The sequence below is a fragment of the Bombina bombina genome, chromosome 1 (genome assembly GCF_027579735.1).
Source record: "Bombina bombina isolate aBomBom1 chromosome 1, aBomBom1.pri, whole genome shotgun sequence".
In the NCBI taxonomy this organism is placed as follows: Eukaryota; Metazoa; Chordata; class Amphibia; order Anura; family Bombinatoridae; genus Bombina; species Bombina bombina.
The window spans coordinates 1,109,616,931-1,109,761,109 of record NC_069499.1 but is presented as its reverse complement, the minus strand read 5'-3'; the positions used below and the strand labels follow the sequence as shown (position 1 = coordinate 1,109,761,109).

Sequence of the window (144,179 nt, the reverse complement as noted above, 5' to 3'; positions counted from 1 at the left end):
ATTGCATATCTAAATATACCCATTGATCAATGTTCTTCAAAGAACACACACAAACAACATTTGGAATAACACCTGTCAACAAATATAAACAAAGACATGTGGCACATCGAGCCATTTGTGCAATGTACAGTAATCTTGTTTAGGACACAACACATACTGATCACAATACCAAACAGAATTTATTTTTCAAAATATGTAATCATGGTGCTGTTAGAGTATGCTTATATCTATAAAGTAAGTCCAACAGTGAATATGTGAATTATATATCAATATTGTTTCATCCAAAGAATGTAAGGATGAATTAATCTATTGTTTATTAAAGGGACACTGACATCAATTTTTACAATCAGTGATTTCACTTTTCAAACTGTAAAATAATTTTACATTGACTCCTATTATAATATTATAATATTTATTTGGCAACATTTTAATCTTAAAGGCAGCTAAGCAATTATTGTTATCAATAAATATTGGTCATTGAAGGTATCCACCAATCAGCAAGAACAACACAGGTTGGTCAACAAAAATGGACCAGAAAATAAACTTACATTCTTGCTTTTCTAATACATTTATCAAGCGAATTTTGAAAATATGATTCTAGGAGTCAATTATAAAGTTGATTAATATTGCATGCTCTATCTGAATGACAACAGTAATAATTTTTGCGCAGTGTCCCTTTAATATAAAAAGATATTGATTTGACAATGTCACTGTTAATGAATTCTCGAGTCCATATGTTGATGTAATGAATGGGATGGAGCATGCAATTACAATCTAATATGTTATTTAAGGATATCCTCAAGATTATTTAATTATCCTCTCTTAAAGGGGCATGAAGCTCCAAATGTGTAATTGGATAATTTTTGCATTAAAATCAAGCATGTGATTTGTTAATAATTGATAATAGACTTATTTTGGACTTGTTTGCTTCATTGTGTTATAATATTTTTGGAAAGGAGCAACTATGTACTACTGTTATCTGAACACATGATTTGAACATCTGAAAATAGGCCAATTTCATCATAAAAAACAGCCGATTAATACCAGTAATGCATTGCTTAACCTAAACTGACCTAGATATGATTTTAGAATAACGATAACAATAGACTGAAGCAATTTAGCTAATCAAATGTTTATAAAAATCTGGAAAATCACGTGTCTAAATCATTAAATGTAAAATTTAGTTGTCATGTCCCTTAAATGACTCAAAACAATAGAAATATGTAATGTATATTTTAAAAATCAAAACATATGCAAAAATGTGTGAATGTGGTCAAAATGTATCCCAATAATATCAAGCAATACACAGGGGAAGAATATAAATTGGCCATTAAAATAATCTTACAGTAAAATGAAGATATCAAGAATAGAAGGGATATCAAGAATAGTCCAAATTTTAGATTTGTATTACAATGTAATCCAAAATTTGTTTTTTTTATTCTTAATTTAAAATATAAAAAAATTAGAATTTGAGGATCCGCGGAGTCCGGAAGGGGAGGAGCTAGCAGCAAGATGGACGCTAGCATGCTGCTCTGATCTAAAGGGCACTATTCAACACCCCCCACCTGTGCTATTCCTTGGCCAGAAACAATCCACCTGGCTTGGATACTTTGTCTGCAGAACCGGCTCCTTAATGGTAGACAGACTCAGGAGCAGAGTCAATACGCCAGGAGGCGTTCTGGCACATAGCTATCTGGTTAAAGACCTACAACAAATCTGACATACCTTAAAACCTAAAGGAAGGGAAACGGAGCTGCTGAGGTGGAGGCAGAGACCACGGAGATATCCGGGATCGGCGGCCCCTATACTCACTGCAACCATCGTTCCCTTGATCGGAGTCAGGAGCTGAGAAGTGGCGGTGTTGTAGCTGGTTCCGGGCTGTGCTGTGTGCCGGAGGTCCGGAGCTACCGGAAACAAACAGGAATCAAAGAGAGGCTTGGCGGTGTAAGGACGCTGAGGTCAAGCTGGGACGGCAGCGATACTCTATTGCAGGAAGTATCGTAGATGAGCAGCCTGAGAACTGGTAAAGCTGAGAGGAGAGGAGACACGAGCAGAGCAGGTAGCAGGGACAGAGTCTATACTGCTACGGTCCGGTAAGATCACCCGCTTACTCCCTCTTGCTGGGACTGATTAAGAACTGCCATATAACTCGCTATAACAGTTGAATATAGCGAGGTGTTGCTCACAAACTAAAAAGGTTGCAATCTATAAGAAAAACTAAATTCACTCAATATATAACAGAGTGCAACAACTTAACTGTATCCCGCTTGATTATAAAGAGGTACCCAAGTGTGGGTGGAAGCATTTCCCTATATACATAATATCACGAAGCTGGATTGCTGTATATTGGTCCCTGGGGACTTATAACCTTTTCTCTAGAGAGACACTCTCCTATTCCATAAGCTGACAAAATCTAAAGACGTTCTTGCTTTAATCAAAAAGGGACTGTGGAGAGTGGGAAAACGATATTTTTGAATATCAGTCTTACCAATTCATATAATTGACTTTAGGGGACTACGGTATTTAAAAACAGCAAAGGATTTAAAACCAAGAGATTTAGAAGTAGCTCTTAAAGTCAACTTTGTAGATATTCTATATATATAATTGGTATTAGACAAAGGCTACTTCTAAAGGTTCTGAAACTATACAAAAAGAACCTAAGAGTGAACCTTTTGTGTAATTGGCTTATGGTCTCACTATTATCTAATTGTTTCATTGCACTGTCTAGCTGATATGACAACTCTACCCAACTGCTAATTTATGAGAAAATTTCTCTATTGAGGGTGTTAAAATCTTCTTTTTCAGTATACATATTGCTTAGCAAGGGTTTAGTTTAAAACACCATGTGACAAAGGTATTTATTCTTTTACAGAGAAAGAGTAACACATAACCGAACAAATTGTGGTTTACAGGGTTAAATATCTGGCCTTAAGTAGGGTAATCACCTGGTTGCCTGGCATTGAAGGCTTTTTCCTTTTTTTCTTTTTAATAGTAAGCAAGGAACTGGTTAGATAAAGTGGCTACTTGGTTCAGTCTATTCTCTTTCATTGAACTAATAGATTGAGATTACTACAAGTTTCGGAGGTGGTATACACATATTCACTCACCCTCTTCTGTGGAGTACTTTATTGTGCCCCCCAAAAAATAATTAAAGCAGAAAGCACTGTATTCACAATAACTGCTACACGATATGTAAAGTATAGTTTGAATTTTTAACACAGTTTGTATTGTTTGTTGGTTGGTTGTTTCACAGTTAAATCTGAAATAAGAACCCTTTTTGAAGGAGGGAGTGGAGGGGGATAGGGGAGGCAGAGAGGAAGGGAGAAACGCCTCTGTTCCTTATCCTCTTCTAGCTACCAATCTGGTTATTACAGGTTTTTTTTTTGTTTTTTGTTGTTGTTGACCACTATATTCACCTCACGATCGGCTCTACCCTGGTTAACAGGCTAGACTTTTTTTCTCTCCTTTTTTTCTCTTAGCACATACACAGTTTTCATGCGAGTAGCCTCGCCTAAATAGGAATAAATAATCTCACTAAAAGATCCACGATCAAGATAAGAATAACAATTTCTAAGTATCTGTTAATTGAGATCTTGGGTATTTTTGTTTCTCACATTTTCACTATATGGAAAGATTTATCTCACACACTAAAACCACCTCCCCCAATATGCCACTCAAATCAAGAGAAAAAAAACTTAAACCCAATGAGAGTTGTTCAGATTTACTCAATCAGAATGATACAGGGGTGAGTGGCTCAGATAATACCTTACTTATTCAGCAGATTTCAGAACTAGTGATGCCACAATTTGAAGCTCTAAAAACTGAAATGGCAACTGTCACAAATGAAATCAAACAATTTTCAAGTCGTATGAATGAAGTAGAGTCCAGAGTATCTGATATAGAGGACAGATTTACAACACAAGACCAAATGGTTAATGCACATGATGTTAAACTCTCCGTGATTCAAGCCAAAATTGAGGAATTAGAGGATAGGGCAAGGCGTAATAACTTGAGGGTCGTGGGGCTTCCGGAAACCGCGGAATACCACGATCTGATAAATTTTGCAGCTACACAGCTCCCAAAACTTGTAGGGAGCACTATAGAGAATGTCAGGATTCCAATAGAGAGAGCCCATAGGCTGGGCCAGCCTAGAAGCAATTTAGAGGGACAGTCAAGGCCTAGACCTGTCATTATCAAATTCTTGAACTTTCAAGATAAATTTCATATCCTTAGGTTATATCGTAAAAATAATAATATCATGATTGGCCCTAACAGAATATTACTATTCCAAGACTTCTCAATGGAGACTCAATCTAAACGCAGGGAAATGGCCCCATATTGCTCTCGAATGATCAAAGCCAATCTTAAGGCGAGGTTAGTTTACCCTGCTAAAGTGATATTAGAAAAAGATGGCAAATCCCATAGTTTTATAAAACCTGAAGAGATCAAGCTATTTTGTCAGAATATAGGAGTAAAGTCAAGGTAACTACTAAAGGAGCCCTAAACAGCGAATGAATGGCGGTTTCAAAGCCGATGATGACAAATATGATAAATGAAGGTTGTTTTGTTAAGAACATTCAAACATATACAGAAGGGTGGAAAGATGGAAAAGTGTCAATTCGGTGGCAAGGGAGGGGGGTATCCCTTTTTCGTTTTTCTTCCCCCCCCCCCCCTCTTTTTTTTTTTTTTTTTTTTTCTCCTATCCCTTCTCTCTGCTTTTTTTTTTACCGCCTAGTAGTCTAAATGGTTAAGTTAAAACTTTTATCTTGGAACATTGGAGGAATTTCTTCTCCAAGGAAAAGGAAACTGGTTATTAGACACTTAGGACTCCAGAATCCTGATATAGCCTTTATTCAGGAGACTCACCTCAGACCTAAGGAGGCTATTAAACTTAAGTCTAAATGGGTTGGGGAGGTCCTCTATACAGTATATGACAAGTCAAATAGAGGCTTAGCTATTCTTATACGAAAACAACTAGATTATAAAGTTAATAAATTAGTAAATGACCCAAACGGGCGGTATCAAATTGTGGAGATGGAAGTAAATGGTACTAACTTTATTTTTTGCAATGTATATGGCCCCAATGTTATGGATAAATATTTCTGGGAAGAATTGAGATTAAAATTGTGTTTGTATTCTGGGAGTAACCTGATAGTTGTCGGTGATTTTAACTTGACCTCTTCCAAGGTATTGGATAGATCAAAAACCAGGTCGGGGATGAGGAAAGACAGGAGAAAGGATATCCTTGAAGGTTTTACTAAAACCTTAGTCTTACAAGATATCTGGCGGGTACAGAACCCGGATAGTCGCGAGTACACATGTGCTTCTTGGGCACATGCTTCGTTTTCAAGGATTGACTTTTTTCTAATCTCAAAACATATGCTGAAAATGAAGATGCGGGCAGAAATTCAGGATATTGTGATCTCCGATCACGCTATCATTTCCCTAGAGATAGGATTAACTGGGAAAGTATTTTCACCAAACAAGTTTTTCTTTCCTCAATATCTCTATAATAACCCCCACTTTAAAAAATGGATCCAAAAGAGATGGCATCAATTTGTGATTGATAACCAAGACTACTTGGATAGGCCAGAAATCCTCTGGGAAACTGCAAAAGCAGTCTTTAGGGGAGAGATTAAGGCATATTTAGCAAAAATGAGGGCAATCTGGGGGAAAAGGGAGGAGCAATTAGCAAATACTTTAACTAATAACTATAAGAGATATCTGGTTGATCCTTCGCCTGGGCAGTGGCAAAAATATAAAGATAGTAAAAACCTATATGATCTTTTCTTGAAACAACACTCTGCTTCAGAGGATTTAAAGTTGAAGGCAATGTACAAGGGAGTACATGGGGTCTCAGCTAAATACCTAGCAAGGATCGTTAATACCAGACAGCAAAAAAATTATATAGCAGCAGTTAAATATAGGAATACTAGAGTCTCTGATCCCCCAGGAATAAGAGAAGCCTTTTTTCAAACATTCCAAGAACTATATGCGCAGAAACAGATCAATATATCCTCTAAACAGCATTTTTGGCAAGGAATATCCTTGCCTCAAATTAAGAAAGAGGATCTCCAAGAGCTTAATAAACCCTTTACTGTGGAGGAAATAGCAAACACCATCCAGAAGCTGAAGTTAGGGAAAGCCCCAGGACCAGATTTCTTGCCGGCAGAATTCTATAAATTACTCTCTGAAGAGATCCCGTCGGTTTTAGTTAAGCTATACAACGACTACTTTATCAGGAATAAACCTCAATCCATGCTGTTTGCAGCTTCCAATATAGTCTTAATTCCCAAAAAAGGTAAAGATCCAGAGCTAACTACATCATATAGGCCTATCTCGCTCTTGAACCAAGACTACAAGATCTTGACACATATCTTGGCCGGTAGATTAAAAACTTCTCTAGATGGTCTGGTCCATCCGGATCAGACAGGCTTTATGACGGGTAGGAGTTCTGTCAAAAACATTAGGAAAACACAATTGGTCCTAGATTATTTTTGGAACAAAATAGAAAGACAAAGGCCCTCTCCCAAGCCAGATCTTGCTTTACTTGCAATCGATGCGGAAAAAGCATTCGATTCCATTATATGGGACCATCTATTAACAACATTGGGAAAGTTCGGTATAGTTGGTTCCTTTCAACAATTTATCACACAATTATATAAGGGGCCAACTTCTGCTCTTATAGTAAATGGAGAACTGTCTGAGAAAATTACTTTGGGGCGGGGCACTCGTCAGGGGTGCCCTTTGTCCCCTTTTCTTTTTAATCTATCCCTTGAACCTCTGGCAATACTTTTGAGAAAAGAACTGCAGGGTATTCAGTTAGGAGGACATAAGTTAGTTCTGTCGTTGTTCGCAGATGATCTTCTGCTTTTTCTTAGTAATCTAAAGATAGCCATTCCTCGATTGTTGGAACTATGTAATCTCTTTAGCTCCTTCTCAGGCTACAAAATCAATTATGAAAAATCAGAGATCATGTGGATACGCAAGCCTGTAGTTCCCTGTAATCATCCATTCTTAGAAACTTCTCAGATAAGGTATTTGGGAATCACTTTGAGTAGGGACCCCAATAGGTGGTACGATCTGAACTTTAAACAGTGCATTAAAGCACTGGCTTTGAAACTACAAAACTGGGCTAAGCTTCCCTTGTCACTCACTGCACGAACTATGCTAATTAAAGTGGTGCTCTTTCCTAAGCTTTTATATTTTTTGCAGAATCTCCCGCTCCTATTATATAAGAAAGACCTAGTCACGCTTAATAGGCTATTTAATCATTTTATATGGCAAGGTAAGAAATCTCGAATCTCACTATCTAAATTAATACTCCCTAAAGCTTTTGGAGGTATGGCATGTCCTAATGTAAAATTATATAACTACGCCACACTAGTAAAATTTGCCTTGGATTGGATCACCGAAAAGGGTTTAAGCTCATTTTATGAGATAGAATCTGCTCTTATAAAACCATTCAGTCTAAAGGCGATCCTCCATCATGCAGCAAATAGACTTCCAGAACAAGTATACCAGATGTGTACGTTTAAATACATTGTGCATGCATGGCAGAAAACATGCAAGGAACTGGGTGTAGATTTTAGGAAATCAGAATATTTACCCCTAGTGGGTAACCCGAGTTTCCCGATAGCTTGTGAACCTTCGGTTTTTGATATATGGGCTAGATACGGATTGAAGTATGTGATACAGATATGTGAAAATAATGACTTGAGACTTCGATCATTTGAGAACATAGCTCACCAATTCCATCTCCCAAGGTCCAGTTTTTTTGCATACCTACAAATTAGACACTGGGTGGAGAAACTGAGACTAGATACAGGAGTGGGGATAGATAGTAAACACTTGAAGACTATAATCTCACAATATAGTGATGGGGTTAATACTATTTCCCAAGTTTACCAAGCCATAATGAAGGAAGGGGGTCAGAAAAATCTTGTAGATATTTCAGTAAAATGGGCAAAAGAAAAACTAAAAGTAGAACCCGAGGATATAGTACAAAGTATCTCCCTAGCAGCTAGGGCAACATACACTTACACTTGGAAAGAATCCCATATAAAATTAATAAATAGGGCATATCTTACCCCAGCCAGGCTAGCAAAATGGAGCTGGGAAAAGAGGAAATGTCTCAAATGCAGTAAGGAATATGCAGATTACATACACTCTTTTTGGGCTTGTCCCAAAGTAGCCCAATTCTGGCAGAAGGTAAATTTCTGGGCGTCCAGGATATTGGGAAGTAGGATTAAACTGACGCTTCATCAGATACTGTTTTTTTGCAAATATACCTTTGACCTACCCAACAATAGATTTATGAATCTACTTATTTTGACAGCCCGAAATTTAATTTTAAGAAATTGGAAGAATCATAAATCACTCAAATTTACAGAATTCTTGAAAGAAGTCCAGTATCAAATGGTGCTGGAGCAATATAATACAAGATCTATTAATCCAAAACAAGTATCCAGATTCTTCAATAAATGGAAGTCCTATATTATCTCACTCTCTATGGATGTACAAAAACAGGTAGTGCGACATTTTAATTCTTCCTCTTGGTTCCAACAACAAATAGAACGGAGTCGGTTTCCTAGAAGCTGGCTATGTTAGGAAAGAAGGGAATGGTTGGTCTTCTATCTTTATCCCACTACTTTTTTCCTTCTCTTCCCCCCCCACCCTTTTTTTTTTTTTTTTTTTTTTTCTTCTCCCTCCCCCACCTCCCTCCCACTTGACATGGATAATGCCTAGCCCTCAGTATAGGTTGGATTGTTTGTCACCCATAACAAGGAATGGTAACTGCTCAGAAGTAGGAACCAGCAGAATAATCTCATTTATTAGAAATTCGCTCAGACATATGTAGTAAGAGTAAGGGGGTACCCCAGAAATAGCTAGAAGTGGTAAATAACACATCTTGAAGAGATTGAACAGCTGAGGTATTTAGATAGGAACATAACAAGTTTCTGTAGACGATCTTATATAAGAATAATCGAATTAGTTTAGAATTAAAAGAGGAGTAATCTTTCTTTGCAAGGTTTTTTCTGTCGTTCCTTTTTGTTTCTTTATGTTTTTGCTTTTTTTTTTTTCTTTTTTTTTCCGTTATTCTGCTTAGGGCTGAAATAGCTAAATCAGTTTGAACTTGGAAGTAGTTATAGATCGATGTTATGTTATCTATATAAAACTTGTAAATATTACTAATCGCATTGTATGGGAGCTGTGTCTCCCAAATGACGTTTTCTGTTACTTTACAATGATCAATAAAAAAACTTTAAAATTTAAAAAAAAAAAAAAAAAAAAAAAAAGAATTTGAGGATCCATATAAATATTGATCAATGTGGATGTATTATGTAATGTTCTGTCCATGCCAAATGTCAATTAAAATGAGACATATCATACTGTGACAAGCCCTGGCTTGAGGTTCCAGCACCAACATCCAGATCTGTAAAATATTAAATGAGGATTGGATATCATTAATACAAATCAGGCCATGTTGAAAATCTTTTCTTTTTTTAAAAATCAGTGACAAACTAATAATCGTTTTTTATTCACATGAGTTCATTGTTTCCTCAATTAATGTCATCAAAAATATATCCTGTACTCTTATTTTCAATCTGGTATGTTGTTGACTGTAGCTTTAATTCATTTGTTGTGTTCTTTCATTCTCATCAATTGATGGACATAGTTCATTGTTTATTTTGATTTTGCTAGTATATTTTTTTAAATGTAGAAGATTGAAAATAAGGATACTGTATTCTTCACATATATAATAATTAACATATACATTTGACCAACATGTGTAAAGCGATGCCAGTTACAGCAAACACATGTTCACGTGTGTGCGCAATTCTATTTTTCGTGATCATTGCGCAATGATTCCAAGCGGAATTACGCATCCGTGATTTGACCAACATGTGTAAAGCGATGCCAGTTACAGCAAACACATGTTCACATGTGTGCGCAATTCTATTTTTCATGATCATTGCGCAATAATTCCAAGCGGACTTACGCATCCGTGATTTGACCAACATGTGTAAAGCGATGCCAGTTACAGCAAACACATGTTCATGTGTGTGCGCAATTCTATTTTTCATGATCATTGCGCAATGATTCCAAGCGGAATTACGCATCCGTGATTTGACCAACATGTGTAAAGCGATGCCAGTTACAGCAAACACATGTTCACGTGTGTGCGCAATTCTATTTTTCGTGATCATTGCGCAATTATTCAAAGTGGAAATACGCATCCGTGAATCTAAATTAATTTTGATAGAGTAGTGTGATGAGTATCATTTCATAAAGACTTCAAATATATTTGCAATTGGGTGTATTATGAGATGCAAATCGTATATTTGTTAATATTGAACAATAACAAAGAATATTTCTAACTGTCTTAGGATTCGATAGTTAATGTATGAAATGGCGGATAATAGTGATTTCACGGATGCGCAATTCCCTTTTCGCTCTGTGATGCATATTCTGTAGAGCGCAAGAAACATCATTCCTATTTCATGTGTGACTAATCTAAATTCAGATATCTAAACATCATATGTAGCGTATGTTGTGAGATCTATATAGGTTGAATATCTGACTATATACACATTTCTTAAAAGTCTAATCAAATATTAATATATTATATGAAGTTGGATAGTTTCATGGTTCAGATTCTCTCTCCGCTACTCCCAGGCCACCGGACGGAGAAGCAGCTGCACTGGCCCCCGGGTCAGGACTTTCAGATCCAGCAGCTGGGAGGGAAGAAGAGGAGGCTGAGGATGGAGAGGATCAAAATCTGCTGGGGACCCGGAGACTGAGGAGCTCGCATAAAGTCACCTCATAAGGGAGTAGGTAGAGTTTCCGTGGGGGCTTATTTTTTTTCCCACCTCTTTTACGGACTTGTACCCACTCCCTTATGAGGTCGACTTTTTGTGCAATCGCAACCTCATATCTCCGAATCTCTGCGTGATCTGATCCTGGCTCCTCTGGACGCCCAACACCAATTGAACCGCATTGGTGATAGCCGCCCAGAGGACCTTCTTAACATGCGCATCTGTCGACCTCCTCTTGTTCCCAAACAGCTGCAGATAAAAGTCCTGGATGGCGTGGACCAGTGCAGCACTCTCCTGCTTGGTGAACCTGGGAGGTATCATGCCTGCTAGGTTGTCGGATAATAATATAATAATAATAATATATATATTGTACGCCTGCAGGCATTAGAGAACTGACAAAGATGGCAACATGAGATGTACCATGGGACATGGTATCTGTACATCTGATTGGATAAAACTTTGAAATATTGTTATAATGTCTGTGAGACCATCCTGACTCAAGTTGTGTTTGTGTGATGAACTTTGATTGTCCGTTCCTTAATGTTTCATATCTTAGTAACTTCCATACACATACCTCCTGTGGGTGCTGTTACTACATTTTTTCATGTAGACTTATTTGTAACTCATGGGGCTGTTATGCGAATGTGTGACGCAGATTTAATATACGTGATCCATTGAATATTAATGTTTAAATTTTTAAAAATAAAATACTGTCACATTATTAAATGTTGTAGACATTTCTATGTTTAATATCGTTCTGTTTCTTTAATACAAATACGTTTTAGTAATACAAATTTTACATTGTATGTATTTATTGTTCATTAAATCAATTTTGTGACTTATTGGGAAGTATTGACATTGCTCTATTAAATGTATTTATAATGCACATCGATTGTGTGCTATTGCGTGACATTAGACTAGAATATTTAAAGATGCGAATCTCGTGTTGCCAGATACGTTTCCCACGCGACATTTCTGAAATGCGTAATTTCTGGTTCTAATGTCCGTAACTTGGATAATCTGTTTATAAATATTAAAATACACGTTTGTTTCTTATTAGTAAATAAACCTCGAGCTTGTATTTGTCTGAACTGCTCACATATGTTATTGTGCAATGGCGTCTTTATTTGTAAAGAGACATTACACAAAAATATTTAAAAAAAATGATCCTGATAAAAAATACATTTTTAGACTTTTAAATGTAACTCCATTTATCTTTTTATTTATATATCCTTAACAGAAGAAATTGCAATGCACATGTTTGAGCAAATCACGCAAGGCATCTCTGTGCATCCACCAATCTTCATCTACTGAGCATATCTAGATATGTTTTGAAAGCAAATAACCATAAAAAAATATTTTAAAATAGATGATAGAATTAAATGTTAATGTTTTAAATTAGATTTTTTAACATATTCCAGAACTAAAAGCTTTTTAATTTTCCGTCCCTTTCATGAGCTGATATGCAATCTTGATCAAAACAATTCTCTGTAAACCTTGAAAATATGTATTGTTGGCCAGCAACAATTAAAGGGACATTAAACACAAATATTTTCTTTAATGATTAAAGTAGAGAAGACAATTTTAAACAAGATTAAAATTGACTTCTATTATCTATTTCGCATCATTCTTTAGATATCCTTTATTGAATAAATAGCAATCCACATGGGGGAGCCAGTCACACAAGGCATATATGTGCAGCAACCAATCAGCAACTATTGAGCCTATCTAGCGATGCTTTTCACGAAAAGTATGTCAAGAGAATTAAGATAATGACATAATCGAAGTAATTGGAGATTTAAAATAAAAGGCATACTCTTTAAATCACAAAATAAGAAATTAGTGTTTCATGTCCCTTTAAGTAGATATTTAAAAATAATGCATTGATGATCATAAACCGAGGCACCTCCCTTTCTCAAACTTCTGGATTGTTTGACCCACTGTGAATGAAATATGTTCTAAAGGGTGTATTTAGCCAGCTTCACCTTAAAGGGACATTAAGCTATATGTTTGTCATAATTTCGAGGGATAATAGAATATTCAAACAACATTATAATTTATTTTTGTCTACCATTATCTTTTTCATTTTTCAAATCTTGGCTTAAAAATATAGCTATATGGGCACTTTTTATGATGATTGTTGTTTGCACATAGATGCCTTATATCATTATCTAAGCCATGTGCATTGATATTTCTAAAACAAAGGATATTTAAAGAATTAATCAAATTAAGTACTAATAATCCATTTAAATGTTGTTTCAATAACATTTGTTATGTCTATAATTCACTAAATGATATTTTAAAAAATGTCCCTTTAAGTCCAAAAACATTCGGAATATGTTGATTTAAAGGGATACTGAGACCAAATTTGATAATTTTGGAATCAGATAGAGCATGACATTTTAATCAACTCTCGAATTTTCTAAGATTATGAAATTTTGTTAATTATCTTTATAGATATTTTAGAAATGCAAGATTGTAAATTTAGATTACGGCCCATTTTTGGTGAGCAACCTAGGTTGTCCTTGCTGATTGTTTGCTAAATTCATCTACCAATCAAAAAATTATCTCAAGATTTATGAAAGACCAACATATTAAATGCCTTATCTTTCTCAGAAAGATAGCAAGAGAAAGAAGAAATATTGATAATATGAGTCAATTCCAAAGTTGATTAAAATTTCCTGCTCTATGGAAATCACGAAAGAAAATCAAATGGGTTCAGTGTCCCTTTAACATTGTATAAAGAAACTAAAGGGGAATGAAAATACATATAGATATGTGATATCTATACAACAGGTAGCATGAATTCTTTTAAAAAATATATATTACGAGCTAGTTATAGTTAAATGAGCCTTCAAAATGAATCGATATGGCATACAATAACTAGCTTGGTCTAAATATGAAATAATATTTTACATTTCATAACAATTTTAAACATTAAAAAATAGGGGGGAACTTCCGGGTAGCGGCCATGACTGGTCGCAAGTTTTACAGCTCCTTCATCTCCTGCCACAAATCCGTTTGAAATCCACTCTCTACTATCCCATTGACCTTGCAGATGCGACCGAGATTGTAGAGTGCATCAAGCTTTTTAACAGCGTACATTTTTTTTTGCATTTGAGGCACCTTTTAGCTCACCGGAGTATTTCAAGGGTTGCGGCCTACCAACTTTACCCCCCCCGGCAGGACACTAGTTTGTCATGGTTAAAGCGCATTCTCTATCTGTCCATTCAAGCGCGCATTCTCTATCTGCCCATTCAAGCTAAGACATGCTCCATATCTGTTTGGAGCTAAAACTAGACATTTGCGGAAAGAGACAATTACATGGTTAAATTGCATTCTCTATCTGCCCATTCAAGCTAAGACATGCTCCATATCTGTTTGGAGCTAAAACTAGACATTTGCAGAAAGAGACAATTACAGGGTTAAAGCGCATTCTCTATCTGCCCATTCAAGCTAAGACATGCTCCATATCTGTTTGGAGCTAAAACTAGACATTTGCGGAAAGAGACAATTACATGGTTAAATTGCATTCTCTATCTGACCATTTAAGCTAAGACATGCTACATATGCATATTTCGCATAAACCAGACATTTGCTAAAAGAGAAAGAAATGGTTAAATTGCATCCTAGAGCTGCCCATTTAAGCTAAGACATGCTCCATATCTGTTTGGAGCTAAAACTAGACATTTTGGAAAATTCAATTAAATGGTTAAATTGCATCCTATAGCTGCACATTACACTAACAACAGTTTAAGACTACAGTGGATATTGTGTAACTAATTAACCATGTTGTGCACAAGTACTCACCAACGAGATACCCAGGGGGAAACTCTCTTTCCTCAAACGGCCGCCACAGGGACGACTGTCTAAGGATGCAGGCATCATGACAAGCCCCGCCGAAATTCGCACACACGTGCATAATCCGCATCCGTGCATCACAAACATACTGCACGTTGAGGCTATGGAAATGTTTGTGATTTCGGAAGGGCAAGTCATCGGCTGGAGCACGCAGCGCAATGTGGGTGCAATCTATTGCTTCCAAGACATTGGGCAATTCAGCGATAGCAAAGAATTCCCTCTTCAGGCGCCTCCAATCACCATCATTCTGAGGGAATCCTATGTAACGCTTACTTACACGTACCATGGCGTCCAGAAAGTGATCAAACACCACCGAGAATGTACCTTGAGACAGGCCATGCATGTACATCTCTCCTGATTGAAAACTCCCGGAGGCCAGGACGTATATACAACTTAGCATCTTAGTGATGCCAGGGACAGCAGTCCTTATTTGTATACGTGGCTCCAGATGAGGTCTAAGAACATCGTAAAGGCCAATGAGCTGTTCGCGATTGAGCCTATACTTGTGAAAAACCTCGAAGTCACTCATGTTTTCCAAGGTGGGTCTCACCCTGTATACACGAGGATCTCTAACCAAACGAGCCCTTTGTCTCACTTGGAGCCGGGGAGCATGCCTGATTCTCTGAATCTCTACTTGTGCAGCAGCACCAGCAGCAGCGTCTATCAGATTGTTATCCATATTTGCCAAGCTTAGCAGCACAAAGCCAAACAGCAGAGCAAACACAACACAAGGAGTAACAAGGTATGCAAAAACACAGAAGCGAATTGATACAATGTCGATCACAAGGGACGCTTTGGCCATGTTGTTTGGGGGATTTATAGTGCAATTAGTCCAATGGTAGTGAGTTTGTAATGATTGTTGATTGTATACACTTGTTTGTATGTGAGCGGCGCAAATGCTTTCAAAGTGGGCATTTTTTTTTAGGTGTTTGCTGAAATGTTGTTTTCCCCCAATGAATCGCAATGTGAAAGTGTAAAATGTAACACATACAGTGCATCTTCGTAATGTTTGTTCATATGCGTAATAAATACTTAATAAACGCGATGTTATAGTAAAAAGCACACGTCCAGGCTAACATGAAAGTGCATACTTGTGTAAAATGGCATAGAATGTGATCGATCAATGTTGCTGCAATATTGTTTGTAACCGATAAAGTAACAGCTGACACCTGTAGTATTGTATATATAAGTGATTTGTGAGATGTCAATATTGTACGCGTCCCTTTAAAATCGTAATAATAATGACTATCTTCCGGCTGTCATCTGTAGTATTGTACATCTAAGCGATTTTCGAGATGTCAATATTGTACGCGTCCCTTTAAAATCGCACTAATAATTCTGAACTTCCGGCTGTCATCTGTAGTATTGTATATATAAGTGATTGGCGAGATGTCAATATTGTACGCGTCCCATTAAAATCGCACTAATTATTCCGAACTTCCGGCTGTCATCTGTAGTATTGTATATATAAGTGATTAGCGAGATGTCAAAATTTAAAATCGCAATAATACTGAAGATCTTCCGGCTTACATCTATAATATTGTATATATAAGTGATTTGCGAGCTGACAATATTTAGTATGCATCCCTTTAAAATCGCCATAATAATGATGTTCCAAACTGTCGTTTACGTATATGTTGTATTGTAGTACTGAGTGCTAAAGTTCTGAAAGGGGCGGTACAGTCCTAAAGCTGTAATGTGTATGGTTGAATCTTCTAATGACGTCATCATATTACAATATCAACCTGCCTGCATAGTTATGAAATCCACATTGTGTTGTTGTATTTTACTACATTGTTATTGTGTGCTGATTAACATATAAATATGTGGGGGCGGAGCCTATAGCTGTTGCGAGAGGACATGTTTGTGTTGAGCTCCTGATTTCTACTGGGCAAATAAGGATTATTTCCTCCTGAAATTGCATTACTATCATAAAGATATCTGCCGAGGTGTCTTGTGAAACCCCAGAGAGGTTTGCGAGTGTTTTCATGAATGTGGACCTTTCTATGTTCCTCAGCTCACCGGCTTGGAGACTAGCCACGTGGCAAGGAGACCTTCACTGTGAGTTTGTTCCCTCAAGTCAGTAGGGCACGCTTTCCCCCTTACGATTGAAAGATCATTGGCAGCGAACAGTGCTGCACTATTAGCAATCTAACCAACTTATTCATGGTCAGGTTGGACCCTAAGTAATTCTCTGGCCTCACCTAAAAACAAACTAGCTACTATACAACTAAACACTAACATCTAGCCTGCAGCGGATTTTGAGAATGGAGGCTGTACACAGATGGGAAGAAACGATCACTCAGCTTATAGATAACCAATCTCTGCATTTTAAATCCAAACTGAGCAAACTACTTTCCCCTGCACCATTAGCAGAGAAACACCACTTTATCATAGTGGACAAACTTCCCGGAGACGGTGACAGAGACGTTATACCATGTGTTAATGATCCGATCAATGCAGAAATACACCATTGCTCTATCCAAGAGAGCTGTGTGGACCATACGGAAAAGGAGTACCTGCCTAACTTGAAACATCAGAAGGAAGATCTAATGACCTTAGGAGCCTTTGCGGGGGATCCCAGGACCTCCGTAGTTCTACCGCAGCTCACACTTCACAGTGAGAGGGCTAGGGAGACCCCGAATACTGTGAGTAGAGATAACATTCACGCAGCCGACTATAGGAATCAGAGTGGGGCACAAGTTGGAATTACTAACCTAACATCCCCCAGCCCTAACGGCACAGTCAGCTGTATTTCCCCACCCTCGGCTACGGACACCCTCACAGAAGGACAACGGATGGGGAGCCCCGACCCTACAGAACGGTGTATTACCAAGGCCGATCCCAAGCAGTGACAGAATTTATATTCATTTTCCTCAATACAGGCGGGTGCAGTGGCCACTAAGCTGACTCCTTTATCGCTGCAATCGGAGTGTGGTAGTTACACCGAGATATCGGGCGTGCTCATCATGCCCAGGCCACAGCTTCAATATGCTGCCAACACGGAACAGAAAGGGGAAAGTCTCATCTTGAAAAGTTGGATGGCTGTGGGGCAGATAAATCCTTTCCCAATCAGAGGTATGGACAGATGTGGAATAGGATAAAATAGCTCAGGTATCGGCTCATGGACAGCATAGGATCTGGCCCATATTATAATCAGTAACGCTATTTTTGTTGAGAGACTTTGGTGAGAACTATACCCCTAAAACCAAGGAGGAGATATATCTGTACTTCGTATCTTAATAGGTCTGTTAAATTTAGTTAAAACTATAGTTTCACGCTAATATGAGGCTGGGGATAAAAGTTATCACTATATACAGGTAGCCCTCAGTTTACGACGGGGTTAGGTTCCAGAAGGAATGGTTGTAAATCAAAACCGTTGTAAATTGAAACCCAGTTTATAATGTAAGTCAATGGGAAGTGAGGGAGATAGGTTCCAGGCCCCTCTCAAAATTGTCATAATAACACCTAATACATTATTTTTAAAGCTTTGAAATGAAGAATTTAAATGCTAAACAGCATTATAAACCTAATAAAATAATCACACAACACAGAATATATAATTAAACTAAGTTAAATGAACAAAAACATTTGCTAAACAGCATTATAAACCTAATAAAATAATCACACAACACAGACTTCACTTGCATCTTTCTGCAAACAGTTCTTTCTATGCATTCCAATCTGGACTGATTTATAGACAGGAAGATCTTGTTCCTTTGAAATCTGCTCGATAGCTCAGGTCTGGTTAAACTGATTCATTTCAGCTTGCTTGGCTTTGCTGCAACACAAGTGGACAGCTCCACCTACAGGCTATTTTAATAAATGCACTGCTTCTCAATGCTTTTCAATAGCAGTCACATGACTGGAAAAAAAGGTTGTTATTCTGAAACGGTGTAAATTGAACCGTTGTAAAACGAGGGACATCTGTAATTGTAAAGTGTGGCAAGCATGACAGTCATCCCCTGATTCATGACACATCGAACAAAGAGCCAGCCTAGTTCACTGTGTGCAGGTTTCTGCTGCCATTCATACCCTAGACTTATCTCAATACCTGGTGACCCCCCCAGAAATAGGGAATGTCCCACAATAATGTGAATAGTTTCCTGTCATATGTTTATCATTATACCACAAATGTTTTGGCTATCTAAGTTTATGTTTATGATGTATATTACTTTAAGATCGATGTGTATTGTTGCATGGAAATATGAGTTCCTCTACTTAATGTTGAGATTACACCCACAAAGCGTAGGTCAGGTACATGTGTTGGTCTCAATGTTCATGCCAGTATTATATACTTTTATATATGTGAGGCTAGCAATACCCCAAGGTTGCCCACACCTCTTGATATAAAATTATACCTAAGTGTTGTACAGAGCAAGCACTTTTATATCCCACATATCTAATCCCTTCTATTTATTTCCAGTATTGGTACTTCACTACCCACATTATATGCCATACATAGGTAAAGGCTAGGGGCTAACATAGAATTATTTTATACAAAGCTAGTTATTTAGAGATTTACACACTCCATAGAACCTACGTATATATAACCTACGTATATATACGATTTAACTCTGCTATAATGTTTTGTTGACATGTCCTATATAGCCTGACCTTTACATACTACTGTTAACCCTGCAAGTTATGCTATTTTTACTCCCATTGATATTACCTAGGTTACTAAAATGTTGAAAATGTTGCATCGCCATCATGGCCCATGAGTGGCCTAAGAGATGTATTAGTCCCCCTTCTTTATGTTACATGAAAATGCATGGGTCCAAGAGTGGTCCTTTGTTTATTAGGGGAATTATAAACTGTAAAAATTAGGTTTAATTTAGGTTTGATTTATATATTTTAACGACACTGTCCTGTGTCCTGGAATAGCGGACAATATTTTGCATAGCTTATTAATTTCATGTATTTATCATATTTTCCTATGATTGTCTGTAATATTTTTCTTTAAACCTCAATAAAAACATTTAAAAAATAAATAAATAAAAAAATATAAATGTGTGCTTTGTGGTTGCGTGATGCGTGTTATGTACATATACGTATATATTGTGATTGTGTCCCACATATTCTGACTTCTATAAAGCAGTCTAGCATTGTTGTTCGTTCCCGAAAAGTGACAGCTGTAATCTGTTCTAATGATGTTCTTATTGTACGTAATTCCTAATGGTATATTGTGAGTGAATCGTGATGTTAAAGGGACAGTAAAATCCCTATTTTATGATTCGTGATTCATAGAGAGAATGTAATGTGTTTTCCCCCCATCATATGAACGCACATGTATGAGAGAATGCTAAAAGTAATGTATGTGCATCCATTAATGATCATATGTTAATCCAATGTAGATATGTGTTGATGCAAGCATATGAGTTGAATAAATGAAATGCTATAATCGAGGTAAATGAGAGGTGTTTCCAATAGTCTACTGTTTGTGAATCTTGAAATGTTCCAATTATTTTTCTGTCCGTTTAAATGTGTTGTAATTATTCAAAATGTTTGTTATTAGTGATGGTAATTTGCAGTTGATGTCATGTGAATGTCTCAAACTATTTTATGTTGTTGTGAATTTCACATAAGTAAAAGCCATAAGTCCATAGGGAAATAGCCATTTCTTGATGTATTTGTCATAGCTGGACTAACGCAGGAAAACATGAGTTAATTTAAGAATTGTAACGCTGGTATTTAGAGCATTCTTGTCTATGCTTTTTGCGTGCGTTAGGGAAATCTGTCTGTCGCATGCACGAGCACGTCTTCCCCATAGAAGTCAATGGAGAATAAAAATGTGTGTGTAAATAAAATCCAAGACTGGTTTTGAGCGTAAAGTGAGTGACGTCATGGTCTTGTGTGAAAAAGTAGCTAAATCGTATTTATTTCATAATCAAAATTTTATTTGTGTATGTAATGTGGTGTATATTGTTTGTATGTATCGATTAGTGTATGTATGTGATAATATTATTAGTTAGATGTAGCTATATGAGTGTCTGTTCCCGTCTGTCAATGTAAGTCAATGGAAAACGGTTTCCTGTTGCTTTTTTTTCAAACACCCAAGATCTCGTAACTTTGATCCTTTCTATTTTGCCATGAAAAGATTAAAAATTAAAAATAAATATAGTGTAGTGTTTGTATGAGTGTAATTGTACTTTGTGTAATTTTTTTTTCGATTTGTGGATGTTTATTTTGTCGTTAGATGTTAACTACTGGGTCTGAGCTGTCGGTAATGATTTCAGCGTTAAACAATTTTGCAGTCGCGTTAAGGAAACTGTAAATACCAGCGGCCGGGAAAAGGCAGCGTTAGGAGCCCTTAACGCTGGTTTTTAACCCTAACGCAAAACTCTAAATCTAGGCGATTATTTGTAATGACAGCTAAACAGCATTATAAACCTATATAGATTGTATCATCATCAAGTTTCATAAACAAAAACATTTGCTAAACATCACCTAATAAAATAATTACACAACAGATTGCATCATCATCAAACTAAGTTTAATGAACAAAAACGTTTTTTTACTTGCATTTTTCTGCAAACAGTTCTCTGCATTGTTAGCATGTTAGGTAATATTGGGTCTGCGCCTATTCTATGCATTTCAATCTGAAGTGATTAATAGACAGTTAGGCGCTCTCACCTCAAGCAGCTGGACAGGAAGATAATAGGGAAGTGGCTGCTAAATCTTGCTCGACAGATCTGGTCTGATCTGTGTACACAGATCAATTTCAGGCTGTTAAACTTGCTTAACTTTGCTGAAACACAAGCGGACAGCTCCACCTACTGGCTATTTTAATTAGTGCACTGCTATTCAATAGCAGTCCCATGACTGGAAAAAAAGGTTGTTATTAAAATTGAACCGGCGTAAACCGAGGGCCACCTGTATAAAAATGCTGCATTTTTTAAATCAAAACAAACAACAGCAAAAAGTCTGAAATGGCTTCCTTAACCCCTTCCTGCTGCCTGTACTTATTTGTTACATCAGAAAACAAAGTTACGACGTAAACAAATTATATAAAATGTAAATCACGCAATCGTACATGCGGTCACGTGATTTCAATGATGGGGTCAGGTCTGGGATGAGTACCTATGAAGCTAGGCAGGCCCTCCAGCCCGTGATCCCAGTTAGGAAGCTTCAGAGGCTTCAGGACAGCAAAACGGCTAGGACGTTCCATGCCATCCTAATGGTGCTAAAGCCCAGAGCAGACGGCATGGAACGTCCTAACGGCGAGAAGGGGTTAACATATCATGTCAGTCTCACAAATGCTTCAGTCCAGCAACATCACCGATCACTTCTCCAGGGGGTTGGACCAAGAAGCGACACATCTGTGTCACAGCTTTTAACACAGTCCTAAGGTGTGCACAGACATAACAGGTGGCAAAGGGAACAAGCCACCGTTTGAACAGTTAAATGCAATTTTTAATGGAAAATGTATGTTTAAAAATATTTTAATAAAATCGCAATATGTCATTAAAAAAATTGTGATATTTTTTTCCCCATAATGCACAGCACTAAAGTATATATATATATATATATATATATATATATATATATATATATATATACATATATATATACACACAAAAAAAGTCAATAGGTTAGGCACTACATAATCCAAATCTGGCCAGCTCCCAGGGTGCAGACTCCAAATAATATCCACAAACAGTACCAAAGAAACGAAGGCACTCACTGGTTAACCAAGTTAAAATATAACTTTTAATATCATTTAATAAAAAAGCATGTTTCTTTGGTACTGTTTGTATATATATATATATATATATATATATAATCAGGCGGTGTTATTATTAGTGTAACTGTACTTTTAAATGTATTATTTATGTGTTTTGTGCAACTTTTTTGACTTGCGTAACAGTTAACCAGAGCTCTGAAGTCATTCTAACTCTACGTGCATTAAATTTGATTGCACTCAAGCGAACGCTTTACTTTTACACTTGTAAAACGCACGCTACTTCCAACATAGATATTGACGGCAGATAAGAGCCATAGGCCCAGCAAGTCTGCCCCACCTTACCTAACAGTATAAACTTATCTAGTTCGTAGGATAGCCCTATGCTTGTCCCATGCATTTTTAAAGTCCCCCACAGTGTTTGTTGCTACTACCTCTTGAGGAAGTTTATTCCAACATGCACAACAAGACATGATTATACCCCTTTCGTTTGCATGCAATAGTTAGCGCACTACTCGTAATCTCCTATGTAGTTAGTTCCCAAATGATAGACAGCACACACCTGATGCTCGTGGTAGAGGGCCACTGCAAACACCTCTCTGTAGACTGTAAACAACCAATTTCCACAGCACCAATGAATCAGGAAAAAAGTTGAACAAACTTGTCTTTTATTAATCCATTTCAGTTTATACAAAGCACTGGCACTCAGTGCTTTGTATAAGCTGAAATAAATTAATAAAAGACAAGTTTGTTAAACTTTTTTCCTGATTCATTGGTGCTGTGGAAATTGGTTATTTACAGTAATCTCCTATGTAGGGTTCTTGATGTGAATCCTACATTACAATATAAGGTATAAAAAAAAATCCCAGAGATTTTCCATGATTTCACTCCATGCCTGCGAGCTTTTGAATACCAGGCCCTGTGAGTGCCAGTGAGCACCCAGGGCTGTGAGTTTTGCAGGGTCTGGAAATGTGTATGAAGTCCGGTTTGAAAATGCAGCCCATTTTCGTTAAAATTACATTTAGTATGTAAAATTATATTTTCATTTAATAAAATATATTCATTTTATTCACCTCTCGCTTCGTTTAGTTAAATAGTTAGAAACGTGCACATAAACATGATACTAATTTAAACAAATACATGTTACATAATAGTAACGTATATGCTTTCCAATTGTAACAATTCATCATCTAACGTTCGCTTATACAATCCCACGTTTTTGACAAGCCGATTGCCTTCCGCACAGACCCACCCATCAACTAGTCACAGCCTTTTCTTCCCACAAGCCATTTCGGCACCGTATGGCGCCCCTGTGTAACCTCAGCCAATCAGAACGCTCGGTTGGTATTGCCTTCTGACAGATATCCGTGCGCTGAGAAGCTCCACCTCTTCTCTGCACTGCGCGCCTGAATCCTTCCGCGCCACGCTCCTTTCCTTCCCTCCTTCCAACAGCCTGCCCGGCACCGCCCGAGCTGTGACCCGGCATGGAGCTCATTACTATCTTAGAGAAGACTGTGTCTCCAGGTATGGTGAGGGAAATTAAATCTGCGCTGGGGGTTGGAGCGGGTAGGTTATCCATGCTATTGCAGTGTATACTGTGCTGACATTCTTTTTCTCTTCCTCAGACCGCAATGAGTTGGAAGCGGCGCAGAAGTTTCTGGAGCAGGCGGCAATCGAAAACCTGGTGAGATAAAGATTAATTGCGCGTGCCTGGGGCGATGGGCTGTTAGAAGGGTAATCCATGTAGCTGTAGTAGACGCCATCAGAGTGCTATGAAAGGCCGGTGTCTGTGAGGCCTTGCAATAACCGCCAAGACTGGCGCAGCCTAACGACCCGCCATAGTGCGATAGCCAATAGAAAACCTAAATTACAACAAGCCGGTTGTCGGACAACCAATGGATGTTTAAGACGAGGGAGCGGCGCTTGATAAGTGCACGTTAGGTTGCATTGCATGCATGAGGGGGTGCGTCAGAGAGCGGGACTTTAAGCAAGAGGGTATTGGAAGAACGGGCCTCAGGGAGATATGGGCTTATTTGTAGTATTATACTCTGGTAAATGTATGATCGTACGGAGTCTTCTCATAGGGGAACCATAGACGTTGGGTGTTTGTATTGTGGAGGAGAAAATAAAAGGTTGCGATTATGTCAGATCAATTGTTGATAAACAAGTAACACTAGGACACTTTAAAATCTCATTATTTTAGGCTTTAAAAAGTTGCAGGTCTTGTTGCCTGATACAGAAGCACCATAAACCAATGAGCTTCTTGCCCTCGTGCCGCCATGATTTAAACCTTCATATTATCTAAAGTCTAGAAATGTTTATATTTATTTTGTAAAACATGTAAGCTAGTCTATAATGAATACAACGGCTCACGGTTTACCTTATTACATGTCTCTAGTGCTACCACGTTTTTCTTTTAGTATGTAATGACGTTTTACTGTCTGCCAGCAACATCAAATAGAATATGGGGTCACTAGAAGATTCCAGTGTGTCTGAATAAAACACTTATATTCTTATGAATCCTTCTCATGAGTTGACTGAAGCATTTTGTGTCATAAGTAACGATGTGGTGATTTATAACAGTTTTAGGACAGTTTGTCTGTTATGACAGAAGTAAGGGATAAATTAGGATTTTCAATTAGTTTGGTGTGGATTAGCATTTAGATATGGGTTTCTCCACTTCAGTCTACAAGGAACACTAACAAGCCAGATTTGAGTACTTCTCTTCTTGGGTCATTCAGTAGATTGAACTCAAGTAGGGGTTGTTTAAATTTGGCCTGTTTTCCCTGAGGGGCTATAATATTGAACCTGATCTAGAAAGTAAAATGTCTGCCGTTATTGAGTAAGCCAAAAATATATATTTACACACAAGTTCTGGCTGTTGGTCTCTCTCAGTACAGAATAATTGCAGTGCAAGATTTGTCGCTCGGGCTAAAGCTATCTGTTCCTGGGGTATCTAGGTTTTGGGAGTCTGTGGCAGTAATTATGCAGTTGTGTTAAATGATCTGTTGCATTTTTTTGAACCATGTCATGACAAATGTTTGCTTTTAATCTGACTTGATCTGTCAAGCACTCTGACGTAGTAGTTGACGCAATTATTTGGTTTGTCATCTGGTTTTTTTTTTTTATATTTTTTACCATTAAATTTAGCGATGCTATTAAAGTAGGTTAGTCTATCCTAGAATCTGGTAAACTCAAGTTGGACATTCCAATAGAAAGGCAACCCCAACTGTGTATTAGTATTTCTCAGTCACATCAGATATATTGATTCTCCAGAGCCAACCTAGGTATGCTTTTCAATTAAGGATACAAAAAGAGCAAAGCAATTTAAAGTACATTAGAAAGTTTACAAATGTATACTCTATCTCAGCTATGGGGAACCTTGCCACTCCTGATGTTTCAGAACTACATTACCCATGAAGCTTAGGCTGAATAATGAAAGAACTTAGGGCTAGATTTATCATAGTTGAGGCGTACAGGGGCACGTATACGCGCCCCTGTATGCCTCAGCTCGCCTGTGGCGGGGCGAAATTACCCGTAGGTAATTAACATTGCACACGAGCGCAATTTTGCGCTCCCGTGCAATCCCGACCCCTGCCCGCGCACAGCCAATCACACGCGGGCAGGAGCTGTCAATCTCCTCGGTCGGGCTCGACCGAGGAGATTGAATTTCGCACCCTTAGAGGTGGCGGAAAGCTTAGGGAAGCACCGGTCTGGTGACCGCTGCTTGATAAATCACGGCGAGCAAGTTCTTGTGAGAACTTGCTGCCGTTGGGGCTTGATAAATCTAGCCCATAATGTCCCTTTAAAAAGGGTTGTCTTATAGAATAACACATCAACAAAGTCTGAATGTTTTAAAAACCAGCATCCCCTTTTTTTTTTTTTTCTGCAGTTATTTTCAAATAGCCCAACTCCGCCCCAATTTGCCATATTTGGAGGTGCTAATCTGGACTTTGGTACTCACTGGGCTAGCCACTGCCATCAAGTTTAGTATACAGTGAATGGTTTTGTAGCTAACAGCTAAAGCCAATTAGTTGCATATATTTAGCAGGCTTCGGATTGAAGTCAGGAGGGAGCATTCTAATTTCTGAGAATTAGAAACTGCTCAACTTTCGCTGCTAAGTTTCATTAACCCCTTAGTGACCAGAGCACTTTTCCATTTTCTGTCCGTTTGGGACCAAGGCTATTTTTACATTTTTGCGGTGTTTGTGTTTAGCTGTAATTTTCTTCTTACTCATTTACTGTACCCACACATATTATATACCGTTTTTCTCGCCATTAAATGGACTTTCTAAAGATACCATTATTTTCATCATATCTTATAATTTACTATAAAAAAAAATTATAAAATATGAGGAAAAAATGGAAAAAAACACACTTTTTCTAACTTTGACCCCCAAAATCTGTTACATATCTAAAACCACCAAAAAACACCCATGCTAAATAGTTTCTAAATTTTGTCCTGAGTTTAGAAATACCCAATGTTGACATGTTCTTTGCTTTTTTTGCAAGTTATAGGGCCATAAATACAAGTAGCACTTTGCTATTTCCAAACCATTTTTTTCCAAAATTAGCGCTAGTTACATTAGAACACTGATATCTTTCAGGAATCCCTGAATATCCCTTGACATGTATATATTTTTTTTTAGTAGACATCCCAAAGTATTGATCTAGGCCAATTTTGGTATATTTCATACCACCATTTCACCGCCAAATGCGATCAAATACAAAAAATTGTTCACTTTTTCACAAATTTTTTCACAAACTTTAGGATTCTCACTGAAATCATTTACAAACAGCTTGTGCAATTATGGCATAAATGGTTGTAAATTCTTCTCTGGGATCCCCTTTGTTCAGAAATAGCACACATATATGGCTTTGGCGTTGCTTTTTGGTAATTAGAAGGCCGCTAAATGCCACTGCGCACCACAAGTGTATCATGCCCAGCAGTTAAGGGGTTAATTAGGGAGCTTGTAGGGTTAATTTTAGCTTTAGTGTAGTAGACAACCCCAAGTATTGATCTAGGCACATTTTGGTATATTTCATGCCACCATTTCACCGCCAAATGCGATCAAATTAAAAAAAACGTAAAATTTTTCACAATTTTAGGTTTCTCACTGAAATCATTTACAAACAGCTTGTGCAATTATGGCACAAATGGTTGTAAATGCTTGTCTGGGATCCCCTTTGTTCAGAAATAGCAGACATATATGACTTTGGCGTTGCTTTCTGGTAATTAGAAGGCCACTAAATCCTGTTGCGCCTCACACGTGTATTATGGCTAGCAGTGAAAGGGTTAATTAGGGAGTTTGTAGTGAGCTTGCAGGGTTAATTTTAGCTTTAGTGTAGAGATCAGCCTCCCATCTGACACATCCCACCCCCTGATCCCTCCCAAACAGCTCCCTTCCCTCCCCCACCCCACAATTGTCCCCGCCATCTTAAGTACTGGCAGAAAGTCTGCCAGTACTAAAATAAAAGGGTTTTTAAAAAAAATGAAATTTTTTTTTAGCATATTTACATATGCTACTGTGTAGGATCCCCCCCAAAACCGCTCTCTAACCCTCCCCTCTGCCTTATTGGGGGCCATCTTGGGTACTGGCAGCTGTCTGCCAGTACCCAGTTTACAATAAAAAGTGCTTTTTTTGGGTTTTTTTGTTTTTTTCTGTAGTGTAGCTTCCCCCAACCCCCCACCCCCCACAAACAAACCCCCACCACCTTGCTGATTGTTTAGATTTTATTTTTATTATATTTTTTATTTCCCCATTTTCTGCAGTGTAGCGGTTCGCGCCCGCCCCCAGCCACCCCCGCCCACGATCCCGCCCCCCTTCAGATCCACATGGCCATCGATGGCCGCCTCCCGGTCCGGCTCCCACCCACCAACGCAGGTAGCCACCGATCTCCGGTGCAGAGAGGGCCACAGAGTGGCTCTCTCTGCACCGGATGGCTTACAAAGGTTATTGCAGGATGCCTCCATATCGAGGCATCACTGCAATAACCGGAAAGCAGCTGGAAGCGAGCAGGATCGCTTCCAGCTGCTTTCCACACTGAGGACGTGCAGGGTACGTTCTCAGGCATTAACTGCCTTTTTTCTGAGGACGTACCCTGCACGTCCTCAGTCGTTAAGGGGTTAAAGGGTGCACAATTAATAATAAAAATATATTGCAAAGTTTCATTGTTCATAACATTTTATTAAATCTGTCTTTTTTTTTTTTTTTTTTTTTTTTTTTAAAGGCTGGAAACAATTTTATTTTTAAATAGTACATTTTAAAATGTTCTTTAGAAGCAGCAAATAAGACACACACTTATATTTTTTTCCTACTAAATTTTACCTTTAAATTGCAGCTTTTCTTAAAGAGGTGGTATTAAAATGATCAAATTTTTTTCATCAAATGTTTATGCATTATTTGAAATTTTATTTAAAGTGCTTTCAATATTTTTCCAACTGTTCTGATTTAAAATATAATTAAGGATTTTGTCAGAGGCTGGAGTACGTCTGTGGTTCAGAACTGTCCCTGCAACAGACTGCACTGTGATTGTTTGTGCAGTAGTTAAAGGGTCAGTTAACACAGTAGATTTGCATAATCAACAAATGCAAGATAAGACAATACGATAGCATTTACTCAGAAAAAAAAATCTACTACTCATTTGAAATTCAAACAAATTTCGAAGTTATGTATTTCCATTCCCCCTGTACCATGTGATGGCAATTAGCCAATCACAAATGCATTTATGTATAGTCTGTGAATTCTTGCACATGCTCAGTAGGAGCTGGTGACTCAAAACGTGTAAATATAAGATTGTCCACTTTTTTTTTTTTTTTAATGGAAGTAAATTGGACTGTTTAAAATTACATGCTGTATCTGAATAATGGAAATTTAATTTGACCTGAGTATCCCTTTATAGGGACAGTCAATTTCAGAATTTTTGTTTAAAAAGATGGATAATCCCTTATTACCCATTCCCCAGTTTTGCGTAACCAACATGGTTATATTACTATACTTTTTACCTTGTGTCTAAGCCTCTGCAGATTGCCCCCTATTTTAGTTCTTTTGGCAGACTTGCATGTTAGTCAATGTGTGCTGATTCCTAGTTGACCCCACAGGCGTGAGCATAATATCTATGACACACATGAACTAACACCCTCTAGCTGTGAAACTGTCAAAATGCACTGAGATTAGCAGCGGCCTTCAAGGGCTTAGAAATTAGAATATGAGCCTACCTAGGTCTAGCTTTAACCTTAGAATACCAAGGGAACAAACCAAGTTTGATAAAAGTAAATTGGAAAGTAGTTAAAAATTACATGCCCTATCTGAAACATGAGTTTAATTTTGACTAGACTGTCCCTTTAAAGGAGCTTTCAACAACTTGAGTTTTTTTTTTTTTAAATAAAATGTTTAGTTTTGCATAATGAAAGAATATTGCAATATTTTTTATTTTGATTACTTTTCATGTAACTTTAGCTCTGATAATTGAGCAATTTGCTTCTCAGAAGACACAATGCTCCCTGCTGAGTTTTCAAGGGTAAAGATTGGCTCCTCCAAAAAAGGCAAATGGTGGTGGTCTATATCAAAAAGATAGGTATAGAACTTTTTTTCTTCACCGAAACAAAACCTCCTACATGAGTAAATATAAAAAATCACACAATTTAAATGCAAGGTAGCACTGTCGGTGTACCTGGATTTAAATACAGAAAGGTGTATTAATTCAAAATGAGAATCAAAAGGCTCTAAGTTTACAGCATAAAGCAAATTACAACACTCAGAAGCCCATTGTAGGTTGTCCACCGAGATGGAAAAAGTTCCCTAATAAACTACTAAATATTAGATATCTAGCAAAGGTGGGGGCAGGGTGGGGCGTGTGTGTGTGTGTATATATTTATTTCTTCACACACACTCTGTTCCAGGGACACTTCACCAGCCTAAGAATACAATTTTTATTTTTTTTAAAAACAAATGAAAAATTACTTTAAATGTTTCTTGTAGATTTATTTATCCCACATCTTTCCATGTTGTAACTTTACTTTTAACCCTTATCCAGCCAACCTTCTTGGTGGAGCTCTCAAAGGTACTGGGAAACCCTGCGAATAGTCAAGTGGCTCGAGTTGCAGCTGGCCTTCAGATAAAAAATTCCTTGACCTCGAAAGACCCTGATGTGAAGGCACAGTATCAACAAAGATGGCTCGTTATCGATGAAAACGCTCGCAGTGAAATCAAAACTTTTGTAAGTTTCAGCTTGAATGAATTAATCACTATAATATCTAACAATTTTGATTACTTTATGTGCCCATTAAAAAAAAAAAAATATATAATATATATGTCTACCTAGGTTCTACGGACTCTGGGCACAGAAAGCTATAGACCAAGCTCAGCTTCTCAGTGTGTGGCAGGCATTGCCTGTGCAGAAATACCAGTCAATCAATGGCCGCAATTAATACCACAGTTAGTAGCCAATGTAACCAACCCCAGCAGCACAGAACACATGAAAGAGTCAACACTAGAAGCTATAGGATACATCTGCCAGGACATTGTGAGTATTTTGTTAGTCCTGTCTTATATCAGTTTACTTTTTGTTGTTGGCTCCCCCCTGTTGCCAACCCCTTTTTTTGCTCTGTGCACCTGCTTTCTTGAACCCCAACCCCCTCTCCCTTCCCTGGTCTGAGTTTTTGGTGTCTTGAACCACCACCCTTTCCTGACCTTTTGATTCTGCTGTCTTCAACTGGTCCTCCCTTTAACCAGGTTGTCTGTCTTTTTGCAGCTAACTCTCACCACCTTCCTAGGTTGTCTCTTGAACCAACCCCTTTTACTCAGCCTGTGTCTTCTGTCTTGAGCCCACCCTTTCCAGGGCTGTATGTCTGCTGTTTTGCCCTCCTCTTCACGGTCTGTCTGCTTTCAGGATCCAGAGCAACTCCAGCACAAATCTAATGAAATATTGACTGCGATTATTCAAGGCATGAGAAAGGAGGAGCCAAGCAACAACGTCAGGTTGGCTGCCACCAATGCTCTACTCAACTCCCTAGAATTCACCAGAGCAAACTTTGACAAAGAGGTGTGTTAAATTATTTTAAGTACTTTGTTCCCAGAATGCTGTTTAGATGCTAGAAGTGCAAGGCCCTTAAGCTTTACTGTAAAAACTGATTAATGCATGACTTAACTGAGACCTGTGGCACAGAATGTGTGGAATTGCTGAGCTGGCAGTGCCCAATTAGATGCCTGAACCAGCCATTGTTCCCAGGACGGCAAATTACTTTATTTAATGTGACTGTACCCCTATCCTGTTCCTCATCTGCTGAAGTCACCACTGTGCCCAGCGCATTCTTTACAAACAAGAAGTTTGTACTTCCTTGCTTTTAAGGAAAAACCTGTAATATCAACCATAATAAATAGTAAAAACTGATGCGATAGCATCGCGTAATTAAGGCTAGAGAATGGTAACTCATAAACAGAACCACAGCTGTGCGAAAGATGCTGTTGTACTTATATATTTTATATTTTTAGTGTTCATGCAATAGTTTGAATGGGGCTTTAAAAAAATGACCATACACCTTTATCCTGTACAGCTTTTTTTTTGACAGAATACATCTTTAAAGGAATGTTAACTTGATATAAATGATAATTATAGAATTTTTATATTAGATCAATGTCTATTTGTGAGATTTAACCTCTTAAGGACAATATGTTTTATGACGGAATTTTTCCGTCATAAAACAATTGAGCAAACTGAAAGCTGTGTCCTTAAAGGGTTAAACGGTTAACTTTGTGTGCCAGGCATGCTGCTTTGGCAGTCCTGATTAGGATGTGACCATTGATCGGCTGTGTGTACTATGGAGACTCCTGAGCGGCACTTTAACACCAACCTCTAAAAAGGAGTTAACATAGTTAAACAGGAATGACCAAGGAATAATCCTGTAATAACAAAATGCTCTACAGGAAATGTTATGATGATTTTTAATACACTGACTTTTATAGTATGTTGCAGTATGAAATGCGTACCAGCACATATTGGAACCCACCTAACCATTTCTTATTAGATTACCAATTAAAGACACAAAGGTAATCTTAACTTTTAGACCATTTTTGCGTAGCATGAAATGAGTTAAAGGGACAGTATACACTCATTTTCATATAACTGCAGGTAATAGACACTAATATAAAGAATAAGATGCACAGATACTGGTATAAAACTGTTTAAAAACTTACTTAGAAGCTGTCAGTTTGGCTCTGTTGAAAAGGCAGCTGGAAAGCCCACTGCAAGGGGCAAATAAGACACTCCCCCCCTCCCCCTTTTGCATATGAAAAGACCCTTTACACAAACAGGAGCAAGCTGGAGAAGGTAGCTGACGGTATTCACATAAAACTTTGGGGCTTGGTTAGGAGTCTGAAAATCAGAGCAATGTTATTTAAAAATAAGCAAAACTATACATTTGGTGTTTTTTTTTTTTTTAAATTATAGGCTATATAAATCATCTACAAAACATTTATGCAAAGAAAAAATGAGTGTATAATGTCCCTTTAAGTAACTTCAAAGGCCACTTTTTTTTTAACTATGCTTTTGTTTCCCTCCCTCAGACTGAAAGGCACTATATCATGCAGGTGGTCTGTGAAGCAACACAATGTCCTGATACCAGGGTTAGTATGAGTAAACATAATTCAGTTAAATTCAGTTTTCTACTTGTTTTGTTCCTATAGATTTTAACAACCCGTATCTTTAAATACTCTTATGTTAACACTTGATAGAACTTTTTTTTTTTTTTTTTCTCCTGTTGACTCATTCCAATAGGTACGAGTAGCTGCACTGCAGAACCTGGTGAAAATTATGTCTCTTTATTACCAGTACATGGAAACCTATATGGGTCCTGCATTGTTTGCGGTGAGTCCCTCTCCCCCCCCCCCCCCCACCCCCAAGTACAAAACACTTTATCCATACTGCTTGGGACCAGGAAGGATTTGTATATTTGCATCTGTAAAATTGTACTGCTTAGAGAGGGGTTGTGACCAAGTGGAAATTACCATTTTATGCCACTTAGGCAATATTTTTCATAAAACAGCTTACATATGCAACCTTAAGGTAGTTTTATATAATCTAATTATTTTGTATGCATAGTACCGTACTGCAATCAGAAAGGTAATAGTTGTATTAAATATAGAATAGTATTTGCATTTTAGAACACGGCAACCAAAAGAGAAGATTGGCTTTTTTTTTTTTATTATATATATGCAGATCACTGTGGAGGCAATGAAGAATGAGATAGATGAAGTTTCACTGCAGGGAATTGAATTCTGGTCCAATGTCTGTGATGAGGAGATGGACCTAGCAATTGAAGCATCTGAGGTGAGATCTTTAAACAGAACTATATATTTTTTTTTTAGACAAATTCATTTGCCCATTATTAAAGTTAAAAGTAAATAACCTTCACTTTGTGGTCAGTATTGCATGTTTTCTGTTAGCAGCAAGGCGGCCATGTGTTAAAATCATATTTTTATTCTTTTTATACATCCTTTTGCTTGGTCAGTGATGAGACACCATGCACCACTCTGATTGTATGATGCATCATTTTGTGTAGCTGAGACCTGCTCAAGACATGATCAGTATAAATATATATTGATTTATGCTTTAGAATCCGGCTTGGTGGTAGTCCTTGAGTGCTAGGGTTAAGGCTATGCTTTAGAATATAGCTATCAGCACTCACAATGTGATTTATAGTGATGGCACCTGAAACCACAGGCTTGTCTCTGATCCCTGATAAGTCTTAACACCACTTTTGTTGATTGAATGAAATATCTAAACACCAGTCCTAGAGTGTCTCAAACATGCTTGTGTTGCTGGGATGATTCGAGTTAACTTATTTTAATTCCTTTGTTAGAAATGTTGCTTTTTCTTAACCTTTATAAAGCACGGTTTTTAGGCTGTCTAAAACCCGGGTAGTGATTGTTGAATTAACCAATGATGAAAAAAAAAACCACAACACAACTAAGACTAACATAGCTTTTCCAAGGATATATGAGCAACATTTTTCTATCTGTAGAATTGCTTATAATCGGATCTCATGGATTACTATTCTGAAATATTTTTCAGGCAGCTGAACAAGGAAGGCCGCCAGAGCACACCAGCAAATTCTATGCCAAGGGAGCTTTGCAGTATCTAGTCCCTATTCTAACACAGACTCTCACAAAACAGGTAAGTTATGGGAGGAGTTACTTATTTAGCAACTGAAACTGATTAAACTATTGGTACACATACAAAAGCTAAATATAATACAATTCTGCTCAAAACTTAATTATCCCTTTTTGCTTCAAGTAGTGACATAATGTCTGACAGCAGTTGTCATGATTCCTTTATGCGTTCTGACCATAAACTCCCTAGTGTATGCATTTCTCTTACTACACATCCTTGCGGAAAGATTGATGTTTGTCTTAGGTCTCAAACTTTAAGTTTATTGTACTAAGTGAACTATCTTTCAAATGTATAAAATGCTTAAGTAAAAAATTACAAACAAACTTGGCTGTGGTTCTCCGATATGATTAAGCAACGTTTGGAGTGTATAATCGGTTAAAGGGACATGAAACACACATTTCTTTCTTTAAGACACGAGTCAATGGATCATCTTAATTACTAATGGGATATTCACCTCCTAGTCAGCAGGAGGAGGCAAAGAGCACCACAGCAGAGCTGTTAAATAGCTCCCCCTTCCCCCCCACCCCAGTCATTCTCTTTGCCTACATTAGTGATAGGAAGAGGTAAAGTGAGGTGTTAGAAAAGATTCTTCAAGAGTTTATTTTTAAAGTAGTGCAAGATTGTGCTGCTTTGTTCTAGGGTGTAGCCATAGTCCATATCAGTCTCTACAGTAGAGCTTTGGTGGCTTTAGAGCAATGGGAACTTGTGGGACATAATTTTCACTGCGCCTCCCATAGATTGTTGTATGCTGCCCTGTTAAAGTCTGAGGGAAGAGAATATACTCAGTACTTTTTGTTTCCACAGGCCAATGTGAGGGAAAGGACCTCGCAAGCCAGGTGAGCTGCCTTACTGCCGGGCAGATTCTAAGGTAAGTGCTAAGTTTTAATTTCTGGGGACAAATACACAGAAATATTGGCACTTTATAATACGCTTAGACACTAGATAACATTATCCTTAAGAGTGAGGATACATTAACAGGCAGTTACAGCAGGCGCTGGGCAAGAAGTGGCTCATATGTCAGCCGACTGGGAGGTTTAATGCCATCTTATAGCTTCCAACGGCTTTATTTTTACTGTATCCGCCGACTGTTGGCACCATATTACAGGTTTAGCGCCATGTTACAGCCCCCAACAGCTTTATTTTTGCAGTTTCAGCCGATCGGGAGGTTTACTACCATATTACAGTTCCCAACGGCTTTAATTTCTACATCAGCCGACCGGGAGGTTTAACAGGCTACTACAAGAACATGAAGCCTTTATTTTCAACTGCTTTATTTTCAATTTGGCTGATAAGGGGGTTTCTCTTTGTAGCGCATCATTTCTCTGCTCCTGTTGGCTTTTATGTTTAATAGAAATCTTTGCTGCCCGGGAGGTTTATGCTATATGCCCATGATGGGTGGCGTTAAACCTAGACGCCATTGTTTGCACGCCTTTGTACTTTTACAATTCCAGTGAAAGAGCGATGAGGGGTATTCTCTGCTGCGTTGTGTCACGCAGCAGAGAGGCTTCTCATTCTGGGCTAAGGTGAGGACACCTACTATTTAAAGAGAAAGAGAGGCGCCTCATGGGACAGTATAATAGCCAATGCTAGGTGATTTTTTTTCTTTTAGGCTCAGCTACAAGTTTTTCAAGCCCGTTATCCAGTGACAGTATTTTCTACTACCACACATGTACACTAGCAATGCTAACACTACTGCTTATAAACTTCATTTTTTCAGAGGGGTCATGCCAGGTCCCATGTGAATGCTCCATACTCCGTCCTTTACTCGGTCTCAGACTACAACATCTCACACACAAGACCAGCAAAACAACAAACTGGTCTTTGCTGGTCTTGTGTGTGAGATGTTGTAGTCTGAGACCGAGTAAAGGACGGAGTATGGAGCATTCACATGGGACCTGGCATGACCCCTCTGAAAAAAATGAAGTTTATAAGCAGTAGTGTTAGCATTGCTAGTGTACATGTGTGGTAGTAGAAAATACTGTCACTGGATAACTGGCTTGAAAAACTTGTAGCTGAGCCTAAAAGAAAAAAATCACCTAGCATTGGCTATTCCCGGAACAGCTCTGACGTCTGATGCTGATTCTTTGTGGCCGCTGATTGGCTGAACGGACCCCGTGACCTGACGTCTCCACGCACTGCTGTGTATGTCTGTCGGACGACCTAAAGTCCCGTCCCGCTCTACTAGGCATCCTCATATGCCGCTATCCTTGTGAGTATACCCTATTACGGGCTGCCTCATTGTTTGCCTTATCTGGTTGTTACGATACTGTCCCATGAGGCGCCTCTCTCTTTGATTCACAGGCACCTACCCTCACTATACAAGAGTGCTGCCTGCTTCTTCAGAAGATTCTGGGAACATCCACCTACTTGAACGCCCTTCTGAACTTTGCGCACCTCATATAGAGACTTGATTTACTCTATATTTATTGTTTTCAACACCTACTATTTAGCTCCCATCCGGTGGTAGATAGGCGCCTCAGCAAGACTTGGCTGAGGTGTGAAGATGTTAGACAGATTTTTTTGTACTACAAAATAAAACTTTTTGTTTTTTCACATTTAAAGTCACAGTATCTGTTATTTGTTCATGTATATGATTGTCGGTTAATCATGATACGCATGGTCCAAGTGGCTTTGTGGTGCTTATTCACATATACAATTCTTTTGGAATAAGTGGTAAAGCAGAGTTACACACTACTTTTATCATTTAAAGACACAGTAACAATTTTTTTTGTTTTATCTATAATTTAAAATTATTCGTTCTCACAAGGCTACAGTTTGCTATTCAGGAGACCCAGTTTCATTCCTGAGCAGGGCTGTGACAGAATTTGCATGCGTGTGCCTGCAAACAAGTTATATGTAGATTAAATGTGAAGGCTGTTGCATATTATGTTTTTATACTAAGGTGGAAACGTTCCTGTTCCTCTTATATTGAGGTCCTTTTTCCAGTACGGGGATCACCTCTTTCAGAGCCAACCTTGTCTTGGATGCTGAGCAGAAGCATTCTGACAAAGTGCATTAGATTCTTAGCGTCCACTCAACCAGTGCCCTGCGTTTCCTCCAAGATTCCTTCTGGAGTTACCTTAAAAGACTTTGCTTCCCTTTCTTACTAGGTGGTCTCTAGTGCGTTGAATTCTCCCCCCCCCCCCCCCATGCTACAGAGAACGCAAGAGGAAAAAGAAATATTTATGGAGCGAGGTTCCTGTCACAGTGTATTGCTATCTCAGGAGTCCTCCCTCCCAGACAGAGGATAAAATTCTCAGTTTCTGACAGTATAATTTTTCTTGCTGATACTGAGGTTGTATTTTCAGGTTTAAACTTGAACACCTCAGTATGTCACTTAAGGTTTTAGCTACTCGGGACAACGACACCATGGGGTTGTCAATTCTAGGTTGTATCAAGATCATTGCTAAATGAGACATTTTTATCCATACGGACTCTTTCAAGGAGTTCCGTCAGTCGATGGAAGAGACCATTTCCACGTTAAACGGGAGTCATATTATCCCCATAGAGGATTGTTGTTCGTATGAGGATCCTAGAGATAAGAGGTTAGAGAGGTTGTTCAATAGGGGCAACCTATGACTTGTATTGCCACGGTCACTTATGCGGCAGCATACTGATTCATACATTGTATGGTTCTATTCAGACACACTCCCCTCAAAGGGACCCAGGATAAAGGCCTTTAAGTCGGTCATCTCCACTCGTACTGGGGAGCTAGGATTTCTGGCTTACCATATTGGCTCACATTATGGTTTAAATTTATTTTCGTTCCTTTTGAGATTTCAAGGGAATCCTCCTCCTTCTTACTCTGGGCAAGAGGTTTTTGGCTTTCATGGATGTTTGGAGCCAGATAAGAGGTAAGGTGGCCTTGCACTGGGTAAGACACCTCTCCGACCTGGGAGTGAGTTTCTTTTCCCATTCAGGAGCGGGGTTTGGAATCTTATTCTACTCTGGTAGTGGTTCCTTAAATCGAGAGGGAACCTTCAGTACTATTTTAAGTCTACTCAAATTCCTAAGTGTACAGTCCTTTTTGGTTATAAAATGACCCTCTCGGATCAAACGGAACGAATATTTTCAAACAATGGATTTAATGGACTGTTTTGTTGTTGGTGGTGCTTGGTTACAGGGCATTGCTGTGGCGCTCTTTCTGGAGGACAGCCTAGCCCAGACGCAATCTTTTCAAGCAAGATCCCACTGGGATATGTTATCCCTCCTGTGATATCAAGGAGGGAAGGTACATTTGGTAAGAAGTTAGTCACTTGGACAATGGTAACCTTCTTGTGAACCGTATCAGATTCCCTATAAATGAATTTTTTTATTTTTTCTATGACAGAAGTCGGACAAGAATCGAAAATCTTTGTTTTTCTATTTCTTCAGTCCTCCGGCCATTAGTGGCTCAGTGCTTGGAAGTATTTGGGCTAATGGTTGCAGCATCGGACATCATTCCGTTTGTTCAGTTCCTTATCGGACTTCAACAGTTTGATACGCTCAGGCTATGAAACGAATTATACGGATTTGTCTCAAATTTTACTGGAGCAGGAGACAAGGGTTTTTCTTAAGGGTGATTGTTTGTGGATAAACGCTTCCAGGGAACCTGCTTTCGCAGACAATCTTGGGTGTCTGTGTCAAGACACCAACCTTATAGGATGGGGAGCAGTCTAGGGCTCCTTAAGGCTCAGGGAAGTTTTGACTCAGTCTGTTCTTCCTATAATCATTCTGGAGCTGAGAGCGATCTTCAATGATATTCTGGCCTGAGTTAATCTCGGTCCAGTTATCTGTTTCTAGTTGGTTCCATATCTTCAGTTTATCAGGGAGGAACGAGGAGTTCCTTTGTGATGAGAGGTAACGAAAATAATTCAATGGGCAGAGACCCATTCTTGCTGTCTGTCGGCAATCCACATCCCAGGGGTGGACTCTGGGAGACGGACTTCTTGGACAGGTGGACTTTTCAGCCGGGGGAGTGGGTACTCCCTTCCGGAAGTGTTTTCCAGCCTGATTCTCAATTGGGGTCAGCCGGAATTGGATCATGGCTTCTCGGCAGAAAGCCAATCTTCCTAGGTACGGGTCGAGGTCCAGGGACTCGAGTGGTTCTGTTAGACACTCTGGCGGTACTCTGGACCTTCAGTCTAACACATCTATTTCCTCCATTTTGCTATTCTTCCTCGCGTTATTGCACGAATCAAGTAGAAGGCGTTGGTGATCCACATTGCACCGGCTTGGCCTTGCAGGATTTGTTATGCAGATCTGGTGGAGATGGCATGTCTGCCAATGTAGAGACTTCCTTGAGGAAGGACTCTAATCTGAGGCCCTTCCTTTACCCAAATCTAGTTTCTCTGAAGCGGTCTGCTTGGAGATGGAACGCTTAATTTGTATCCAAGGTTTTCTACTCGGTCACAGTGACCATGATTCAGGCACGTAGGCCTGTATCTAGAGAGATTTACCATAAGATTTGACGTAGATATCTCTGTGTGAATCCATGAGCTACTCTTGGAGTAGATTTAGGATTCCTAGAATTTTTTGTCTTCTCCAAGAGGGTTGGGGAAAGCATTATCGATAAGTTCCCTGAAGGATCAAATCTCTGCCTTATCTATTTTGTTACACAAACGTCTGGCGGATGTCCCAGATGTATAATTCATTTTCTCAGGCCGTGGTTAGGATCAGGCCTGTGTTCAGCCGGTTACTCCATGGAGTTTTAATTTGGTTCTCAAATTTCTTCAAGGGGCTCAGTTTGAGTCTCTGCATTCCTTGGATATTAAGTTTATCTTTATTTTTTTTTTTTATTTCTTGTTGCTGCTGCTTCTGCTCGTAGAGTGTCGGAGCTCTCAGCATTGCAGTTTGAGTTTTCTTACCACCTTGTTCATTCAGATAAGGTAGTTTTTACGTACTGTTTTCGGATTTCTTCCTAAAGTTGTTTTCTGATTGGAACTTTAATCAGGAGATTGTTCCTCCTCCTGTGTCCTAAACTATCTTCTCTCAAAGGAAGATTTCTGCATAATTTGAACGTGGTTCGTGCCTTAATGTTTTTTGTTGCCGGCGACGAGGGACTTCGTAAGTCTTTTTTTTGTTTGTGATTTTCTCAGCAAAACGTAGGGACAAAGCTACAGGGTTTTTTTTTTTTTTAATTTTTTTTTGTTTTTTTTTCTTCTTCCTAGAAAGTCTCTTGAGAGTTGCGTTTCATTCTACGAGGGCTGTTGCTTCCTCATGGGCATTAAAATATGAAGCTTCTGTGGAACAGATTTGCAAGGCTGCAACTTGGTATTCGCTTCACACTTTTTTTCAAAGTTCTACAAATTTGATACTATTGCCTCGGCTGAGGCAGCTTTTGGGAGTAAGGTTCTTCAAGCAGTGGTGCCTTTCAGTTCCCTGTCTTGTCCCTCCCGTATCATCTGTGTACTCTAGCTTGGGTATTGAATCCCATTATTAATTAAGATCCGTGGACTTGTGTCTTTATAAAAGAAAAGAGAATGTATGCTTACCTGATAAATTTATTTTTTTGACACGAGTCCATGGCCCGCCCTGTTCTTGTAGACAGGTTGTGGGTTATGTAAACTTCAGACACCTCTGCACCTTGGCTATTTGTTTCTCTTCCTAACTTTGAGTGACTGGAGTGGGAGGGGAGGGGGAGCTATTTAACAGCTCTGCTGTGGTGCTCTTTGCCGCCTCCTCCTGACCAGGAGGTGAATATCCCATTAGTCAAGATGATCCGTGGACTCATCGTGTCAAAATATCAGGTAAGCATAAATTTCTTTCTGAAATTCGCATTTTTTTTTTTATATAATTTTTTTTTTTTTATGAGCACTGCTGGTATGCCAATGACAAGGGGCATATATGCAATCGTCAGCTTGCTCCCAGTAGTGCTCCTGAGCCTACCTAGGTGGTATTAAATAAATGGCCAAAGAACAAAGCAAATTCGATACTAGAATTAAACTGGAAAGTTGCTTAAAACTTCACACTCCTGACTCATACAATATAATTTGGGTTTCATATCTCTAACTTCAGCAGGAATGCCATTCCATATAGCGATACATCCTATAAAGTTAAATGGACATTCTAATGCAAGAAACAAATGTTTTAGTTAAAAAATATCATTTTTGAATTACTGACCCTAGATATCAGTGTCTTAACACCTACTAGGTGGTTATGTGCAAGTAAAATGAACTTTTTTTTTAACCAATCGGCAGTTGCATAACCCTACCAATTTTTGCTTTAGACCTGCATAGCACCCAAATGGTATGTTTATGTGCCTACATGTTTAAAGTGGCATGAAACCCAAAATTTCTTTCACGGTTCAGAACAACTTTCCAACTTCTATTAAGTTTGCTTCATTCTCTTGGTATTCTTTGAGGAAGCAGTGGTGCACAAGTGTTGAGCTTTTGCTGAACGTCTGGTTAGCACATGACAATGTGTGTGTGGTGATATAGAAATACTTTGAATAGCACAAGTGCGTTCAAATTAGTGAGTGAATGCAAATAAACTCACAAGCTGGTGAGTGAATAATTTAAATTATACAGTAAAATCAAACGCTAAAGATGCTAAAAATCACAGTAAACACATCCCTGGCCAGACTGAGGTCGCAAACTGTTTCGGGGTCCCGCCCCTTCATCAGGTGTTTATTTTATTAAAAAAATTGTTTAACAAAAATATTTTTTTTTATACAACAAAAAAAATACATAATAGTTGCACCCTTTGTTTTTATTATTCACAGTAGTGCATTGCTGCTCCTGAGCCTACCTTTTCAACAAAAGATACCAAGTTTTCAAAGCAAATTGGAATTTTGCTTAAATTTGTATGACTTGTGAAAAAAGTTTTGGGTTTCATGTCCCTTTAACTCAAGGAGTTAATTACATGTTCTGATGAATTGGTGGATATCCTTTTTACATGGAAATGTAATGTACAGTTTTCCCTTATGCACACTTACCTTGTCAAACTTCTTTTTGAAGAATTTATTTTTATATGCTACCCATCAATCATTTTGTTGGTCAATGATGAGACACCATGCACCACTCTGATTCTGTGATGCAACATTTGTGTGCAGCTGAGACCTGCTGGGGGCATATGCTCAGTATGTAACATATTATGTAATTGGAAGTGGAGATTTGAAATCTATGTACAAGGAGTCTACAGTTTCTAAAGAGGCTGTTTAGGTTAGCTAGGTGATGTGTCCTGGGGAGAACAGTGTTTTGTATGTTTATATATAATGTACTATCAGTTATTTGTGGAGTGCCAACAGATTCTGCAGCGATATAAACAAAGGGGGTGTAAAACAAATATAGGGATCAAATGGGTAGAGGGCCCTGCCAAGAGTTGCACTGTTGTAGTCGGCTCTTAAGAAGGTGATCTATAAACAGCTAGACTCTTAGGCTTACATGCTAAGGGGGTTCAGGGGATAGCAATCGAGGAGAGGAACTGGTATAAAGTAAGGTTAGCATAGGTTGTATGCATCCCTGAACAGTACAGTCTTTAGAGGGCGCTTGAAGCTTTCAAAACTAGGGGAGAGTATTGTGGAGCGAGGCAGAGAGTTCCACAAGATGGGAGCCAGTATGGATAAGTCTTGTAAACAGGAGTGCGATGAGGTAACCAGAGGAAATGTATAATGTATACCATACTGAAATATAATTTACTCAAAACTTGGTTAGAACCAGTATTCAGAGATGAGTTGCTCATAAACAATGTAGTATGTCTAATTCTGTAGAATAGTCTGATTTAGATGACCAGATGAAAATTAGAAGCTAGATTATGTTTAAAGAAAGCTTTCCTTCCATAAAGCAGGGAAGAGTCCACGACTTCATTCCTTACTGTTGGGGAAAATGCAACACCTGGCCACCAGGAGGAGTTAAAGACACCCCAGCCAAAGGCTTAGATATCCCTCCCACTTCCCCTATCCCCCAGTCATTCTTTGCCTTTCGTCACTATAGGAGTTGGCAGAGAAGTGTCAGATTTGGGTAGTCCTGTAATGGTTATGTTCCCTTCAAGAAAGGACAGGAGTTTAAAGGGAATGTAAATTTTGATGCTAAAGTGCCCGGTTTTTAAAACTTTGATTAAAAACAGGGGCACTTTAATTCATCAAAATTTACATTTCACTCCTGTTGTGAGAAAAAACTTACCTTTTAATCTTCACAGCAGCTCCAGCTTGCTCCGGTCTCACAAGCCATTTCTGATGTCAGAAATGATTGATAGGTCATCCTCCAATCACAGCTTCCCCCCCGGGGGATTCAGTGTCTGATTCACTGCTGTGATTGGAGGAAGCCGATGCCTCATTTTAGACCCAGGAAGAGGCTTTGAAACGGGAGGAGGAAGCTGGAGCTGCTGTGAAGATTAAAAGGTAAGTTTTTTTTTTTTCACAGCAGGAGTAAAATGAAAATTTTGATGAATTAAAGTGCCCCTGTTTTTAATCGAAGTTTTAAAAACCGGGCACTTTAGCATCAAAATTTACATTCACTTTAAAGTAACCCATTTGGCTGTTGCCTAACAGCTCCCGGGCAATCAGTGTTGAGTGTCTAAAAGCAAGCAGTGAAACTCAAGTCCATGTCAGAGGCGTTGCTGCAAGACTGTCACATTTTAGAGGCTGTGCCTGTTCCACAACATTTATCCTAGAGGTAAGTGTTTTTATATATACATTGCTATACAGGGTCAGTGTGGCTCCTTTATGCCTCAATAGGATCAATAATTAATATCTCCTTCAGGGAGATTATTTGAACAGCAAGGGGTTATTAACTGCTTTTATTTGAGGTTTTTTGTACTCATAGACTGTATGAAACCTGTTTGTTCCAAGCCAAAAGCACTTTCATGTTGGTGTGTTGCTCAGCTCATAATAGCTTGGCGCCTGTTGACCGGGTGCAGTCTTTGTTTTTCCTACGATCTTGCTGCGAACATCGCTCCTAGGAGGTGGTGAGTGCCCAGCCATTGGGATTATAAAGTTACTTTTTGTCTGTCCTGTGAATATATCCTAGCTATGTAGGATACCGATATTATATTTGAAGGTTCAGCTCCTTCTGTACTGTTTATGTTGTGAGGCAGTGGTTTGCCTGTCCAATTTTTTGTTCCATTTGCCTAAGCACTGTTCTAAAGTCTAAGAAGGGAGACAAGCCTGCTAATACTCATAGCACTATTGGCCCCTCTGAGCCGTCTAGCTCTCGAATCTGGATCCAGAGAGATTACTACCCTTTCTACCCTACCCGCTCCAACATGCAGTTCCCCGTAGCTCAATTAATCCTCCATCTGGAGGGGGCTTTTTTCCTGCTGATTTTACTGTGCAGTTACAATCAGCAGTGTTGGCGGCCCTGAGTGCCTAAACTTGCTCTAATAAAACGCAAGAGAAAGGTTAAACATAGTTCTCCTGACATAGTCTTCTGAATATTTGTCTGATTTAGCTACTATGTCCCAGCTATCCAAGGCTGAGTTAACTTCTGTAGCTTCAGAGGGTGAATTTTGAGTCGGTGTCTTCAGTTTCTAAACCTCCTTCTGTGAATGAACCCTCCTTTAGATTTAAAATTGAGCATCTGTGTGTTTTATTAAATGAGGTTCTGTCTATGCTAGAGCTTCCAGAGGCTACTTTCCCTGAGGAACCTAAGATCCCTAAATTAGACAGGTCCCTCTGACTTTTCCTGTGCCCGTTAAAATGGCGAACATTATTAACGATTGGGAATGAATAGGAACTTTCTCCCCCCCCCTCTACTTGTCCCTGATTCTCAATTAGACTTGTCGGGTTCCATTCCTAATGTGGATGGCACTATTTCTATGCTGGCTAAACGTACTACTATACCCCTGGAGGATAGCTCTTTTAGAGAGCCTATGGATAAAGAAAATGGAAACCTTTCTGAGGAAGATGTTTCGACATACAGGGTTTTTATTTCAACCGGCGGCAGCTGTAGCCACGATTGCTGGGGCAGCTACCTACTGATACAACACTGTCGGAGCTCATTGAGGTGGACACTCCCCTTGAATATTCAGGCTCTGAGAATTGCTAACTCAATCTGTGATGCGAATATGCAGATTATTCTATGGTTGAAGTCTTGTTCTGTGGATATGACTTGTAAATCCAGACTCCTTTCTCTTCCTTTCAAGGGGAAGATTTTACTCGGTCCAGGACTGGACTCAATTATTTCTACGGTTACCGGAGGGAAGGGTGCCTTCCTACCACAGGACAAGAAAAATAGTCAATTGCCATCCCTTACTCCTAATTTTCTTTCTGACAAATCACGACTGCAATCCTCATCGAAGTCTGAGCAGCCCAAGGGTACTTGGAAGCCGGCTCAGTCCTGGAATAAGTTCAAACAGACTAAGGAGCCCACAGAGAACAAATCAGCATGAAGGGTCTGCCCCTGATCCGGTATCAGATCAAGTAGGGGCAGACTTTATTTTTTTTATTTTTTTAAGACGCTTGATTCTAGGATGTACAGGATCCTTGGGTCCTGGATATCTGATTCAAATCTCCGCCCAGGGGCAGATTCCTACTCTACAGTCTGTCTACAAGACCAGAAAAGAGGGCTGCCTTAGGTTGTGTACAGGATATTTCCCCTCTAGGAATAATTGTCCCAGTAGCAGAAAGATGTTTGGGGTTTTATTCTTACCTTTTCGTGTTTCCAAAGGAGGAGGGAACATTTCAACCAATTCTGGACCTAAAGTGCCTAAACAAGTTTGAGTTGTTTCCTCTTTCAAAATGGAGACAATTCAGTAAATCCTTCCTCTGGTTCAGGAAGGACAGTTTATGACCACAATAGATCTAAAGGATGCATACCTTCACGTCCCGATACACAGAACATTTTAAGTACCTGAGGTCTGCTTTTCTGTACCAGCACTTCCAGTTCACAGCTCTTCCTTTTGGCCTAGCTACTGCTCCAAAGATATAGTTTAGGTTCTGGGAGCTCTTCTAGTCTTTGCCAAGAGAGGGTTTTCTGCTAAGTCGGTTTTACGCACTAAACTAGGGTTCATCCCTAAGGGGGTGTTGGATCGTAACATTAAATTGTTCCTTCCTTTGAGTCCTAATCCTCCTCCAGCAAAGGAACATTTGCTTCACAATCTAGATGTGGTTCGTGCCTTGAAGTTCTATTTTCAGGCTACTAAGGAATTCAGACAATCTTCCTCTTTGTCGTCTATACAGGGAAGCGTAATGGGGCAGAAGGCTACTTCGACTTCCCTATCTTTCTGGTTGAGTGTCATCCACTTGGCTTATGAGACAGCGGGACGACAGCCTCCTGAGAGGATAACGGCTCATTCCACTAGAGCAGTGTCTTCCTCTTGGGCTTTTGAGAATAAAGCCTCAATGGATCAGATTTGTAAGGTGGCTACCTGGTCCTCCTTACACTTGTGGACTCTCCCTGCCTTATGGAAGGTAAACATAATTTATGCTTACCAGATAAATTCCTTACCTTCCTGGCAGGGAAAGTCAACAACCCCGCCCATAATTTGTTTTTTGATGGGCGGCTCCCTTTTTTATATTCTGACATTTTCCTTGTTCCCTCGGCAGAATGACTGGGGGATAGGGTTAGTGGGAGGGATCCATTGGGGTGTCATTGCCTCATCTCCCCCTTGTCCTGTTAAAACTCATTTAAAATGTACAAGAAAGTTAAAATTTCATGCTTCAGAGTATTCAGTTTTAAGTTTTTTTTTTTTTTTTTTTTTTTTTTTCAAAGTACAGATGCAGCAGTGAATTAGTGGCAAGTGATTGGTGACTATACCATATGTGTACTGTTAAGCTATATCAAAGTAGTTCATAGCAGCTCTGGAGGTAATTTTTTAAAGTTTGACTAATTTGTTCAAAACCAAGGAGCCGGCCTGTAACTTTGACTATTGTGGTGAAATTGTGTACCATAACCCAATATAAGTAAGATTTGTATTTCATGGCATGCCTTGAAAGCATCCAACTGTGCTAAATTAAAGTTTAGGTTTTGCTGTTGATGGTTGTCCTGAGGAAGTATTGGGCACCCACTGGGACTCTAGAACAGGATGCCAGGGGCTAATTTTAGGAGGTTGTGCCTCCCTGCTGCCTGGGATTGTAGAGTCCTGCTTTTACTGGCTTTTAACTACTGTTGGATTGCATAATCAGCAAGCACATAAGACAATAAAATAGCACTTACTGTGAATTTTATATAAGCAGTTAATTTTTCTTACAAATTTCAAAATTTACTTACATTTACCGGCCTCCCCCCCTGTAACATCTAGCTGTCGGCCAATCATGGAAAGGGTAATTGACTTTTTTTTTTTTTTTTTTTCCAAGAAGCTTGAAAGTCAAAGGCGAACCAGATTCACACAGGATTTTGTTTTTTGTTAAATGTGCGTTGGTATTTTGAAAATCATATATAAATATGCTTTGATTAACCAAATCTGCTTTGATCTGAGATCCTTGCAGAAAATGCAGCGTGTTTTGCAGACAGACCGGATAACATGCAGAAACTTTTAGGACTGATTCCCTTTATTTAAAGGGATATGAAACCCCAAACTTTTTTTGATTCAGTCAGAGCATACCATTAAGATTCTAGTTTACTTATCAAATTCGCTTTGTTCCCATGATATTCCGTGTTGGAAAGATACCTAGATGTTGGCATCTGGAACACTACATGGCAAGAAATAGTGCTACCATCTAGTGCTCTAGAATGAAGAAAAAGAAAATTGGAAAGTTCTTTAAAATCTCATGCTCTCTGAATCATGTAAGAAATGTTTCATATCCCTTGTAGCCCCTGTTTTTCCTTAAGGGGGATAAAGTCAAAATTGAAATATGCATAAATGCATTTCTATTTGAAATAGAAGCATTTTTGTAATATTACTTCCATTAGCAAAAATTATTGGTTATTACCGTTTTTCTGCGGCATACGCACATATGTGATTGCCTGCTCTCCCGTATTTAAACTTAGAGCTGAAGATGGTGTTTCTGTAAAGATGTAATTTGTCCTACAAGCCACCACTGTCTCTGAGAAGGTGTAGTGTTCATATACTTGTGCACAGGCCCTCAATGGAAGTAATCATCCCGCAAAAAAATAACTTACTAGAAGCATTTTTGCTAATGTACGTATATTGCAGAAATTCAATTTTCCATTGAAATGAGCCTGTGCACATTGCATTTTTGACCTTTCTACCCCTTAAAGGGACAGTAAATTTCTTCCATGCCTATGCAAGAGCATCATTTTTAAATGTTTTAACAAAGTTGTCATGCAAAGAACATTTTTTTTTTTTAAAGCAGCTGAATTTTGAATGTCAGTTGGTGTATTACTGATCCTTAAGCGACACTGTAGTCAGAAAACAAAGAATATTTGAACAGCATTTTAATTGGTATTAAAAATGTTGCTGCTAAAGTTGTTAAAATTGAATGTGAACTTGCCTGTTTCCTTTTATTTGTATACTCTGTAGTAGTCTATCTTTCTCTCTCTCTCTCTCTCTCTCTCTCTCTTTCTCTTTCTCTTTCTCTTTCTCTCTCTCTTTCTTTCTCTCTCTCTTTCTCTTTCTCTCTCTCTTTCTCTCTCTCTTTCTCTCTCTCTCTTTCTCTTTCTCTTTCTCTCTCTCTTTCTTTCTCTCTTTCTCAATAACATTAAAATGCATAACGTTTCGGGAGCATGATACAGCTATTGAAAAATTACAAAGCGGTATACCCAATGTTTAAACCCTTCACCATGCAGCGTCTGACGATAGTGACGTCATCAGCGTGAGTCACGCCTAGACGTCTGTTCCCAAGGAAACGTAAGGGTGCAGTGTCACAACTACTCGCACCAGTAAGAAAAGAAGTCAACAGCCTGTCAAAATAAAGTAAACGTGTGAATTACGTATACTCTAAACATAATCGGAGACATACAGGCTTACAAAGGTTAGATTAGGATGCTGCACAGGAGCCAAAACATTGTGAATCATATAAACAATTTAAAAGGTTACAAAATCTAATACATCAATAGTGGACATATAATGTATATTAGTACATACACGAATGGGTAAATGATATTGTATAGAGATATCATGTTATTACTTTATTATATATCAAACTCATTCTTGTATAACACAATCTACATGTATATGCAATAACCATTCATGCACCCAAGAGTATGGTAGAAAACCAGATACCAGAGGACTTACACAGAGAAATGTGGCATAGGGTCAGTATGATGTAGTTAGCTTGGCAAGATAGTGATATGTTACAGAATATATATAGCCATAGTCCCTTTAGGTTCCTGTGTAGACTGGTCCAAAATCCAACATAGTATTCAACCCTTTGGGTGTTATGGTTTCCAATGTGTGTATCCATCTGGTTTCCAATCTGAGAAGTCTATTGCCCCCCCTCGTTAACGGTAGAACCATGCTTATTGACCAGGTGCCAAGACTTGAAACACTATGCTTATGGCGGGCAAAGTGGCGAGCTGCTGGCTGATCAGAGTCCCTTTTTCTAAGAGCTTCACTGATCGCACAGCAGTGATTTGCCATTCTTTCCCGAATCTTAGTGATCGTTTTGCCAATATATACAAGGGAGCATGGGCAAATCAGCATATAGATCACGTAGGTGCTCATGCACGAGAGTCTATGGTTGATCTTGTCCCCTTTTAACATACCATCGCATGTGACACAGTCCCCACATTTAAAGCAGCCCTTTTTATTAGATTTCAACCAGGTATGTCCCTCATAACACCCAATAGGGTCAGTCTTGTAAGGGACACTAAACCCAAATTTTCTTTCTTGATTCAGACAGCATGCAATTTTAAGCAACTTTCTAATTTACTCATTATCAAATTTTCTTCATTCTCTTGGTACCTTTATTTGAAATGCAAGAATGTAAGTTTAGATGCCGGCCCATTTTTGGTGAATAACCTGGGTTATTCTTGCTGATTGGTGGATAAATTCATCCACCAATAAAAAAGTGCTGTCCAGAGTTCTGAATTAAAAAAGCTGATGCCTTCTTTTCAAATAAAGATAGCAAGTGAACGAAGAAAAATTGATAATAGGAGTAAATTAGAAAGTTGCTTAAAATTGAACCCAAAATTTTTCTTTGATTCAGACAGAGCATGCAGTGTCCCTTTAACCAATAAGTCACGTAGGTTTTTGGCACGATGCTATACCACCCTGGGATGTTGTTTATGTAGGAATGGCAGAGATTTGTCAGTGTTAACCAAATCCCAATGCTTGCTAATAGCACCTTTAACTCTGATGCATGGTGTCAAATGTAGTAATGAAATTGATGTGTTCATCCGCAATAATATCATCCTTTTTTAATAGCAGTTGCATTTTGGAACAGTTTGGTCACTTCATCTTTTACCTTCGTTACCATCTCATTGTCATAGCCATGTATAACCAGTTTGTTAGAAATTTAATTTAATTTTGTCTCGCTGTTGAGTGCCTCTGTATTATTGCGCAGTACCCGAGTGAGTTGGGAGGCTATGAGTGTCCCTTTAAAGGTTGTTATAGGATTACCTCTTAACCGTACATAGACTTTGTCATCAGCAAGTTGTCGTTTAGCTTCTTGACGATAATAGTCATAGTTCATGACAATCCTCCCACCCTTGTCTGCAGGCCGTATTATGATTGACTGATCATCACTGAGACTTTTGATTGGTTTGAATTCCTGGGGAGATAAATTAGGCAATACAGGTGTTTCCTGTTCATTGTCAACATCATTACATATCATGCGTGTATAGCCTTTAATGTATGAATGTGTAAGGGCAGGCTCAAATGTAGATTGAGGCTTAAATGAGTGTTCAGTCGTGGTTTGCTCTTTGTCTTTGAAAAAATCATTTAAAGGGACACTGAACCCAAAAAAATTTCTTTTGTGATTCAGATAGAGCATGCAATGTTAAAGGGACAGTCACCAGAATTTTTGTTTTAAAAGATAGATAATCCCTTTATTACCCATTCCCCAGTTTTGCATAACCAACACAGTTGTATTAATATACTTTTTAGCTCTGTGATTAACTTGTATCTAAGCATCTTCTGACAGCCCCCTGATCACATGACATTTTATTGATTATCTATTGACTTCCATATTAGCCAATTAGTGCAGTGTCTGCCACAATCCACGGGCGTGCTCACAATGTTATCTATAGGGTTTACCTGAACTAGCTCCCCCCCTGCTGTGAAAAGCTTCATTTGAAGGTTATATGTATCAACAATCTTATGAAATGTATCTAGATCTATATCTTCCTTCTATCTCAAATACTTTAGGGACACAACCTAAACAAAAGCTTCCTCCTTGCCCTGATAGTGCCTGCAGTAGGGATGTACATTCTGATCTTTCTTGAGAATCTAAATGTTGAAGTAAGCAGTGGCTTGTGTCCTTTGGATATTTTCATAGCAGGATTGATTCCTGTAAAAGATCCCCACTCTAAAGACCTGTGCAAATCCAGATCTTTAGAGTGGGGATCTTTTACAAGAATCAATCCAGCTAGGACAATATCTGAAGGACATGAGCTGCTTCTTACTTCTGCATTCTGAGCCTCACAAAGGATTCACATCCCTTCTGTAGTTTACAATTCTTGTGCAGCCTGGGTTACCTTGGCGGACTAGTCTGCTGTAATGTAATGGTCTTGGCTGCCTTAAGTTCTCCTTACAAGTTACCTCATTTACCTCCAATTAGGGAGATATGTAGCAGAGTTGTCCTTTTTAAGTCAGCAGTGTGCATTCCCAACTCTGAGAAAGTGTAGTAAAACAAATTTGAAATGTACTTTTATATTAAACTTTCTTTATTATTTTTTTTTATTTTTTTGCTTAACTACTTTCATGTTAGTGGATTTTTTTTTTTTTTACCTCAATGTTGGAGATTTATAGGTTTGCAACTAATTGTAATATTTGCTTTTCAAACTGGTTCTTCACCTCCCTCTTAGGATGAGAATGACGATGATGATGATTGGAACCCATGTAAAGCTGCTGGAGTATGCCTAATGCTTTTAGCCACATGCTGTGAGGATGATATTGTTCCCCATGTGCTGCCTTTTATCAAGGAACATATAAAGAACCCAGACTGGCGATACAGAGATGCTGCGGTTATGGCATTTGGCTGCATCTTGGAAGGACCTGAGGCCTCTCAGCTTAAGCCACTAGTCATTCAGGTGAAACTTTTTTTCCATTAATATTTTAAGTGTGCTTTCTTCTAGATACCCAGTTCATGTGTCATACAGAAATAGTTGTCTGAATCTCTGCCTTTTCATGCACAGTAATGTTTTTGAGCTCTAAATATGCCAGGCGTTTATAGGAGGACATGAGGCCTATGTTTTGTTTTTTTGATAGTTGATATTCAAGCAGGAATATTTTGTTTAGGAATAATTTTTTATATATGTGCTTTGACTCTTGGATTTATTAAACCTTAAGGTGCATATATATATATATATATATATATATATATATATATATATATATATATATATATATTTCTTCTGTTATGTGTGATCAGTCCACGGGTCATCATTACTTCTGGGATATAACTCCTCCCCAACAGGAAATGCAAGAGGATTCACCCAGCAGAGCTGCATATAGCTCCTCCCCTCTACGTCAGTCCCAGTCATTCTCTTGCACCCAACGACTAGATAGGATGTGTGAGAGGACTATGGTGATTATACTTAGTTTTTATGACTTCAATCAAAAGTTTGTTATTTTAAAATAGCACCGGAGCGTGTTATTACTTCTCTGGCAGAGTTTGAGGAAGAATCTGACAGAGATTTTTTACTATGATTTTAACCGGAGTCGTTAAGATCATATTGCTGTTCTCGACCATCTGAGGGAGGTAAAGGCTTCAGATCAGGGGACAGCGGGCAGATGAATCTGCATTGAGGTATGTGGCAGTTTTTATTTTCTGAATGGAATTGATGAGAAAAGCCTGCCATACCGTTAAAATGACATGTATGTATACACTTCAGTATTCTGGGGATGGTATTTCACCGGAACTACTGTGTTAAAGGTCACTAATCCTTTTAATAACTATTCTCATGTTAAACGTTTTTGCTGGAATGTAGAATCGTTTACATTGCTGAGGTACTGTGTGAATAAATATTTGGGCATTATTTTCCACTTGGCAGTTTTTTGCTTTAATTGTGACAGTTTCGTTTCTCTTCACTGCTGTGTGGGAGAGGGAGGGGCCGTTTTTGGCGCTCTTTGCTACGCATCAAAAAATTCCAGTCAGCTACTTTTATATTTCCTGCATGATCCGGTTCATCTCTGACAGATCTCAGGGGTCTTCAAACTTCTTTGAAGGGAGGTAAATTCTCTCAGCAGAGCTGTGAGAATTCTTATAGTGACTGTGTATAAAAAACGTTGTTTTGTTTTCTTATGTACAAATTTAATTAGTGTTGTTTTTTACTAATGGGAAGGTGGAGGGAGCAGTTTCTACTTTAGCTAAGCGTACCACTATCCCGGTGGAGGATAGCTGTGCTTTCTCAGATCCAATGGACAAAAAATTAGAGGGTTACCTTAAGAAAATGTTTGTTCAACAAGGTTTTATATTACAACCCCTTGCATGTATCGCGCCGATTACGGCTGCGGCAGCATTTTGGATTGAGTCGCTTGAAGAGAACCTTAGTTCCTCTACGCTAGACGACATTACGGACAGGCTTAGAGTCCTTAAACTAGCTAATTCTTTCATTTCGGAGGCCGTAGTACATTTAACCAAACTTACGGCTAAGAACTCAGGATTCGCCATACAGGCACGCAGGGCACTGTGGCTAAAATCCTGGTCAGCTGATGTTACTTCTAAGTCCAAATTACTTAATATACCTTTCAAGGGGCAGTCCTTATTCGGGCCCGGTTTGAAAGAAATTATCGCTGACATTACGGGAGGTAAGGGCCACGCCCTACCTCAAGACAAGGCCAAAGCTAAGGCTAGACAGTCTAATTTTCGTCCCTTTCGGAATTTCAAAACAGGAGCAGCATCAACCTCCACTGCACCAAAACAGGAAGGAGCTGTTGCTCGTTACAGGCAAGGCTGGAAGCCTAACCAGTCCTGGAACAAAAGCAAGCAGGCCAGGAAACCTGCTGCTGCCCCAAAGACAGCATGAACCGAGAGCCCCCGATCCGGGACCGGATCTAGTAGGGGGCAGACTCTCTCTCTTCGCCCAGGCCTGGGCAAGAGATGTTCAGGATCCCTGGGCACTAGAGATCATATCTCAGGGATACCTTCTAGACTTCAAATTATCTCCCCCAAGAGGGAGATTTCATCTGTCAAGGTTGTCAACAAACCAGATAAAGAAAGAAGCGTTTCTACGCTGCGTACAAGATCTGTTAACAATGGGAGTGATCCATCCGGTTCCGTGGTCGGAACAAGGACAAGGGTTCTACTCAAACCTGTTTGTGGTTCCCAAAAAAGAGGGAACTTTCAGGCCAATCTTAGATTTAAAGACTCTAAACAAATTCCTAAGAGTTCCATCGTTCAAAATGGAAACTATTCGGACAATCTTACCCATGATCCAAGAGGGTCAGTACATGACCACAGTGGATTTAAAAGATGCTTACCTTCACATACCGATCCACAAAGATCATCACCGGTATCTAAGGTTTGCCTTCTTAGACAGGCACTACCAGTTTGTAGCTCTTCCATTCGGATTGGCTACGGCTCCAAGAATCTTCACAAAGGTTCTGGGTGCCCTTCTAGCGGTACTAAGACCGCGAGGGATTTCGGTAGCTCCGTACCTAGACGACATTCTAATACAAGCTTCAAGCTTTCAAACTGCCAAGTCTCATACAGAGTTAGTTCTGGCATTTCTAAGGTCGCATGGATGGAAAGTGAACGAAAAGAAGAGTTCTCTCTTTCCTCTCACAAGAGTTCCATTCTTGGGGACTCTTATAGATTCTGTAGAAATGAAGATTTACCTGACAGAAGACAGGTTAACAAAACTTCAAAATGCATGCCGCGTCCTTCATTCCATTCAACACCCGTCAGTAGCTCAATGCATGGAGGTGATCGGCTTAATGGTAGCGGCAATGGACATAGTACCTTTTGCACGCCTACACCTCAGACCGCTGCAATTATGCATGCTAAGTCAGTGGAATGGGGATTACTCAGATTTGTCCCCTACTCTGAATCTGAATCAAGAGACCAGAAATTCTCTTCTATGGTGGCTTCATCGGCCACACCTGTCCAGGGGGATGCCATTCAGCAGGCCAGACTGGACAATTGTAACAACAGACGCCAGCCTACTAGGTTGGGGCGCTGTCTGGAATTCTCTGAAGGCTCAGGGACTATGGAATCAGGAGGAGAGTCTCCTTCCAATAAACATTCTGGAATTGAGAGCAGTTCTCAATGCCCTTCTGGCTTGGCCCCAGTTAATAACTCGGGGGTTCATCAGGTTTCAGTCGGACAACATCACGACTGTAGCTTACATCAACCATCAGGGAGGGACAAGAAGCTCCCTAGCAATGATGGAAGTATCAAAGATAATTCGCTGGGCAGAGTCTCACTCTTGCCACCTGTCAGCAATCCACATCCCGGGAGTGGAGAACTGGGAGGCGGATTTCTTGAGTCGCCAGACTCTTCATCCGGGGGAGTGGGAACTTCATCCGGAGGTCTTTGCCCAAATACTTCGACGTTGGGGCAAACCAGAGATAGATCTCATGGCGTCTCGCCAGAACGCCAAACTTCCTCGCTACGGGTCCAGATCCAGGGATCCGGGAGCAGTTCTGATAGATGCTTTGACAGCACCTTGGAACTTCAGGATGGCTTATGTGTTTCCACCCTTCCCGCTGCTTCCTCGATTGATTGCCAAAATCAAACAGGAGAGAGCATCAGTAATTCTAATAGCACCTGCTTGGCCACGCAGGACTTGGTATGCAGATCTAGTGGACATGTCATCCTGTCCGCCTTGGTCTCTACCTCTAAGACAGGACCTTCTGATACAGGGTCCATTCAAACATCAAAATCTAACTTCTCTGAAGCTGACTGCTTGGAAATTGAACGCTTGATTTTATCAAAACGTGGTTTTTCTGAGTCGGTTATTGATACCCTGATTCAGGCTAGGAAGCCTGTTACCAGAAGGATTTACCATAAAATATGGCGGAAATACCTATACTGGTGCGAATCCAAAGGTTACTCCTGGAGTAAGGTTAGGATCGCTAGGATATTGTCTTTTCTACAAGAAGGTTTAGAAAAGGGTTTATCAGCTAGTTCATTAAAGGGACAGATTTCAGCTCTGTCCATCTTGTTACACAGACGTCTGTCAGAAAATCCAGACGTCCAGTCCTTTTGTCAGGCTTTAGCTAGGATCAAGCCTGTGTTTAAAGCTGTTGCTCCACCATGGAGTTTAAACTTAGTTCTTAACGTTTTACAGGGTGTTCCGTTTGAACCCCTTCATTCCATTGATATAAAAATGTTATCTTGGAAAGTTCTGTTTTTAATGGCTATTTCCTCGGCTCGAAGAGTCTGAGTTATCAGCCTTACATTGTGATTCCCCTTATCTGATTTTTCACTCAGACAAGGTAGTTCTGCGTACTAAACCTGGGTTCTTACCTAAGGTAGTCACTAACAGGAACATCAATCAAGAGATTGTTGTCCCATCCTTGTGTCCAAATCCTTCTTCAAAGAAGGAACGTCTTTTACACAATCTGGATGTAGTTCGTGCCCTCAAGTTCTACTTGCAGGCAACTAAAGATTTTCGCCAAACTTCTTCCTTGTTTGTCGTTTACTCTGGACAGAGGAGAGGTCAAAAAGCTTCTGCTACCTCTCTCTCTTTTTGGCTTCGTAGCATAATACGTTTAGCCTATGAGACTGCTGGACAGCAGCCTCCTGAAAGAATTACAGCTCACTCCACTAGAGCTGTGGCTTCCACTTGGGCCTTTAAGAATGAGGCCTCTGTTGAACAGATTTGCAAGGCTGCAACTTGGTCTTCGCTTCATACTTTTTCCAAATTTTACAAATTTGACACTTTTGCTTCTTCGGAGGCTATTTTTGGGAGAAAGGTTCTTCAGGCAGTGGTTCCTTCTGTATAATGAGCCTGCCTATCCCTCCCGTCATCCGTGTACTTTTGCTTTGGTATTGGTATCCCAGAAGTAATGATGACCCGTGGACTGATCACACATAACAGAAGAAAACATAATTTATGCTTACCTGATAAATTCCTTTCTTCTGTTGTGTGATCAGTCCACGGCCCGCCCTGTTTTAAGGCAGGTAAATATTTTTTAAATTATACTCCAGTCACCACTTCACCCTTGGTTACTCCTTTCTCGTTGATTCTTGGTCGAATGACTGGGACTGACGTAGAGGGGAGGAGCTATATGCAGCTCTGCTGGGTGAATCCTCTTGCATTTCCTGTTGGGGAGGAGTTATATCCCAGAAGTAATGATGACCCGTGGACTGATCACACAACAGAAGAAAGGAATTTATCAGGTAAGCATAAATTATGTTATATATATATATATATATATATATATATATATATATATATATATATATATATATATACCACCCCCTACTTTATTATTTTTTTTTTTTTTGGTAGGAGTAGTAAATTAGCCATTGCAACTATTCATGTAACATCTTATGTTTAACAGGCCATGCCCACTCTAATTGAGTTAATGAAGGATCCAAGTGTAGTTGTAAGAGACACCACTGCCTGGACTGTGGGACGAATTTGTGAGCTACTGCCTGAAGCAGCCATCAATGATGTATACCTTGCTCCCCTCCTACAATGTCTCATCGAAGGGCTTGGAGCAGAGCCACGTGTAGCAACTAATGTTTGCTGGGTAAGACAGGGATAGGGTTGTTTCATTCTTGGGTTAGAAGATTGGCTTTAATTGTTTGAAACAATGTAAATGTGTGGTAATTGTGTAGTAATTAAGATGAGCACTAGTTATACCTATTAAATAGTTTTTGTTTTGATCTTATATTTCAGGCCTTCTCCAGCTTGGCTGAAGCAGCTTATGAAGCTGCTGATGTGACTGATGACCAAGAGGAACCATCTTCATATTGTCTGTCCAGTTCATTTGAGGTCATTGTGCAGAAATTGTTGGAAACTACAGATAGGTGAGTGGTTGTGTCCCTGCTATTGGTGTACATTTTTTTTTTTTTTTTTTTTTTTTTTTTTTTAAATTGCACATGCCACTGAACCTGTGAGATCTGCTGTAGTGTGCAAAAAAGGGTGGTGAAGTGTTTTTACAGTGTAAAATAAGTGAGGGTGTTTATACTACAGTAGGTTAGTATACCTCTAGGTTTTTTTTTTTTTTCTTCTAGTAATTTCAGTTTATGGCATGAAAGAATATAGTATGCAAGTACTTTAAAAGTGAGATGAGCAAAGGATTTAACTATGGCTGTCTAAAGATGACCTGTTCATGCACCACGCAGAATATCCAGTGTGTTGATTATGACTTTCTGAAGACGGCTTCCCCCCCCTCTGCTCAGTGTCGACTCTTTTAGATTTAAAGGGACAGTCTAGGCCAAAATAAACTTTCATGATTCAGATAGGGCATGTAATTTTAAACAATTTTCCAATTTACTTTTATCACCAATTTGTCTTTGTTCTCTTGGTATTCTTAGTTGAAAGCTTAACCTAGGAGGTTCATATGCTAATTTCTTAGATCTTGAAGGCCACCTCTTTTCAGAATGCATTTGAACAGTTTTTCACCACTAGAGGGTGTTAGTTCATGTGTTTCACATAAATAACACTGCTCGTGCACGTGAAGTTATCTGGGAGCAGACACCGGCTAAACTGCAAGTCTGTCAAAAGGGCTGAAATAAAGGGGCAGTTTGCAGAGGCTTAGATACAAGATAATCAGAGGTTAAAAGTATATTAATTTAACTGTTGGTTATGCAAAACTGGGGAATGGGTAATAAAGGGATTATCTATCTTTAAAAACAATAACAATTCTGGTGTAGACTGTCCCTTTAAAGGTAATATATATATATATATTTCTGTTCATGAGTTTGATATTTCTTTAGAACATAACCATTTTATACTATTCTATTTACTTCTATTATCAAATTTGCTTCATTTTCTTGTTATCCTTTGCTGCAGGGACAGTGCCGTACTGGTAGCTAGCTGCTAACATCTAGTTAGCCAATCACAAGAGACAAATGTTTGCAGGCACCAATCAGCAGCTAGCTCACACTAGTGTGTAATTTTTCAACAAGGGATACCCAGAGAACGTTGCACAATTTGATAATAGAAGTGAATTTAAGTGTCTTAAAATGACATGCTCTATCCGAATCATGGAAGTTTAATTTTGACTTTCTTATCCCTTTTTTAAAAACTGACATTTTGAAGTATTACAGGGTCAGAAGGTTGTGCCCTGCTAAATGCAATTTGCTGTTTTTTACCTCTCAACAGCACTTTGTACAATGCAAGCTATGGAGATAATTTAATAATATAAAATGTAATATAGTTATATACACTCTTCTTTAAAAAAAAAAAAAAAGTTTTTTGGCCCTTCTCCTGCTTACCTTTGTTGCAGGAATGGTGGTTTGCAAATATGTGGTGTCTTGTGTCAAATTTTTTTTACTAACCATAATTATGTATTAATGTCAAACCTCATTACTAATAAACACAGCCACACTTCCAGTGTGAAGAATGGTGGGAGTTTTATTTCTCCAACATAGGTGTGTCCGGTCCACGGCGTCATCCTTACTTGTGGGATATTCTCTTCCCCAACAGGAAATGGCAAAGAGCCCAGCAAAGCTGGTCACATGATCCCTCCTAGGCTCCGCCTACCCCAGTCATTCTCTTTGCCGTTGTACAGGCAACATCTCCACGGAGATGGCTTAGAGTTTTTTAGTGTTTAACTGTAGTTTTTATTATTCAATCAAGAGTTTGTTATTTTGAAATAGTGCTGGTATGTACTAGTTACTCAGAAACAGAAAAGAGATGAAGATTTCTGTTTGTATGAGGAAAATGATTTTAGCAACCGTCACTAAAATCCATGGCTGTTCCACACAGGACTGTTGAGAGCAATTAACTTCAGTTGGGGGAACAGTGAGCAGTCTCTTGCTGCTTGAGGTATGACACATTCTAACAAGACGATGTAATGCTGGAAGCTGTCATTTTCCCTCTGGGATCCGGTAAGCCATGTTTATTACGATTGTAAATAAGGGCTTCAAAAAGGGCTTATTAAGACTGTAGACTTTTTTTTGGGCTAAATCGATTGATTATTAACACATATTTAGCCTTGAGGAATCATTTTATCTGGGTATTTTGATATAATAATATCGGCAGGCACTGTTTTAGACACCTTATTCTTTAGGGGCTTTCCCAAAGCATAGGCAGAGCCTCATTTTCGCGCCGGTGTTGCGCACTTGTTTTTGAGAGGCATGGCATGCAGTCGCATGTGAGAGGAGCTCTGATACTTAGAAAAGACTTTCTGAAGGCGTCATTTGGTATCGTATTCCCCTTGGGGCTTGGTTGGGTCTCAGCAAAGCAGATACCAGGGACTGTAAGGGGTTAAAGTTCAAAACGGCTCCGGTTCCGTTATTTTAAGGGTTAAAGCTTCCAAATTTGGTGTGCAATACTTTTAAGGCTTTAAGACACTGTGGTGAAAATTTGGTGAATTTTGAACAATTCCTTCATGTTTTTTCGCATTTGCAGTAATAAAGTGTGTTCAGTTTAAAATTTAAAGTGACAGTAACGGTTTTATTTTAAAACGTTTTTTGTACTTGTTATCAAGTTTATGCCTGTTTAACATGTCTGAACTACCAGATAGACTGTGTTCTGAATGTGGGGAAGCCAGAATTCCTATTCATTTAAATAAATGTGATTTATGTGACAATGACAATGATGCCCAAGATGATTCCTCAAGTGAGGGGAGTAAGCATGGTACTGCATCATTCCCTCCTTCGTCTACACGAGTCTTGCCCACTCAGGAGGCCCCTAGTACATCTAGCGCGCCAATACTCCTTACTATGCAACAATTAACGGCTGTAATGGATAATTCTGTCAAAAACATTTTAGCCAAAATGAACACTTATCAGCGTAAGCGCGACTGCTCTGTTTTAGATACTGAAGAGCATGACGACGCTGATAATATTTCTGAAGGGCCCCTAACTCAGTCTGATGGGGCCAGGGAGGTTTTGTCTGAGGGAGAAATTACTGATTCAGGGAACATTTCTCAACAAGCTGAACCTGATGTGATTGCATTTAAATTTAAGTTGGAACATCTCCGCATTCTGCTTAAGGAGGTATTATCCACTCTGGATGATTGTGACAAGTTGGTCATCCCAGAGAAACTATGTAAAATGGACAAGTTCCTAGAGGTGCCGGGGCTCCCAGAAGCTTTTCCTATACCCAAGCGGGTGGCGGACATTGTTAATAAAGAATGGGAAAGGCCCGGTATTCCTTTCGTCCCTCCCCCCATATTTAAAAAATTGTTTCCTATGGTCGACCCCAGAAAGGACTTATGGCAGACAGTCCCCAAGGTCGAGGGAGCGGTTTCCACTTTAAACAAACGCACCACTATACCCATAGAGGATAGTTGTGCTTTCAAAGATCCTATGGATAAAAAATTAGAAGGTTTGCTTAAAAAGATGTTTGTTCAGCAGGGTTACCTTCTACAACCAATTTCATGCATTGTCCCTGTCGCTACAGCCGCATGTTTCTGGTTCGATGAGCTGATAAAGGCGGTCGACAGTGATTCTCCTCCTTATGAGGAGATTATGGATTCACCCTAGACGCCACTTTGCAATTGGCTAGGTTAGCGGCTAAGAATTCTGGGTTTGCTATTGTGGCGCGCAGAGCGCTTTGGTTGTAATCTTGGTCGGCTGATGCGTCTTCCAAGAACAAGTTACTTAACATTCCTTTCAAGGGGAAAACGCTGTTTGGCCCTGACTTGAAAGAGATTATCTCGGATATCACTGGGGGTAAGGGCCACGCCCTTCCTCAGGATCGGCCTTTCAAGGCAAAAAATAAACCTAATTTTCGTCCCTTTCGTAGAAACGGACCAGCCCAAAGTGCTACGTCCTCTAAGCAAGAGGGTAATACTTCTCAAGCCAGCTTGGAGACCAATGCAAGGCTGGAACAAGGGAAAGCAGGCCAAGAAACCTGCCACTGCTACCAAGACAGCATGAAATGTTGGCCCCCGATCCGGGACCGGATCTGGTGGGGGGCAGACTCTCTCTCTTCGCTCAGGCTTGGGCAAGAGATGTTCTGGATCCTTGGGCGCTAGAAATAGTCTCCCAAGGTTATCTTCTGGAATTCAAGGGACTTCCCCCAAGGGGGAGGTTCCACAGGTCTCAGTTGTCTTCAGACCACATAAAAAGACAGGCATTCTTACATTGTGTAGAAGACCTGTTAAAAATGGGAGTGATTCATCCCGTTCCATTAAGAGAACAAGGGATGGGGTTCTACTCCAATCTGTTTATAGTTCCCAAAAAAGAGGGAACGTTCAGACCAATCTTAGATCTCAAGATCTTAAACAAGTTTCTCAAGGTTCCATCGTTCAAGATGGAAACCATTCGAACTATTCTTCCTTCCATCCAGGAAGGTCAATTCATGACCACGGTGGATTTAAAGGATGCGTATCTACATATTCCTATCCACAAGGAACATCATCGGTTCCTGAGGTTCGCATTCCTGGACAAACATTACCAGTTCGTGGCGCTTCCTTTCGGATTAGCCACTGCTCCAAGGATTTTCACAAAGGTACTAGGGTCCCTTCTAGCTGTGCTAAGACCAAGGGGCATTGCTGTAGTACCTTACTTGGACGACATTCTGATTCAAGCGTCGTCCCTTCCTCAAGCAAAGGCTCACACGGACATTGTCCTGGCCTTTCTCAGATCTCACGGATGGAAAGTGAACGTGGAAAAGAGTTCTCTATCTCCGTCAACAAGGGTTCCCTTCTTGGGAACAATAATAGACTCCTTAGAAATGAGGATTTTTCTGACAGAGGCCAGAAAAACAAAACTTCTAGACTCTTGTCGGATACTTCATTCCGTTCCTCTTCCTTCCATAGCTCAGTGCATGGAAGTGATCGGGTTGATGGTAGCGGCAATGGACATAGTTCCTTTTGCACGCATTCATCTAAGACCATTACAACTGTGCATGCTCAGTCAGTGGAATGGGGACTATACAGACTTGTCTCCGAAGATACAAGTAAATCAGAGGACCAGAGACTCACTCCGTTGGTGGCTGTCCCTGGACAACCTGTCACGAGGGATGACATTCCGCAGACCAGAGTGGGTCATTGTCACGACCGACGCCAGTCTGATGGGCTGGGGCGCGGTCTGGGGATCCCTGAAAGCTCAGGGTCTTTGGTCTCGGGATGAATCTCTTCTACCGATAAATATTCTGGAACTGAGAGCGATATTCAATGCTCTCAAGGCTTGGCCTCAGCTAGCGAGGGCCAAGTTCATACGGTTTCAATCAGACAACATGACAACTGTTGCGTACATCAACCATCAGGGGGGAACAAGGAGTTCCCTGGCGATGGAAGAAGTGACCAAAATCATTCTATGGGCGGAGTCTCACTCCTGCCACCTGTCTGCTATCCACATCCCAGGAGTGGAAAATTGGGAAGCGGATTTTCTGAGTCAGACATTGCATCCGGGGGAGTGGGAACTCCATCCGGAAATCTTTGCCCAAGTCACTCAGCTGTGGGGCATTCCAGACATGGATCTGATGGCCTCTCGTCAGAACTTCAAAGTTCCTTGCTACGGGTCCAGATCCAGGGATCCCAAGGCGGCTCTAGTGGATGCACTAGTAGCACCTTGGACCTTCAAACTAGCTTATGTGTTCCCGCCGTTTCCTCTCATCCCCAGGCTGGTAGCCAGGATTAATCAGGAGAGGGCGTCGGTGATCTTGATAGCTCCTGCGTGGCCACGCAGGACTTGGTACGCAGATCTGGTGAATATGTCATCGGCTCCTCCTTGGAAGCTACCTTTGAGACGAGACCTTCTTGTTCAGGGTCCGTTCGAACATCCGAATCTGGTTTCACTCCAGCTGACTGCTTGGAGATTGAACGCTTGATCTTATCGAAGCGAGGATTCTCAGATTCTGTTATCGATACTCTTGTTCAGGCCAGAAAGCCTGTAACTAGAAAGATTTACCACAAAATTTGGAAAAAATATATCTGTTGGTGTGAATCTAAAGGATTCCCTTGGGACAAGGTTAAGATTCCTAGGATTCTATCCTTCCTTCAAGAAGGATTGGAAAAAGGATTATCTGCAAGTTCCCTGAAGGGACAGATTTCTGCCTTGTCTGTGTTACTTCACAAAAAGCTGGCCGCTGTGCCAGATGTTCAAGCCTTTGTTCAGGCTCTGGTTAGAATTAAGCCTGTTTACAAACCTTTGACTCCTCCTTGGAGTCTCAATTTAGTTCTTTCAGTTCTTCAGGGGGTTCCGTTTGAACCCTTGCATTCCGTTGATATTAAGTTATTATCTTGGAAAGTTTTGTTTTTAGTTGCAATTTCTTCTGCTAGAAGAGTTTCAGAATTATCTGCTCTGCAGTGTTCTCCTCCTTATCTGGTGTTCCATGCAGATAAGGTGGTTTTACGTACTAAACCTGGTTTTCTTCCAAAAGTTGTTTCTAACAAAAACATTAACCAGGAGATTATCGTACCTTCTCTGTGTCCGAAACCAGTTTCAAAGAAGGAACGTTTGTTGCACAATTTGGATGTTGTTCGCGCTCTAAAATTCTATTTAGATGCTACAAAGGATTTTAGACAAACATCTTCCTTGTTTGTTGTTTATTCCGGTAAAAGGAGAGGTCAAAAAGCAACTTCTACCTCTCTCTCTTTTTGGATTAAAAGCATCATCAGATTGGCTTACGAGACTGCCGGACGGCAGCCTCCCGAAAGAATCACAGCTCATTCCACTAGGGCTGTGGCTTCCACATGGGCCTTCAAGAACGAGGCTTCTGTTGATCAGATATGTAGGGCAGCGACTTGGTCTTCACTGCACACTTTTACCAAATTTTACAAGTTTGATACTTTTGCTTCTTCTGAGGCTATTTTTGGGAGACAGGTTTTGCAAGCCGTGGTGCCTTCCATTTAGGTGACCTGATTTGCTCCCTCCCTTCATCCGTGTCCTAAAGCTTTGGTATTGGTTCCCACAAGTAAGGATGACGCCGTGGACCGGACACACCTATGTTGGAGAAAACAGAATTTATGTTTACCTGATAAATTACTTTCTCCAACGGTGTGTCCGGTCCACGGCCCGCCCTGGTTTTTTTAATCAGGTCTGATAATTTATTTTCTTTAACTACAGTCACCACGGTACCATATGGTTTCTCCTATGCAAATATTCCTCCTTAATGTCGGTCGAATGACTGGGGTAGGCGGAGCCTAGGAGGGATCATGTGACCAGCTTTGCTGGGCTCTTTGCCATTTCCTGTTGGGGAAGAGAATATCCCACAAGTAAGGATGACGCCGTGGACCGGACACACCGTTGGAGAAAGTAATTTATCAGGTAAACATAAATTCTGTTTTTCTTTCGTGTAATTGGCAAGAGTCCATGAGCTAGTGATGTATGGGATATACAATCCTACCAGGAGGGGCAAAGTTTCCCAAACCTCAATGCCTATAAATACACCCCTCACCACACCCACAATTCAGTTTTTACAAACTTTGCCTCCTATGGGACTTTTTTGCTCCTTTTTGTCAGTTGCTGAAGCACTGTCATGTTCTAGGTCTGAAATGTCCAGGAGTGCCTGAAAGCCACACCCTTTGTGGAACAAGAACAAACAGCCCATGAAATTGACCCCAGATAAACAAGTCAGCATTAAGGGTCGGCCCCTGACCTGGGATCAGGTCAAGTAAGGGGCATGTTATCTGTTTCAGAAAAAATGGGCTTAGTCTATATTGGACACTTGGGTTCTGGGAACATCTTATCTCAGGGGTACAAAATAGGTCTCCGTTCTCACCCTCCTGGGGGCAGATTCCTTCCATCAAGGATCTCCGGGTAAGTTGGAAAAAAGAACAGGCTTTCTACACTGTGCAGACTATCTGGTATCTATGGGAGTTATCCCATATTCAAACTCTTATCATTCCAGAGGAGTGAACATTGTCTCATCTTAGACCTGAAGTGCCTCAACAAATTTGTTTTAATTTATAAAGAGGCTACCCTCAGGTCTATTCTTCCTCTAGTTCAGGAAGGTCAATTCATGGCTACAATAGATCTGAAGTACACGTACCTTCATATTCCAATTCAGCAAGATTACCACTACCTTTGTCTTGCCTTTCTGGACAAGCATAGCTCTCCCATTCAGCCTACCTACTGCTCCCAGGATTTTTACCAAAGTATTGGGGGTGGGGGGGGTCTGCTGTCTGTAGTCGGACTACAGGCCATTGTGGTTGCTCCATACTTGGATGACATCTTGGTTCAGGCGCCATCTCTACATTTAGCTATCTCACAGGGAAGTTACTCTGGTATCTTTGGACACGTGGCTGGAAATTAAACCTGGAAAAAAGTTCACTCCCAACATAAGTAAAATTCTTTAAGGATAATCATGAATTCTATCAGCATGCATAGTTATCTCAAAGATCAACGCAGGGCGAAGACTTCAAACCACTCCTCGGCATTTGGTGGCTCAATGCATGGAGGTGGTAGGACTTATGGTTGTGGCTTTGGGGGCTATTCCCTTTAGCTTGTTTTCAGCTGTGACTGCTACAGTTATGTATGCTCAGGGAATGGAAATCATTTAGACCTGTCTCTGGTAATATCTCTGGATCGGGAGACTCTTGGTGGCTATCTCAGGAACCCACATTCTCCAAGGCATGCCCTTCCCGCTTGGAAGTTCTAAAAGATGTGAGTATGACAGGAGAGGTTGCTATGTGGCTTCTCTTAGAGTTCAGGGAGTACTCCACGTATCCTTCAGTTACTACAGGATTCTTTTAAGAAGGGCATGTTGGTTAGTTTTCTTAATTTTTGCAAAAGAGGTTGACTCATTTGCCAGATTTTCAGTTGTTTGTAAAAGCTATTGCATGAATAAGACCTGTTTTCAAATCTTTTGCCCCCCCCATGGAGCCTTAATCTTCAACCGACTCAGTTTCAGCCTTTGCTTTCTATTGATATTAAGTTACCAACATGGAAAGAGCTTTGACAAAATTCCTTGGTAGCATGAAGATAAAACTTGATTTTTGTTTTCTGTTAAATGCAAGGGTCAGAAGGCGACAAGAACCTTTCTCCCAAAAGATGCCTCTAATGTTGGTGCCTAGTATTTAGGACTGTCTTCCCTACTATTCCCTTGCTAAAAAAATTTGTGGACTCAACGACTTGGGCATTGGTTTTCCATAGGTTATGAATGGAATTTGTTTTCTTTAAGACACGATGAGTCCACGGATCATCTTAATTACTAATGGGATATTTACCTCTTGGTCAGCAGGAGGTGGCAAAGAGCACCAAAGTCATTCTCTTTAACTAAGTTAGTGATGGGAAGTGGTAAAGTGAGGTGTTGGTATAAATTCTTCAATCAAGAGTTTATTATTTTTAAAGTAGTGCAAGATTGTGCTGCTTTGTCCTGGGGTGTAGCCGTAGTCCATATCAGTCTCTTCAGTAGAGCTTTGGTGGCTTTAGAGCAATGGGAACTTGTGGGACATAATTCTCACTGTGCCTCCCATACATTTATTCTGCCCTGTTTCTGAAAGTCTGAGGTAGAAAATACTCAGTACTTTTTGTTTCCACAGGCCAATGCGAGGGGGAGGACCTCGCAAGCCGTGTGAGTTGCCTTACTGCTGGGCAGATTTCTGAGGTAAGTGCTCATTTTTAATTTTCTGGGGTTGTACACAGAAAGATTGGCCCTTTATATATTTTCATGGACACTATATGACATTATCCCTGAGGATATGTTATTGGGCAATGATTGCAGGACGTGGAGAAGTGGCTCTATTTTTATGTTTGGCCTGTTTAAACATGATACGCTGTTGTGAGTTGCAAATATGGCTATGTGTAACATCTTTAACAGCTTATTTTAGATTGCAGCCGTTTGGAAGGTTAGCCTGTCTAAACATATTACGGTGTTTCACATAGCCATACTTGCAACTCGCAACGGCTTTTACTTTGCAGCCGTCTGGAAGTTAGCCTGTCTAAACATGATACGTATGTTAAGGTGTTTTGCAGTGCAATTTCTACTCCTGTTGGCTTTCTTTTATTAAACTACTAGTCGACGGGGAGGTTTGTTTTTATCGCCATATTGTGATTTTTTTTTTTTTTTTTTTTTCTTCCCGGCGGCTCCATCTTGACATTTTGGCTGCCCGGGAGATTTCTGTCCACGATGGGCGGAGCTAAGCTGCGCGGCATTGTTTGCGCGCTCTTTGTCAAGACCGGTGAATCGGAGAGCGATGGTGGTCTCCTCTGCTGCGTTATAATACACGTCTGAGAGACTTCACTTGCCATACTAAAGAGTATTTGAAGTAGGATGCCTACTAGTGTTAGTCCTCTATCCGGTGACGGGCAGAGTCCTCTGCAAAGTTAGGCAGTGTCGTTGAAGTTTTCTGCCTGATAGGGAAGCATTCTTGGTAAAAAGAGTGTAGTTTAAAGACACAGTACCACACAATTTTAATTGGCGATTTGTGAATTAGGATGGTCCAAGAAACCCTACACCATATTAATTAGTATTTCAAATGTTTTTTTATTTAAAGAGACAGTAACTCTTGTTTTGAAATTCAATTTTATGAGTCCACATTTGAATAAGGATGTTACATGCATGTTAGGCTTTCATGTCTATACGGATTGATATAAACTTTTCTATCATGTATGAGTGAAGTTTATAGTTCAGAGATAAAAATTTCCTCAGGGCCAACATTGTCAGAATGCTTTCTGCCGCATACGAAACAATGTTCAATATGTTATGCCGCCTTCTCAAGTGTCCTAAACTTAGCGTCCATTCTACCAGTGCCCTGCGATTCCTCAGACTCCTCCTGGAGTTATCTTGCAAGACATCGCTTCCCATTTATGCTAGCGGTCTCGGGTGCGTTGTCAGGTTTTCCCATGCTGCGGAGAAAGCGCAAGAGGAAAATTAAACATTCAGCGAGCATGGTTTCTGTCAGTTGTTGCTATCTGAGGTCCCCTTTCCAGATGCCTGAGGGAGGGGATACTTCGGTGGCTTCTGAAGGTAAAATCTCAGTTTCTGACGGTATTTCTCCTGCTGATACTTTAGTATCTTCAGGTTTAAGCTAGTTCACCTTCGGCATTACTTAAGGAGGTTTTTTAGCTACTCTGAAGCGACATCATGGTCGTTAACTTTAGGTTTTATTCATGCTAAGGAGTGCGAGAGAACGGAAATCATTCCTATATTGAAGAAGGTCCCTTAGCGGGCTTCTCATGGAATCTTGGCATACACCCTGTGGACGGGACAAGTTCCAAGCTAACCAGGAGATCTATTTCCATAGAGGATAGTTGTTTCCTTTTCAGGATCCCATGGCCAAGTAGTGGGGTTGCTCGAAATAGCATCCTAGGTTTGATATTGCTATATATTAAGTGGGGAACTAAATTTTCTGGCTTACCATATTGGCTCGCAGAACTTTATGGTTAAGATCTGGATCCGAGAACATAGTCTTAATCTGGGTAGGTCTCCTCTTCTACCTGGGAATGATGGTTCCTCTTAAGATTTAAGAACAGGGTCTAAGATTTATTCCAATCTGGTTGGGGTTCCCAAACAAAGAGGGAACCTTCAGGTTAATTTTAGATCTCAAGGGTCTATATAAAAAATTCTCCCTTTGATCCTAGTGGGTCAATTTTATGTGAACAGTGGATTTAAAGGACACATACCTGCATGTTCCCTTTCACAGGGTTCATCACAAGTTACTAGGGTTTGTTTTCTAGACCAACTTTTTCAATGCGGGGCTCTCCCCTTCGGTCTTACCACAAATCCCAGAATTTTCTCAGTTTCTGGGGTTGCTGTTGGTGGTGAGGCATTGCAGTGGCACCTTTTCTGAACATCCTGGTCCAGGCGCCATCCTTTCAATTAGCTAGGAAACATTTTGCTGGTCCCTATTTCAAGGGCTACCCTCAAAGATTTCTATTGGGGTCTAGTCCTTCAGTTTACTCCTCGGCCATCAGTGGATCAGTACATGGAGGTAACGGGCTGATGGTAGCGACATTAGACGTCATCCTTTTTTGCTCGGTTCTGTCTCAGACTTCTGCAATTAATCATGCACAGACATTGAGCCACTGATGGGCAAACAGTAGACTGTAGAGAGGTAAGATGAAAGAATTTTGGATTTTCTGACCTCCGTCAGAAAAATTTTCATAGATAGGGAATCTATTATGGTCCCTAAGAAGAAAACCACCCTTGTAGCTGGAACAAGGGAACTTTTCAGATTCACTTTCCAACTGTGGGAATGTAGAAAAGACATGATCTCTGAGTTTTTGTTGAAAAGATGGCGCCTGAACCAATGTCGCCCAGGTATGGCGCCACTGCAATTACCAGAGACCTGATCACTGCCAAGACAGCCCCCCAGAACCTTTGAGAAAACTCTGGGAGCTGTGGCAAGGCCGAACGGAAGAGCCAGACAAAGTGTTTGTCTAGAAAGGTGAATTTCAGGAATTTGTTATGATTCCTGTGGATGGGAACATGAAGATTCACGTCCTTCAGGTCTATAGTCATCATGAACTGATCCTCTTAGACCAAAGGATGAATTGAACGAATGGTTTCAATTATGAAGGTCGGTACCCTGAGAAACTTGTAGAGGCACTTTAGGTCTAAAATGGGACAAGGCTCTGGGACATCTAGTCTCCACGCTTGACAAAACGGGGAAAGTCTGCACCCCACTTGATCCGGACCGGGGGCTGACCCTTCATGGTGACTTAGACTCAGCTGAGGCTTTCTTTGATTGCTTCCCCCTTATTCCAAGACTGATTTGGCTTCCAAGGAGACTTGGACTGCTCCTGCTTGGAAGAGGAAGACGACTTTTGTCCTTTGAGTCTGTTCTTCTTGTCTTGCGGTAGAAAATTCCCTTTTTTACCTGTAATATCAAATTATTTCTGCCAGACCAGGTCTGAACAAGGTCTTCCCCTTGTTAGGAAGCGCCAGAAGCTTGGACTTAGAGGTAACATCAGCTGACCAAGATTTTAGCCACAATGCCCTACAGGCTAGGACAGTAAAGCCAGACATTTTGGCTCCATCTAATAGCTTGCATGTTGGCATCAGAAACACAGGATAGTTTGGCTAGTTTGAGAGCCTTAATCCTATCTTGTATCTTCCTCCATCAGAGTCTCTACTAAAATTGATTCAGATAAGGTGTTGCACCATTAAGATGCCACACTTGCTACTGTGGCAATACAAACTGCACGTTACCATTGAAGACCTTGATGAGCATACATCTTCAAATAAGCTTCCAGCTTTTTGTCCATGGGATCCTTAAGAGCAGCTATCAAGGGATTGTAGTTCTTAGCCAGAATAGAAATAGCCACTTCTACTTTAGGCACTGTGCGCCAAGAATCTTTAATGGAGTCAGCAACAGGAAGCATCTGTTTAAATATGGGAGACGGGGAGAAAGAAATCCCTGACTTCTCCCATTCTTGTGAAATAATTTCCGTCACACGGTCTGGGACAGGAAAAACTTCCACAGGGGAAGGAACATCATAATAAGTTTACTAGACTTCTTAGGGGTCATCCAACGTAGCCAATACCACCTCTAACAGTATACAAAGGTGTTCAAGCTTAAATCTGAAGTTTACTTCAGTATCAGATAAAGGCATACTGTCTGAATCTGAGATTTCCCTCTCAGAGGCTACCGGCATATCCTCAGACTTATGAGGGAGGGCAACCTATGTAGTAGGTGGAACAGAAACCTTACTATCTGAATGTATTATTTCCCCCTTGCGTTTTCCCAGCATAGGAAAAGCAGATAATGCTGCAGAAACTGCATAAGATACATGTGCAGCAAAATCTGCAGGCAAATAAACTCCAGAGGCTGAGATGAACTGCAGGGTACTGAATGTGATGCCATAAAGGCTTGGGTTGTTTGCATAATGCTGTTCAGGCAATGCCACAGCTTTCTCCTCAGACATTGTGCTCAGAGGGCAACAATTTATCTTTAAATTGAAGTGTTTTAGCTAAGCATGCAGCACAGAATTGCATAGGCAAAACAATTTGCTTCTAGATATAACCAGCATTTGCCAGTCTTGGTTCATGTCCATAATACTAAATAAAAAAATTCCCCAAATTGTAGATTTTCTATTTTTTTTTTTTTTTAAATATACTGTCACTGAGACTTCCGGCAGCTAAATTGTGGTATTAAAAAATTCTTAAACGATCGTAAAGTAGATCAACACTGAAGAGACTGAAATTCAATGACGTGAATATCCAAGAGTCACATGACCGGCAGAGAGGAAACTACGCAGGAAGTAAAAGGTGTGCGTTTCTCTCTGCCTACAACATAAGATGCAAGTAGCTGCAGCTGGTTTCAAACTCATTTTGTCAGTTAACATGTTCTAGCTAAGCAAGCAAAGAACCAACTGCCAAATTTTACGTTTATACATAAATCCCTGTATAAAACATAAGCCACACACTTACTAATCAAATATTTCAACAAAATTAGCCCAAAGATGAAAAATATTCCAATAAAGGGAAGATTAGCCCTTAGTCTCAACATACATAATGTGCTTTACCCACTGCCAGGAGAAAATCCTGTATAAAGGATTTTAAAAATGTCCCCATCTACTGCATATGACCTTCTGAAGTGCACGTCTCCAAGACCTAGGAGACAAAAGCACTTACCTGCAGTCTGGCAGGAAGACCGCTCACAAGGCGTGAAAGGACATACTCGCAGAGACCTATAGAAAAAGAACAAAGTAACAAATTCTGACTTTCTGTACCATGGGCAGCATTGTGTTGGTTAACAAAGCAAGGACTACCTCACAACTTTCTAACTGCTTAAAAGCCACCACTACTCTATTGAAGAGATTGACGTGGACTCGGCTAAACCCAAATCCTTGCATGCAGGGAAAAGTACCCGAAAAAGGAATTCATTTCTTCAGACACCAAACTTCACCTCCTCCATAGACGGAGGGAAAGAGTGACTGGGGATTATGGGTAGGGGAGTGATACTTAACAGCTTTGCTGTGGTGCTTTTTGCCGCCTCCGGCTGGCCAGGAGTAATATTCACACTAGTAATTGAATGATGTTGTGGACTCTGCATATCTTAGGAAGGAAATGTATATAGTTTATTATACTATATGAAATATTAGATGCTCTTTTAAACCACATTCCATTAAAATGGGTTGAGCTTGCTGGGAAATTAGATCTCATTATTTACACTTTCTGTTTACACACATCTCTGTATACCAAAACCCATAAGTAATGCATTTATTTTCAATTACTCTCACCTACCTCACACTGGGAGTGAAATATCTTCTGCTGGCTGTATTAACTTAACTTTTCTATAGCCTATACTTAAAGGTGCCCTAAACCAAATTTTTATTTTTATTTTCTTTAATGATTCGGATAGAGCATGCAACTTTCTAATTTACTCCTTTCAATTTGTATTTGCTCTCTTGCTATCTTTATTTAAAAAGTAGGAATTTAAAGCTTAGTAGCCGTCCCATTTTAGGTTCAGCACCATGAATAGTGATGCGTATGGGTGGATTCAGTTAGCAAACCAATAAGCAAGCATAACCCAGGTTCTCAAACAAAAATGGGTCGGCTCTTTTGCTATCTTTATTTAAAAAGCTGTAATGTAAAGCATGAGACCGAAGAAAAATGAATAGGAGTAAATTAGAAAGTTGCTTAAAATTGCTGCTCTATCCGAATCATTAAAGAAAAAATTTGGGTTTAGTGTCCTTTTAAGAATCAAAACTTTCAGTGTAGGCAACATCGGCTTTTTCAAATGTTGAAATATAGGTATAGGATCAGTGGGAATAAAATAAGGCAACTCCCTTTAGCCACCAATTGGCAAGTGCTACCTAGGTACTGAATTAAGCTCCTAAGCTTACATTTCTGCTCTTCAAATAGATACAAAGAAAATTCTAAAAATAATTGATTTTCATATCCTTTTTTTTTTTTTACTTGACTGTTTCTTTAAACCTTTGATTAACCTTTCCAGTTTAACAATTTTTGCTTGGTTTAGCTTTTATAAATATTCCAAAAAAACAAAGGTAAGCACAAACTAATTTCTAAGGCTGCCTAGTATCTCAGTGCATTTTGTGTTTTTCAGTTAGTGCTAGTTTGTCATACATAACATTGTGCTCCCACAGAATTATTTGAGCCAGTACTGATTGGCTAAAATGTAAGTGTCAAAATAACAAAGGGTCAGTCTGCAGAGGCTTAAATACTAAGTAATCAGTGGTAAAAAGGTGTATTAATATAACAAAAGAATGGGTAATAAAGGGATAGTCTAAAATGTTTTTGTTAAAAAAAAAAAATAAAAAAAAATGAAGCATTGTTAAACGCTAGGATTTACTCTCACTTTAACAAACACTAGGATTGACTATTGAAACAAAGTGGACTTTCATTCATGAAGTATAAGATACTTCATGTAGAAAGCTCCTTTATTTGTTTCAATTGATCGTCTGTTTTAGCTGCTACAGCAGCCCACTGCTAAAAAAAACCTCCACAGCTTCTGGTGACAATCCTCTTGACTTAATGATTTGGTGTTGCTTTTTATGTACTTTAATAAGTATCCTGCTTTTCTCTACTCAGACCTGATGGACACCAAAATAATTTACGGAGTGCTGCATATGAAGCCTTGATGGAAATAGTTAAGAACAGCGCTAAGGATTGTTACCCGGCTGTACAGAAAACCACACTAGTTATCATGGAGCGACTGCAGCAAGTGCTTCAGATGGAGGTAGGAGTTTAAACATCTGCTGCGTGAGATGCAACTACTCTTAGCCAGGAGCACAATCTCTAATCATCCTCATCTTTACAGTCCCACATACAGAGCACATCAGACAGGATCCAGTTTAATGATCTGCAGTCTCTCCTCTGTGCTACTCTGCAGGTAATTTTCGTGTGTAAACAAATATAAGTCACTATACAAGTAAAATGTCTGCATGTAAGCAGAATATACTTTTATGGGTACCACATTTCTTCAGACAGATATTCTCTATCCCAGAAGTTTTCTTCCATGATTCAGATAAAACATACATTTTTAAACTACTTTCCAATTGACTTAATCCCTTCTATTTTCAAATGTGCTTTGTAATCTTGGTATCCCTTGTTGAAAATAAATACGCACAAATCCTACACTAGTGTGAGCTAGCTGGTGATTGGTGCCTGCACAAATTTCTCTTGTGATTGGCTAATTAGATGTGTTCAGCTAACTGCCATTAGTGCATTGCTTTTCCTTCAGCAAAGGATAACAAGAGAATGAAGCGTATTTGAAAAGTTGTTTAAAATTGTATGTTCTATCGAAATCATGAATGAAATTTTTGCTGTCCCTTTAAGCTTTGCTAGTATGGAGCTCCCAGCAACATAAATACTAGATAGTTGTCTGAGGATGACATGTTCATGCACCACGCAGAATCAGAACTGTGTTGATTATGAATCTCTGAAGACATCTCTATCCTGGTAAAGTTGCGGCTATTTATAGAACAATGTTTAGGGGTGTATTACCATGTGTTTTCCTATTAAGCTGTTAAAGTACAGCAATGGTGGTATTTTGTAGTTTGTAACCCCTATGTTGGGATTTTCATCTTCACCCCAGAATATTTTCCATGTCTGATTATGTTCTAAATTTTTCTTAGAATGTGTTGCGTAAGGTTCAGCATCAGGATGCCTTGCAGATATCTGATGTAGTGATGGCTTCACTGCTTCGCATGTTCCAGAGTACTGCGGGCTCTGGCGGTGTGCAGGAGGATGCACTAATGGCTGTCAGCACACTAGTGGAAGGTGAGATGGGTTTTCGGTGTTATAGAATTGATGTTTTGGGGCGATTAACTAGATAAAGCTGTCTGATAGATTTGTTACAAATAGAGAACCCAGCAGGATGTATGCATAAGAAATGTAACAAACCATTACACAAAGAATCATGGAAGCGAGCAATCTGTATTTTTTTTTTCCCCCTCCTTAGTCCTGGGAGCAGAATTTCTAAAGTACATGGAGGCATTTAAACCTTTCCTTGGCATTGGATTAAAGAATTATGCAGAATATCAGGTGAGCTGATTAGAACATACACAAACTATTAATTATCTCCTTAACTTGCTAATCTGAGGGAAATTTGTGTGTTCATAATTACTGCACAAAAGTCTTAGGCCACCATTAGATTTGTTTTAGCAATGACATTAATTATGTTTACTTATAGCAATGGTATGACCATATAAAATTATTTAACACATGTATTTGTCGTATTTCATGTCAAAATGACTGCTGTAAAAAGTCTATTACAACAAGTAATTACATACACATATGGTATGAGTTTGAAAGTTGGTCTTATTAGCAAGGTACCAATTTAATTAATCGCATCATTCCATTCAAAATGCCAAAGATCAGAGTTTGACAGACATAGAATCATACTTTTGCATCAGCAAGGCCACTCTCAAAGGGAAATCTGCAAACAAACTGAATACTCAAGATGTGGTATTCAAGCGGTTTTAAAGAAATTTGAAGAATCAGAGGTCAAGTCCAAAAGGATTGGAAGGCCAAGAAAACAAGTCCAGCAAGGGCCTCGGTCAGCATCTGGCAGCTTTATCGGTATGCCAAGTTTGACCCTGCGACAGTCCAAAGAAGCCTGATCTGGAATGGCCTTTATGGGAAGGGAAGCAGCAAAGAAACTACTTTCTTCTTTGACACGATGAGTCCACGGATCATCTTCATTACTTATGGGGATATTCACTTCCTGGTCAGCAGGAGAGGCAAAGAGCACCACAGCAGAGCTGCTAAATAGCTCCTCTCTTCCCTCCCACCCCAGTCATTCTCTTTGCCTACATTAGTGATAGGAGCTGGTAAAGTGAGGTGTTAGTATTCTTCAATCAAGAGTTTTTTTTATTTTATGAGTAGTGCCAGAGCGTGCTACTTTGTTCTGGGGTGTAGCCTAGTCCATATCAGTCTCTACAGTAGAGCTCTGGTGGCTTTAGAGCTATGAGAACTGGTGGGACATAATTCTCACTGCGCCTCCCATTTTCAGCTGCCCCATATCCTTCAGCCTGAGATCCATACTAACTCAGCATTGCTCATCTCTCAGGCCAATGTGAGGGAGAGGACCTCTCAAGCTTGGGGGCTGCCCTACTGCCAGGCAGTGTTTAAGGTAAGTGCTGCCTTTTTTTTCTGGAATCTAAGGAGTCTGTTGGTTTCATTAGCACTACGGTACATAAGGTGTTAATGGTAAACCTTACTTATGTGGGGACAGTTTCAGATTTTCAGAAGGGAAGTCTTACTTGTGCAGTGATTTGGTGCAGGCACTGGGGCTGGAGTTATGTTGCTAAGCTTATTTTCACTAAAATGGAGGGCTCCGGTGGTTTCACTTTTTTTTCCCTGAGGGAAGCAGAGACTTGCAGCATGCCCACAAGGGGCGGGACTTCCTGTTTTTTGGAGCCTCTGCTTGTAGCACTATTTCCAAGCAGTTGCCGGTCTTCAGATGTGCTGTACTGCGGTTTATCTGGACTAGAGCAGCGTGTAGAACACTTTTCATGCGCTTTTAGCACAGATGCGGTCCTAGTTCGTTTTTTCTGGCATGTTACAGTAACGGATCGTTTCTACAAGGGATCCGGTAGCATTGGTTAACTTAGGAGTACCTCAGCAGGTTGCTGTGGTGCAGAGGTTTAATTATTGCTTACATTTTCTAACCGTTTTGTAACTACAGCAAAATTAGCAGTTTGTCAAGAGACAGAAAAACTGTTTAAATTTAAGGAGACCGTAAAGGTTTTTGATTTATTTTATTCCCAGTATTTTTTTCTGCTCAATATTTTATGTTAAAAAATGGACCAAGATGAGGTGCAAGCTGTTACATGTGCTTTATGTCTTGATGCAAATGTGGAACCACCAATCCCTTTCTGTCCTACATGTATTGAAAGGACTGAATTTTATGGATAAAATTTTTGCTGCGCCAATCTCCTCTCAGACGGATGTTGTTGTCCAAGTCCTCTGAAGGTCCGTTTCTACAGCAACTTTCTCCCAAAGTGTCCCAAAAATTATCGCCCTCACCAGCAGTGCCCTGCACGTCTAGTGTGGTTCCTTCTGGAATTTCACTACAGGACATAGCTTCTCTTATGTCTACTACTATCTCTGATGCTCTGTCTGCCTTTCCAATGTTGCAGGGCCATCGCAAGAGTCAATTTCTGCAGTTAGCGAGGTTTCTGATGCTGTGGTAGCTATCTCAGAAGTTTCTTCTCACAGATCTTAGGAAGAGTTTCCTGCTCTGGCATCTGAAGGAGAAATCTCCGATTCGGAGGAGTTGTTACCTTTGACTGACTCGGAAGTGGTATCTGTCATGTTTAAACTGGAACATCTTAGTCTTACTTACAGAGGTTTTAATTACCCTAGATGATAGTGACTCCACAGTGGTGGTTGTACCCCCAAAGTCTAGCAAATTAGACAGATATTTTGAGGTACCTTCCTTTACAGATGTTTTTCCTGTTCCTAAGAAGGCCTCTGAAATTAATAGAGAATGGGAGAGACCTGGTATTCCTTTCTCTCATTCTCCTATTTTCAAGATGTTTCCTATAGCTGACTCAGTTAAAGAGGTTTGGCAAACTGTTCCTAAGGTAGGAGCTGTTTCAACCTTGGTTAAGAGAACTATCCCTATAGAGGATAGCTGTGCTTTTAAAGATCAGACGGACAAAAAATTAGAGGGTCTACTCAAGAAAATTTATTTTCACCAAGGTATGCAGTGGCAACAGACGGTCTGTATAACCACAGTCACGAGTGCGGTAGCCTACTGGTTTGATGCTCTGGCTGATGCCCTCAGGCGAGAAACTCCCTTGGACGAGATCCAGGACATAAAGGCTCTTAAGGTTGCTAATGCCTTTATCTCGGATGCCACCCTTCAAGTTAAGTTGGGGGCCAAAATTTAAAGCTTCTCTATCTTGGCTTGCAGGGCCTTATGGCTGAAACCTTGGTCTGTGGACGTTTCATCTATGTCAAAGCTGTCCCTTAGAAGGGGAAGACCCTGTTTGGTTCTGAGCTGAAAGAGATTATTTCTGACATTACGGGAGGTAAGGATCACCTTCTGCCTCAGGACAAAAAGATTAGGCAAAAAGGAAGACAAAGTAATTTTCGTTCCTTTCGCAACTTCAAGGGATTCTCTTCCTCTTCTCCCTCAACTAAGCAGGAACAAGCTAAATCTAATTGGAGGCCCGCCCAATCTTGGAATAAGGGTAAGCAATCCAAGAAGGCGTCCAATGACTCCAAGAAAGCATGAAGGTTTTGCCCCCAATCCGGGACAAATGGATCTGGTAGGGGGCAGACTTTTTTTTCGCTCAAGTCTGGGTTTGGGATGTTCAGGATCCCTGGGCTATAGAAATAGTGTCTCAGGGATACCAGCTGGAGTTCAAAATTTGTCCTCCATGGGGCAGGTTTCTAATTTCAAGGTTATCTGCAGACCAGTCAGAGGCGTTCTTACATTGTGTAGAAGACCTCTTAGCTCTGGGAGTGATCGTTCCCGTTCCACCTCAATATCAAGGTATGGGATTCTATTCCAATCTGTTTGTGGCCCTAAGAAAGAAGGAACCTTCAGACCAATTCTAGACCTCAAGAGTCTAAAGTTTCTTAGAGTACCGTCCTTCAAGATGGAAACTATTTGTTCCATCCTTCCCTTGATCCAGGAGGGTCAGTTTATGAAAACAGTAGATTTAAAGGACGCGTACCTGCATGTTCCCATTCACAGGGATCATCACAGGTTCTTAAGGTTTGCCTTTCTAGACCAGCATTTCCAGTTTGTGGCTCTTCCTTTTGGTCTTGCCACGACTCCCAGAATCTTCACAAATGTTCTGGGGTCTCTTCTTGCGGTGCTTCGTTCAAGAGGCATTGCGGTGGTGCCGTATCTGGATGATATCCTAGTTCAGGGGCCATCCTTTCACCTAGCAAAATCTTACAGACTTGGTAGTGGCTTTCCTAAGATCACACGGGTGGAAGGTGAATCTAGAAAAGAGCTCTTTAGTTCATCATACATGAGTGACCTTTCTAGGGACCATCAGACTGTCTATAAAGATTTTTCTGATAGAAGTCAGGAAATTAAAGATCATCGATACTTGTCGAGCTCTGCAATCTTCTTGTCCTTCTGTTGCCCAGTGCATGGAGTTAATAGGCCTGATGGTAGTGGCAATGGACATCGTCCAACTGCAGAGCTCTGAGATGAAAGCGAGCAAACAGGGCATGCTCAAACAATGGAATGGAGATTATTTGGACTTGTCCCCTTGACGTCTATTGGCACAGGAGACAAGGGAGTCTCTCCTTTGGTGGTTGTCTCCAGATCATCTCTCCCAGGGAATATGTTTTCGCAGACTATCCTTGTGACAACAGATGCCAGCCTTCAGGGGTGGGTAGCAGTTTGGGGCTCCCTAAGGGCTCAGGGGATATGGTCTGTCTCTTTTGCCCATAAACATTCTGGAACTGAGCGATCTAAAATGCTCTCCTGACCTGGCCTCAACTAGCTTTGGTTCAGTTTATCAGGTTCTAGATGGACAACATAACGTCAGTGGCCTACATCAATCGGGGAGGAACAAGGAATTCCTTGGCGTTGACAGGTTTCCAAAGTAATTCAGTGGGCGGAGGCCCATTCTTTTCTGTCGGCAATCCACATCCCGGGGGGGGGGGGGGCAACTGGGAGGCGGATTTTTTGAGCAGACAGACCTTTCATCCGGGGGAGTGGGAACTTCATCCGGACGTGTTTTCCAGTCTGATCCTCAAATTGGGTCAGCCGGAGTTGGATCTCATGGCATCCAGCAGAATGCCAAACTTCCCAGGTACAGGTCGAGATCCAGAGATCCTCAGGCGGAGCTGATAGATGCTCTGGCGGCCCCTTGGTCCTTCAATCTAGCATATCTGTTTACTCAATTTGCTCTCCTTCCGCAAGTGATTGCCCGGATCAAACGGGAAAGGGCTTCAGTGATTCTCATAGCACCGGCCTGACCTCGCAGGATCTGGTATGCAGATCTGGTGGAGATGTCGTCTCTACCTCCCTTAAAGCCTTCCGCTTCAAAAGGACCTTCTGATTCAGGGACTCTTCCATCTAAATCTAGAGTCTCTGAAGCTGACTGCTTGGAGATTGAACAGTTGATTCTAGCCAAGCGAGGTTTTTCTGACTCGGTCATAGACACTTTGATTCAGGCTCATAAGCCTGTCACTAGAAAAATTTATCACAAGATTTGGCATAAATTCCTTTTATTGGTGTGAATCAAAGGGCGGCTACTGGAGTAGTTGGGATTCCTAGGATTTTATCTCTTCTCCAGGAAGGATTGGAGAGTGGATTATCTACAAGTTCTTTAAAGGGTCAAATTTCAGCATTATCTATCCTGTTACACAAGCGTCTAGCTGATGTCCCTGGTGTTCAGTCTTTTTGTCAGGCCTTAACCAGAATTAGGTCTGTGTTTAGACAAGTTACTCCTCCATGGAGTCTTAATTTAGTTCTCAAGGTTCTTCAAGGGGTACCGTTTGAACCTATGCATTCCTTAGATATCAAGTTGTTAACTTGGAAGGTTTTATTTTTGGTAGCAATTTTTCTTCTGCTCGTAGTGTCTGAGCTTTCAGCATTACAATGTGAGCCCCCTTACCTTATTTTTCATGCGGATAAGGTCCCAAGGTTGTTTCTGATCGAAACAATCAGGAAATTGTTGTACCTTGTGTCCTAATCCTTCTATGAAGGAGAGGCTCTTACACAATTTGTATGTAGTTTGTGCTTTAAAGTTTTATTTACAGGCGACTAAAGACTTTTGCCATTCTTTAGCTTTGTGGTATTTTCAGGCAAACATAGGGAACAAACTACTACAGCGGTTTTTCTTTTTGGCAGAAGAGTATTATACGTTTGGCTTACGAAACGGCTGGATAGCAGCCTCCTGAGGGGATTACGGCTCATTCCACTAGGGCTGTTGCTTCCTCATGGGCATTCAAAAATGAAGCTTCTGTGGAAGATTTGCAAGGCTGCAACTTGGTCTTCTCTTCACACTTTTACAAAATTTTACGAATTTGATACTTTTGCCTTGGCTGAGGGCGGCTTTTGGGAGAGATTCTTCATGCAGTGGTGCCTTCCATTTAGGTATCCTGTCTTGTCCCTCCCGAATCATCCGTGTACTCTAGCTTGGGTATTGGATCCCATAAGTAATGAAGATGATCCGTGGACTCGTGTCTTTAAGAAGAAAATAATTTGATTACCTGATAAATTTGTTAAACAAGATGAGTCCACGGCCTGCCCTGTCATTTTTAGACAGGATGTTTTTTATTGTAAAATTCTGTCACCTCTGCACCTTGTCTTTGCCTTTCTCTTTCTAACCTTCGGTCGAATGACTGGAGAGGGAGGAGCTATTTAGCTGCTCTGCTGTGGTGCTCTTTGCCTCTCCTGCTGACCAGGAAGTGAATATCCCATAAGTAATGAAAATGATCCGTGGACTCATCGTGTAAGAAGAAACAAATTTATCTTTTTTTAGAAAGGAGAGCAGGGTGTAAATGGTAAGATATGCTAAAGCTCACAAAGATTGGAATGAAGATCAGTGGAAAAGAGAATTATGGAGTGACAAATCAAAGTTTGAAATTGTTGGGTACAATCGTGGACAATGTGAGAAGAAGAGTTGTAGAGAGAAGGAAAAATTAGTTCTTGCTGCCTTTAAAACATGGATGGTCTAATGGTTTGGGGCTTTATTTCAGTCAGTGGTGACGATTGTCAGAATTGATGTGATCATAAATGCTGAAAAGTACACATTTTAATTCATGCCATTCCTTCTGAAAAGCACCTGATTGGGAATGGTGTTTTTCAGCATAATATTCCCAAGCACAAATACTAATGCAGTGAAATTGTATTTGGAGAGAAAAACAGTCAACCTTCATGGACTGGCCCCCAGAGTCCAGACCTGAATATTGAGGCATTATTGGCTCACCTGGACAGAGAAAGAAATAAGAACTTAATCTTATCTCTGGGAAGTACTGAAAGAAGCTTGTTTTAATATACCAGAAGATTACTTCAGGGCAGACTCCCAAAAAGAGTTCAAGATGTGCTTAGTGCCAAGGGAGGTCCCACTAAAATACTTGCCTGAATAAGCCATTTTGTTATGAATTTTTTTTTTTTTTTTTTTTTTGTGTGTACAGATTTCCTGTATTTTCTGTTTGTATCTTAATAAAGTGACGGAAAAAGAAATAAGGATGGTCATTAAAACTTTGGCCATTAGATTTGTTTTAGCTAAGACTTGCACATGTTGGGACGGTAAACACAGTATTACAAAACTACTGTTCATTTAGAATAACATTGGCCAAGTCTTAATGTCTCTAAAACGAATCTTCTTTTTACTGCAATTTTTTTAATAGCCAGACTCCACCCAGCATTTGCATTATATGGAGGACGCTATCTGGTCTTTAGTCTACAGACAACAAGGGTAGCCATGGTCATAAAGTACTGTTTCTAAGGTAGGGAGTCCACAAAACCCATTCTTGCATATGGGAATACATCACTTGGACACAAGGAGGTGGCAGACACCTCCAACCAGAGCTCTAACTATTCCTACTTCCCCTTCCCTCCTAGTAGTTCTTTCTTGTCTAGGAGGTAGACAGAGATAGGATAAATTTATGCATAGCACCTCTAACAACCCCCAATGTATAGTCCCTAAAAGAGGGCAGGGGAGGTAGTGCTGTCCTTGTTGATCTCATACTTTGGTTATAGGACTAAACAGACATGAGGTATGAGGGAAGTTCCTTAGCCTCAATGTTTTTTTTTTTTTTTTTAAAATCCTTTTATTATTTCTCTCCCCCCTGTCATGGTGGGAGTAGTTTCCTGACGGTGTGTGTTGTACACTTTATGGGTATACAGTTTATATTTCTCCAACATTGGTGTGTCCGGTCCACGGCGTCATCCTTACTTGTGGGAATATCTCTTCCCCAACAGGAAATGGCAAAGAGTCCCAGCAAAGCTGGCCATATAGTCCCTCCTAGGCTCCGCCCACCCCCAGTCATTATCTTTGCCGTTGCACAGGCAACATCTCCACGGAGATGGTTAAGAGTTTTTTGGTGTTTAAATGTAGTTTGTATTCTTCTATCAAGTGTTTGTTATTTTAAAATAGTGCTGGTATGTACTATTTACTCTGAAACAGAAAAGGATGAAGATTTCTGTTTGTGAGAGGAAGATGATTTTAGCAGACAGTAACTAAAATCGATTGCTGTTTCCACATAGGACTGTTGAGATGAAGTAACTTCAGTTGGGGGAAACAGTTAGCAGACTTTTCTGCTTAAGGTATGACTAGCCATATTTCTAACAAGACCATGTAATGCTGGAAGGCTGTCATTTCCCCTCATGGGGACCGGTAAGCCATTTTCTTAGTCAAACAGAATAAAGGGCTTAATATGGGCTAAAAAACTGGTAGACATTTTTATGGGCTAAATCGATTGCTTTATTTGGGCATTTTATTCATTTATGCTGACAATTCGCATTTATAAACTTGGGGAACGTTTATTAAACGGCAGGCACTGTTAGACACCTTTTCCAGTCAGGGGGCCTTCCTAGTTGTAGACTGAGCCTCATTTTCGCGCCATTACTGTGCAGTTGTTTTTTGAGAGCAGGGCATGCAGATACATGTGTGAGGATCTGAAATTTTCTGGAAAAGCTTCTAGAAGGCGTCAATTGGTATCGTATTCCCCTCTGAGCTTGGTTGGGTCTCGGCAAAGGCTATAGCTGGGACTGTATAGGGGTTATATTTGTAAACGGCTCCGGTTCCGTTATTTTAAGGGTTAAAGCTCTGAAATTTGGTGTGCAATACTCTTAATGCTTTAAGACACTGTGGTGAAATTTTGGTAATTTTTGAACAATTCCTTCATACTTTTTCACATATTCAGTAATAAAGTGTTTTCTGTTTAAAATTTAAAGAGACAGTAACTGTTTTGTTTTAAAACGGTTTTTGTGCTTTATTGACAAGTTTAAGCCTGTTTAACATGTCTGTGCCTTCGGATAAGCTATGTTCTATATGTATGAAAGCCAATGTGTCTCCCCATTTAAATTTATGTGATAATTGTGCCATAGCGTCCAAACAAAGTAAGGACAGTACTGCCACAGATAATGAAATTGCCCAAGATGATTCCTCAGATGAGGGGAGTAAACATGATACTACATAATCTCCTACTGTGTCTACACCAGTTTTGCCCACACAGGAGGCCCCTAGTACATCTAGTGCGCCAATGCTTATTACCATGCAACAATTAACGGCTGTAATGGATAACTCCATAGCAAATTTTTTATCCAAAATGCCTACTTGTCAGAGAAAGCGCAATTGCTCTGTTTTAAACACTGAAGAGCAGGAGGGCGCTGATGATAATTGTTCTGTCATACCCTCACACCAATCTGAAGGGGCCATGAGGGAGGTTTTGTCAGATGGGGAAATTTCAGATTCAGGAAAAATTTCTCAACAAGCTGAACCTGATGTTGTGACATTTAAATTTAAATTAGAACATCTCCGCGCACTGCTTAAGGAGGTGTTATCTACTCTGGATGATTGTGACAACTTGGTCATTCCAGAGAAATTATGCAAGATGGACAAGTTCCTAGAGGTTCCGGTGCACCCCGACGTTTTTCCTATACCCAAGCGGGTGGCGGACATAGTAAATAAGGAGTGGGAAAAGCCCGGCATACCTTTTGGTCGTCCCCCCCCCCCCCTATATTTAAGAAATTATTTCCTATGGTCGACCACAGAAAGGACTTATGGCAGACAGTCCCTAAGGTCGAGGGGGCAGTTTCTACTCTAAACAAACGCACTACTATTACTATCGAAGATAGTTGTGCTTTCAAAGATCCTATGGATAAAAAATTGGATGGTTTGCTTAAAAAGATTTTTGTACAGCAAGGTTACCTTCTTCAACCCATTTCGTGCATCGTTCCTGTCACTACAGCAGCGTGGTTCTGGTTCGAGGAACTAGAAAACTCGCTTAGTAGAGAGACTCCATATGAGGAGGTTATGGACAGAGTTCACGCACTTAAGTTGGCTAACTCTTTTATTTTAGATGCCGCTTTGCAATTAGCTAGATTAGCGGCGAAAAATTCAGGGTTTGCTATTGTGGCGCGCAGAGCACTTTGGCTAAAGTCTTGGTCAGCGGATGTGTCTTCCAAGACAAAATTGCTTATCATCCCTTTCAAAGGTAAAACTCTATTTGGACCAGAATTGAAAGAGATTATTTCAGACATCACTGGGGGAAAGGGCCACGCCCTTCCTCAAGATAGGCCTTTCAAGGCCAAAAATAAGTCTTATTTTCGTTCCTTTCGCAATTTCAGGAACGGACCGGCCTCTAACTCTGCATCCTCTAAGCAAGAGGGTAATGCCTCACAACCCAAACCAGCCTGGAAACCGATGCAAGGCTGGAACAAGGGTAAGCAGGCCAAGAAGCCTGCCGCTGCTAACAAAACAGCATGAAGGACTAGCCCCTGATCCGGGACCGGATCTAGTGGGGGGCAGACTCTCTCTTTGCTCAGGCTTGGGCAAGAGATGTTCAGGATCCCTGGGCGCTAGAAATAGTTTCTCAGGGTTATCTCCTGGAATTCAGGGAACTACCCCCAAGGGGAAGGTTCCACATGTCTCACTTATCCTCAAACCAAATAAAGAGACAGGCGTTCTTACATTGTGTAGAAGACCTGTTAAAGATGGGAGTGATACACCCAGTTCCAATAAAGGAACAAGGAATGGGATTTTATTCCAATCTGTTCGTAGTTCCCAAAAAAGAGGGAACTTTCAGACCAATTTTGGATTTGAAGATCCTAAACAAATTTCTCAGGGTACCATCGTTCAAGATGGAAACCATTCGAACGATTCTACCCACTATCCAGGAAGGTCAATTTATGACTACCGTGGATCTAAAGGATGCGTACCTACATATTCCTATCCACAAAGATCATCAGTTCCTAAGGTTCGCCTTTCTGGACAAACATTACCAGTTTGTGGCCCTTCCATTCGGGTTAGCCACTGCTCCAAGGATTTTCACAAAAGATACTAGGGTCCTTTCTAGCGGTTCTAAGACCGAGGGGCATTGCAGTAGTACCTTACTTGGACGACATTCTAATACAAGCGTCGTCCCTGTCAAAAGCAAAGGCTCATACAGACATCGTTCTGGCCTTTCTCAGATCACACGGATGGAAGGTGAACATAGAAAAAAGTTCTCTGTCTCCGTCAACAAGAGTTCCCTTCTTGGGAACAATAATAGATTCCTTAGAAATGAGGATTTTTCTGACAGAGGTCAGAAAGTCAAAACTTCTAAGCTCTTGTCAAGCTCTTCATTCTGTTCCTCGTCCTTCCATAGCGCAGTGCATGGAAGTAGTAGGGTTGATGGTTGCAGCAATGGACATAGTTCCTTTTGCACAAATTCATCTAAGACCATTACAACTGTGCATGCTCAAACAGTGGAATGGGGACTATACAGACTTGTCTCCAATGATTCAAGTAGATCAGAAGACCAGAGATTCACTCTGTTGGTGGCTGACCCTGGACAATCTGTCACAGGGAATGAGCTTCCGCAGACCAGAGTGGGTCATTGTCACGACCGACGCCAGTCTAGTGGGCTGGGGCGCAGTCTGGGAATCCCTGAAAGCTCAGGGTCTATGGTCTCAGGAAGAGTCTCTTCTCCCGATAAACATTCTGGAACTGAGAGCGATATTCAATGCTCTCAGGGCTTGGCCTCAACTAGCAAAGGCCAGATTCATAAGGTTCCAATCAGACAACATGACGACCGTTGCGTATATCAATCAGGGGGGAACAAGGAGTTCCCTGGCGATGAAAGAAGTGACCAAAATAATTCAATGGGCGGAGGATCACTCCTGCCACCTGTCTGCGATCCACATCCCAGGTGTGGCAAACTGGGAGGCGGATTTTCTGAGTCTTCAGACATTCCATCCGGGGGAGTGGGAACTCCATCCGGAGATCTTTGCCCAAATAACTCAATTATGGGGCATTCCAGACATGGATCTGATGGCATCTCGTCAGAACTTCAAGGTTCCTTGCTACGGGTCCAGATCCAGGGATCCCAAGGCGACTCTAGTAGATGCACTAGTAGCACCTTGGACCTTCAACCTAGCTTATGTATTTCCACCGTTTCCTCTCATTCCCAGGCTGGTAGCCAGGATCAATCAGGAGAGGTCCTCGGTGATCTTGATAGCTCCTGCGTGGCCACGCAGGACTTGGTATCCAGACCTGGTGAATGTCATCTGTTCCACCATGGAAGCTACCTTTTAGACAGGACCTTCTTGTTCAGGGTCCATTCGAACATCCAAATCTGGTTTCCCTCCAGCTAACGGCTTGGAGATTGAACGCTTGATTCTATCGAAGCGTGGGTTTTCAGATTCTGTGATAGATACTCTGGTTCAGGCCAGAAAACCGGTAACTAGAAAGATTTACCATAAAATATGGAAAAGATATATCTGTTGGTGTGAATCCAAAGGATTCCCATGGAATAAGATAAAAATTCCAAAGATTCTCTCCTTTCTACAAGAAGGTTTGGAGAAAAGATTATCTGCAAGTTCTCTAAAGGGACAGATCTCTGCTTTATCTGTCTTACTACACAAAAGACTGGCAGCTGTGCCAGATGTTCAAGCATTTGTTCAGGCTCTGGTTAGGATCAAGCCTGTTTACAGACCTTTGACTCCTCCCTGGAGTCTAAATCTAGTTCTTTCAGTTCTTCAAGGGGTTCCGTTTGAACCTTTACATTCCATAGATATTAAGTTACTATCTTGGAAAGTTTTGTTTTTGGTTGCAATTTCTTCTGCTAGAAGAGTTTCAGAGTTATCTGCTCTGCAGTGTTCTCCGCCCTATCTGGTGTTCCATGCAGATAAGGTGGTTTTGCGTACTAAGCCTGGTTTTCTTCCTAAGGTTGTTTCTAACAAAAATATTAACCAGGAGATAGTTGTACCTTTATGTCCGAATCCAGTTTCAAAGAAGGAACGTTTGTTACACAATTTGGACGTGGTTCGTGCTCTAAAATTCTATTTAGAGGCTACAAAAGATTTCAGACAAACCTCTTCCTTGTTTGTTGTTTGTTCTGGTAAAAGGAGAGGTCAAAAAGCGACTTCTACCTCTTTCCTTTTGGCTTAAAAGCATCATCCGATTGGCTTATGAGACTGCCGGACGGCAGCCTCCTGAAAGAATCACAGCTCACTCCACTAGGGCTGTGGCTTCCACATGGGCCTTCAAGAACGAGTCTTCTGTTGACCAGATATGTAAGGCAGCGACTTGGTCTTCACTGCACACTTTTGCCAAATTTTACAAATTTGATACTTTTGCTTCTTCGGAGGCTATTTTTGGGAGAAAGGGTTTTGCAAGCTGTGGTGCCTTCCGTTTAGGTAACCTGATTTGCTCCCTCCCTTCATCCGTGTCCTAAAGCTTTGGTATTGGTTCCCACAAGTAAGGATGACGCCGTGGACCGGACACACCAATGTTGGAGAAAACAGAATTTATGCTTACCTGATAAATTACTTTCTCCAACGGTGTGTCCGGTCCACGGCCCGCCCTGTTTTTTTTTTTAATCAGGTCTGATGAATTATTTTCTCTAACTACAGTCACCACGGTACCATATGGTTTCTCCTATATATATTTCCTCCTGTCCGTCGGTCGAATGACTGGGGTGGGCGGAGCCTAGGAGGGACTATATGGCCAGCTTTGCTGGGACACTTTGCCATTTCCTGTTGGGGAAGAGATATTCCCACAAGTAAGGATGACGCCGTGGACCGGACACACCGTTGGAGAAAGTAATTTATCAGGCAAGCATAAATTCTGTTTTCTTGCTTTCCCTGTCATGGGGACTATCTAGTATGCGAAATGCAGGTATGACTCGTGATAAAGCATGAGGTACAGATCCGGGTCAAGAAGATCCTCATGCGGAGATTGTGGATGCCCTAGCGCGTCTAGTTTCCCCTGATAGTGCTCCTTGTTGCACCGATAAAATGACTGTCCGTGATGCTGATAGCTCTGTGTCCCTGCAGGTCTTGGTACTCAGAGCTCACAAGGATGTCTGCTCCTCCGTCCTGTTTTCCTCAGTGGACTTTCTAGCTCGGCGTTCATTCTTTTACCAAAATCTAGATTCAGAGGCTGAATGTATGGTGATAGAAAAAAACTCTGAGCTAAAATTGGTCATTCAGAAAAAGGGAAAAGCAGAGACACTAATTTCAGGCACAGCTCTTACATTTTTTTATTTCTTTATTGAAATATTAGAAATAGCCAGGAATGTTACAACGAATTGTCAAACAATGACAATTTAGACTGTCATACTGATGTAGGTATACTGGAACCTGAGATATAGATCTACTGCAAACTGTACAATTTTATTTCTCTTGCTTCTCCAATAAATATTTTTCCTAAGATATGGTGAGTCCACGTCAATTACTGTTGGGACTATCACTCCTGGCCAGCAAGAGGAGGTAAAGAGCACCACAGCCAAACTGTTGAGTATCATTTCCCTTCCCACAAGCCCCTGTCATTCTCTTTGCCTTGGTGCATGGTGGGGGTACAAAATATATTCTAGTAGGATATTATTGGTGGCAGTGTGCAGGCACTTCATGTGAGAGTTGGTAAAGGGGTTAACCAGCTTCATGAAGCTAGAATATTTGACATAAAATTAGATACTCTGTACGTTTTTAGAGTTTATTCATTTTTGATGGTGATGGGCTTGTTTGGCTTTTTTTTTTTTTTTTTTTTTTTTAAATCTGAGGTTAGGTCTTTCTGCAACATTGCAGAACGGGTGTTTGTCTTGACTTGAGAGCACTTATGTTATCGTTTAATGCGGGGCACATGCTCGGTCAACAGTGTGAAAGTGTCTGCCTTGAGAGTACTTTTTTTCTGGAGTGTATCCCCTGGTCTGAAAGACGGAATTCATTTGGGCTCCATTTTGCCTGGTAGTTCTTGCGCCGGACAATGGCCCCGCCTCCCTTGTTAATGAAGAAAAGAGTGGCGCCATTTCTGTCTCTTGTTGAGATCATGTGACCCCCGTACTTTGAGATCGAAGCGGCGGGTTTAGAGGCAGAGTTTGTCTCCGGCTATCAGCCTAAACCCCAATCTGTTGTGTTGATTCTTGCCTAGCACTTGAGTCCTCTCCTCGGCCATCAGTGGCTCAGTGCATGTAGGTAATCTGTCTGATGGTAGTGGCAATGGACATCATCCCGTTCGCCCGTTTCCACCTCAGACCTCTGCCGTTAAGCATGTTTGGACAGTGGAACGGAGATTATGCGGACCTGTCTCCGTGATTACAGCTGGAGCAGGAGACAAGGGATTGTCGTCTTTAGTGGTTGTGTCAGGATCATCTCTCCCAGGGAAGCTGCTTTCGCAGACCCTCTTGGGTGATTGTGACGACAGACGCCAGCCCTCTGGGATGGGGAGCTGTCAGGGGCTCTAAAGGCTCAGGGAACATGGACTGGGTCTGAGTCTGTTCTACCCATAAACATTCTGGAACAGAGCAATCTTCAATGCTCTTCTAACCTGGCCTCAGTTAGCCTTGGCTCGGTTTATCACGTTTTAGTCAGACAACATAACTTCAGTGGCTTACATCAACCATCAGGGAGGAACAAGGAGTTCCTTAGCCATGACAAAGGTAGCCAAGATAATTCAGTGGGCAGAGACCCACAATTTCTGCGTTGGCGATCCACATCCCAGAAGTGAACAACTTGGAGACAGATTTTCTGAGCAGACAGACCTTTCACCCGGGGAAGTGGGAACTCCGTCCAGAAGTGTTTTCAAGCGTGATTCTCAAATGGGAGACAGCCGGAACTGGACCTCATGGCATCTCGGCAGAATGCCAAACTCCCGAATTTCGGGTCAAGGGATCCTCAGGCGTTTTCTGATAGACGCTCTGGCGGTACCCTGGCATTTCAGTCTCTCATACCCGTTTCCCCCGTTCGCTCTTCTACCTCGGGTCATTGCTCGAATCAAACAAGAGGGTGTCGGTGATCCTCATTGCACCGGTGTGGCCTCGCAGGATTTGGTATGCAGACCTGGGGGAGATGTCATCTCTTCCACCTTGGAAACTTCCATTGAGGAAGGACCTTCTAATTAAAGGGCCCTTCCTTCATCCAAATCTAGTTTCTCTGAAGCTGACTGCTTGGAAATTGAACGCTTACTTTTATCTAAGTGTGGATTTTTAAAATCGGTCATTGAGACCATGATTCAGGCTTGTAAGCCTGTGACTAGAAGGATTTATCATAAGATATGGCGTAAATATCTGTATTGGTGTGAATCCAAAGGCTACTCTTGGAGTAGAGTTCGGATTCTTAGAATTTTTTGTCTTTTCTCCAAGAGGATTTGTAGAAGGGTGTATCGACAAGCTCCCTAAAGGGTCAAATATCTGCCTTGTCCATTTTGTTACATAAATGTCTGGCGGATGTCCCAGACGTGTAATTGTTTTGTCGGGCCTTGGTCAGGATCAGGCCTTTGTTTAAGCCGGTTACTCCTCCCTGGAGTCTTAACCTAGTTCTTAAAGTTCTTCAACAGGCTCCGTTTGAGCCAATGCATTCCTTAGATATTAAGTTATCTTGGAAAGTTTTGTTTCTTGTTGCTATTTCATCTGCTCGTAGAGTGTCAGATCTCTCGGCATTACAGTATGAGCGTTACACTTTTTTTTTTTTTTTTTTTTTTTGACACGATGAGTCCACGGATCATCTTCACTTATGGAATATTCACCTCCTGGTCAGCAGGTGGAGGCAAAGAGCACCACAGCAGAGCTGTTTAATAGCTCCTCCCTTCTCCCCCCCACCCCAGTCATTCTCTTTGCCTACGTTAGTGATAGGAAGAGGTAAAGTGAGGTGTTAGAATAGATTCTTCAATCAAGTTTATTTTTAAAGTAGTGCAAGATTGTGCTGCTATGTCTCTTCAGTAGAGCTCTTGGTGGCTTTAGAGCAATCGGAACTGGTGGGACATAATTCTCACTGCACCTCCCATACATTTATGCTGCCCTTATCCTGATGGCCTAAGCATGTCTAACTCAGGCCTTAGCATTTTCCACAAGGCTATAGGAGGGAGAGGATCTCTTAAACCTGTTGGCCTGTCCTGCTGTCGGACAGCATTAAGGTAAGTGCTGACTTTTTTTTTTTTTCTGGGGGATAAATACATCAGAGGAAAGTGGGCACTTTGATTATACCTTTACCACATATAATGCTCAGAAATGGCGTTTTTTATATGGGACATCAGGCTCTCTATGTATGGAGGTTTTTTTCATGGTAACTTACGTACTGGGGCTGGGAGTTAAGTTTATATCCCTATCGGTTCATTTTTATTAAAATAAAGCCGGTCGTGGTGTTTATATTAATGCCCGCGATGGGCGGGGCTATTTGTGCGCGCTTCAGACTCCCTTAGAGGCGATTCATATTAAGCTGCGCGGTTTTCAACTGGTCTGGTACCCGGAGACGTTCTGGTTTTAGCTGTGGGGCGTCTTTGCTCTCAAACAAAGCAAGGACAGTTGGAGATTAAGTATTGCTCTAGAACCGCATGGTTTTCAGCAGAACAGGCAAGCGGTTGTTCGTGCTCTAGAGACCTTATCTTCTACACCACTGGGACATTGCCGTAAGACCGGTCGGCAGGTACGCACCTCAGCAGAGCTGCTGAGGCGTAGAGGTGTCTGTTGTGAATAAAAACCTTTGTTTATCTAGAAATCTTTTTTTTTTTTTTTTTTTAAAGCAGGAAAATAGTTTACATTTAAAATTTAAAGGCACAGTATCTTCAAAATTTGAGTTAGGGTATTCAGTTTAAATTTTGCTTTTCATTTTGCAACACATTTTTTTTTCTTTCCCTGCAGTTAAAACGTTTAGTTTAAATTTTTAAAGGGCCAGTAACAATTTTTTGTATTTTTTTTTTAAACTTTATTTTCTGTTCTTTAATATGTATTTAGAAGCTGTGCAAAATGTTACTTGCACCATGTGTTTGGATGCCAACGTGGAACCACCAATTCCTTTTTGTACCTCATGTATTGAGTGGGTTTAAGCTATAAAGTGAATTTTTCATGAACAAAATTTTTCAAAAGTGGATGTTTCTTCCTGAGCAGGCAGACCTTTCATCCGGTGGAGTGGGAACTCCATCCGGAAGTGTTCGACAGCCTGATTCTCAGGTGGGATCAGCCGGAATTAGATCTCATGGCATCTCAACAGAATGCCAAGCTCCCGAGATACAGGTCGAGGTCCAGGGACCCCCAGGCAAAACTGATAGATTCTCTGGCGGTACCTTGGACCTTCAGTCTAGCATACCTATTTGCTCAATTTGCTCTTCTTCGGGGCATTGCTCGAATCAAGCAGGAGAGGGCATCGGTGATCCTCATTGCACCGGCCTGTCCTCGCAGGATTTAGTATGCAGATCTGGTGAACATGTCATCTCTGCCACCTTGGAGACTTCTGTTGGAAGGACCTTCTAATTCAAGAGCCCTTCCTACATCCAAATCTAGTTTCTCTGAAGCTGACTACTTGGAGATTGTACACTTAATTTTATCTAAGCGGGGCTATTCTGTCAGAGACCATGATTCAGGCTTGTAAGCCTGTAACTAGAAAGATTTACCATAAGAGTGTAAATATCTCGGTGCAAATCCAAGGGCTGCTCTTGGAGTAGAGTTGGGATTCCTAGAATTTTGTCCTTTCTCCAAAAAGGTTTGCAGAAAGGTTTATCAACAAATTCCCTGAAGGGTCAAATCTCTGCCTTATCTATTTTGTTACACAAACGTCTGGCAGATGTCCCAGATGTACAATCATTTTGTCAGGCCTTGGTCAGAATCAGGCCTGTGTTCAAACCAGTTACTCCATGGAGTCTGAATTTAATTCTCAAAGTTCTTCAAGGGGCTCAGATTAAACCTATGCATTCCTTAGATAAGTTATCTTGGAAAGTTTCATTTCTTCTGCTCGTAGAGTGTCAAAGCTCTCAGCATTGCAGTATGAGTCTCTCTATCTTATTTTCCATTCAGATAAGGTAGTTTTACTTTCTAAATTAGGATTTCTTCCTAAGGTTGTTTCTGATCGGAACATTAATCAGGAGATTGTTGTTCCTTCCTTGTGTCCTAACCCTTCTTCTCAGAAGGAACATCTTATGCACAATTTGGACGTTGTCCATGCGTTATAGTTTTACCTGCAGGCGACAAAGGACTCACGAGGGCTGTTGCTTCCTCGTGGGCATTAAAAAATGAAGATTCTGTGGAACAGGTTTGCAAGGCTGCAACTTGGTCTTCTCCACACTTTTTCAAAGTTCTACAAAGTTGACACTTCTGCCTCGGCTGAGGCTGCTTTTGGGAGAGGTTTTTCACGCAGTGGTGCCTTCCGTTTAGATTCCCTGTCTTGTCCCTCCCATATCTGTGTACTCTAGCTTGGGTATTGAATCCCATTGGTAATTAAAGATGATCCGTGGACTCATCGTATCACGAAAATTTATGCTTACCTGATACATTTTTTTCTTTTGACACAATGAGTCCACGGCCTGCCCTGTTCTTGAAAGACAGGTTGTTGGTTATTCTAAACTTCAGACATCTCTACACCTTGGTTTTTCCTTTCTATCCTTCGGTCAAATGAGCTTTGCCACCTCCTTCTGACCAGGAGGTGAATATCCCTTTAGTAATTAGTAAAGATGATCCGTGGACTCATTGTGTCAAAAAAATTCATTTCTCTTGTAAGGTGTATCCAGTCCACGGATCATCCATTACTTGTGGGATATTCTCATTCCCAACAGGAAGTTGCAAGAGGACACCCACAGCAGAGCTGTAATATAGCTCCTCCCCTAACTGTCATAGCCAGTCATTCTCTTGCAACTCTCAACAAACAAGGACGTTGTAGGAGAGAGTGGTTAAATATAGCTATAGAAATGAAAATTCACCTGACTGAGTCCAGGTTATCAAAGCTTCTAAATTCCTGCCGGGTTCTTCATTCCATTCCGCGTCATTCGGTGGTTCAGTGTATGGAAGTAATCGGCTTAATGGTAGCGGCAATGGACATAGTGCCGTTTGCACGCTTACATCTCAGACCGCTGCAACTATGCATGCTCAGTCAGTGGAACGGGGATTACACAGATTTGTCCCCTCAACTGAATCTGGACCAAGAGACCAGGGATTCTCTTCTCTGGTGGCTATCTCGGGTCCATCTGTCCAAAGGTATGACCTTTCGCCGGCCAGATTGGACAATTGTTACGACAGATGCCAGCCTTCTAGGTTGGGGTGCAGTCTGGAACTCCCTGAAGGCTCAGGGATCTTGGACTCAGGAGGAGTCTCTCCTTCCATTAAATATTCTGGAACTAAGAGCGATATTCAAGGCTCTTCAGGCTTGGCCTCAGTTAGCAACTCTGAGGTACATCAGATTTCAGTCGAACAACATCACGACTAGCTTACATCAACCATCAAGGGGGAACGAGAAGTTCCCTAGAGATGTTAGAAGTTTCAAAAATAATTTGCTGGGCAGAGATTCACTCTTGCCACCTATCAGCTATCCATATCCCAGGTCTAGAGCACTGGGAGGCGGATTTTCTAAGTCGTCAGACTTTTCATCCGGGAGAGTGGGAACTCCATCCGGAGGTATTTGCACAACTGATTCATCGTTGGGGCAAACCAGAACTGGATCTCATGGCGTCTCGCCAGAACGCCAAGCTTCCGTGTTACGGATCCAGGTCCGGGGATCCCAAGGCGACACTGATAGATGCTCTAGCAGCGCCCTGGTCTTTCAACCTGGTTTATGCATTTCCACCGTTTCCTCTGCTCCCTCGACTGATTGCCAAGATCAAGCAGGAGAGAGCATCAGTGATTCTGATAGCACCTGCGTGGCCACGCAGGACCTGGTATGCAGATCTAGTGGACATGTCATCCTTTCCACCATGGTCTCTGCCTCTGAAACAGGACCTTCTACTTAAGGGTCCTTTCAACCATCCAAATCTAATTTCTCTGAGGCTGACTGCCTGGAGATTGAATGCTTGATTTTATCAAAGCGTGGCTTCTCTGAGTCAGTTATTGATACCTTAAGACAGGCACGAAAGCCTGTCACCAGGAAAATTTACCATAAGGTATGGCGTAGATATCTTTATTGGTGTGAATCCAAGGGTTACTCATGGAGTAAGGTCAGGATTGCTAGGATATCTTTTCTCCAAGAAGGTTTGGAAAAAGGATTGTCAGCTAGTTAAGCGTCTGGCAGATGTTCCAGACGTTCAGGCATTTTGTCAGGCTTTAGTTAGAATCAAGCCTGTGTTTAAACCTGTTGCTCCACCATGGAGCTTAAACTTGGTTCTTAAGGTTCTTCAAGGAGTTCCGTTTGAACCTCTTCATTCTATAGATATCAAGCTTTTATCTTGGAAAGTTCTTTTTTTGGTAGCTATTTCCTCGGCTCGTAGAGTCTCTGAGCTATCTGCCTTACAATGTGATTCTCCTTATCTGATTTTTCATACGGATAAGGTAGTCCTGCATACCAAACCTGGGTTCTTACCTAAGGTGGTATCTAACAAGAATATCAATCAAGAGATTGTTGTTCCATCCTTGTTACACAATCTGGACGTGGTCCGTGCTTTAAAGTTTTACTTACAAGCTACTAAAGATTTTCGTCAAACATCCGCTTTGTTTGTTGTCTACTCTGGACAGAGGAGAGGTCAAAAGGCTTCGGCAACCTCTTTTTCTTTTTGACTAAGAAGCTTAATCCGCTTAGCCTATGAGACTGCTGGACAGCAGCCTCCTGAAAGGATTACAGCTCATTCCACTAGAGCTGTGGCTTCCACTTGGGCCTTTAAAAATGAGGCTTCTTTTGATCAGATTTGCAAGGCGACGACTTGGTCTTCGCTTCATATTTTTACAAAATTTTACAAATTTGATACTTTTGCTTCTTCGGAGGCTATATTTGGGAGAGAGGTTTTATGGGCAGTGGTTTCTTCCATTTAAGTACCTGCCTTGTCCCTCCCTTCATCCGTGTACTTTAGCTTTGGTATTGGTATCCCACAAGTAATGGATGATCCGTGGACTGGATACACCTTACAAGAGAAAACACAATTTATGCTTACCTGATAAATTTATTTCTCTTGTGGTGTATCCAGTCCACAGCCCGCCCTGTCTTTTTAAGGCAGGTAATTTTTAAATTTAAACTACAGTAACCACTGCACCCTATGGCTCCTCCTTTCTCGGCTTGTTTTCGGTCGAATGACTGGCTATGACAGTTAGGGGAGGAGCTATATTACAGCTCTGCTGTGGGTGTCCTCTTGCAACTTCCTGTTGGGAATGAGAATATCCCACAAGTAATGGATGATCCATGGACTGGATACACCACAATTAAGCATACATTTTCTTTTTGTGTTATGATTCATATTCTCTGAAAAATGGCCAAGAAATCATAATTTCTTCCAGGGTTTGTAAACTTATGAGCACAACTGTGTATGTATATGTGCGTGTGTAAATTTAGTGGTCCCTGAGGTCCGAAAGATTGGCGACCCCTGATAGACACAAAAAAACCTAACCGTGAAATCCTTTTTTATGTTCCTAGGTATGCCTGGCTGCTGTGGGGCTGGTAGGAGATCTTTGCCGTGCTCTGCAATCAAACATATTGCCCTTCTGTGATGAGTTCATGCAGCTTCTATTAGAAAACCTAGGGGTAAGAAAATCAGACTTGGGGCATTTCACATAACATTGGATGACAAACTATATAGATGTTCCTTTTTCAAAGCAAATTAGCTGTGTGTGTGTTCTTTGAAAGGATCTTTAATTAAAAAAAATCCCTACTTTTTTTTTCTTCAGAATGAGAACGTTCATCGCTCTGTGAAGCCACAGATCCTGGCAGTGTTTGGAGACATAGCACTTGCCATAGGTGGAGAGTATAAAAAGTATCTTGAAGTTGTGCTCAACACACTGCAACAAGCATCTCAAGCTCAGGTGGACAAGGTATGTAGGACGGCATTAAGTCCATTCACATTATGTGGATGTCAAAAAGAACTGAATCTGATCACATGCTAGTAACAACTTTGTAATAGTGCTAGGATAAGTTTCCAACTGAACTTTGCTTGCTGCCTTAGTAATAAAGTCCATATAAAGCAGCTAGTCTGAATTTAAGTGTATCTTCCCTCACGCTTTCTCCAGACAGACTACGATATGGTTGATTATCTTAATGAACTGCGAGAAGGCTGTTTGGAAGCGTATACAGGAATTATCCAGGGGTTGAAGGGTGACCAGGAGAACGTGCATCGTAAGTGTCAAGTTGAGGTTGTGCTCAGGTATATCATTCCAGATGTGTGCTGCCAAGCTTTTTGAGGTGTAAATGTTTCAAGCCTATGTGGCTTTTACTTTAATTACAAACTTTAGCTCGGTTACTGCTTAACACTTATTTTATTTTTTAATACTGTAATGTGTAGTTTCACTGCATCAGAGTAAAAATGCTTGCGGTAATACAGCTGATGTTTGGCAATGTTAGGAAGAGATTATGTAGAAGATAACTTGAAAAATACGGAGTGCCTGGTCATTGGTAACTAAAAATTGAGACCTCGTACTCTGGCCAGCTAATTGAAGTGCAAGCAAGGGCCACAGACATTTAACTTGTTGTACCCAGATGTCTGCATTGATTTGATGTAGTTAAAGGGACAGTCTACTTCAGAATTTTTATTTAAAGATAATCCCTTTTATTACTCATTCCTCAGTTTTGCATAACCAACAGGTTTGTTTTTTTTATTGAATATCGGAAGAGTCCACAGCTGCATTCCTTGTTGAAAATACTGAACCTGGCCACCAGGAGGAGGCAGACACCCAAGCCAAAGGCTTAAATACCTCCCCCACTTCCTCATAACCCCAGTCATTCTTTGTCTTTCGTCACAGTAGGTTGGCAGAGAAGTGTTAGAAGATTTCGGAGTAGTCTCTTATGGAGGGTAGTACTCTTCGAGATGGGACTGAAGTTTTAAGTAGTCCTGTCACCCACTCGGTGAGAGCATTGGTGAAAGAGTCCGGAGATGCAGGGAGAGTCTTTCTGCAAATACATCCCGACTCATATTAACAGCTCTATAAGCAAACTGCGTTGAGTGAAGGAAGCAGGCAGCGAAACTCGTCAAGTCTATGTCAGAAGCAGCACTACTGTCTGTCACGCTTGAAGGACCGTGTTACTGTTCCACAGCATAAATTCTGGTAAGATTGTTTCTTTTTTTATACATGTATGATGACGCAAGAAGACAGGGTCACAGTGACTCCTTTTATCTGTATAGAATTAAGGGTTAATATCTCCTGAGGGGGATTATTGAACAGTGAGGAATAATGTTTGTTTGGTTTTATGCTGTTTTTATGTGACGTTATGGGCTCCTGGGCTGTTATGGAATATACTGGCTTCACTTTAAGATCTGTGCTGCTTACAAGCTTGGGGCACTTTTTCTCATAGCAGGGATGGTCCTGCATTGTGCACCATGTGATTCATTCACTTTTCCTGAGTCATAATTCTCTGTACTTCTGTCTTCCCTGCTCCTGTTAGATGGCAAACTTTATTAAGAATGAATGGGACAGGATTGGATTCCTTTTTTTCCCTCTTCTCCATTTAACAAATTTGTTCCCGGTCCTGGACTCTATGGCGTTGTGAGGTTCTGTCCCTAATAGGGGATGGCGCTAGCTTCACCCTTCCTAAATGTACAACTATCCCGCTTAAGGATAGCTCTAAGTTTAAAGAGCCCATGGAAAACAAATGGGAAGCTCTGTTAAGAAAGATGTTTCAACATACGGTATACTTGTTTTTTTCAACCGGCGGCGGTTGCTGGAGCAGTTATCTACTGGTGCGACTCCTTACGGTACTTGTTTGAGGGGTAGTGTCCCCTTGACGTTATTCAGGGTAGAATTAAGGCCTTGAGGGTTGCTAATTCTTTTTATCTGCGATGCTAATATGCAGAATTATTCGTCTGAATGCTACGTCTTCAGCTTTTTCTGTTCAGGCCCATTGGGCTCTGGCTGAAGTCATGGTCTGCGGATACGACTTCTAAGTCAAGGGTGCGCTCCTATCACAAGAGAATATAAACTAGTCTAAGGGACAATTTTCTTTCTGTTAAAGCCCATGTCTGCAGTCCTCGGCTAAGCCAGAGCAAAAAAAGAGCTCTTGGACGCAGGCTCAGTCCTGGAATAAATCCAAGCAGAGCAAGAAACCTGCCGAGTCTAAGTCGGCATGAATGGGCGGTCCCCGGTCCTCTTCTGGATTGTGTAGGGGGCAGACTGTCGCTCTTTTCTGTCGCTTTTTATCAGGGACGTGCAGGATCCATGGGTCCTGGAGGTCATAGCTCAGGGTTACAAGAACACAAGGGCAGATTCCTTCTCTTTATCCTGTCTTCATGACCAGAGAGGAGGGAAGCCTTTCTGAGGTGCTTACAGGATCTGTCCTCTTAGGAGTTATTATCCCAGTGCCTATTATAGTGAGAGGTTTTATTTTTATATTTATATATAGTCCCCTCGTTCCAGATGGAGACAATAAGGTTCATATTCGTCTTGTTTGATAAGGGCAGTTCATGACCACAATAGATCTGTAGGATGCTCCCTTCTCGTGCCAGTCCTCTAGGGCCACTTCCTAAGTTTTGCGTGCCTGGACCTGCTTTTCCAGTTTATTGCTCTTCCGTTTGGTCTAGCTACGGCTCCAGGAAATGGTTTTTTAAGAGTGGCCCATTCAGAGTTTCTCCTGTCTTCAATCCCATGGATGGAAGACAATTAGAGAGGGTTCTCTTTTATCAAGTACCAGCGTAGAATTTGCGGGTACTATAATAGAATGAGAATATTTCTAACAGACCAGAGATGTTGCATGCTGGCTTTAACATGTCTTGCCCTCCAACCCTCCTTAAGGCCTTCTGTGGCTCGGGTATGGAGGTGATTGGTCTTATGGTGTCCAGCATGGACATTTCCTTTGCCAGGTTTCACCTCAGACTGCTGCAACTGCGCATGCTGAAGCAGTGGAACGGCGATCATTCTGATATGTCAACAGATTTCTCTGGACAACCGATTGAGAGAGTCGCTCTGTTTTTGTCTGGATCGCTTGTCCCGAGGGACGTCAGTCTTAAGACAATCTTGGGTGATTGTGACTACGTTTGCAAGTCTGTCAGGATGGGAAGCTGTTTAGGGTGCCAGGAAGGCACAGGGCCTATGGACTAAGGAGGAAAGCTCCCTCCCAATCTCATTTTGGATCTTCGTGCAATACACAATGCTCTGAGGGCTTGGCCTCTGCTGGGTTTGTCCCACTTTTGTTTGTTGTCAGCGATCCACATTTTGGGTGTGGACAACTGGGAAGCGGATTTCCTCAGCAGACAATCCTTTTATCTGGGGGAATGGTCCTTTCATCCTGAATGTTTGTGGAGATTTGCAAGAGGCAGCTCTTATGACGTCTTTTTACCAAGCTACCCAGATATGGGTTGAGGTACAGGGATTCTCGGGCAGAGATAACAGATGCAATAGCGGTGCCTTGGAGGTTCAACCTAATTTCTTTTCCGGCCGTTACCACTACCTAGTGTAGTGGCTCAAATAAAGCAGGCGTCTGTGATACCGATTGCTCTTTTTTGGCTGCGAGGAATATGGTTCGGATCTAGTGGGGATCTCCTCTGTGGAAGTTACCTTGCTGGAGGGATCTGCTGACCAAGGTCTTCATCAATGTCTAGATTCTGAGGCTGACTGCGTAGAGAGTGAACACTTAGTCCTAGCCAAGAGGGTTTTCTGAGTTATTTTTACTCATTCAAGCTGGTTGCTCGTCTCTATCATAAGGTGTGGAGGGCCTTATTCTGTTTTCCAGGATGAACTGGAGAAGGGCCTTTCTGCAAGTTCCCTGAAGGGACAGATTTCGGACCTGTCTGTTACTGCACAAGATGTTCGCTGAGCTTCCGGGTGTGCAGTCATTTATTATGGCTCTGCTAGGTTCAGACCTGGGTTTATATCTAATGCTCCTCCTTGGAGCTTACATCTTGCTCTTATAGTTTTGCAACGGACTCCGTTGGAGCCTATGCATGAAGTAGGCATTAAATTGTTGTTGTCTTGGAGGGTTCCTTTTCTGCTGGCTACTGCTTCTGCACACAGAGTATATCTGATTGGTGCCTTGCAATGTGTCCCTCGTTATCTGGCTTTCCATGCTAAGACAATTCGCAACATCAATCCAGAGATTGTGGTTCCTTTCTTTTGTCCTGATCCTTCTTTGTCTAAGGATCAGTACAACGTAATTCTGGATGTGGTTTGTGCCTTGAAGTTTTATCTTCAGGCCACAAAGGAATTTAGACAAACTTCTTTCTTTTTCGGGAAGCGTAGGGGTCAGAGGTTTTCAACAGTCTTCCTTTTTTTTTTTCTCCCTCCTTTGGTGTCATCCGTTTAGCTTAGTCAGTGATTACGGCTCCTTCTACAAGAGCAGTGGTTTCCTCTGCTATGGATCAGATTTGTGAGGCTGCTACCTGGTCCTTACATAATTTTTCCAAATTTTACAAGTTTGAGGTTATTGCTTCTGCTGAAGTAGCCTTTGGGTATACAGGTTTTGCAGTCTGTGGTGCCCTCAGTTTATGGTCTGCCTCCTTTTTTCCGTCCCGTTAGCATTCCGTGTACTCTAGAGCTTGGGTATAGGTTTCCCACAAGTAAGGAATTCAGTTGTGGACTCTTTCCATACAGAAGGAATTATACAGAAGGAAAGGAAATTATCTGGTAAGCATAATTTTGTTTTCCTTAATATGGGAAGAGGCCACAGCTCCCGTCCGTGTTCTCCGATGGGCGGCCCTAAATCTAAATTCTTGCACCATTTTTTACCCTGATATTTCTCCTACTGTTCCTTGTTCGCTCTGCAGAATGACTGGGGTTATGAGGAAGTGGGGAAGGTATTTAAGCCTTTGGCTTTGGTGTCTCTGACGCCTCCTGGTGGCCAGGTTCAGTATTCCCCACAAGTAAGGAATGCAGCTGTGGACTCTTCCCATACAGAAGGAAAGGAAATGATCTGGCAAGCATAATTTATGTTAATATACTTTTTTTCCTCTGATTACCTTGTATCTAAGCCTTTGAAGACTGCCCCCTTATTTCAATTCTTTTGACAGTCTTGCATTTTAGCCAATCAGTGCCCTCATACAAGTAACTCCACGGGAGTGAGCACTGTTATCTATATTGCACACGAACAAACGCCCTCTAGCTGTGAAACCCTTTAAAATGCATTCAGATAAGAGGCGGCCTTCAAGGGCTTAGAAATTAGCATATGTGCTTATCCAGGTTTAGTTTTAAACTAATACCAAGAGAACAAAGCAAATTTGATAAAAGTAAATTGGAAAGTTGTTTAAAATTACATACCATATCTGAATCATGAAAGTTTAATTTTGACTAGACTGTCGCTTTGTTTTTTAAAGCAGTCGAAAATGTGATCCTGTATATGCAGACACAATTGAAATTATTTTGGTATTCCTGCAGCTGATGTAATGCTTGTTCAGCCCCGTGTTGAATTCATCCTGTCGTTTATTGATCACATTGCTAGTGATGAGGATCACACAGACAGTGTGGTGGCATGTGGTGCAGGTCTAATTGGGTAAGTATTACATATGTAAGCCTTTGATAAATTTGCTTGCAGTAACTAGCTGTGAATGCTTCAAACAGTAATTTTTAGAAGTATTCTAAACTTAATCACCTCTAGAGAAATAATATGCAGGTCTTTGGATAGACTTATTTTAGGCTATCTTTGACGTGCTAGACCTAGAACTTGTGTTAATTCCACAACTTTCAGCCTTCCAAAAACCCCAGGAAGGGGGTTTCAGTAGGAGGAATTTTCTAAACCAATTTTATTTTCAATTGAACAAATACTTTAAGGAATGCTCCTAGTCTTGATTTAGCTAAGCTTTTTTTTTTTTTTTTTTTTTTTTTTCTTTCATACAGGTTGGTGAGAGTCCATGATCCATTACTCCTGGGAATTGCTCTTCCCTACCACTAGCAGCAGGCAAAGATTCCCAAGTCCCACAAACTATAAAAATGCCTTGCACCTCACTGGCAACTGTCTTGTCTTCACTTCCACTGGAGAAGGTTAAGCAATGAAGCTATGCATTTTATTCTTCAGTGATAGGGCAGGGATTGTAAAAGGGATGTATCTGGAGTATTGGAATGTAATTTCACCTATTGGGATTTGTCACAAACCTTGTCGCAGTGATTTGTCCTTTGTCGTCTTTTGGTCCCTCAATATACTCCTATTTCAGATCCTCTTATGTTTTAGCACTGGTTTTGGCTTCCTACTGGTTTACTCCAGTGTAGAGTCTATTGGTAAGTACTTCATTACTTCATTTTTTAATTTTATGTTTGGCACTCTGTAAGCCTGTATACACATAGGTAATGTGAGAATATATGCGTGTCTATATAACCTTGGGACAGTTATAGATTTGTAGGTAATTAGTTTTTTATTAAGGTGTCTGTAAATGTGTGTGGGTTTAAAATCACCTGGAGACCACATTAAAGGGACACTGGACCCAAATTTTTTTTCTTTTGTGATTCAGATAGAGCATGCAATTTTAAGTATTTTCTAATTTACTCATGCTCTCTCAATAACGAAATAAAATTTTTTGGGGTTCAGTGTCCCTTTAAGGATAGGAAATATGAGATTTTTCCAGAGTTTGGTTTTAGCCAGTTATTTCTTTTTAATCCTGCATTCCCTCAGTGTTTAAATTTTGGAAATCTATTTCCAAAGTGGATGGGGCAATTTCTACTTACTTTACATACTATTTCCTTAGTTTCAATCCTTCCAAAGGAGGGTTTTTCTCTTAAGTGTAGTCAGTCCACGGGTCATCCATTACTTATGGGATTATATCTCTTCCCCAACAGGAAGTTGCAAGAGGATCACCCAAGCAGAGCTGCTATATAGCTCCTCCCCTCACATGTCATATCCAGTCATTCTCTTGCAACCTAACTAAAGATAGGTCTTTGTGAGAGGTCTGGTGTTTTTAAGCTTAGTTTATTTCTTCAATCAGAAGTTTGTTATTTTAAATGGCACCGGAGTGTGCTGTTTGTGTCTCAGGCAGCATTAGAAGAAGAATCTGCCTGCGTTTTCTATGATCTTAGCAGACGTAACTAAGATCCACTGGCTGTTCTCATACATTCTGAGGAGTGAGGTAACTTCAGAAAAGGGGAATAGCATGCAGGGCCCCCCTGCAAACTAGGTATGTGCAGTAAATTATTTTTCTGAGGAATGGAATTGACTGAGAAAATACTGCTGATACCAATGTAATGTAAGTGCAGCCTTAAATGCAGTGATAGCGACTGGTATTAGGCTGATGAGTGTGTGTACACTGAAGTATTTTTCTAGGGAATGGAATTGACTCAGAAAATACTGTTAATACTGAAGTAATGTATGCGCCTTAACTGCAGTAAAAGCGTCTGGTAGCAGGCTTATTAATAACACTTCATAACTTCTAAAATGTATGTTCGTAACGTTTACTGGCATGTTAATCGTTTTTTGTGAGGTACTTGGTGATAAAACTTATTGGGGCATGATTTTTACCACATGGCTAACTTTTGTTTCTGCATAGAAACAGTTAACTGAGCTTCCCCTCTGTGTAATATGAGTGGGAGGGGCCTATTTTAGCGCTTTTTTGCGCAGTAAAAATTCAGTCACAATCTTCCTACTTCATCCTCCATGATCCAGGTAGTCTCTAGAGAGCTCAGGGGTCTTCAAAATTCATTTTGAGGGAGGCAATCAGTCACAGCAGACCTGTGACAGTGTGTTTTGACTGTGATAAAAACATTAATTATTAAATTGTTATCCGTTTTTGGGTATTAAGGGGTTAATCATCCATTTGCTGGTGGGTGCAATCCTTTGCTAACTTAATACATTTACTGTGAAAATTTGGTTGCTATAACTAATTTGGTTCATTGTTTCACCTGTGACAGCTTTTTGTGCTTCTTAAAGGCACAGTAGCGTTTTTTATATTGCTTGTAAATTTATTTGAAAAGTATTTTCCAAGCTTGCTAGTCTCATTGCTAGTCTGTTTAAACATGTCTGACACAGATGAATCTGTTTGTTCACTGTGTATGAAGGCCAATGTGGAGCCCCATAGAAATTTGTGTACTAAATGTATTGATGTCACGTTAAATAAAAGTCAGGCTTTACATGTAAAGAAATTATCACCAGACAACGAGGGGGAAGTTATGCCGACTAACTCTCCTCACGTGTCAGTACCTTCGCCTCCCGCTCAGGAGGTACGTGATTTTGTGGCGCCAAGTACATCAGGGAGGCCCTTACAAATCACTTTGCAAGACATGGCTACTGTTATGACAGAGGTATTATCTAAATTGCCAGAATTAAGAGGCAAGCGTGATAGCTCTGGGTTAAGGACAGAGCGCGCTGATGATGTGAGAGCCATGTCCGATACTGCGTCAGTGTTTGCAGAACATGAAGACGGAGAGCTTCATTCTGTGGGTGACTGATCTGATCCAGGGAGACTGGATTCAGAGATTTCTAATTTTAAATTTAAGCTTGAGAACCTCCGCATATTGCTAGGGGAGGTATTAGCGACTCTGAATGATTGTAACACGGTTGCAATTCCAGAAAAATTATGTAGGTTGTATAGATACTATGCGGTACCAGTGTGTACTGACGTGTTTCCTATACCTGAAAGGCTTACAGAGATTATTAGCAGGGAGTGGGATAGACCCGGTGTGCCTTTTTCCCCTCCTCCCATATTTAGAAAAATGTTTCCTATAGACGCCACCACACGAGACTTATGGCAGACGGTCCCTAAGGTGGAGGGAGCAGTTTCTACTTTAGCTAAGCGTACCACTATCCCGGTGGAGGATAGTTGTGCCTTTTCAGATCCAATGGATAAAAATTGGAAGGTTACCTTAAGAAAATGTTTGTTCAACAAGGTTTTATCTTACAGCCCCTTGCATGCATTGCGCCTGTCACTGCTGCTGCGGCATTCTGGTTTGAGTCTCTGGAAGAGGCCATTCGCACAGCTCCATTGGATGAAATTATGAACTAGCTTAAAGCACTTAAGCTAGCTAACGCATTTGTTTCTGATGCCGTCGTACATTTAACCAAACTTACGGCTAAGAACTCCGGATTCGCCATCCAAGCGCGCAGAGCGCTATGGCTTAAATCCTGGTCAGCTGACGTGACTTCTAAATCTAAATTGCTTAATATTCCTTTCAAAGAGCAGACCTTATTTGGGCCCGGCTTGAAAGAAATTATCGCTGACATTACGGGAGGTAAGGGCCATGCTCTGCCTCAGGATAGGGCCAAATCAAAGGCCAAACAGTCTAATTTTCGTGCCTTTCGTAACGTCAAGGCAGGAGCAGCATCAACTTCCTCTGCTCCAAAACAGGAAGGAGCTGTTGCTCGTTACAGGCAGGGCTGGAGAACTAACCAGTCCTGGAACAAGGGCAAGCAGGCCAAGAAACCTGCTGCTGCCCCAAGACAGCATGAAGAGAGGGCCCCCTATCCGGAAACGGATCTAGTGGGGGGCAGACTTTCTCTCTTCGCCCAGGCTTGGGCAAGATGTCCAGGATCCCTGGGCGTTGGAGATCATATCTCAGGGATATCTTTTGGACTTCAAAGCTTCTCCTCCACAAGGGAGATTTCTTCTTTCAAGGTTATCGGCAAACCAAATAAAGAAAGAGGCGTTTCTACGCTGTGTACAAGACCTCTTACTAATGGGGGTGATCCACCCAGTTCCGCGGATGGAACACGGGCAAGGATTCTATTCAAATCTATTTGTGGTTCCCAAGAAAGAGGGAACCTTCAGACCAGTCTTGGACTTAAAAATCCTAAACAAATTCCTAAGAGTTCCATCATTCAAAATGGAAACTATTCGAACCATCCTACCCATGATCCAAGAGGGTCAGTACATGACCACAGTGGACTTAAAGGATGCCTACCTTCACATACCGATTCACAAGGATCATTATCGGTACCTAAGATTTGCCTTCCTAGACAGGCATTACCAGTTAGTAGCTCTTCCCTTCGGATTAGCTACGGCTCCAAGAATCTTTACAAAGGTTCTGGGCTCACTTCTGGCGGTACTAAGACCGCGAGGCATATCGGTGGCTCCGTACCTAGACGACATTCTGATACAAGCGTCAAGTTTTCAAACTGCCAAGTCTCATACAGAGATAGTTCTGGCATTGCTGAGGTCGCATGGGTGGAAGGTGAACGTGGAAAAGTTCTCTATTACCACTTACAAGGGTTCCCTTCCTAGGGACTCTTATAGATTCTGTAGAGATGAAAATTTACCTGACGGAGGCCAGGTTATCAAAACTTCTAAATGCTTGCCGTGTCCTTCATTCCATTCCACACCCGTCAGTAGCTCAGTGCATGGAAGTAATCGGCTTAATGGTAGCGGCAATGGACATAGTACCATTTGCGCGCCTGCATCTCAGACCGCTGCAATTGTGCATGCTAAGTCAGTGGAATGGGGATTACTCAGATTTGTCCCCTCTGCTAAATCTGGATCAAGAGACCAGAGATTGGTGGCTTTCTCGGCCCCATCTGTCCAAGGGGATGACCTTTCGCAGGCCAGATTGGACGATTGTAACAACAGATGCCAGCCTTCTAGGTTGGGGCGCAGTCTGGAATTCCCTGAAGGCTCAGGGATTATGGACTCAGGAGGAGAAACTCCTCCCAATAAATATTCTGGAGTTAAGAGCAATATTCAATGCTCTTCTAACTTGGCCTCAGTTAGCAACTCTGAGGTTCATCAGATTTCAGTCGGACAACATCACGACTGTGGCTTACATCAACCATAAAGGGGGAACCAGAAGTTCCCTAGCGATGTTGGAAGTCTCAAAGATAATTCGCTGGGCAGAGTCTCACTCTTGCCACCTGTCAGCGATCTACATCCCAGGCGTGGAGAACTGGGAGGCGGATTTTCTAAGTCGCCAGACTTTTCATCCAGGGGAGTGGGAACTTCATCCGGAGGTCTTCGCTCAACTGATTCATCGTTGGGGCAAACAAGATCTGGATCTCATGGCGTCTCGCCAGAACGCCAAGCTTCCTTGTTACGGATCCAGGTCCAGGGACCCGGGAGCGGTGCTGATAGATGCTCTGACAGCCCCTTGGGTCTTCAACATGGCTTATGTGTTTCCACCATTTCCGATGCTTCCTCGACTGATTGCCAAGATCAAACAGGAGAGAGCATCGGTGATTCTGATAGCGCCTGCGTGGCCACGCAGGACCTGGTATGCAGACCTAGTGGACACGTTGTCCTGTCCACCGTGGTCTCTGCCTCTGAGGCAGGACCTTCTAATTCAGGGTCCTTTCAACCATCCAAATCTAATTTCTCTGAGGCTGACTGCATGGAGATTGAACGCTTGATTCTATCAAAGCGGGGTTTCTCGGAGTCTGTTATTGATACCTTAATACAGGCTAGGAATCCTGTTACCAGAAAAATTTACCATAAGATATGGCGTAAATATTTATATTGGTGCGAATCCAAGAGTTACTCATGGAGTAAGGTTTGGATTCCTAGGATATTGTCTTTTCTACAAGAGGGTTTAGAAAAGGGCTTATCTGCTAGTTCGTTAAAGGGACAGATTTCTGCTCTGTCTATTCTTCTACACAAACGTCTGGCAGAAGTTCCAGACGTTCAGGCTTTGGCTAGGATTAAGCCTGTGTTTAAGACTTTTGCTCCGCCATGGAGCTTAAACTTAGTTCTTAACGTTCTTCAAGGCGTTCCGTTTGAACCCCTTCATTCCATTGATATCAAGCTGTTATCTTGGAAAGTTCTGTTTTTGATGGCTATTTCCTCGGCTTGAAGAGTCTCTGAGTTATCTGCCTTACATTGTGATTCTCCTTATCTGATTTTCCATTCAGACAAGGTAGTTCTGCGTACTAAACCTGGGTTCTTACCTAAGGTAGTTTCTAACAGGAATATCAATCAAGAGATTGTTGTTCCATCATTGTGTCCTAACCCTTCTTCAAAGAAGGAACGACTTTTGCATAATCTGGACGTAGTCCGTGCCCTGAAGTTCTACTTACAGGCAACTAAAGATTTTCGTCAAACTTCTTCCCTGTTTGTCGTTTACTCTGGACAGAGGAGAGGTCAAAAGGCTTCGGCTACCTCTCTCTCTCTTTTTGGCTTCGTAGCATAATACGTTTAGCCTATGAGACTGCTGGACAGCAGCCTCCTGAAAGAATTACAGCTCATTCTACTAGAGCTGTGGCTTCCACCTGGGCCTTTAAAAATGAGGCCTCTGTTGAACAGATTTGCAAGGCTGCAACTTGGTCTTCACTCCACACTTTTTCAAAATTTTACAAATTTGACACTTTTGCTTCTTCGGAGGCTATTTTTGGGAGAAAGGTGCTTCAGGCAGTGGTTCCTTCCGTTTAAAGTTCCTGCCTTGTCCCTCCCTTCATCCGTGTACTTTAGCTTTGGTATTGGTATCCCATAAGTAATGGATGACCCGTGGACTGACTACACTTAACAAGAGAAAACATAATTTATGCTTACCTGATAAATTTATTTCTCTTGTAGTGTAGTCAGTCCACGGCCCGCCCTGTCTTTTAAGGCAGATCTAAATTTTAATTAAACTCCAGTCACCACTGCACCCTATGGTTTCTCCTTTCTCGTCTGGTTTCGGTCGAATGACTGGATATGACATGTGAGGGGAGGAGCTATATAGCAGCTCTGCTTGGGTGATCCTCTTGCAACTTCCTGTTGGGGAAGAGATATAATTCCATAAGTAATGGATGACCCGTGGACTGACTACACTACAAGAGAAATAAATTTATCAGGTAAGCATAAATTATGTTTTTTTTTTGTTTTGTTTTTTTAAGATCACACTAGTATCTTACTCATATGGCTGCTGCTTCTTTTCTTTCTCTTGATTTTTGGGCAGTTCTGACTATTCTGCTAGTAAAGATTTTTTTAAAAACCTTTTTGTCAAATTTGCTTGTTTTTTAATTTGTTAAAGCCTTTCTTTGGCAACACTTTCTAGGGCTTTGTCTTTCTAATGATACGAGTCCACCTTTTTTTTTTTTTTTTTTTAAGACTGTCTGCTGAAATGGTTTAATCCAGGCTTATCTTTTTTTTTTTGACAAGTCCACGGATCATCTTAATTACTAATGGGATATTCACCTCCTGGTCAGCAGGAGGCGGCAAAGAGCACCACAGCAGAGCTGTTAAATAGCTCCTCCCACTCCAGTCATTCTCTTTGCCTATGTTAGTGATAGGAAGTGGCAAAGTGAGGTGTCAAATAAGATTCTTCAATCAGTTTATTTTTAAAGCAGTACAAGATTGTGCGGCTTTGTCCTGGGGTGTAGCCGTAGTCCATATTGGTCTCTTCAGTAGAGCTTTGGTTGCTTTAGAGCAATGGGAACTTGTGACATAATTCTCAATGTGCCTCCCATAGATTGTATGCTGCCCTGTTTGTGAGAGTGAGACAGAAAAAATATTCTACTTTTTATTTCCACAGGCCAATGTGAGGGAGAGGACCTCGCAAGCCGGGTGAGCTGCCTTGATGCCGGGCAGATTTTTAAGGTAAGTGCTAATTTTCTTTTCTGGGGTTGTACGTAGAAAGATTGGCACTTTACTTCATACATGGCAACAAGAGGACGTTATCCATAGGAGGGATAAGTCATAGGGCAGTTTATGCAGGCACTGGGGACGTGGAGAAGTGGCTTATATTTAGGTTTGGGGCATACAGTTTTTGACACTATAAAACTATTTCTATATTTATTCTTAGGGGCTGTTGGCAACTCCCTACGGCTTTAGTGTAGTCCAAACAACCGACCGGGAGGTTAAATTTGTCTGTGCTTTAGCCTGTTTGGTGCAGTCCTACTCCCGACTACCTCATTTACATATTCTAGCCGACTGGGAGTTTTTAGCAAAGACTGCCATGATGATGGGGTTTTCAGACTTCTTTGCGCAGTCAGGCTGGGCGAGCTGAGGTGGAGAGGCAATGTGAGTCATACAAGGGACCTTTAAGACTGGCATGATGGAATTTGTCAGACCACACTTTCTAATCTAAGGTGTTAGCCGCCTGGGAAATTTAGTTGGATATGCCCACGATGGGCGGAGACAATCTATGCAGCATTCTGGCGCGCTGTGTTCATAGCTCTTATCCGGTACGGAGCAATGGTGGGTCTCCTGCTGCATTGTCACGCAGCAGAGAAGCTTCACATTCAGTTTCAAAGCCTTATTTAGGAAGGATATTCCGGATGGGTATTTTCTCTAAATAGTTGGTTTCTCATCTGTTGGCAAACACCTCAGCAGGATTTAGCTGAGGTTTGGGGATGTTGGAAACTCAATTTGTAACTACGTTTCACATTGCACAAAAATAAAGCTGTTTATTTTAACTTTTAAAGACGCAGTAACGCCAAGAATATTTGATCTTGCTGTGAATGCAGCGGTCCAGGAGGCTCTTCAACATGTGATAACATTTTGGATGTTAATAAAATAGATATTAAGAGGAGTTAGGATGTTGCTCTTAACATTTAAAGGCCCAGTAACTCTAGTTAGGATATTCTATTTTATTTGATTCAAATGTGAATAAAACATTGTCATGATACAATCATGTGGAGTAGTTGATACCTGGATTGGCTACCCTGCAGAGGTGGTATTGAGTTCTCAGCCTGGAAAAGGTTAATGTGAATTGCCTTTTCCTGTGTGAAAACTGCTTTGAGAAAAGCTGAAACGCGCCCCCCCCCCCCCTTAGTAGTGTAACTGTGTAGGAATGCAGAACGCTCCTCCCCTTGGAGACTAATAGTGGGAGCTAAGACTTGTTTGCATTGGTTGCACTCATTGTAAATTATAACCAGTGTGTTGTCTTTGACAAGACAAAAAATTTGGTTTAAATGTGTAACGGACTTGGTGGGCAGAACTGCCCTGTGGACCAGACCACTAACATCAGGACCGGCATTCTCCACATATCTAAAGGAACTTGGTAATAAGTTAGATATTGTGTGTAATTCTTTTCATGTCCCATTTTCTTTTTAAAGAACTGTAGCTTTGCACTTGTATGTTACTTTGAATGTCTTTATAATTTTGCACTGTGTAACCTGTATTGATATTTTTGTTATTAAACACGTAGAAAATCTCATTCTGTCTTTTGGGCTCTAATATCCAAATTCAGACTCCTGTTGAGACGAGGTTAAAGGCACGTTGCCTAATTGTTAAATAGTGAGTTTTTAGGGGTTCCCCAAAACTCCCCTTTAATTTAAAAAGTTTTGGTGGTGGCAGCAGGGAAATTGTTAGAGCAGTGTGGACAAGATTTGGGGTCTAATGTGCTATCCCTTTTAAGGTCCTTTTTGCAGAGTTGCAAGGATAAGGGAACCAGAGCTGTGTGCCATTAACCACTTCATGCCCACACCCTCTATTGTGACGTTGAGAAGGTTTGATTTGTCACAAACATTCTTTATGCTGGGATAATGACCTTTCTATTCCTCATGTATGGAGAGGATTTTACAGGTCAGTGATAATCATCCTTTCTCTTGTTAGGTGTATCCAGTCCACGGATCAGCCATTACTTGTGGGATATTCTTCTTCCCAACAGGAAGTTGCAAGAGGATCACCCACAGCAGAGCTGCTATATAGCTCCTCCCCTAACTGCCATATCCAGTCATTCTCTTGCAAGCTCTCAACATTGCTGGAGGTAGTTAGAGTAAAGTGGTAAAATATAGTTCGTTTTTTCTTCAATCAAAAGTTTGTTTTTAAATGGTACCGGAGTGTACTATTTTATCTCAGGCAGCATTTAGAAGAAGAATCTGCCTGCGTTTTTCTATGATCTTAGCAGACGTAACTAAGATCCACTGCCGTTCTCACATATGTCTGAGGAGTGAGGTAACTTCAGAGGGAGAATGGCGTGCAGGGTATCCTGCAATAAGGTGTGTGCAGTTTTTCTAGGGATGGAATTTGCTAGAAAATGCTGCTGATACCGGATTAATGTAAGTAAAGCCTAAATACAGTGATTTAATAGTGACTAGTATCAGGCTTGCTATCAGAGGTATATACTCTGATTAATGTGCAATATAAAACGTTTGCTGGCATGTTTAATCGTTTTTATATATGCTTTGGTGATAAAACTTATTGGGGCCTAGTTTTTTCCACATGGCTGGCTTTATTTTTGCCTAGAAAGTTTCCTGAGGCTTTCCACTGTTATAGTATAAAAGTTACAGTTGGTGCAGTTAAAATTACAAACTGTGACATTCAGCTTCCCTCAGCAGTCCCCTGCATGCTATAGGACATCTCTGAAGGGCTCAAAAGGCTTCAAAAGTAGGAGCTGTGGCACTTATGACTGTTTAAAAAACATATTTTTCGTTTTGTTAATCTGTTTTTTGTATTAAGGGGTTAATCATCCATTTGCAAGTGGGTGCAATGCTCTGCTAACTTGTTACATACACTGTAAAAATTTCGTTAGTTTAACTGCCTTTTTTCACTGTTATTTCAAATTTTGGCAAAATTTGTTTCTCTTAAAGGCACAGTATCGTTTTTTTATATTGCTTGTTAACTTGATTTAAAGTGTTTTCCAAGCTTGCTAGTCTCATTGCTAGTCTGTATAAACATGTCTGACATAGAGGAAACTCCTTGTTCATTATGTTTAAAAGCCATGGTGGAACCCCATAGGAGAATGTGTACTAAATGTATTGATTTCACTTTAAACAATAAAGATCAGCTGTTATCTTTAAAAGAATTATCACCAGAGGATTCTGACGAGGGGGATGTTATGCCGACTAACTCTCCCCACGTGTCGGACCCTTTGACTCCCGCTCAAGGGACTCACGCTAAAATGGCGCCAAGTACATCAAAGACGCCCATAGCGATTACTTTGCAGGACATGGTGGCGATCATGGATAATACCCTGTCAGCGGTATTTGCCAGACTGCCTGAATTCAGAGGAAAGCGCGATAGCTCTGAGGTTAGACGTAATACAGAGCGCGCAGATGTTTTAAGGCCCATGTCTGATACTGCGTCACAATATGCAGAAGCTGAGGAAGAGCTTCAGTCTGTGGGTGACGTCTCTGACTCAGGGAAACCTGATTCAGATATGTCTACTTTAAGTTAAGCTTGAGAACCTCCGGGTGTTGCTTGGAGAGATTTTAGCTGCTCTGAATGACTGACACAATTGCAGTGCCAGAGAAATTGTGTAGACTGGATAAATACTACGCGGTGCCGGTGTGTACTGACGTTTTTCCAATACCTAAAAGGTTTACATAAATTATTACTAAGGAGTGGGACAGACCTGGTGTGCCGTTTTTCCCCCCTCCTATTTTTAGAAAAATGTTTCCAATAGACGCCACCACACGGGACTTATCGCAGACGGTCCCTAAGGTGGAGGGAGCAGTTTCTACTTTAGCAAAGCATACCACTATCCCTGTCGAGGACAGTTGTGCTTTTTCAGATTCAATGGATAAAAAATTAGAAGGTTACCTTAAGAAAATGTTTATTCAACAAGGTTTTATCCTGCAGCCCCTTGCATGCATTGCTCCTGTCACTGCTGCTGCGGCATTCTGGTTTGAGTCTCTGGAAGAGCCCTTTCAGACAGCTACTCCATTGACTGAAATACTTGACAAGCATAGAACACTTAAGCTAGCTAATTCTTTTGTTTCTGATGCCATTGTTCATTTGACTAAACTAACGGCTAGGAATTCTGGATTCGCCATCCAGGCGCGTAGGGCGCTATGGCTTAAATCTTGGTCAGCTGACGTGACTTCAAAGTCTAAATTACTTAACATTCCCTTCAAGGGGCAGACCCTATTCGGGCCTGGTTTGAAGGAAATTATTGCTGACATTACTGGAGGTAAGGGTCATACCCTTCCTCAGGACAGGGCCAAATCAAGGGCCAAACAGTCTAATTTTCGTGCCTTTCGAAACTTCAAGGCAGGTGCAGCATCAACTTCCTCTGCTACAAAACAAGAGGGAACTTTTGCGCAATCCAAGCCGGCCTGGAAATCTAACCAGGCCTGGAGCAAAGGCAAGCAGGCCAGAAAGCCTGCTGCTGCCTCTAAGACAGCATGAAGGAACGGCCCCCTATCCGGTAACTGATCTAGTAGGGGGCAAACTTTCTCTCTTCGCCCAGGAGTGGGCAAGAGATGTTCAGGATCCCTAGGCGTTGGAGATCATATCTCAGGGATATCTTCTGGACTTCAAAGCTTCCCCCCACAAGGGAGATTTCACCTTTCGAGATTATCTGTAAACCAGATAAAGAAAGAGGCATTCTTATGCTGTGTGCAAGACCTCCTAATAATGGGAGTGATCCATCCAGTTCCACAGATGGAACAAGGACAGGGATTTTATTAAAATCAGTTTGTGGTTCCCAAAAAAGAGGGAACCTTCAGACCAATTTTGGATCTAAAGATCTTAAACAAATTCCATTTTTCAAAATGGAAACTATTCGGACAATCCTACCTATGATCCAGGAGGGTCAGTACATGACCACGGGATTTGAAGGATGCTTACCTTCACATACTGATTCACAAAGATCATCGGTTCCTAAGGTTTGCCTTTCTGGACAGGCATTACCAGTTTGTGGCTCTTCCCTTTGGGTTAGCTGCAGCCCCAAGAAATTTTACAAAGGTTCTGGGGTCTCTTCTGGCGGTCCTAAGACCACGGGGCATAGCAGTGGCTCCTTATCTAGACGACATCCTGATACAGGCGTCAAACTTCCAAATTGCCAAATCTCATACGGACATAGTGTTGGCATTTCTGAGGTCGCATGGGTGGAAAGTGAACAAGGGAAAGAGTTCTCTATCACCCCTCACAAGGGTTTCCTTCCTAGGAACTCTGATAGATTCTGTAGAAATGAAAATTTACCTGACTGAGTCCAGGTTATCAAAGCTTCTAAATTCCTGCCATGTTCACTACATTCCGCGCCCTTCGGTGGCTCAGTGCATGGAAGTGATCGGCTTAATGGTAGTGGCGATGGACATAGTGCCATTTGCGCGCCTACATCTCAGACCACTGCAATTATGCATGCTCAGTCAGTGGAATGGGGATTACACAGATTTGTCCCCTCTGCTAAATCTGGATCAAGAGACCAGAGATTCTCTTCTCTGGTGGCTATCTCGGGTCCATCTGTCCAAAGGTATGACCTTTCGCAGGCCAGATTGGACAATTGTAACCGATGCCAGCCTTCTAGGTTGGGGTGCAGTCTGGAATTCCCTGAAGGCTCAGGGATCGTGGACTCAGGAGGAGAAACTCCTCCCAATAAATTTTCTGGAGTTAAGAGCAATATTCAATGCTCTTCTAGCTTGGCCTCAGTTGGCAACCCTGAGGTTCATCAGATTTCAGTCGGACAACATCACGACTGTGGCTTACATCAACCATCAGGGGGGACCAGGAGCTCCCTAGCGATGTTAGAAGTCTCCAAGATAATTCACTGGGCAGAGACTCACTCTTGCCATCTATCAGCGATCCATATCCCAGGTGTAGAGAACTGGGAGGCGGATTTTCTAAGTCGTCAGACTTTTCATCCGGGGGAGTGGGAACTCCATCCGGAGGTGTTTGCTCAATTGATTCATCGTTGGGGCAAACCAGAACTGGATCTCATGGCGTCTCGCAAGAACGCCAAGCTTCCTTGTTACGGATCCAGATCCAGGGACCCAGAGGCGACGCTGATAGATGCTCTAGCAGCACCGTGGTTCTTCAACCTGGCTTATGTGTTTCCACCGTTTCCTCTGCTCCCTCGACTGATTGCCAAAATCAAACAGGAGAGAGCATCGGTGATCTTGATCGCGCCTGTGTGGCCATGCAGGACCTGGTATGCAGACCTGGTGGACATGTCATCCTTTCCACCTTGGCCTCTGCCTCTGAGACAAGACCTTCTACTACAAGGTCCTTTCAATCATCCAAATCTAATTTCTCTGAGACTGACTGCCTGGAGATTGAACGCTTGATTTTATCAAGGCGTGGCTTCTCCTAGTCAGTCATTGATACCTTAATACAGGCACGAAAGCCTGTAACCAGGAAAATCTACCATAAGATATGGCGCAAATATCTTCATTTGTGTGAATCCAAGAATTACTCATGGAGTAAGGTTAGGATTCCTAGGATATTGTCCTTTCTCCAAGAGGGTTTGGATAAAGGATTATCAGATGGTTCTTTAAAGGGACAGATTTCTGCTCTGTCTATCCTTTTGCACAAGCGTCTGGCAGAGGTTCCAGACGTCCAGGCATTTTGTCTGGCTTTGGTTAGAATTAAGCCTTTGTTTAAACCTGTTGCTCCTCCATGGAGCTTAAACTTGGTTCTTAAGGTTCTTCAAGGAGTTCCGTTTGAACCCCTTAATTCCATTGATAGCAAACGTTTATCTTGGAAAGTTCTGTTTTTGATGGCTATTTCCTCGGCTCGTAGAGTCTCTGAGCTTTACAATGTGATTCTCCTTATCTGATTTTCCATACAGATAAAGTAGTTCTGCGTACAAAACCTGGGTTTTTACCTAAGGTAGTTTCCAACAAGAATATCAATCAAGAGATTGTTGTTCCATCATTTGTGTCCTAATCCTTCTTCAAAGAAGGAACGTCTTTTACATAATTTGGACGTAGTCCGTGCTTTAAAGTTTTACTTACAAGCGACTAAAGATTTTCGTCAAACATCTTCCCTGTTTGTTTACTCTGGACAGAGGAGAGGTCAAAAGGCTTCGGCAACCCCTTTTTGGCTTCGGAGCGTAATACGCTTAGCCTATTAGACTGCTGGACAGCAGCCCCCTGAAAAGATTACAGCTCAATCTACTAGAGCTGTGGATTCCACCTGGGCCTTTAAAAATGAAGCTTCTGTTGAACAGATTTGCAAGCGGCGACTTGGTCTTCGCTTCATACCTTTTCAAAATTTTACAAATTTGATACTTTTGCTTCTTCGGAGGCTATTTTTGGGAGAGAGGTTCTACAGGCAGTGGTCCCTTCCGTTTTAAGTACCTGCCTTGTCCCTCCCTTCATCCGTGTACTTTAGCTTTGGTATTGGTATCCCACAAGTAATGGATGATCCGTGGACTGGATACACCTAACAAGAGAACATAATTTATGCTTTCCTGATAAATTTATTTCTCTTGTGGTGTATCCAGTCCACGGCCCGCCCTGTCCTTTTTTAAGGCAGGTCTAAATTTTAAACTACAGTCACCACTGCACCCTATGGTTTCTCCTTTCTCGGCTAGTTTCGGTCGAATGACTGGATATGGCAGTTAGGGGAGGAGCTATATAGCAGCTCTGCTGTGGGTGATCCTCTTGCAACTTCCTGTTGGGAAGGAGAATATCCCACAAGTAATTGATGATCCGTGTACTGGATACACCACAAGAGAAATAAATTTATCAGGTAAGCATAAATTATGTTTTTTTAGAGCCAACATTGTCTCAGATGCTGTTAAAGGGACAGTACACCAGAATTTGTATTGTTTTAAAAGATAGATAATCCCTTTATTACCCATTTCCCAGTTTTGCATAACTAAGTTATAATAATATACTTTTAACCTCCGATTATCTTGTATCTAAGCCTCTGCAAACTGCCCCTTTTTCAGTTCTTTTGACAGACTTGCAGCATAGCCAATCAGTGCCTGCTCCCAGATAACTTCTCATGCACGAGCACAGTGTTATCTATATGAAATACGTGAACTAACACCCTCTAGTGGTGAAAAACATTTAAAATGCAATCTGAAAGAGGTGGGCTTCAAGGTCTAAGAAATTAGCATATGAACCTCCTAGGTTAAGCTTTACACTAAAAATACTAAGAGAACAAAGCAAAATTGGTGATAAAAGTAAATTGGAAAATTGTTTAAAATTATATGATCTATCTGAATCGTGAGTTTATTTTGGCCTAGACTGTCCCTTTTCGAGAAAGCTGCAGAATGTATAGAACATTGTCATAATGTCCCTTATCCTTTAAAGGGACAGTCTAGGCCAAAATAAACTTTCAAGGGTAAACAACCCAAGACAGCATGAAGGGGCGGCCCCCGATCCGGGACCAGATCTAGTAGGGGGCAGACTTTCTCACTTTGTACATGCTTGGATAAGAGACGTTCAGGATACCTGGACACTAGAAATCGTGTCTCAAGAGTATCAGTTGGAGTTAAAAAAAATTCCTTCCCCAGAGGAAGGTTTCTTTCACGATTGTCTGTCGACCAGATAGAGGCGTTCTTACGTTGTGTAAGAGATCTCTCCTCCATGGGAGTAATATGCCCCGTTCCAATACAGGGGCAGGAGTTTTACTAAAATCTCTTTGTAGTTCCCAAAAAAGAGGGAACGTTCCGACCTATTTTAGACCTCAAAGGTCTAAACAAGTTTCTCAGACTTCCATCCTTCAAGATGGAAACTATTCGTACCATTTTTCCATTGATCCAGGAGGGTCAATTTATGACTACCGTGGATCTGAAGGATGCATATCTACATGTTCCTATCCACAAAGATCATCACAAGTTCCTCCGATTTGCCTTCCTGGACAAACATTTTCAGTTTGTGGCTCTTCCTTTCAGACTGGCCACAAAGGTTCTGGGGTCTCTGCTGGCGGTTCTCAGGTCGCGGGGCATTGCAGTGGCGCCTTATCTGGACGATATTCTGATCCAGGCGTCATCTTACCAGCTAACTCAGTCTCATACCGACATTGTTCTGTCCTTTCTAAGGACTCACGGGTGGAAAGTGAATCTAGAGGAAAGTTAGCTAGTCCCGCAGACAAGGGTTCCTTTCTTGGGAACTCTAATAGACTCTCTATCCATGAAGATCTTTTTGACAGAAGTCAGAAAGTTGAAGATTCTGAACACATGCCGAACCCTTCAGTCCACTCCTCGGCTGTCAGTGGCTCAGTGCATGAAGGCAATTGGATTGATGGTAGCGGCAATGGACAACATTCCGTTTGCTCGTTTTCATCTCAGACCTCTGCAACGGAGCATGTTCTGTTCATAGATCAGGAGACCAGGGACTCTCTACTATGGTGGTTGTCGCTGGATCATCTGTCCCAGGGGACATGCTTCCGCAGACCCTCATGGGTGATAGTGACAACGGATGCCAGTCTGATAGGATGGGGAGCAGTCTGGAACTCCTTGAAGGCTCAGGCCAAATTAATCAGATTCCAGTCGGACAACATCACGACTGTAGCTTACATCAATCATCAGGGAGGAACAAGGAGTTCCTTAGCGATGACAGAAGTAGCCACGATAATTCAGTGGGCGGAGACTTACTCTTATCTGTCGGCAAGCCACATCCCAGGAGTGGACAACTGGGAGGGGGATTTTCTGAGCAGACAGACGTTTCATCCGGGGGAATGGGAACTCCATCCGGAGTTATTTGCCAACCTGATTCTCAGATGGGGCAGGCCCTAGCTGGATCTTATGGCATCTCGTCAGAATGCCAAGCTCCCAAGATACGGATCCAGGTCCAGGGATCCTCAGGCCAAACTGATAGATGCCTTGGCAGTGCCTTGGTCGTTCAACCTAGCTTATGTGTTCCCTCCATTTGCTCTCCTTCCCCGGGTGATTGCTAGAGTCAAACAGGAGAGGGCTTCAGTGATCCTCATCGCTCCTGCGTGGCCTCGCAGGACTTGGTATGCGGATCTGGTGGACATGTCATCTCAGCCACCGTGGAAGCTTCCATTGAGGCAAGACCTCTTTCAGGGACCCTTCCATCAGAATCTAATTTCTCTGCAGCTAACTGCTTGGAGATTGAATGCTTGATTTTTATCTAAGCGAGGGTTATCTGATTCGGTCATTGATACCTTGATTCAGGCACGCATGCCTGTTGCTAGAAAGATTTACCATAAGATATGGCGTAAATATCATTTTTTTTTTTTTTTTTTTTTTTTTTGCGAATCCAAGGGCTACTCATGGAGTAGGGTTAGGATTCCCAGGATTTTGTCTTTTCTCCAAGAAGGATTGGAGAAAGGGTTGTCAGCAAGTTCTTTAAAGGGACAGATTTCTGCTTTGTTTGTTTTGCTACACAAGCGTCTGGCAGATGTTCCAGATATTCAATCTTTTTGTCAGGCTCTGACTAGAATCAGGCCTGTGTTTAGACCAATTGCTCCTCCTTGGAGTTTGAATTTAGTTAATGTTCTTCAAGGGGTTCCGTTTGAACTTATGCATTCCATAGATATTAAATTATCTTGGAAAGTTTTTTGTTTTTGGTTGCTATGTCTTCTGCCCGCAGAGTTTCTGAGCTTTCGGCATTACAATGTGATTCTCCTTATCTTATTTTCTGTGCGGATAAGGTAGTGTTACGTACCAAACCTCTTTTTCTTCCTAAGGTTGTTTCAAATAAAAATATTAAAAGGAGCGACTGTTACATAATTTGGACGTGGTCCGTGCCTTGAAGTTTTTTACTTACAGGCAACTAAGGAGTTTCGTCAATCTTCTTCCCTGTTTGTAGTTTTTTCTGGGAAGCGTAGGGGTCAAAGCTACAGCTACCTTTCTTTTTTGGCTGAAGAGTATCATCCGTTTTGCATATGAGACTGGACAGCAGCCTCCTGAATGAATTACGGCTCATTCCACTAGGGCTGTGGCTTCCTCATGGGTGTTTAAAAATTATGCTTCTGTGGAACAGATTTGCAAAGCTGCGACTTGGTCTTCTCTTCACACTTTTTCAAAATTTTACTTACTTATTTGATACTTTTGCCTTGTCTGAGGCTGTTTTTTGGGAGGAAAGTTCTTCAGCCAGTGGTGCCTTCCGTTTAGGTTCCCTGTCTTGTCCCTCCCGTTTCATCCGTGTACTATAGCTTTGGTATTGTATCCCACAAGTAAGGATGAAATCCGTGGACTCATCGTATCTTGTAAAAGAAAAGGAAATTTATTCTTGCCTGATAAATTTTTCTTTTACGATACAATGAGTCCACGGCCCTCCCTGTTTTTTTGTGAGACAGGTCTTTATTTTGGTTAAACTTCAGTCACCTCTGCTCCTTGGCTTTTCCTTTCTCTTCCTAACTTCGGTCGAATGACTGGGTTGGGAGGGAAGGGAGGAGCTATTTATGCAGTTCTGCTGTGGAGCTCTTTGCCTCCTCCTGCTGACCAGGAGGCGATATCCCACAAGTAAGGATGAAATCTGTGGACTCATTTTTTTTTTCGTAAAAGAAACAAATTTATCAGGTAAGAATAAATTTCCTTTCCCCCCCCCCCCCCCCACCCTTATTTCATTACTTGTGGATTCTGCTTGGGTATAAGTTCCTAGGAGTAATGGATAGTGGACTCTCACCACCTGTGTGAAAGAACCTAATTTATGCTTACCTGAATAGATTAATTTAATTTATTACATGATGTGGAGTCCACTAGACATAACTGTTTTTTTGTTTGTTGTTTTTTTTTTTTTACTCTTTTCCTACCTCTTTGGCTTGGCTATGTCAGACTGAATTGATAGTGGATTGGGGGATTATAGAGTTCCTGGGGTTTAGGACCCTCTGCTTCCACCTAGTGGTAGAGAAGAGTAAATTACAAGAGTAATGGATTGTGGACTCTCACCACCATGAAGGAAATTTAATCTATCTGGTAAGCACACTTATTTTATTTTGGAGAAGAGTCGCAGCTGACCTTTTCACCAATAATATGGGAGTTAACAGCTGGTAAAGTATACAATGTTTGCCTTTTTTTTTTTTTTTGAGACAATGAACTTGTTCTCCTATGTGCAAATATCTGAAAGAGTTCCCCTCATTTGTGTGCACTTTTTTTTTTTTTTTAAATGTTAAAGTAATTTTACTCCTTTACTGGATCTAATGACATCATATTTTAACCTCATAGGGACCTGTGTACGGCATTTGGAAAGGATGTCTTGAAACTAGTAGAGTCTCGACCAATGATCCATGAATTATTGACAGAGGGCAGGAGATCAAAGACGAATAAGACAAAAACACTTTCTACTTGGGCAACGAAGGAACTGAGGAAACTGAAGAACCAAGCCTGGTAAAAAGTGGTAGTGGAGCTTTGATACTAACCAGTTTTCAGTGGAATGGTCACTTAACTATTTTCTTTCTTTCTTGTCTTTAGACCTCACTGGCAGGGTGATGCCTGACATCCCACTGGAAATCTCCAACCTTTTCGAAAACAAAATTATATCCCGGAAGTGAGGAGTATGTGCGGATACTGAGTGTTTGGGAATGAGAGGATGAGTGTGTGAGGCTTCAAACATACCGCATGGATAATGCCACCACAGCAGTGCTGTGAGAAGAGCAGACTTCCTGGGAGAGACGGGGGGAAAGCTGTGTCATCGTCTGCACCCCCAAGAGGAGAGGAGCAAGTGCAGAGGGCCTCCACTCATTAGGCGTCTGCTTTCACTGTCTTGTGGCCAGGGCAGAGCAGGAGTAACTTTATTTTCAAATTTGTTACATCTGGCCATTTTTTGTTTTACTTTTAAACCTCCCCTGCTGAAGAACTCGACCCTCCCCATGAAATGACTTGCAACTTTTTCAGACCAGAGGGGCCGAGCGGAAGGATTCTAAGAGTGCGTGCGTGTGAGTGAGGAGGTACAACAGTGTCCACAGTCTGATCCTTTTTGTTTTTAGTTTTTTTTTTTTTTTTTTTCCGTCTCCTGTTCCCTTTATTGGAGGAGTTCAGCTAACCTGAGGCACAGTGCAAGAATTCCTGATAACAAAGTTTTTCCTCTAGGTTCTTAACATTTTTTTTTTTTATTATTTATAAATTTTTTTTTACTGATTTTCTTCCAGAGGTTCTTTCAGCATACCTAGTGGGTGCTGTTGCTGGTGCTTCTGGCAAGAAAGCAGTTAATGGAGTCACTGGCTTGAATGTTCTGTAGTAAACAAAATTTATATGGTGGTTAATTTCATTTTGTTCATCTATGAATGGGTTGGGGGGGGGGGGGAGAGTAGGAATTTGTGAAGTTTCTAACTGTGAGAAATGAAAAATGACCCTAATATCAGTTTGGAGAGCCCCCGTCCCCAGCAAAATTCAATAATCTTGTAAAACTTAATGGGCGTGACATTCATTGGAGGATACTATTACCCTCCCACTGCCCCTTTTTAGTGTTGCAAACAGAACAGCCCTACAAGACAAATGTGCCAAAGAATCAAATCATAATGATTTTTGTAAATGTGAATGTTAAATGAAATGGCCTGCAGCACATTTTCCTGCACATTGTCAAACAGTGTGCAGGTGTAGTCCTCTAAAAGGTTAAACATTAGATAAGGCAAAATAATTATGCAATTGGGGCTATATTGACTTTTATTTCACTAGCTAATGTGATATTCAATCTCCTAATGCACTTAAAGGAAAATTTGAGTATAAAAATAGTTTAAAGGACAATAAGAAATTTCTATAAGTATATTCTAGATACTGACTGGACGTATGTTGGACCATGGCACTTGTACAAGGTTCTATTTTTTCACTGCAGTTAAAGATTAATAAAATGGTGTCAAACATCCCCTGCCCTCTAGTGTAATTTGTTATCACACAAAGTAGTTTTGTTTAGCCATTTTCTAGACCTCCCCTTCGACCACTAAGCAAAGATGGTCTTTCCTCTAACTGTGCTAAGCAAAATAACTTTTTGATCAAATTTATCTGCAAATTATATGGGTCTGTTCAGGGTTAAGAGGTATGCAAATGGATAAACGTGGGATACCAGCAGTTAAAACAAATTATAGTCCCCTTAAGCATGTAATGCTTCTTAGTGGATTGCAATTGCCCATTCATATTCCGAAGCAATCTTTGGGTTATTTTAAGAGACTATTCAACTGACAACACTGCAGACTACCTGCCATTGTTTCCTGTATGACTTGCGATCCTGTGGGCTTCTGAGGCAGAGGTTTGTCAGGAACTGATCTTAATTGAAGGGGAGGTCTGCGTTAAGCATACTAGTTGACTATACCAATACATTTTTAGATGGGCAGGGTACCACTTGCATGCCCTGCCAACTGGGCTAAGCTTTTTGTGACAAGGAGAATAAACCATAACACAGTGTTGGAAACAAACTGTGTCTGTCTCTACTCCTTTTCCATGTGTACAGGTGCACAGCTACCGTTATAGTAGTGTATTTGTTCAATTATTGGTGAGTATTAGATGCATATGCTGCTTTTTTCTTTCATGTAATTAGCAAGAGTCCATGAGCTAGTGACGTATGGGATATACATTCCTACCAGGAGGGGCAAAGTTTCCCAAACCTCAAAATGCCTATAAATACACCCCTCACCACACCCACAATTCAGTTTTTACAAACTTTGCCTCCGATGGAGGTGGTGAAGTAAGTTTGTGCTAGATTCTACGTTGATATGCGCTCCGCAGCAAGTTGGAGGCCGGTTTTCCTCTCAGCGTGCAGTGAATGTCAGAGGGATGTGAGGAGAGTATTGCCTATTTGAATGCAGTGATCTCCTTCTAAGGGGTCTATTTCATAGGTTCTCTGTTATCGGTCGTAGAGATTCATCTCTTACCTCCCTTTTCAGATCGACGATATACTCTTATATATACCATTACCTCTGCTGATTCTCGTTTCAGTACTGGTTTGGCTATCTGCTATATGTAGATGAGTGTCCTGGGGTAAGTAAGTCTTATTTTCTGTGACACTCCTAGCTATGGTTGGGCACTTTGTTTATAAAGTTCTAAATATATGTATTCAAACATTTATTTGCCTTGACTCAGAATGTTCAACTTTCCTTATTTTCAGACAGTCAGTTTCATATTTGGGATAATGCATTTTAATTTAACATTTTTCTTACCTTAAAATTTGACTTTTTCCCTGTGGGCTGTTAGGCTCGCGGGGGCTGAAAATGCTTCATTTTATTGCGTCATTCTTGGCGCAGACTTTTTTGGCGCAAAAATTCTATTTCCGTTTCCGGCGTCATACGTGTCGCCGGAAGTTGCGTTATTTTTTTGACGTTATTTTGCGCCAAAAATGTCTGCGTTCCGGATGTGGCGTCATTTTTGGCGCCAAAAAGCATTTAGGCGCCAAATAATGTGGGCGTCTTATTTGGCGCGAAAAAATTTGGGCGTCACTTTTGTCTCCACATTATTTAAGTCTCATTTTTTATTGCTTCTGGTTGCTAGAAGCTTGTTCTTTGGCATTTTTTCCCATTCCTGAAACTGTCATTTAAGGAATTTGATCAATTTTGCTTTATATATGTTGTTTTTTCTCTTACATATTGCAAGATGTCTCACGTTGCATCTGAGTCAGAAGATACTACAGGAAAATCGCTGTCAAGTGCTGAATCTACCAAAGCTAAGTGTATCTGCTGTAAACTTTTGGTAGCTATTCCTCCAGCTGTTGTTTGTATTGATTGTCATGACAAACTTGTTAAAGCAGATAATATTTCCTTTAGTAAAGTACCATTGCCTGTTGCAGTTCCTTCAACATCTAAGGTGCAGAATGTTCCTGATAATATAAGAGATTTTGTTTCTGAATCCATAAAGAAGGCTATGTCTGTTATTTCTCCTTCTAGTAAACGTAAAAAATCTTTTAAAACTTCTCTCCCTACAGATGAATTTTTAAATGAACATCATCATTCTGATTCTGATGATTCCTCTGGTTCAGAGGATTCTGTCTCAGAGGTTGATGCTGATAAATCTTCATATTTATTTAAAATGGAATTTATTCGTTCTTTACTTAAAGAAGTACTAATTGCTTTAGAAATAGAGGATTCTGGTCCTCTTGATACTAATTCTAAACGTTTAGATAAGGTATTTAAAGCTCCTGTGGTTATTCCAGAAGTTTTTCCTGTTCCTAATGCTATTTCTGCAGTAATTTCCAAAGAATGGGATAATTTGGGTAATTCATTTACTCCTTCTAAACGTTTTAAGCAATTATATCCTGTGCCGTCTGACAGATTAGAATTTTGGGACAAGATCCCTAAAGTTGATGGGGCTATTTCTACCCTTGCTAAACGTACTACTATTCCTACGTCAGATGGTACTTCGTTTAAGGATCCTCTAGATAGGAAAATTGAGTCCTTTCTAAGAAAAGCTTATCTGTGTTCAGGTAATCTTCTTAGACCTGCTATATCTTTGGCTGATGTTGCTGCAGCTTCAACTTTTTGGTTGGAAACTTTAGCGCAACAAGTAACACATCGTGATTCTCATGATATTATTATTCTTCTTCAGCATGCTAATAATTTTATCTGTGATGCCATTTTTGATATTATCAGAGTTGATGTCAGGTTTATGTCTCTAGCTATTTTAGCTAGAAGAGCTTTATGGCTTAAAACTTGGAATGCTGATATGGCTTCTAAATCAACTTTACTTTCCATTTCTTTCCAGGGTAACAAATTATTTGGTTCTCAGTTGGATTCCATTATTTCAACTGTTACTGGTGGGAAAGGAACTTTTTTACCACAGGATAAAAAATCTAAAGGTAAAAACAGGGCTAATAATCGTTTTCGTTCCTTTCGTTTCAACAAAGAACAAAAGCCTGATCCTTCATCCTCAGGAGCAGTTTCAGTTTGGAGACCATCTCCAGTCTGGAATAAATCCAAGCCAGCTAGAAAGGCAAAGCCTGCTTCTAAGTCCACATGAAGGTGCGGCCCTCATTCCAGCTCAGCTGGTAGGGGGCAGGTTACGTTTTTTCAAGGAAATTTGGATCAATTCTGTTCACAATCTTTGGATTCAGAGCATTGTTTCAGAAGGGTACAGAATTGGTTTCAAGTTGAGACCTCCTGCAAAGAGATTTTTTCTTTCCCGTGTCCCAGTAAATCCAGTAAAAGCTCAAGCATTTCTGAAATGTGTTTCAGATCTAGAGTTGACTGGAGTAATTATGCCAGTTCCAGTTCCGGAACAGGGGATGGGGTTTTATTCAAATCTCTTCATTGTACCAAAGAAGGAGAATTCTTTCAGACCAGTTCTGGATCTAAAAATATTGAATCGTTATGTAAGGATACCAACGTTCAAGATGGTAACTGTAAGGACTATCTTACCTTTTGTTCAGCAAGGGAATTATATGTCCACAATAGATTTACAGGATGCATATCTGCATATTCCAATTCATCCAGATCATTATCAGTTCCTGAGATTCTCGTTTCTGGACAAGCATTACCAGTTTGTGGCTCTGCCGTTTGGCCTAGCTACAGCTCCAAGAATTTTTACAAAGGTTCTCAGTGCCCTGCTGTCTGTAATCAGAGAACAGGGTATTGTGGTATTTCCTTATTTGGACGATATCTTGGTACTTGCTCAGTCTTTACATTTAGCAGAATCTCATACGAATCGACTTGTGTTGTTTCTTCAAGATCATGGTTGGAGGATCAATTTACCCAAAAGTTCTTTGATTCCTCAGACAAGGGTAACCTTTCTGGGTTTCCAGATGGATTCAGTGTCCATGACTCTGTCTTTAACAGACAAGAGACGTCTAAAGTTGATTACAGCTTGTCGAAACCTTCAGTCACAATCATTCCCTTCGGTAGCCTTATGCATGGAAATTCTAGGTCTTATGACTGCTGCATCGGACGCGATCCCCTTTGCTCGTTTTCACATGCGACCTCTTCAGCTCTGTATGCTGAAGCAATGGTGCAAGGATTACACGAAGATATCTCAATTAATATCTTTAAAACCGATTGTTCGACACTCTCTAACATGGTGGACAGATCACCATCGTTTAATTCAGGGGGCTTCTTTTGTGCTTCCGACCTGGACTGTAATTTCAACAGATGCAAGTCTCACAGGTTGGGGAGCTGTGTGGGGATCTCTGACGGCACAAGGAGTTTGGGAATCTCAGGAGGTGAGATTACCGATCAATATTTTGGAACTCCGTGCAATTTTCAGAGCTCTTCAGTTTTGGCCTCTTCTGAAGAGAGAATCGTTCATTTGTTTTCAGACAGACAATGTCACAACTGTGGCATACATCAATCATCAAGGAGGGACTCACAGTCCTCTGGCTATGAAAGAAGTTTCTCGAATTTTGGTTTGGGCGGAATCCAGCTCCTGTCTAATCTCTGCGGTTCATATCCCAGGTGTAGACAATTGGGAAGCGGATTATCTCAGTCGCCAAACGTTGCATCCGGGCGAATGGTCTCTTCACCCAGAGGTATTTCTTCAGATTGTTCAAATGTGGGAACTTCCAGAAATAGATCTGATGGCGTCCCATCTAAACAAGAAACTTCCCAGGTATCTGTCCAGATCCCGGGATCCTCAGGCGGAGGCAGTGGATGCATTATCACTTCCTTGGAAGTATCATCCTGCCTATATCTTTCCGCCTCTAGTTCTTCTTCCAAGAGTAATCTCCAAGATTCTGACGGAATGCTCGTTTGTTCTGCTGGTAGCTCCGGCATGGCCTCACAGGTTTTGGTATGCGGATCTTGTCCGGATGGCCTCTTGCCAACCGTGGACTCTTCCGTTAAGACCAGACCTTCTGTCACAAGGTCCTTTTTTCCATCAGGATCTGAAATCCTTAAATTTAAAGGTATGGAGATTGAACGCTTGATTCTTGGTCAAAGAGGTTTCTGACTCTGTGATTAATACTATGTTACAGGCTCGTAAATCTGTATCTCGAGAGATATATTATAGAGTCTGGAAGACTTATATTTCTTGGTGTCTTTCTCATCATTTTTCCTGGCATTCTTTTAGAATACCGAGAATTTTACAGTTCCTTCAGGATGGTTTAGATAAGGGTTTGTCCGCAAGTTCTTTGAAAGGACAAATCTCTGCTCTTTCTGTTCTTTTTCACAGAAAGATTGCTATTCTTCCTGATATTCATTGTTTTGTACAAGCTTTGGTTCGTATAAAACCTGTCATTAAGTCAATTTCTCCTCCTTGGAGTTTGAATTTGGTTCTGGGAGCTCTTCAAGCTCCTCCGTTTGAACCTATGCATTCATTGGACATTAAATTACTTTCTTGGAAAGTTTTGTTCCTTTTGGCCATCTCTTCTGCCAGAAGAGTTTCTGAATTATCTGCTCTTTCTTGTGAGTCTCCTTTTCTGATTTTTCATCAGGATAAGGCGGTGTTGTGAACTTCTTTTGAATTTTTACCTAAAGTTGTGAATTCCAACAACATTAGTAGAGAAATTGTGGTTCCTTCATTATGTCCTAATCCTAAGAATTCTAAGGAGAAATCGTTGCATTCTTTGGATGTTGTTAGAGCTTTGAAATATTATGTTGAAGCTACGAAATCTTTTCGTAAGACTTCTAGTCTATTTGTTATCTTTTCCGGTTCTAGAAAAGGCCAGAAAGCTTCTGCCATTTCTTTGGCATCTTGGTTGAAATCTTTAATTCATCTTGCCTATGTTGAGTCGGGTAAAACTCCGCCTCAGAGAATTACAGCTCATTCTACTAGGTCAGTTTCTACTTCCTGGGCGTTTAGGAATGAAGCTTCGGTTGACCAGATCTGCAAAGCAGCAACTTGGTCTTCTTTGCATACTTTTACTAAATTCTACCATTTTGATGTATTTTCTTCTTCTGAAGCAGTTTTTGGTAGAAAAGTACTTCAGGCAGCGGTTTCAGTTTGAATCTTCTGCTTATGTTTTTCGTTAAACTTTATTTTGGGTGTGGATTATTTTCAGCAGGAATTGGCTGTCTTTATTTTATCCCTCCCTCTCTAGTGACTCTTGTGTGGAAAGATCCACATCTTGGGTAGTCATTATCCCATACGTCACTAGCTCATGGACTCTTGCTAATTACATGAAAGAAAACATAATTTATGTAAGAACTTACCTGATAAATTCATTTCTTTCATATTAGCAAGAGTCCATGAGGCCCGCCCTTTTTTTGTGGTGGTTATGATTTTGTATAAAGCACAATTATTCCAATTCCTTATTTTATATGCTTTCGCACTTTTTTATCACCCCACTTCTTGGCTATTCGTTAAACTGAATTGTGGGTGTGGTGAGGGGTGTATTTATAGGCATTTTGAGGTTTGGGAAACTTTGCCCCTCCTGGTAGGAATGTATATCCCATACGTCACTAGCTCATGGACTCTTGCTAATATGAAAGAAATGAATTTATCAGGTAAGTTCTTTCATAAATTATGTTTTTTATTTTGTTTTCTCCACATTAAGACAAAGCATGACTTGGAACTTCGTGAGGAAGAAATAAAAATCGATGGCAAAAGGCAGAAACTTAACAGTTACATTTAGACCCAGTACTCTTGCCCAGTATACAGTTTCCAGATATTTCTCCAACATAGGTGTGTCCGGTCCACGGCGTCATCCTTACTTGTGGGATATTCTCTTCCCCAACAGGAAATGGCAAAGAGCCCAGCAAAGCTGGTCACATGATCCCTCCTAGGCTCCGCCTACCCCAGTCATTCTCTTTGCCGTTGTACAGGCAACATCTCCACGGAGATGGCTTAGAGTTTTTTAGTGTTTAACTGTAGTTTTTATTATTCAATCAAGAGTTTGTTATTTTGAAATAGTGCTGGTATGTACTATTTACTCAGAAACAGAAAAGAGATGAAGATTTCTGTTTGTATGAGGAAAATGATTTTAGCAACCGTCACTAAAATCCATGGCTGTTCCACACAGGACTGTTGAGAGCAATTAACTTCAGTTGGGGGAACAGTGTGCAGTCTCTTGCTGCTTGAGGTATGACACATTCTAACAAGACGATGTAATGCTGGAAGCTGTCATTTTCCCTATGGGATCCGGTAAGCCATGTTTATTCAGCAAGTAAATAAGGGCTTCACAAGGGCTTATTAAGACTGTAGACTTTTTCTGGGCTAAATCGATTCATATTAACACATATTTAGCCTTGAGGAATCATTTTATCTGGGTATTTTGATATAATAATATCGGCAGGCACTGTATTAGACACCTTATTCTTTAGGGGCTTTCCCAAAGCATAAGCAGAGCCTCATTTTCGCGCCGGTGTTGCGCACTTGTTTTTGAGAGGCATGGCATGCAGTCGCATGTGAGAGGAGCTCTGATACTTAGAAAAGACTTTCTGAAGGCGTCATTTGGTATCGTATTCCCCTTTGGGCTTGGTTGGGTCTCAGCAAAGCAGATACCAGGGACTGTAAAGGGGTTAAAGTTCAAAACGGCTCCGGTTCCGTTATTTTATGGGTTAAAGCTTCCAAATTTGGTGTGCAATACTTTTAAGGCTTTAAGACACTGTGGTGAAAATTTGGTGAATTTTGAACAATTCCTTCATGTTTTTTCGCAATTGCAGTAAAGTATGTTCAGTTTAAAATTTAAAGTGACAGTAACGGTTTTATTTTAAAACGTTTTTTGTACTTTGTTATCAAGTTTATGCCTGTTTAACATGTCTGAACTTCCAGATAGACTGTGTTCTGAATGTGGGGAAGCCAGAATTCCTATTCATTTAAATAAATGTGATTTATGTGATAATGACAATGATGCCCAAGATGATTCCTCAAGTGAGGGGAGTAAGCATGGTACTGCATCATTCCCTCCTTCGTCTACACGAGTCTTGCCCACTCAGGAGGCCCCTAGTACATCTAGCGCGCCAATACTCCTTACTATGCAACAATTAACGGCTGTAATGGATAATTCTGTCAAAAACATTTTAGCCAAAATGAACACTTATCAGCGTAAGCGCGGCTGCTCTGTTTTAGATACTGAAGAGCATGACGACGCTGATAATATTTCCGAAGGGCCCCTAACCCAGTCTGATGGGGCCAGGGAGGTTTTGTCTGAGGGAGAAATTACTGATTCAGGGAACATTTCTCAACAGGCTGAACCTGATGTGATTGCATTTAAATTTAAGTTGGAACATCTCCGCATTCTGCTTAAGGAGGTATTATCCACTTTGGATGATTGTGACAAGTTGGTCATCCCAGAGAAACTATGTAAAATGGACAAGTTCCTAGAGGTGCCGGGGCTCCCAGAAGCTTTTCCTATACCCAAGCGGGTGGCGGACATTGTTAACAAGGAATGGGAAAGGCCCGGTATTCCTTTCGTCCCTCCCCCCATATTTAAAAAATTGTTTCCTATGGTCGACCCCAGAAAGGACTTATGGCAGACAGTCCCCAAGGTCGAGGGAGCGGTTTCCACTTTAAACAAACGCACCACTATACCCATAGAGGATAGTTGTGCTTTCAAAGATCCTATGGATAAAAAATTAGAAGGTTTGCTTAAAAAGATGTTTGTTCAGCAAGGTTACCTTCTACAACCAATTTCATGCATTGTCCCTGTCGCTACAGCCGCATGTTTCTGGTTCGATGATCTGATAAAGGCGGTCGATAGTGAGTCTCCTCCTTTTGAGGAGATTATGGACAGAATCAATGCTCTCAAATTGGCTAATTCTTTCACCCTAGACGCCACTTTGTAATTGGCTAGGTTAGCGGCTAAGAATTCTGGGTTTGCTATTGTGGCGCGCAGAGCGCTTTGGTTGAAATCTTGGTCGGCTGATGCGTCTTCCAAGAACAAGCTACTTAACATTCCTTTCAAGGGGAAAACGCTGTTTGGCCCTGACTTGAAAGAGATTATCTCTGATATCACTGGGGGTAAGGGCCACGCCCTTCCTCAGGATCGGCCTTTCAAGGCAAAAAATAAACCTAATTTTCGTCCCTTTCGTAGAAACGGACCAGCCCAAGGTGCTACGTCCTCTAAGCAAGAGGGTAATACTTCTCAAGCCAAGCCAGCTTGGAGACCAATGCAAGGCTGGAACAAGGGAAAGCAGGCCAAGAAACCTGCCACTGCTACCAAGACAGCATGAAATGTTGGCCCCCGATCCGGGACCGGATCTGGTGGGGGGCAGACTCTCTCTCTTCGCTCAGGCTTGGGCAAGAGATGTTCTGGATCCTTGGGCGCTAGAAATAGTCTCCCAAGGTTATCTTCTGGAATTCAAGGGACTTCCCCCAAGGGGGAGGTTCCACAGGTCTCAGTTGTCTTCAGACCACATAAAAAGACAGGCATTCTTACATTGTGTAGAAGACCTGTTAAAAATGGGAGTGATTCATCCTGTTCCATTAAGAGAACAAGGGATGGGGTTCTACTCCAATCTGTTCATAGTTCCCAAAAAAGAGGGAACGTTCAGACCAATCTTAGATCTCAAGATCTTAAACAAGTTTCTCAAGGTTCCATCGTTCAAGATGGAAACCATTCGAACTATTCTTCCTTCCATCCAGGAAGGTCAATTCATGACCACGGTGGATTTTAAGGATGCGTATCTACATATTCCTATCCACAAGGAACATCATCGGTTCCTAAGGTTCGCATTCCTGGACAAACATTACCAGTTCGTGGCGCTTCCTTTCGGATTAGCCACTGCTCCAAGGATTTTCACAAAAGTACTAGGGTCCCTTCTAGCTGTGCTAAGACCAAGGGGCATTGCTGTAGTACCTTATTTGGACGACATTCTGATTCAAGCGTCGTCCTTTCCTCAAGCAAAGGCTCACACGGACATTGTCCTGGCCTTTCTCAGATCTCACGGATGGAAAGTGAACGTGGAAAAGAGTTCTCTATCCCCGTCAACAAGGGTTCCCTTCTTGGGAACAATAATAGACTCCTTAGAAATGAGGATTTTTCTGACAGAGGCCAGAAAAACAAAACTTCTAGACTCTTGTCGGATACTTCATTCCGTTCCTCTTCCTTCCATAGCTCAGTGCATGGAAGTGATCGGGTTGATGGTAGCGGCAATGGACATAGTTCCTTTTGCGCGCATTCATCTAAGACCATTACAACTGTGCATGCTCAGTCAGTGGAATGGGGACTATACAGACTTGTCTCCGAAGATACAAGTAAATCAGAGGACCAGAGACTCACTCCGTTGGTGGCTGTCCCTGGACAACCTGTCACAAGGGATGACATTCCGCAGACCAGAGTGGGTCATTGTCACGACCGACGCCAGTCTGATGGGCTGGGGCGCGGTCTGGGGAGCCCTGAAAGCTCAGGGTCTTTGGTCTCGGGAAGAATCTCTTCTACCGATAAATATTCTGGAACTGAGAGCGATATTCAATGCTCTCAAGGCTTGGCCTCAGCTAGCGAGGGCCAAGTTCATACGGTTTCAATCAGACAACATGACAACTGTTGCGTACATCAACCATCAGGGGGGAACAAGGAGTTCCCTAGCGATGGAAGAAGTGACCAAAATCTTTCTATGGGCGGAGTCTCACTCCTGCCACCTGTCTGCTATCCACATCCCAGGAGTGGAAAATTGGGAAGCGGATTTTCTGAGTCGTCAGACATTGCATCCGGGGGAGTGGGAACTCCATCCGGAAATCTTTGCCCAAGTCACTCAGCTGTGGGGCATTCCAGACATGGATCTGATGGCCTCTCGTCAGAACTTCAAAGTTCCTTGCTACGGGTCCAGATCCAGGGATCCCAAGGCGGCTCTAGTGGATGCACTAGTAGCACCTTGGACCTTCAAACTAGCTTATGTGTTCCCGCCGTTTCCTCTCATCCCCAGGCTGGTAGCCAGGATCAATCAGGAGAGGGCGTCGGTGATCTTGATAGCTCCTGCGTGGCCACGCAGGACTTGGTATGCAGATCTGGTGAGTATGTCATCGGCTCCACCTTGGAAGCTACCTTTGAGACGAGACCTGCTTGTTCAGGGTCCGTTCGAACATCCGAATCTGGTTTCACTCCAGCTGACTGCTTGGAGATTGAACGCTTGATTTTATCGAAACGAGGGTTCTCAGATTCTGTTATCGATACTCTTGTTCAGGCCAGAAAGCCTGTAACTAGAAAGATTTACCACAAAATTTGGAAAAAATATATCTGTTGGTGTGAATCTAAAGGATTCCCTTGGGACAAGGTTAAGATTCCTAGGATTCTATCCTTCCTTCAAGAAGGATTGGAAAAGGGATTATCTGCAAGTTCCCTGAAGGGACAGATTTCTGCCTTGTCGGTGTTACTTCACAAAAAACTGGCTGCTGTGCCAGATGTTCAAGCCTTTGTTCAGGCTCTGGTTAGAATCAAGCCTGTTTACAAACCTTTGACTCCTCCTTGGAGTCTCAATTTAGTTCTTTCAGTTCTTCAGGGGGTTCCGTTTGAACCCTTGCATTCCGTTGATATTAAGTTATTATCTTGGAAAGTTTTGTTTTTAGTTGCAATTTCTTCTGCCAGAAGAGTTTCAGAATTATCTGCTCTGCAGTGTTCTCCTCCTTATCTGGTGTTCCATGCAGATAAGGTGGTTTTACGTACTAAACCTGGTTTTCTTCCAAAAGTTGTTTCTAACAAAAACATTAACCAGGAGATTGTCGTACCTTCTCTGTGTCCGAAACCAGTTTCAAAGAAGGAACGTTTGTTGCACAATTTGGATGTTGTTCGCGCTCTAAAATTCTATTTGGATGCTACAAAGGATTTTAGACAAACATCTTCCTTGTTTGTTGTTTATTCCGGTAAAAGGAGAGGTCAAAAAGCAACTTCTACCTCTCTCTCTTTTTGGATTAAAAGCATCATCAGATTGGCTTACGAGACTGCCGGACGGCAGCCTCCCGAAAGAATCACAGCTCATTCCACTAGGGCTGTGGCTTCCACTTGGGCCTTCAAGAACGAGGCTTCTGTTGATCAGATATGTAGGGCAGCGACTTGGTCTTCACTGCACACTTTTACCAAATTTTACAAGTTTGATACTTTTGCTTCTTCTGAGGCTATTTTTGGGAGAAAGGTTTTGCAAGCCGTGGTGCCTTCCATTTAGGTGACCTGATTTGCTCCCTCCCTTCATCCGTGTCCTAAAGCTTTGGTATTGGTTCCCACAAGTAAGGATGACGCCGTGGACCGGACACACCTATGTTGGAGAAAACAGAATTTGTTTACCTGATAAATTACTTTCTCCAACGGTGTGTCCGGTCCACGGCCCGCCCTGGTTTTTTTAATCAGGTCTGATAATTTATTTTCTTTAACTACAGTCACCACGGTACCATATGGTTTCTCCTATGCAAATATTCCTCCTTAACGTCGGTCGAATGACTGGGGTAGGCGGAGCCTAGGAGGGATCATGTGACCAGCTTTGCTGGGCTCTTTGCCATTTCCTGTTGGGGAAGAGAATATCCCACAAGTAAGGATGACGCCGTGGACCGGACACACCGTTGGTGAAAGTAATTTATCAGGTAAACATAAATTCTGTTTTTTTCCTCCTTTTTGTTTGGGGGGGGAGCTTGAAATGTTTCATATAATGGACTTTGTGCGTTACCAATTAAGAAAAAAAAATCCTACTTTGTGCTGCTGTGAATGTGAGAATTTTGATTGGCAGCTCATTAACATCTTAACATTCATAGAGGGTGTAGGTTGAACTTTTCTCCTTTTTTTTTTTTTTTTTTTTTTTTTTTTTTATTTTCTTAACACTAAAATCATAGGGGAAGTCTAGTCTGCAGGTTAAGAATTCTTCCAGTTCTTAAGTTTCTGCCTTTTTCCATGTGATGGGACTATTCACTGCTACTTACTACGTCACTATAAGTTCCCTTGGGTACAATATGCAAAATAAATCTAAATTCAAAGGTATAGGTTAACGGCAATTTGAAAGAATCAAATGTGAATACACTATTTCGGACAATATGGTGTCCATTAAACGTCACTTTCTGGATATCCTTTGTTATTAGGACATTAAACATCTGAGAACTACATAAGAATGGTTACTACTAGCTAATGTTGCATTTGCTTTTCAAAAAGTTGTATTTCTATACATTTTAAAGTTGCTAAATGCTGAATTTCCACCTTTTCATGCCTGATGCAGCCATCTTGGAGCTTAGCTATTCTCACACTAACAGTTCTATACACTCACAGATAAGTGGTGTTGCTTTAGTTTGCACGCTGCAGAATATAAGCCTTGCATTTTCTATATGGTTTTAAAATTACACAATATATTTGAAATAAAAAACCTCAGCAATAATAAAGTGCAATGCAGCCCATTACATAATACAGAGCAGGAAAGTTGCATTTCTTTTTAATGACACGATGAGTCCATGGATCATCATCCTTGTGGGATATCACCTCCTGGTCAGCAGGAGGAGGCAAAGAGCACCACAGCAATAGCTCCTCCCACTCCAGTCATTCTCTTTGCCTACGTTAGTGATAGGAAGAGGTAAAGTGAGGTGTTAGAATAGATTCTTCAATCAAGAGTTTATTTCTCCAACATAGGTGTGTCCGGTCCACGGCGTCATCCTTACTTGTGGGATATTCTCTTCCCCAACAGGAAATGGCAAAGAGCCCAGCAAAGCTGGTCACATGATCCCTCCTAGGCTCCGCCTACCCCAGTCATTCTCTTTGCCGTTGTACAGGCAACATCTCCACGGAGATGGCTTAGAGTTTTTTAGTGTTTAACTGTAGTTTTTATTATTCAATCAAGAGTTTATTTTGAAATAGTGCTGGTATGTACTATTTACTCAGAAACAGAAAAGAGATGAAGATTTCTGTTTGTATGAGGAAAATGATTTTAGCAACCGTCACTAAAATCCATGGCTGTTCCACACAGGACTGTTGAGAGCAATTAACTTCAGTTGGGGGAATAGTGTGCAGTCTCTTGCTGCTTGAGGTATGACACATTCTAACAAGACGATGTAATGCTGGAAGCTGTCATTTTCCCTATGGGATCCGGTAAGCCATGTTTATTACGATCGTAAATAAGGGCTTCACAAGGGCTTATTAAGACTGTAGACTTTATTTGGGCTAAATCGATTCATTATTAACATATATTTAGCCTTGAGGAATCATTTTATCTGGGTATTTTGATATATTGATATCGGCAGGCACTGTATTAGACACCTTATTCTTTAGGGGCTTTCCCAAAGCATAAGCAGAGCCTCATTTTCGCGCCGGTGTTGCGCACTTGTTTTTGAGAGGCATGGCATGCAGTCGCATGTGAGAGGAGCTCTGATACTTAGAAAGGACTTTCTGAAGGCGTCATTTGGTATCGTATTCCCCTTTGGGCTTGGTTGGGTTTCAGCAAAGCAGATACCAGGGACTGTAAAGGGGTTAAAGTTCAAAACGGCTCCGGTTCCGTTATTTTATGGGTTAAAGCTTCCAAATTTGGTGTGCAATACTTTTAAGGCTTTAAGACACTGTGGTGAAAATTTGGTGAATTTTGAACAATTCCTTCATGTTTTTTCGCAATATGCAGATCTGGTGAATATGTCATCGGCTCCACCTTGGAAGCTACCTTGAGACGAGACCTTCTTGTTCAGGGTCCGTTCGAACATCCGAATCTGGTTTCACTCCAGCTGACTGCTTGGAGATTGAACGCTTGATTTTATCGAAGCGAGGGTTCTCAGATTCTGTTATCGATACTCTTGTTCAGGCCAGAAAGCCTGTAACTAGAAAGATTTACCACAAAATTTGGAAAAAATATATCTGTTGGTGTGAATCTAAAGGATTCCCTTGGGACAAGGTTAAGATTCCTAGGATTCTATCCTTCCTTCAAGAAGGATTGGAAAAGGGTTTATCTGCAAGTTCCCTGAAGGGACAGATTTCTGCCTTGTCGGTGTTCCTTCACAAAAAACTGGCTGCTGTGCCAGATGTTCAAGCCTTTGTTCAGGCTCTGGTTAGAATTAAGCCTGTTTACAAACCTTTGACTCCTCCTTGGAGTCTCAATTTAGTTCTTTCAGTTCTTCAGGGGGTTCCGTTTGAACCCTTGCATTCCGTTGATATTAAGTTATTATCTTGGAAAGTTTTGTTTTTAGTTGCAATTTCTTCTGCCAGAAGAGTTTCAGAATTATCTGCTCTGCAGTGTTCTCCTCCTTATCTGGTGTTTCATGCAGATAAGGTGGTTTTACGTACTAAACCTGGTTTTCTTCCAAAAGTTGTTTCTAACAAAAACATTAACCAGGAGATTATCGTACCTTCTCTGTGTCCGAAACCAGTTTCAAAGAAGGAACGTCTGTTGCACAATTTGGATGTTGTTCGCGCTCTAAAATTCTATTTAGATGCTACAAAGGATTTTAGACAAACATCTTCCTTGTTTGTTGTTTATTCTGGTAAAAGGAGAGGTCAAAAAGCAACTTCTACCTCTCTCTCTTTTTGGATTAAAAGCATCATCAGATTGGCTTACGAGACTGCCGGACGGCAGCCTCCCGAAAGAATCACAGCTCATTCCACTAGGGCTGTGGCTTCCACATGGGCCTTCAAGAACGAGGCTTCTGTTGATCAGATATGTAGGGCAGCGACTTGGTCTTCACTGCACACTTTTACCAAATTTTACAAGTTTGATACTTTTGCTTCTTCTGAGGCTATTTTTGGGAGAAAGGTTTTGCAAGCCGTGGTGCCTTCCATTTAGGTGACCTGATTTGCTCCCTCCCTTCATCCGTGTCCTAAAGCTTTGGTATTGGTTCCCACAAGTAAGGATGACGCCGTGGACCGGACACACCTATGTTGGAGAAAACAGAATTTATGTTTACCTGATAATTTACTTTCTCCAACGGTGTGTCCGGTCCACGGCCCGCCCTGGTTTTTTTAATCAGGTCTGATGATTTATTTTCTTTAACTACAGTCACCACGGTACCATATGGTTTCTCCTATGCAAATATTCCTCCTTAACGTCGGTCGAATGACTGGGGTAGGCGGAGCCTAGGAGGGATCATGTGACCAGCTTTGCTGGGCTCTTTGCCATTTCCTGTTGGGGAAGAGAATATCCCACAAGTAAGGATGACGCCGTGGACCGGACACACCGTTGGAGAAAGTAATTTATCAGGTAAACATAAATTCTGTTTTTTAAAGTAGTGCCAGAGAGTGCTGCTTTGTTCTAGGGTGTAGCCGTAGTCCATATCAGTCTCTTCAGAGCTTTTGGTGGCTTTAGAGCAATAGGAACTGGTGGGACATAATTCTCACTGCGCCTCCTATACATTGATAATGCCCTTCTCCTGACAGCCTAAGCATAATTAACTCAGGCTTATGATTTTCCACAGTGCTATGGCAGGGAGAGGACCTCCTAAACCTGCTGAGCTGCCCTGCTGTCGGGCAGAATACCAAGGTAAGTGCTGACTGTTTTTATTCTGGGAAACGGGAAAAAAATTTCAGAAGCAATGGGCACTTTAACCTGGTTTATATTACATAAGGCTCAGATATTGAGATACTTGTGTGGGGACATTTATCTCTTTTTGGTAGAGGGTTCTGTAAGACGGCAATGAGTACTGGCGCTGGGGAGCTAATTTTTATTACTGGTTTGTTTTTCCTATCGGTTTTTTTTTCTATTTTATGCCGATTGGGTTAGGTTTGTTTAGGACGCCCACGAGGGGTGGGGCTAGTGCTTTGCGCGCTTTCTATGTCTTACTGCGCAATCAATACAGACATAACGGACGTAGTCTGCTTAAGCACACATTTCCCAGATAGAAACACTGGCATGTTGTGGCTAAAACTGCATGGTTCACTGGCTAGTTAAGCAGGCGGTTATTGCATTAGTTGGCTTACACTCCCGGATCGTTCCAAAGGAAGTTGAATCTTGAGAGAGTTCAGTCCGGTTTGGCAGGTAGGCACCTCAGCAGGGTTGCTGAGGTGTAGGGGAGTTTGAATTTTTTTCCTGTTTCGTTTGGGAGAGTGATCTTCTTGGGAACTCTAATCTATTCTATATCCATGAGAATTTTTCTGACAGAGGTCAACAAATCAAAGATTCTGGATACCTGTCGAGCCCTTCAGTCCACTCCTCGGCCGTCAATGGCACAGTGCATGGAGGTAATTGGACTGATGGTGGCGGCAATGGACATCATACCGTTTGCTTGGTTCCACCTCAGGCCACTGCAGTTAGACATGATAAGGCAGTGGAATTCAGACTATGCAGACTTGTCTCCTCAAATAACCCTGGAACAGGAGACGTGGGACTCTATTCAATGGTGGTTGTCTCCGGATCATCTATCCCAGGGAACCTGCTTTTGCAGACCGTCCTGGGTGTATGTGATAACGGACGCCAGCCTTCTAGGATGGGGAGCTGTCTGGGGTTCCCTAAAGGCTCGGAGTATAGACTCAGTCTGTTCTTCCTATAAACATCCTGGAACTAAGAGCGATCTTCAATGCTCTTCTGGCTTGGCCTCAGTTGGCTTTGGCCCAGTTCATCAGATTCTAGTCGGACAACATAACGACAGTGGCTTACATCAATCATCAGGGAGAGGCCCATTCTTGCCATCTCAGCGATCCACATCCCAGGGGTTGCTCCTGCTTGGCCTTGCAGGATTTGGTATGCAGATCTGGTGGACATGTCATCTCTGCCACCTTGGAGACTTCCGTTGAGGAAGAACCTTCTAATTCAAGGGCCCTTCCTTCACCCAAAT

The 144,179-nt window shown here is 41.2% G+C and overlaps 1 protein-coding gene across 1 annotated transcript; it reads left to right on the top strand.

The window, feature by feature from the left end:
• Nucleotides 1-23,737: 23,737 nt before the first annotated feature.
• Nucleotides 23,738-126,540, top strand: KPNB1 (karyopherin subunit beta 1). The gene is made up of 22 exons (XM_053697667.1): nucleotides 23,738-23,889; nucleotides 23,991-24,049; nucleotides 30,403-30,585; nucleotides 30,691-30,891; nucleotides 31,258-31,410; nucleotides 32,931-32,990; nucleotides 33,142-33,231; nucleotides 33,583-33,693; nucleotides 34,438-34,539; nucleotides 52,323-52,547; nucleotides 57,970-58,161; nucleotides 58,311-58,441; nucleotides 74,976-75,123; nucleotides 75,205-75,276; nucleotides 76,022-76,166; nucleotides 76,348-76,430; nucleotides 98,833-98,940; nucleotides 99,084-99,227; nucleotides 99,423-99,528; nucleotides 104,709-104,823; nucleotides 124,905-125,066; nucleotides 125,151-126,540. Coding segments are annotated over exons 1-22 (2,631 nt in total). The 5' UTR covers nucleotides 23,738-23,849; the 3' UTR covers nucleotides 125,152-126,540.
• Nucleotides 126,541-144,179: the final 17,639 nt, after the last annotated feature.

Coding starts and splice junctions, on each gene's coding strand:
- KPNB1 (XM_053697667.1), top strand. CDS start 23,850: ATGGAGCTCATTACTATCTTAGAGAAGACTGTGTCTCCAG. Junction 52,548..57,969: donor TTAAGCCACTAGTCATTCAG/GTGAAACTTTTT, acceptor TATGTTTAACAG/GCCATGCCCACTCTAATTGA. Junction 75,277..76,021: donor TCCTCTGTGCTACTCTGCAG/GTAATTTTCGTG, acceptor AATTTTTCTTAG/AATGTGTTGCGTAAGGTTCA.